Raw genomic sequence first — 129,841 nt, 5'->3', positions numbered from 1 at the left:
ACTCTCAACCACTGCGCCACCAGGGAAGCCCCCCAATTTCGTTACTTTTTATCTCTGAGGAATAGTCCAGTATATATATGTACCACATCATCTCTATCCATTCATCTATCGTTGGACATTTAGGTTGTTTCCATGTCCTGGCTGTTGTAAATAGTGCTGCAGTGAACATTGCGGTACCTGTCTCTTTTTTAATTATGGTTTTCTCAGGGTATATGCCCGGTAGAGGGATTGCTGGGTCATACGGTTGTTCTATTTTTTGTTTTTTAAGGAACCTCCATACTGCTTTCCACAGTGGTTGTATCAATTTACATTCCCACCAACAGTGCAAGAGGGTTCTCTCTTCTCCACACCCTCTCCAGCATTTATTGTTTGTAGATTTTTTGATGATGGCCATTCTGACTGGTATGAGGTGATGCCTCATTGTAGTTTTGATTTGCATTTCTCTAATAATTAGTGATGTTGAGCATCTTTTCATGTGCCTCTTTGCCATCTGTATGTCTTCTTTGGTGAAATGTCTATTTATAGGTCTTCTGCCCATTTTTTGATTGGGTTGCTTGCTTTTTTAATATTGAGCTACATGAGCTGTTTATATATTTTGGAGATTAATCCTTTGTCCGTTGCTTTCATTTGCAAATATATTCTCCCATTCTGAGGGTTGTCTTTTCGTCTTGTTTTTGATTTCCTTTGCTGTGCAAAAGCTTTTAAGTTTAATTAGGTCCCATTTGTTTATTTTTGTTTTTATTTTCATTACTCTAGGAGGTGGGTCGAAAAGGATCTTGCTGTGGTTTATGTCAAAGAGTGTTTTTCCTATGTTTTTCTCTAAGAGTTTTAATTTTATAGTGTCTGGTCTTACATTTAGGTCTTTAATCCTTGTCTTGTTCCTTATCTTAGAGGAAATACTTGCAGTATTTCACCATTGAGAATGATGTTTGTTGTGGGTTCGTTGTATATGGCCTTTATTAGGTCCTGTATTGGATTCTGTTTGCTAGTATTTTTTGAGGATTTTTGCATCTATGTTCATCAGTGATATTGGTCTGTAATTTTCTTTTTTTGTGATATCTTTATCTGGTTTAGGTATCATGGTGATGGTGGCCTTGTAGAATGAGTTTGGGAGTGTTTCTCCCTCTGCAGTTTTTTGGAAGAGTTTGAGAAGGATCAGTGTTAACTCTTCTCTAAATGTTTGATAGAATTCGCCTGTGAAGCAATCTGGTCCTGGAGTGTTGTTTGTTGGGAGTTTTTAAATCACAGATTCAATTTCAATACTTGTAATTGGCTCCAGATTAGGCCCGGGACTTCAACAGGCTCCCCAGGGCCCAAGTGGCCAGGGAAAACTCTAGCTGCACTCCCTTCCGATCCTCCACTTTCCTGAGGCTCTCCCCTGTCCCCATTGATCCCTAATTGTGGGTGGGCCGCTCCAGGCATGGTACCCTTCCCCTCCCCCAGCTGCCCCTCATGGGTGCTGGTCCAATTCCGCCAGCCTTTACTTTTCCTCCCCCCTTTCTCCCTCCCACTCCTGCAGGACCCACGTGGCTGGAGGAGGTCTTGATGGGCAGAGGATCAGGCCCAGGACCTCAGCAGGCTCCCCAGGGCCCAAGTGGGCAGGGTAAATGCTGGCCTCATTCCCTTCTGATTCTCTGCCCTCTCCAGGGTCTCCCCTGTTTCCCCTCTGGGCGTGGGAACCCCTCCCCTCCCCCAACTACTTCTCAGGGCTGCTGGTCCCATCCCGCCTCTACTTCTCCTCCCCCCTCCCTCCCCCCAACATCCTGCCCAGTCGCTTGGGCGTCTTCCCATTCCCTTAGTTGTCCGTGGTTCCCCACCAGTGCCTGGTAGGTGCACTAGTTGTGCAGAGATGTGAATTCCGCATCCTCCTAGTCCATCATCTTGACTCCACCCCAAGATTCTAAATTATTTTTTTAACATCTATGTATTTATTTGGCTGTGTCGGGTCTTAGTTGCGGCACACAGGATCTTTGTTGTCATGTGTGGGATCTTTGTTGCAGTATGCAGGATTTAGTTGTGGCATGTGGGATCTTTAATTATGAGGTAGTATGGTCATTTTAACAATGTTAATTCTTCCAATCCAAGCTCATGAGTTATCTTTCCATTTCTTTGAATCATCTTCAGTTCCCTTTATCAGTGTTTCATTGTTCTCAGCGTCTGTCTTTCACCTCTTTGGTCAGTTTTATTCCTAGGTGTTTTATTTCTTTTTGATGTGATTTTTAAAAGGGTTGGTTTTTTTTACTTTTTCTTTCTGTTGTTTCATTGTTAGTATAAAGAAGTACAACAGCTTTTTGTATGTTAATCTTGTATCATAATACCTTGGTGAATTTATCAGTTCTAATAGGTTTTTGTGTTGAGTCTATAGTTTTCTAGAGAGAGTATCATGTCATTTGCATATATTGACAGTTTTACCTCTTTCCTTCCAATTTTTTTTTTTTTTTTGCGGTATGCGGGCCTCTCACTGTTGTGGCCTCTCCCGTTGAGGAGTACAGGCTCCGGACGCGCAGGCTTAGTGGCCATGGCTCACGGGCCCAGCCGGTCCGTGGCATGTGGGATCTTCCCGGACCGGGGCACGAACCTGTGTCCCCTGCATCGGCAGGCAGACTCTCAACCACTGCGCCACCAGGGAAGCCCTTTCCTTCCAATTTGGATACCTTTTATCTCTTTTTCTTGTCTGATTGCTGTGGCTAGGACTTCAATGCTATGTTGAATAAAAGTGGTGAAAGTGGGTATCCTTGTCTTGTTCCAGATATTAGCAAGAAGGTTTTCAGCTTTTCACTGTTGAGTATTATGTTGACTCTTGGTTTGGCATAGATAGCTTTTATTATGTTGAGGTATGTTCCCTATATAGCCACTTTGGTGACAGTTTTTATTGTGAATAGATGTTGAATTTTATCAGTACTTTTTCTCATCTATTGGGATGATCATGTGGTTTTTGTCATTTCTTTTTTTGATCTGGCGTATCATGTTGATTGATTTGCATAATGTTGAACCATCCTTGTGGCTCTGGAATGAATCCAACCTGATCATAGTATATGATCATTTTTATGTGTTGTTGGATTCGGTTTGCTAATATTTTTTTGAGGATTTTTCTAACTATATTTGTCAGATACTGGCCTGTAGTTTTTTGGTAGTGTCTTTGTCTGGTTTGGGTACCAAGGTGATGGTGGTTACATAGAATGACTTTAGGAATGTTCCCTCTTCTTCATGAGCTCCACCCCTCTGAGCTCTTGGAATGCATAAGCTCTGGAAGGTTGCCCACACGTGAAGACGGGCCTGAAGTCTGAGCCGATTGCCTGCATTCCCCTGTGAACACACTGCTATGGTGGAGCCTGCCCCTCCCTTCGCATGATGGACCTGGGCTGTGTCCTGCACACACCACCAGTTGCAGCCTGGACCACACTCTAGGCCCTTTGGACTGTCTTCGCACAGCCAAACTGAGTCCTCTCCCTGGGTCTGTCCACTGAAGCCTGAGTTTCAGCCCCCAGTTGCCACACACACCAGCAGGCATGCATCATGGGCTGGGAAGTGCAGTGAGGTGGTGTTTTGTGACTGCCTTCTTTCACTTACCATAACATTTTAAGGGTTCATCCATCTTGTAGTATGTATCGGCACTTCATTCTTTTTGTGGGTGAATAATATTCCATTGCATGTGCATATACTACATTTTATTTATTCATTCATCAAGTGATGAATGTTTGGGTTGCTTTCACCTATTAGCTATTATGAATAATGCTGCTATAAACATTCTTGGAAGTGTTTTTGTATGAACATATGTTTTCATTTCTCCCGGGTATATATCTAAGAGGGGAATTGCTGGATCATATGTTAACTCTTATGTTTAATCATTTGAGGAATTGCTACACTGCTTTCCAAAGTGGCTGCAAAATTTTACATTCCCCTAGCAGTACCATGAGGGTTACTGTTTCTCCACATCCTTGTCAACTCTTGTTATCTGACTTTTTAATCTTAGTTATCCAAGTGGGTGTGAAGTAGTATCTCATTCTGGTTTTGATTTGCACTTACCTGATGACTAATGATTTGAGCATATTTTCATGTGCCTATTGATCATTGTACATCTTTATATATCTTTGTATAGCTTTACATTCTAGATACAAGTCTCTTATCACATATATGATTTGCAAATATTTTCTCCCATTTCTTGGGTTATCTTGTCACTTTCTTGATGGTGTCCTTTGAAGCAAAAAAGTTTTTAGTTTTGGTGAAGTCCAGTTTATGAAGTGATTTTTTAAAACTTTCATTTGTTGTGCTTTACTTTCTGGATACAAGTCTCTTATCACATATATGATTTGCAAATATTTTCTCCCATTTCTTGGGTTATCTTGTCACTTTCTTGATGGTGTCCTTTGAAGCACAAAAGTTTTTAGTTTTGGTGAAGTCCAGTTTATGAAGTGATTTTTTAAAATTTTCATTTGTTGTACTTTACAAGTTCCATCTTTTTGTATAATTTTTATCTTTTGATATTTTCTATTTGATGTAACATTGCCATCATACCTTTATTTACTTCTTAATCATGTTTCCTGTAGTTCTGTGAATGTGTATATAATGGCTGATTTGGCATCTTTTTCTTACAAATCTGTTCTCACAGGCAGTTTCTGTTGACTGCTTTGTTGTTGTTGTTGTTTTTTAAAGTTAACCACTCCCGGACTTCCTTTGTGGCTCAATGGTTAAGAATCCGCCTGCCAATGCAGGAGATACAGGTTTGAGCCCCGGTCTGGAAAGATCCCACATGCGGTGGAGCAACTAAGCTCATGTGCCACAACTACTGAGCCTGCACTCTAGAGCCCACGAGCCACAACTGCTGAGCCCGTGTTGCACAACTACTGAAGCCCGTGTGCCTAGAGCCTGTGCTCCACAACAAGAGAAGCCCCCAAATTGAGAAGCCCGCACACCACAGCGAAGAGTAGCCCCTGCTCGCCACAACTAGAGAAAGCCTGCATGAGCAACAAAGACCCGACACAGCTAAATAAATAAAGATAACCACTCCTAATTTTTTTTTAAAATTAATTAATTCATTCATTTATTTTTGGCTTTGGCCATTATTAGGGCAAGATTTCATTTAATTCCCAATTAAGCAAGTACTTGTAAGTATAAATTCTGTATGAACATAATAAAATCTTCCCAGTGTCTTTCAACTGAGGATAACCCAGGTACCTAAGTTCAAGGAAACCTGCTACTCCAGTGAGGAGTTCAATACCACCAAACAAAACTTAGGATCATCAGCCAACAGTGGGAGGTTAGAGACACAGGAGAGACTCACTCAAATTTGTCTGGACCCTCAGAGGAGGCAGATGGGCACAAGAGGCCTCTGCTGGTACCCAGGCTCTGGATCCTCATAGAGTTTAGGCAAAAAGAGAAGTCTGCTCTGGGTCTCTTCATTGGTTGCCAAAATTATTGACAGAAAAAACACGAAACCCACCCTAAAAAGTTTCAAGTTACATGTTTTATTTGGGGACCTTACTGAGGACTGTAGCCTGGGGAAACAGCTGCTCAGATAGCTCTGAGGAACTGTTCCAAAGAGGTGAGAGGAGAGCCAGGATATGTAGGAGTTCTTGCTGAAAAAAAAAAATGTAGCAAACATCACAAGATAACTGCTAATCACAAAAAAAAAGACATCTCAAGTTAATGATTTCAGTGCTCTTTTATGTATGGGAAGATGCAAGAATCTTGGCTCATTGAAATTATTCCTTCAATATACATCTTACCGATCTAGGGCCAGTACCCTTTTTTTATCCACCTTGAATTCCCCTCAGTGTGCACTGCAGTGGCTGAGGGATGGAATCCAGTAACATGTGTTTACTGGAATGACAGGTGACATCATTTGTCCACATCAGCATAGCTTTGCACATCGTCATGTCACAAGTACTCTGTATTCTTAAAACTGCATGAATGTAAAATTGTCTCTAAAGAAAAAAATACTAATCAGAACATAGATATATGGCATGGCCAAGCTACATCTAAAACAAGTGTTACAGGTCACAAGGCAGAAAAAGTAGATGCACAGGAAGTTGTGAATCAATGACCTCTGATGTTCTGAACCCCTAATATCCACAGTGATTACCAGGTAACATGCTAGGAAGGCTCTTGATGTGACTGTATCTGCACTCTGTACAAACATCAAAAAATCATTCAATGAAAGGTTAGAAATGAATTAATACATGAAAAATTATATTAGGGCTTCCCTGGTGGCACAGTGGTTAAGAATCCACCTGCCAATGCAAGGGACACGAGTTTGAGCCCTGGCCCAGGAAGATCCCACATGCCATGCGGAGCCTCTAAGCTTGTGCGCCACAACTACTGAGCCTGAGCTCTAGAGCCCGCAAGCCACAACTACTGAGCCCATGTGCCACAACTACTGAAGCCTGCGCGCCTAGAGCCCACGCTCCGCAACGAGAAGCCATAACAATGAGAAGCCTGCACACTGCAACTAGAGAAAGCCCGTGCACAGCAACGAAGACCCAACACAGCCAAAAATAAATTTATAAAACGTTATTTTAAAAGAAAAGGCAAGACTCTTACAGAAGAATGCCAGCTGAAAAAAGTTGAGAGGTGGCATTATTTCGTTCTTTTTTTATGGCTGAGTAATATTCCATAAAAACAAATAATGCTGTTTGCAGCAACATGGATGGGCCTAGAGGTGACCTTACTTCATACTAAGTGAAGTAAGAAAAGGACAGAAGTCAGAAAGAGAAGGACAAATACATGTGGAATCTAAAAAAATGGTACAAATGAACTTACAAAACAGAAATAGAGTCAGAAAAAGAGTCAAAACAGATACAGAAAACAAACTAATGGTTACTGGGAGGAAAGCAGGGCGGGGGAGATAAGTTAGGAGTTTGGGATTAATATATACACACTACTATATAGAAAATAGCTAACTAATAAGGACCTATGTATAGCACACGGAAGTCTTCTCAATACTCTGTAATGACCTATATGAGAAAAGAATCTAAAAAAAGAGTGGATATATGTATATGTAAAACTGATTCACTTTGCTGTATAGCAGAAACTAACACAACATTGTAAATCAACTATACTCCAATAAAAATTTTAATTAAAATCTTTCTTAATAAAAAAAGTTGAGAGAACAGTAGAGTTGGGATATTATCATTTTTGGACATCATAGTAAAGTTTGGGAAAAGCAAAAATCATCAGAATATGCTATATATAGGCAATACATTTCATGAGGCATAGTGTTTGAATGGTCTAAAAGTATATCCCCCCAGATGGCCTACTATTTATAAGGGAGAAATTACATATTTTGATATGGGATGATACCTTGACCAGGTGATTAAAATTAATATCCTCAATGAGGGTCAAATAGCCATCATGGGTCTCTGGATGTGATCACCTAAAACACTTCAACATCACTTAGATTTATTTTGTCTGGTAATGCATAACATGAATCAAATCATGAGGAAACATCTGACGAACCAAAATTGGGGAGCATTTTATAAAATATTTGGCCTTGGGAATTCAAAAACATCAATATCATGAAAGACAAAGTTGAAAAACTGCTCCAAATTAAAGAAGAATAAAGAGACATAACTCAATGCACTATGTGATCCTGGAGTGGACAATTGATAAAATGTGATAAAGGACTGCAGATTAGGAAAAAAAAAGGATCATTCCCTGTTAAATATCCAAATTTTGATAATAATACTGTCATGGCCTACATGTTTATGTCCCTTCAAAATTCATCCCCATTAGGATGGTATTTGGAGATGGAGTTCGGGGGAGATAATGAGGTCATGAGGGTGGAGCCCTCACAATGGGATTAGTGTCCTTACAAGAAAGACACAAGAGAGCTTGCTTCTCTCTCTGCTTTCCACCCTGTGAAAGTAAAAGAAGACTGTCTGCAAACCAGGAAGAGGGCCCTAACCAAGAACTGATTGTGCTGGCACCTTGATCAGGGACTTCCCAGCCTCCAGGCTGTGAGAAAGAAATTGTTGTTTAAGCCACCCACTCTATGCTAAATTAGTAAAGCAGCCCAAGAGGACTAAAACAAGTACACATGTCAAAGAAAATCCTGATTCTTAGGAAGTACACACTGAACTATTAAGGGATAAGGAGGCGTGGTATATGCAACCTACTCTACAGTGATTCAGAAAAAAAAGTATGTGTATATCTCTATGTAGGTAGAAATACAGAATACGATAAAACATACTATTCTTGCAATTTTTCTGTAAGTGTGAAATCATACAGAGAAGTTTTGCTCGTGCTTAGGATTTTTCACCCTTCAGTTTGTGGGAAGAAAGAATATTATACTTGCCTTAAATTCCTCCATAGTTACTCTTTAGTAACTAGATTTTAACAACTACTCTAACATGTAGATTATCATAAAAGAGGTTAAATAGATCTTAATACTTATGACATCTTAATACCAGCCAGCAAGATAGTTACAAATATACCTATGGTTAAACTGTGCCACAGACCAATTCCTTTATCAGATACAAACCATTTCTAATATTTTGGTTGTCCATGGTGTTTCCAAAACCCTTGTGACCCACTACAAGTTGAACCATCAGAAGTTTTGTTCAGTGGCCTTATGTGGAGGAGTAGTACTGCTATGAAGCAAATACTGAAAGATGATCCTCCAAACATTTCTAGAAAGAGGGTGGGAAGTTTTGCAAATACTACTCACAATATGTAGTAATGTTACCCCAAACTACTGTTCCCAGTTTACTCATAAGGGCAAATACCTGATTGCTTGAAGGGGAGAATTCCTTTCCCAAAGAAGTAATTATCACAGCTTCCTCTGATGAGAAAAGTGGCTTGTACATATGACCCAACCATAGAAGTGAACCACCCCTTTTTTCCTGCGCTTCTTTTCCTTGTGTGCAACACTTGTACAGAATTCCAGACCTGAGAGGAACAAATAAATTGTACTACAGACCTAGTGGATAGTCTTTTGTACTCTTTCAGATCTAAATGCTCTTTGTTCTGCTCTCATAACTCCCAGAAAATGACTGTGACGACTGGTTCCAAAGTATCTTAAGAGCCATTTTTCTTCCCTAAAGAATATTCTATTTTGGAATAAATGCCTATAAATCTATTTCTTTCTTTATCAGAACTTATTAAAGAGACCATTCCAGTTGCCAGGTCTTAGAGCATTTACTCCAAACCAAATATGGTTCTTAATAATACAAATGCATTGGAAATATTTGTTCCTTTTCTAAAGCATAATATTTGGTGCTGTGTATACATTAACTCTTTTTCCCATGACAGGCTCATGGTAGCTATACTTTCCCTTTTTTGAGATTTATGAATATTGGACAGTGATTCTTTTTTGTTTGTTTTGGCCAGGTGGCTTGTGGGATCTTAGTTCTCCGACCAGGGATTGAACCTGGGGCCCCGGCATTGAAAGTGCTGAGTCCTAACCACTGGACCACCAGGGAATTCCCTGAACAATGATTCTTAAAGAGGGTTTGAGACTTACTGATGCATTTAATTTCCTCTTGGTATCATTCCCTTAGTCAAGAACCAGGACTTGGAATCTTAAATCCTGGATGCAGCCAATGTTCAAACAGATGGTTCTATAAATAATCACTCAACAAAACCAGCTAGAAAGTCGATAGAAAACTGATGAAATCAAAACTAAAGTTGAAGCCTGTACTTATTTGTTTCAATGAGTTGAAGGAAGAATATCAACATGTAGATTTGGAAATTATTATAATCTTGTGTCCGACAAAGTCTAAGAGAACTGAATTTGAGGGGTTACCAAACCCATTGATGGGTTCCCTTCAGGATCTTAACTCATAAAGCAAAATAATGGATCCACAGTGAAACATAAAAAACATTTTCCCATGGTTAAAAGTTTCCATTTTGAACCGTGAACCAATCAGCAAAGAACTCTGCTTTTTCCAATTCTAACCAGTTCCCTACCACACCGACTGGCCTTTAAAGCACCCCACCCAATCTCGTCTTAATTTCCTAAGATTAAGGGACTCCCAAGCTTTGCCTATAGTTTGTTCTCCTCTGCTACACCAAGCTAAATAAAACTGGCCTTACAGGAACTACAGGCATGCCGCTTAAATATTAATGGGTTTCAAAAGATTTTCTTATTAACACATAGTCCAGCTCCCCAGAGAAAATTACTATTAGTACTTAAGTCGGGTTCCTATTTCAGGCATGGTTTGCTTGGTGGTTTGATGTGGTTCTGATCATATTATATATACCTTGCATTTTAAAAAACTATGCTTTTAGAAAGTTTTTTTATACTTTCCTCAGAGAACCATGGTACGGGTTCAATCTTAACACCAGTATCTATCTATCTATCTATCTACCTTGGCTGCGTCAGGTCTTCGTTGTGGCATGCGGGACTTCTTAATTGTGGCATGCATGCAGAATCTAATTCCCTGGCTGGGATTGAACCCTGGCCCCCTGTATTGGGAGCGCACAAGGAATGAAGAGTTACGAGCATATTTGGGCTCCTGTTTTCCGAGTTTTACACATTAACTCCTACCTGCAAATGGTTAATGTAAATGTTCCACTGAACTCTCACCAGCACATTAGGAGAATCCTAAATACAAGTTTTGCCTAGACATTTTTTTTTTTTTTTTTTTTTTTTTTTTGCGGTACGCGGGCCTCTCACTGCCGCGGCCTCTCCCGTTGCGGAGCACAGGCTCCGGAGGTGCAGGCTCAGCGGCCATGGCTCACGGGCCCAGCCACTCCGCGGCACGTGGGATCTTCCCAGACCGCGGCACGAACCCATGTCCCCTGCATGGGCAGGCGGACTCGCAACCACCGCGCCACCAGGGAAGCCCTTGCCTAGACATTTAAAAGTTTTAGAAATATTTACTTTACATACAGCTTTTAAGGAACACAACAGGCAGGTCTCTCATTCTCAATTTGCCTCTACAATTCTCAAACTTACGAAGTAGAAAAGCAACTGAAGTCATAAAGCCCTGGAAAGAAATATGGACTGTTAAGCAATAATTACTACCAATATAGGTAATCACATGTTGGGCATGTATGCAGACAGGCAAAAAAGGGATCTAAGATTTACAAGAATTTTCCAACTTAAAGTCTTTTCAAAACCTTTACTAACAATTGTGGATGTGTAAAAAAAAAATGGGGCTTTTTGGTAAGGCAGTTAAGTGAAAAGAGAACACATATTTGAACATGAGTGAACTATTTTACAGGGTTTTTGAGCGTGAACACTGGAAAAGTCAACTATTCTATTTTACTAAGATACTATCTGAGAACGTCTTTTAAAAGTACGTTGTAACATCACTGTCCTACTGGGCCCAGGATTCTCTAGCCTCGCCAGCTTTCTTCAGGTTAACCTGGAGATGGGAGCTCAGGGCCTCAGTTTTCCTTCTCAGGTGTATTAATACAGGCTCTGAGTGGAGACTGAGGATGGAGAACAGGTGAGCAGTGTAAGGCTGCCTCAGATTTCTGCCCTGATCTTAGAATTCAGCTAAGCATCCATATCTCCGACCCTTCGGGGAAAAAAGGAGAACTGATAAATTAGTCTCCATCACCCGCCTGTCATTTCCACAACCACACGAAACCCATGCCTACGCCCTCCTCCCCATCCTCGTCCCCGCCCTTTACTGTAAAACAGAACCCCGACAGCCCACCGCCCGGCGAGCGGCAGTGACGTCAGCCTCGAGGAGCGCATGCGCCATGCCTCGGGGTCCTCTTCCGTTCTTTTCCAGTAACGCTTAGGGTGGTCTCGGTGCTGTTGGAACTATAGTTCCCAGCGGCCGGCGCGGCGGAGGAGGGAGGCCGGGACTGCGCCAGGCAGGCCAGGCACAGCGGGCCTAGCGGGCCACTCCTCCTCCGGAAGCGGTTTTGCAGCCCTTTCCGCCCGCGGTGTCGGCGGCTCGGCGGCGTCCTCGGCTCGGCACGCACGCGGGGGCGGGTCACGGCGGAGCGTGGCTGGCTGGCCGGCGGGGTCGGCGGGGAGGCTGAGGCGGCGGCGGGGACGGCGGCAGCGCGGGTGCCGGCAGGCGGGCTGTCGGGGAGATGGGAGACCCAGGGTCGGAGGTGAGTAGCGGGCTGGGCACGGCGTGGTGCGGGGTCCGGGGGCTGCTGGGCCGGGCCTGGGGGCCTGGGGGACGAGGGTGCCTCAGCAACAATGGCCGCCCGGCCCGGCTCGGGAACCGCTGCTCGGCGCGGGCGCGGCGTGGGTTCCGAGGCCGACTGCCTCTTGGGGGAGCGTGCTCCCTGCTCCTCGGGAGAAGGGATGCGGAGGGGCCCCTGCGGTCCACGGACGCGAGCTCGGGCTCGCGGAGGCTGGGGCTCCGTTAGGTCTCCGCGAGAGCTTTCGTTTTTCGGTTCCCTTTGGAAAAATCTTCTGTAAGTGCGGGGTTGTCTAGATAACCGTGTTTTGGCTTATTTTATAGATAATAGAATGTGTCCCTCCAGCTGGGCCTGAGGCGTCCGAGTCAACACCCGAGGAAAATGAAGATGACATTCAGTTTGTTAGTGTAAGTAGCGACGATATTCGGGTTTTTCCGAGTCAGAGACTATGCGTGATAAGCCGTGATGTGATTACCTCTCACCTGTTTGTTCTTCATGCAGCAAACGTGTGTGAATGTCTGATAGGGACTGTACACTGTGGAGTAGGGAATTTGCCCGAAGAGGTGTCTGAGCAGCCCCAGTAGGCATCACAAAGCCTGTGGCCTGCGGTGCGTGTTGTACCCTGAATCTCGCCTCTCCCCCTGCACTTAGAGCCGTTCATGTACGCAGGGTTGTGGTCTCCTAAGAGTGCTTTGAAATGAGACAAGAGTAACTTCTAAAAGATAGCACACAGGTTAGGGAGAAGGGTGGCTAGTGATGAGGAATGAGGTAGAAAACCAGAAGGGCTGCAGGAACTCAACTTCTGAGCCTGTGTGTCTCCATAACGTGAAGGCGGGTGGCTTGAAGACTTCACTAAGCTCCGAGCTCATCCTGTTACAGCACAGTCCAGCAGGCGAGGTTCACAATGAAGGGCCCGTATCACCAGGAGCATCCTGTATCTTTCTGTTTTTATTCCCTTCGGACAGTAGTTTTCAAGCATTAGTAAGTAGAAGTGTGTGGATTCCCGGACCTCACTCCAGACTTATGGAATCAGAAATGGGAGGTGGGGCCCAGGAATCTTGATGTTGGTGCAAATGCAGGGGTGTATGAAGCTGTGAACACACTTTGTAAAACATTGGTTGCAAAAACTGAAGGGGGTGCTATGATACATTTGAGGATAATTTCCACCCCACACTGTTAAAGTTTTATAAAGGCTCTGCTTAAAGTAGTATCTCACTTAGCTAGAGAATCCTTCTACTGTAAATGATTCTTTTTGAATACTGTAGTTGAGGTTTGCTGTTAAAGGTGTATAATCTTTCTTTAATTCCCTGTCTGATGTGTATTTGTGTTTGTTGGTTCTTGGACAGTTTTGAAAAACTGGTTATTAAACAGTGTCTTCTATGTACCCCAACGTTAGGCCATTGTGGTGATGCATTGTTGTATTGTGTTTCAGTGGGTTTGTTTAGGAGTCTTTCACAAGATCATTTCTTGGGTTTTTTTGTCTTTGCCCATGCATATGGTGCTGTATCCTTTCCATTTTAAACTTTAAAGGTTTGGCGGGGGTGGTAGAAGACATTGTATCCTGCCTGTTCCTTCACTGTGAGTTGAAGTATGTTTGGCTCTTCAGGACAGATATTTCAGGTTCTCCCTGAATATGGGTATATTTGTGAACGGAGAATATTTACCTTGGTATTTTGTGGAAATTAAAGTAAGAGGGACACGCTTCTTTATGAACTATGGGGCTTACTTTGAGAATCACAGATGGAATCTACAAAAATAAGATTAAAAAAAATATATATATAGGTACTGCGTGGAGTGAAGAATGGTGATGTAGCTTGTCAGTACTTAATGTAAGCATGTATTAGACTGAAGTTTAAGAATACTCTTTTAAGTTAAATATTATTTTAAATGTAGAGAATCTGTTATATTTTTGCATCCAGAGTAAAAATATACAGTCAGTGAATATGTGTCCATCTTGATAGATCTTATATTTATCTCTGTTTCCAAATATAAGTTCAAAGGTTTGATAGTTCGAAATGGAGAAGTGAATTATGTGTATTAAATGTAATTACAGTACTAGAAGAAACCTATTAAAAACATTCCTTATGCCTTTATGGTGATAACACTTCAATGAATTAATGATATCTTAATTCTATTTTAAAATACATTAGAGACAGAATCTTCTTTCTCTAACCCAATCTTATACTTGACTCCTCAGGTAGTGCTTGTTCAATAAAAATAATAAATAGTCTGTGTTTAAGATTTCTTCAGATACAAAAAGAACATTGTGATATTACTTCTTGATTTACACTGGTTTGGATTTCTTAGTTCATTCTTAGCCTAACTTTCCCATCTTTAATCTGCATGGTGGCACAGTAGTTTTTGTGTGGTTTAGAAAATACAGAGTTTGAAACTAAGCATATTGAAGGAAAGGAAGGATATAGATGTGGAGGTGCAAAAATGAGCCCTTTCATTTAAATTTTATTGAAATACACATACAGAGAATTGCACAGTTCATAAGTGTACCGTCTGATTTTTGCAAAACCAATACACATGTGTAAACAGTGCTTAATTCAAGAGACAGAATATTACTATACAAACTTTTCATTTAGGTCTTTTGCTCTTATTTTCTGTTTAATTTAGTAATATGATCCCTTATTCAGCCACCATCTTTATTCTCTGCATTCTTTGAAACTGCAGATATGTTAGTTAATTTACTCCCAGAAAACTGTTTTAACTCAGGGCTAATGACGTGATCTTTCACAGTGCTACTCTAGATACAAAGGTATAAAAACTGCTGAGACAGCCTGTCATAATCTTGATAACAGCACATGAGATTTAGGCTTCAACCAAGATGATTGGTATAATGTGGAATCATTGAACATGTGGAATATTTGTATATTTTCATAAATTACTTCAGGGGGGTCATGGACAAATAATGAGGGTGTCTTTTGGCTGCGTGTCTTGGGGTTGTATTAGCTCGATAAATAAAAATAATGTTGGAGCAAAGTCCTGAATTAAGTACCTTAGAGCTACAGAGATTAGTTGGAAGTACATCCTACCCATAAGTGTCAGTATTTCAGTGTGAGAGATGAGATAGGGATGAGGACTTTATAAATAGTTCTAGTAGAAAGTTCTTTTATAAAAAGTACAAGGTGCTGTAAAAAAAAAAAAAAAGACATACGATTTTCAGTTTATTTTTCATAGGTAGCATTTAGTATTTGTGTTTAAAAGAGTATTTTGAGAAGAAACAAGGAAAGTCATCAAAATGGGAGAGCAGAGAGGATTATGCTTAGTTCTGAAGGGTACTTTTTTTTAAGTGGGAGAAGGAAGGATGGGCCGGATAGTATAGATTTTGAATTGTGGACTGAATCTGAACTTACAGCAGGCATTTGGGAATCATTTGAAATGTTTGAATCGGGCGGGACTGCAGAAGTAAACTATGTCCCTAACTTCTCTATGTGGGAAAAAAAACCCTGTGTTTTGCTTCTGCCTGTGCTCCTGCCCCTAAATTGTGTGGCTTTGGAGTACAATCCTTTGATTTTGTTGCTGGTACAGAGGGGATGAGAATGATGGTTCACTAGTTGATGGATGAAGCAAATTTAAATAAAATACCTTGTAATTGGAGGACCACGTGCATTTATACTTCTTAAGAATATAAGCAGCCATTATAAACGTAGTAAGAAATTGCCTTTTCTTGATATTTGTATTATAATTATTACTGTTTGAGGAGAATTAATAACTTATTTTTTGGCTAGTGTTGTGAGTTATTCAGAGTTGGGGGACAGTAGCAGGTAGACTTTTTCCTCAAATTAAAGGAAGAGAAAGTATCTTATCTCCGAAACTTAGGAAATAAGCATTGATTTAAACATAGTGTGTATACTTGGAACTGTCTCAGAATTATGTGATTAGAGACCACACAGCCAGTGATGTGATTAGAGAACCAGATGGGCCTCAGTTAGTTTTCTCCTTTGTTAAATGGTACAATAGTGAAGTAATGTGGGGGTTGAATGAAATAACATATGTGAAAAGTTTAGTACCTTTGCCTGTACAGGGCTCAGTGACACATGTTCCCGATTAGAGTAAAATCAACGGAGTACCAAAGGGTTTTGATTCCTTAGGTTCATTATGGTGGAAGTTTGGCCATATCCATTGTGAAAATTAGCTAAAGTATAGAGTGTTTGTTTATAAGTAATATTTTCCTTTGGAATATCTATCTTCCGTTGTTTTTCCACTCAGCCTCTTTGCCTTTTTAGGTCTCAAACACATGCTGTCTTCTCCTACCATTCTGTCACTTATAACTCTATAATATTTGTTGAGTGAATGAATACTCTCAATGACCTCTGCTTTTTCTCATGTATGGACTTCCTATCCTGATTCTTTTTATTCTGCTCTCTTAATTAGTGTGAATCATAAGTTGTCATTGTTCAGTAGTTCAGAGGTGGCTGGGTTTCAGTTTAGTGGTTGACCCCAGCAGGATATTTATGCTGCTTTTTCTCATCTGTCCTTACTCCTGCCCTTTCTCCTGTTTCTGCAGCTACTTTTTCATCTTGTTTGTGACCATTTTCCTGCCCGTTCTACTTTGTGCTTTGTGCCCAGTTATCCTTTCATCTCCCTTTTTTCTCTACCTGCCAACCCTTCATGGAAGCTCTGCCCCAGCCTCTGTGTGTTTCTGGTACCTCAGGGACTTTCTTGGTGTGCTGCTTCAGTGGGCATGTAATAAAAGTTCCTAACGTACATTTCTTGAGGAGAGCAAACTATTATATATTATATCTCCTCTACTACCTTCTTAGATGGAATGTATGATTTTGACAACCTTATTACAAATGATAGGTTTGGGTCTTAAAGTAGGTGATTCATCTCTGTTGACCACACATTGCAGAATATCTGTCCCTCTAATCCTCTTTTTAAATGTCCATTTTTACAGCTCAGGCAGAAATCCTAATTACTTTATTACATGAGCCCTGCCCAGAAGTTTTGCTCTCTGGTTTTATCTTAGTGGCTAAATCACCACCTGCAGGGAAAGCAGTTTCCTGCTTGGAGAGAAGTTGCAGCCTAGGGGAGAAATACACTGTCTTTGAGACTGGATGCCTCCTCTCAGGAAGAGGATCTTTAACTAGATCTTAGCTTCTGTCTCTTGACCTGAGGTCTTTTTCTCTTAATTTTTCCACTGAATATATCACTTTGGCTTCCCAACAGCCGTCTTTCCCAATCCTGAGAAATCTTTCCCTCAGCCATATTCTCCCCCATGTCCCTTTCTCTTGTTTTAAGCATAGTAGAATTTTTCAAAGAATAATCTTTACTCTTGGCCTTTACTGCCTCATTTTCAGCTTAATTTTTTAGAGCCTGACTTGTATGCTCACTACTATCTTGAAAGTTGCTCTGTTTGTTGCTAAATTCAGTGGCATTGTTTTTTTTTCGGTGCTCAGTGTTTCTGGCCACATTTAGCATTGACACCTTTTCATTGAGGTTTTCTCTGTCTTTAGGTTCTTTGAATTTGTGCATTTCTGATTCTTCTCAGATCTCTGATTACCTACTTAGCTCTTCTTCCTAAATCCTAAAATTCCATCATTTCCTCAAGAGCCTCCTTGAATCCCTTCTTTCTCCTCTTTGCTTTCTTCCTTGGCAATATCATAGTTTCAGTTTAGTTCTAGAGTTACTAGTCTTGTAGGGGAGCATCTTTCCAGTCTCCATTTCCAGTTACGTTCCTATACCCAGATTACAGGCTTGCATTTCCAGCTGTCTGCCAGGTGCCTCTGTGTACCCCTCATACATCATCCCATTATGGCCAAAGGAATGCCAGCTCTCTGTGTTTGTATTCCAAATTTATGTCTGTCCTTTAGTCTCCTAAGCTTGAAACCTTAGCGACCACTTTGACTCCTTGTGGTTGTTGGGGTTTTGTTTTTATAGTCAATCATTTTTTGTTTTTTGTTTTCATCTTACCTGTATATCTTTTTGTATATGCACCACAGCATCACTGTTATTTTTGCCATCACCACTATTTTAGTTTTGCATTATTATGTGTGTGGACTGATTAATTATCCTGCTTTCTATACTTCTCTATGTGATTAATCTTCTTAAGGTAAGCTCTCATGATCTTATTCCCATCTTAGTATTTATTGATTCCCTTTTGCCTATAGAATAAAATCTAGGCTTTTAAGCTTAACATTCAAGGCTTGTTCTGCCGTGGAGTCAGTATGGATGGAAAGAAAAGATGAAGGAGAACCAGGTTTGATGTGTGACTCTGTAGGAGTCGGAAGTACAGCCTAGCTCCTAGTCAGAGATACCCATCCCGTCTGAAAAGCGTTGGCTTACAGTATCTGACCTTGTAGCACTATTCCTGTGTTAATAATCCTCTCCCCAAGGAATCAACACAGTCCTAATACCCTACCTTGGCCGAGTCTCTTTTAGGTCTTGTCATCATTTTTTAGTCTTGTGCTATGAATATTTTCATCTGCATTTGTTCTGATTATTTTCTACCACCCATAAGGCTTCCTCTTCAGAAGAGTTCTTGCCAGTCAATCCCAGCATCGACAAAAAGGATTGTTTTAAATGCTAATTTAGTTTGAATAACTCTCCATGACTTGTTAATTTGTTCATTTTTTCCTAGGAAGGACCATTGAGACCTGTTCTGGAATACATTGATCTGGTCAGCAGTGATGATGAAGAGCCTAGCACCTCTCAGAGTGAGGTAAGTATATTACATTTGACTTGCATTTCTTCACTTCTGGCATTTAAGAAGCATTCTCTAAAGAGAGTCATCAAATCAGCGATGGCTGTGTTTAGGTGCTATTGTGCTTTAGAGAACGGCCTGTTTCTGTTAGAATGGCCCTGAAAGGTAGTCCAGGGAGTCCTCTGCCCAGAAGATCTCCTGCTTCCAGCTTTGTTCCTCTACTTTCAGCGAGGATTTGAAAGGATTATGTGACACAGGAAAGTTCTAAGCCTTGGAGGCCATATCTGATAAAAGGGAAATGGAATAGAACTGCAAGATTTTTGGCTCCCTTCTCCTTTCCTGTCTCTCCTCAGGTGCCCTGTAGAGCTGGATCCTTTTCTTCCAGAACCATGTGGCCACAGAAAATTTGTTGTATCTTGGAAGAAAGGATATGTGAAGATCCTTTAGAAATGGAATATGGGGAAGGGTTGTGGATTATTTAGGCGTCATCCTTTCAACCTCCTCTTTCCCCCTCGTATTTGGGGTTTTCTCTCTGACCTGTGACTTATTGGTTGTGGGTTTGACCTTTAAACTTATGCTTCCCTTACTCTGAGAACCAAAGTAGCTGAGCACTTTGTAGCAATCTTGTCTTTCATTTGTCTTAGCCCGAATTTCTGTTAATGGGCTCTTTTCTTGATGCATTAGAGAACTGGCTGTGTGTTCAAGGCGGCCAGAAAGCTACTTGCTGTATGATATAAAGTATTGGGACTTGAACTTGCAATCAAAATACCTAGGTTTTAGTCTCAGCTTTACTTCTTATTAAGTCTGTGAATTTGGATAAGTAGCTTTTTAACCTTAGTTTCTTACCACATAAGAATAATACCTACCTCACAGGGTTGTTGTGAGGATGAAATGAGGTAACAAAGCTCCTTGAAAACTACAAACCATAGAGTAGAACTGTGCAACTGGAAAATTTTGTTCATGGAGAGTGAATGAGAATTTTTAAGGGGATTTAAAAGTGACTCTACAATGCAGGACTTCTAGAAATGTTTTTTCTTCTCACTGGAACTTTTCCCAAGTTCTCTTTGCCATTATTAACTTCTACTTGTTGCCTTACATATGTTGAATGGGATTTTTTTTTTTAATTGTTTTCACCAATAGTCTTGCTGCCTCTTCTTATTCTAGCATGGGAACAAGCAGCAGGCTAGGATGGCACCCCTTGACCTGGGCTTGTTTTTACTCTTTTTCATAGACACAGTGCCAGGTTAATGCCAGTAGTTGGTTTGGGGCCTTTGGGGTAGTGAAATTTGTGGATTTGACTTCTGTGGTCCCCTTGCTGACCTGAAGTGGATTGTATATTGTTAATTATAATAATTTTAAAAATTGAGTTCTACTTACTGGACATGCATCTCTGCACTTGAAAGTTAACATATTAAAAGCATATTTTTTTTCTTCCTTGGTTTTCTTGTTCATGTGGATAACCCAGAGAATGCCTGAGTCTAAGGTGCCATCCTCTGAGAGTCATCGCCCAGAAATGTGCTCTAGCTGCAGTGTTCCTCTTCCCAGTGGAGACAGCAGCTCCTCCTCTGGGAGCTGTACCAGCAGTCCACACAGGATAGTTTCTCAACCTTCTTCTGTTGAGAACCCATTGGAGAACCAGAAAAGTGATCAAAGTAATTCAGTTATTAAGATCTCTGAGACAGAGACGCTTAAGCCATCACAAAATTGCCAGATTCTGCCTTCATCTCCACTTCTGGTCCCCCAAGAATCTTTGGCCTCTTCAGAGGTCAAGGAGGATTTACCTGTAGAGTCTTCTGCTTCACAGCACGGACAGGATGCCATCCTCTATCTCCAGACACAAGTGGCTGAGATGTCCCGAGTGATACGTGATCTGCAGTCCAGGAGCTGTTTTCGATTTCATCATTCTAGGCCAAGTAAGAATTCCTCGGTTCCTTGGGACATCTCTACCTCCAAGGAAGAACATTTATCCACAGTGGAAGAAGAAGCTGACTGCAAATCCCCCGCAGCTGATGACAAAGGGCAGCCAGGTGACCCTAGTCAGTCTAGTTTCACAGGGCTTTTGAAAAGAATGGAACAAAGAGGTATTATCAAAAGAGTCACGTTACAGTCCGAAGCAGAACCATGTGAAGGGAAACCTGATTGTGTGACTTCTAAGAAACGTTTGGTCCCTCCACTGCATCCTCTTCTGAGAATCGCCACCACTGAGGTTTTTAAAGACCCTGCTGATTGCCATCCTTCCTCCTTCATGGGACACAGGGTATATCCTGTGGCCAAGGATACCTCTCCTTTCCAACCAAATCCACCGGCCGGGGGCCCCATCGTAGAAGCATTAGAGCACAGCAAGAGAGGAAGCACAACATCACCTCTGGATTCTACCTCGAAAGAGATGGAGGTCATGGGTTGTAGATTCTACCATGCTGCTTCCATTGCAGCCCGAGCTGCTAGCTACATGGCCTATATGACTCAGTATCAGCGTAAACTCTGGGAAGACATGGAGGATCTGGTCCATGACCCAGAGTTTGATCGTGGAAAAGCAAGATGTATAATATCTGATGGTATGGATGCGGGCCTTTGGCAGCTTTGTACTACTAGGGATATAATGGACTCTGTGGTCAGAGTTATGGCAATGGCAATAGACTACAGAAGGCAGGCTTGGCTTCGACTCACATCTCTCACTAAGAAAACCCAAGAGAAGATCTCACACTTGCCCTTTGACGGTACTTCCCTCTTTGGACAAGATGTGAATGCTGTAGTTGCAGAAGAAAACAGTATAAAGGAAAACGACTATAAAGACCACAGCAAATACTATAACCAACATCGATACTTCTATAGTCATGACCAGAAAGCACATTATCACAGTAGAGGATACTCCAGAGGGGATTGGTACAAACCCCGAAACCACCCCTATAGATACAGGAAAAAGGGAGAATCTCCAGAACGCCATGGGTACAAGAATTAGTAACCCATTCACGTTCAGCAGTGCACCTGTCCAAGATGCTGACTGTGCTACTTGCTCCTCCCATCCACACAGGATCTACAGGTAGGAGGGCACCTCAGAATCTGAACGCATGGCTGGAATGATCACAGCTGACATTTGAATTCTAGACTTTTAGAATGAAGTAAATAATAAAGAGACTCATGCTTTCTTGGCCAAGTGAGTGGTAGAGACGTTCAGTAGGGTTGAACAAAGGTTTACCTGTTATTTCTAGTCCAAAATAAGTCTAGAGGAGGGTACTCAGGAATCTGAATCCTCTTATGATTAAGGAAAAACATAAATATTTCTTCCCCCTCAGGAAAATCTCACTGGTAAACTGAGGACTAGGAGATTTTGGATCTGGAAATAACATACTACTAGATCTCTTAACACCAGAGGCAGATCCTTCGTTTTTAGGTCATCAGTGCTTCCTTGTTTAGGCTTCCGTTTGTCAGATCTTCACAAAACGACAAATCTGTTACAATCTCTTTATGTCAGGGTGATCAGCTCACCAAGTGTCCATACTACTGTCAAGCTCTGTGAGACTTCAGAATCAGCCTTGAAGCTGTATATCAAGAACTAAAATTCAAATCAAAATTTGCAAAATCCAGTTTGCTTCCAGTGGGGTGGCTAGATGTCCCAGGTCTACTGTGGACACCAGCTGGAAGAAGACTTTCCTACCTGTGACATCTCTGTAGAAACTTTCACAGTAACTGTCTTCACCACCCAAAGCTACACAGAGAGAATTCTCTGCAGTTGTCACTCCTAAGTCTGTCAAGCTCTCATATATCACAAGCTGTGAGACCTGGTCATGGTGTTCTCACAGGATAATCTGGGCCTTTCACCAAGATGACCTTGACTCCCTTCTAAACTCTTGAGCTCCGTAATTCATCACGCTCTAAATACAAAAAAGATAATGCACATTAGTGCCCTGGAAATCAAGGATGTTACACCATCCAGGCATGCAAATCTGAACTCTTGAAAGAGCAAGAATTCCAAACATGCCTGACAATCTGGTCCTCTGATTGTAATAAAGAGGGATGCCATCAGTCTAGATTTTACTGAGAAATCCTTCAGATTCAGAGCATAACTGTGGATGTAGTAGAGAGAACATCTCATGCACTTCTCTTTCTGGATGTCTGTTAATGGTTTCTCAAGACTTCAGTGGTGTGTTCTTGGTTTATTGGTCCCTTATTCTAGTCAGACTCTTACCATGAGAGACGACTTATCTTTTCGTTCTCAGTTCTTCGCATTATGATTTCTCCATCAGACTGGAACTGGCAGCAGATACCTCAGTTACATGTCCTACAGTATCTGTCTCGAGGCAGTGGCTGTGCAGTGCCCAGCCCTTAGACCCTTGTCTTCACATCATGACTTCAGTGTTGGAGAAACTGCCAAATTGGAGGGGTCTGAATACATCATCTAGAATTATTTGCTTGGCCAAATAGAAAAAAATTTTATCAATAGACTCATAATTTTGTAATTTCTTGGTTTGTCGAACATCTGCATTATTATTATTTTTTCATCTGCTTGACCGTAGTATTTTGGGTTTACTGTTAGTGGACCATGACGCTGTTTTCAGGTTTATATGGTTTCTGTTTCTTGCCATGGTTCCTGCAGAGTGGTGACTGATGCTTTCCCTGGTGCCCCACTTTTTGATAGTTTATTGGAAGCCCATTCCCCCTCCTCATCATAACCATATTCAGCACCCTTTTTTCTTCCTCTCCCTGTTTGTGCTGTAGAGGTCGAAGATGCAAATATCCCTACTTGGAAGAAGTTATTTTATTTTGTCAGATAGTTTCAGGGTACTGTATTGATTCTGTTTGTCCTATTTGTAGATGAAGCTTAAGGTGCAGTCTTGATAGAGTCTCCTCTTGGCACATTTGGTCAAGTCATATCTAGAGTTAACATTTACCTTTAATTTTTCTATACTTTTCACAAAGTTTTACTTCTGTTTTAGTTCCATGCCAGTGCTCTAAAAATTCTTTCAAATTGAACCCTAGAAGAGCACTGATAACTGTCTAAAAAGAAACAAGGGCCTAAGAAGTCATACGAAGATTTTTATAGTTCACGACATGTACTCTACCAGTTCAGCAGTCTCATGTGCCCTTGCTGTAGCACCGTAGTTTTCTTCTGTGAAAGGACTAGCCATGGGAAACTTGCTGGAGAGCGAGATCTTGACACTTTTCTGTACGGCTGCACATAGATGTTCCCAGTTGTCTGAGGCTACTTCGCACTGCTCCCACTTTTCCATTTCTCCCCGTCCCTTCCCTGAATTGCATACTCTGTCACCAACTTTATGATTTTTGAGATACTCTTATTTTCCAAAATTCAAACCAAAATTATGTTGCTTGAATTCAGACCTGGTTCTCTGAAACTGCTCTGGCATTTCCACCTAACCTGCTCTTTTTAATTTTTTTATATTTAATTGTGCTTAAAAAAAGACAAAACATAAAATTTACCATCATAACCATTTTTAAGTGTATAGTGGAGTAGTGTTAACTGTACTCACGTTGTTGTATACCTCCTCCTTTCCTAAATGTTTGTAGAGCAGCATTGCTGCTGTCTTCATTTTGTGTTATGTTGCTCCGTAGCAACAAGTAGCATTGCTTTGCCACTCTCTGATTGATATGCCCAAGCATCTCCAGAGATCTTTCCTAAAAATGAAAAGGTATTGAGATATCATGGAACTGGTGGTCAGGTGGCTAGCTTCTGAAGGGGTTCGGCAGTTGCGTGGGGATGGGGCAGAACACCGAAGTGTGGGAGCAGGTTTAGCTGTAGACTGGGTGCTTGACTGCAGAAGAAACAATATTCTTAACCTGTTTTTTAAGATTAGTTTAAAGTCTTTCTCTGGCATACTTGAATGATGATGGTGTTATAAAACTAAAAACAGGGATTTGGTGTAGGGAAACAGCCCTAATAGACAACCATAGTAGTGTATGGAATTCATAATTAGATAACAAGTTTTCACATCATGTCTGCCATTTGCAGAGCCTTCAACAAGATTCTCCATCAGGCCAGCCTCTGATGTTTGAACAGCTCTAGGTCTTCTAGGAGGCCTAGCAATCATCGCAAGTTGAGTGATTTGGTGTTCTTGAAAGGGATGCGTCTAATGATCCTTTTTCTTTAAAATGTTATTGTTTGACTAGACATAAAATGTATGCGGAAATGATATGATTTCTCATGGTTACTATGTGTACACAGAAATGCTGTTTCTATTCATTGTTATATGAAGTGCCTTTTTAAATTTCACACTGTTGTTTAAAACTTAACATTTTAATGTGTTGCATATGTTGCTGGTGATATTTATGTAAATTCTGTACAGTGATTTTTTTTATCTTGTAGTTTATTCGTCTTCTGTACAATTGCACTATCTAAATGTACTCTCCTTCTGAATGTTACTTTGTTTTCATTATAGCACTATTGATCCATTTCAGAAGGTTATAGAGTATGTCCCTCCCCCTTTATTTAAATAACTTCACAGTAGTTATTTTAGTTTTTAGTGATTGGCTCAGTTTTCTGGGCATTGAGGCAGCTTTGTTTTCTATATCTAGGTTCTAGGTTTCTGATTGAACCATTTGTCTCATGTCTAACCTTGTTCTTAGCCATGGTAACACAACTTCAATTTGATAAGTGGGTGTGTTTACTCGGTAATAAGTAACAAGGACATTAGGAAAATGAGTACATTTGTTGACACTTTATCTTTTTTTTTGTTAAGACTGTGTGACAGCTTATCAGTGTAATTGCATTTAAACATTATTGTTATTATTATTATTTACTGTGTGGCAGCTTCTTTATCAGTATAATTCCATTTATTTACCTAGCCCTCAAAATGTCATTTTGAGGGGAGCATAAACTCAGGCTTCTTGGGTACTGTTTAGTATATTACATTACTATTATACTAATAATTTACTGAATGATACCTAAGTGACCTGATTGATAATGTCCTTAAGGGCCTGCTCCATCCAGGATAACCTCTCAGGTACCGTGAACAAGGAGGTTGGAATCGACGCAATCCAGAATCCCTTCTAGCTGTAAACTTGGATACAGAGTTAAATGACATGGATGAACAGAGTTAAATGCCACATTCAGTATTCTTGAGGACATACATTATTGGGATTCTGGTAAAGGTTAGAAATTATGGATTAGATCTTTGTAGAAATAAAGACTGCAAAAACTGAAAACTTAAAAAAATTTTTTTTTAATGTGAGGCATGTTTTGCCCAGACTTGCACAGGTTCCATTGTCTTTTGAAATTTACCATTCTTACTTAGTGGCTAGTCCAGTAATTGACTGTCAGAGCTGTATGCATCTCCTTCTTGTCATTTAGTTGGCTGGACCTATTCTATATAGTTTTTCATTAGTGTTTACCCCAATCAGGTCTTCATTTTTCACTTAAGAAAATAAACAGGTGGAAGTCGTCAGTAAGCTGATGATGATCACTGTATTGAATGCAAATCTTTCAGTTATTTATCCTGATACAACAAGTTTTGTAAGCCATTAAAATATGTTATGGAATGTCTCTTCCTGGATGAATGATGAGAATATTGTTTTATTAAATCTTTTTTTCTTGTATTGATTAGTGGGATGATATCTTTGTACTACTTTGTCTTTTCATTTGCTTGACTTTATAAGAATGAAACCTTTTTATAGTAGTGTTTGGTACCATTGAGATACTACTCAAAATTAGGTTTGCTTCCCGTGGATGTATCTGGAAGTGATCACAGGCCAACCATGTCCTTTTGATGTTAGCATATCAGTTATTTCATTCTTTGTATTGGGTCTTTTCTTCCCCTTTATGTAAAACCCCTTTCTAAAAGGATGTCTGATCTTCCTTAATCTCTTTGATGGAGATTATATTTTTTATTCTACCAGTCTATACTAGCCAGGATTTTGATGTGGCTTTCTATGTTTAAATACAATGCCTTCAGCATTATTGTAAGAGATTTTCTAGTTTTCTCTTAAAATTTTCCTTTTTAAAAAAAAATAGCCAGTCCAGTCTCACACTATTTGGCTATTGAACTTTCATCAGTTTTTAATGCCTTCTTGTTTACTGGTGGTTGTATTTTCTCATTTCTGTATAGTCTTTGTGCAAATGTATTATTACATGTAGTTTGTGGTCAATTGCATTTTTTCTCTCTAATAAAAATTTTAAGTTCATCATCATGAATTTATAGTACAGCCCTGACATACACTGTATCTTTAACATTAATCAGGTTTTTTCCTAGGTCATAAAAACTTTACTGGTTTTGTTGAGGTAACTGTCTATATCAAATGGTCTATTGGATTTTCTGATGCCTTGTCAATTCAGTAAGAGTTCTCAGGTTGTCTGTAGTTTCTTTTAGGACTTTGGAGATCTCTCAAGTTGTATTGCGTTTCCTAATATTCCTGAGTAGTGTATTCCTTGGTAGAAGTGAAAGCAGATCCTTTATATCTGGTAATATTAAAAGAAATTCTTTGACCTTAAATGGTTCAAGTGTTATCTTGTGGTTTCTGTTAGTAGTCCCTTTGTAAGACTAACTTTCATATGCTTTTTTTTTCCCCATGAGCTATCCTGTGCTTTCTGTTTTCTTTCATTACCCATAAAAGTGGCTCTATCACAGCATTCAATTTTAAGGGCTACAGTTAGACCTCTTGTTAACCCCTGGTTTTATGTTATGGCTGTGTTTCACACTGCCTTGACTTACACTGTAGTGATGTGCTAAAATAACTATGTTTGTGGTCCTTCTGTCTACCGCTTTTATTTAGTGAGGCAACAGTGATGTGGATGATAGGGGTAAAAGACATTTTCCAAGTCACTAAACATAGTTTAAAATTTTCAGTTCCATTTTAAAAAACATTTAATTACATTAAGCTTTCTGCTTTTAGGTGTGCAGCCCATTCCTTTCTGCCTTAGGGAGAATAATTGTAATTAGTTTCATTTAGATTCTTAACACAGGTTTGAATGCGTGTTGGTCTTTGCCTAATGGTTTATGACAGCTCCTGTTTTCTTTTGCTTTTGACAGAAATATATTTTGACAGATGTTGGAAGCTCTTTGATAGTATTGAGTCTAATTGGCATCTTCCTACCTGGGAAGGATTAGAGGAGAGAGCCTCTATTGATAGAACATATATGTACCAGGCTGTCTGTTGGTTGCAAGGGACTCTTGAGGCAGAAATGCACTCTTATTTTGCAGATAAGGAAATGGAACTTATATTAAACAATTTGCTCAAGTGGTGAGCTTTGACTATACACTGTTCCTCCAAGTTTCAATTCATTGTGTACTCAGTGGCCTTCTTTTGTCTTTCAAGACGCCACTCAAATCTTAACCTCTCTGAGAAGGTAATTTGTCAAATAACTACCCTTCCCTGGATTTTGTGTTTATGGCCGTACTCTTATCCCTTATTACTTGATGTCTTTATTAACTAATTCCTGGTTATTTCATTTGTCCAATCAGAAACCCTAACCTTCATTCTCACATTGAGTTTTCACTGTGCTGGACTGAGATGATTTCTGGATACGTTGTCGTTGGCTTCTGTTTCATGGATTTCTTATTTGTGTCCCATTCATTTTCAGCACTGATCATTTCAATCATAGTTCTTGATGCTTGTGTTTTTCTTTGTTGTACCTCTTTTGTTTGTTATACGCTCTTTGTTTCAGATATACACTTAAATTTTTTTTTAACTGATGTCTTGAGGATACTGGCTTAATGAAAGGAAGGCGGAATGCTAAGCACATGGTATTTGAATTCCAAAGATCTTAATCTGAGTATTAGCAAGTCACTTATTCTCTGAGACTAAGTTTTCCTACTCTCAAATGAGGTAATAATGCCTGGAACTTCAAAGCCTGATACAAATTCCCTTTCTATAGTGGTTATGCTGTTTCTACCCACATTTGTAGATTTCTCATAACTGTGGGATGGTATTGGATATAAATACAGATATACCTTAGGATGTATTTAATAGTATATAATAGTTCATTTCATGTCATCACGTCATGTTCCCCTTGTTTACAGTTTTTTTTAAGGCTGAACCATTAAGCTACATATAATACAAGCCCAACAATGGATTAAGTCATTGAAAGATGTATTTAAAATAAAATAGTCTCTTAAGTGCAAGCTAAGAAATGCTCATAATAAACAATAAGAAAAAAATTAAAAATGTAGAATGAAGAGCTAGAATGTATAGGTATGTGTATACAATTTTTGATGGATGGTATTTTGTCATTTTGTGTCTCTGATGGAAGCAATCAGTACCTGCTATGTGCAAGCAGGCCCTGAGGAAGGTCTGTGGATACTGGGAGTTAATAAGAGATGGTATATTCTCTTGAGAAAGAAATACCAACACAGTGTAATTGTTCTATTTAGAGGAATGCCTATGATGAGGTTGGAACAAAAGAGAGGGCCATCTGAAATGGTCCAGGAAAACTTTTCTTACCAGATGCTTGAGCTGTGGTTTGGAACGGGGTTGGAACGGGATTGGGCTAGTGGAGAAACAGGAGCCAGACATTCAGGTGAAGGAATCAGTGTGTGCATGAGTGTGGGGAACATTGTGTATCTGTTTTTTCAGAATTGTAAGGAACAGCCGCTATGGGCGCAATTGGAGGAGATCAGGTTGAAGAAAGGATAAATGTACATGAGAATGTATTGGTTCCTACCTATTCCAAGTGTACTAAGATACGTAGCCATTACTTGTAAGGTCATAGAAGTAGTCTGTCTAGAAGTTTCTTTGTCCACTATGGACATCTAGGCAGTTCCTTTTTTTCCTTGAACTGAGCCAAAGGAAAGCTCTCCATCAGTGCACCTCTAGCCCCAGGGACGGCTCCAGCAGTGACAACAAACTGGGGCCCTGTGGGAGAACAGATTTGGTGATGAACAGGATGCTGCTGCTGAAGAGGGAGGGGCATTCCATCATGGTGGGCAGGTGCACACTGCAGGACCACCTGTGGGCCATGTTCCTCACTGCAGCTCAGTGCGGCTTGTTTCCCTGTGCATTGGCTTACCGATAATTTGAGTGTGGACTTGGAGAAAATGAAGGTATTTCTTTAAAAAATGTTGCTTTTTAGGAGATTGGAGATGTGTTGCACAGGGCCTGTGAACCTTGTGCCAGTGGCATCTCCAGCAGCACCTAGAGCACTTTTTGTCAACTTCCTTTTTGTTTTTTCTCTGCTTTGAGTTTCTTTCCTTGCTCTGGTTGCTGCTTTCACCTTTTCTTATCTCTCTCCACAATTCTTTCTTTTCTTACTGTGCCAGAGGTAGAGCAGTGGCACTAAGGGTTGAAACATTGTAACTCTCTTTTGTTTTGTCACAGCTTCATAGTAGGAGATACTTAAAAATTCTCCTAAGTTCCAAGGTTGTTTTTTTGGGGGTTGGGGAGGTCCTGTGTCTAAAGAGAATCAAAATCATTCTGCCTAGGAGGGGAGTTTTACAAATATAGATATTGGTTATTAACCCAAAAGACATTGTAGGAAGAATCTTATTGAAGAGGTTTGGTGGTACAAGCCTTCTTCACTGAGTAGTACTTTACAGAATGGTGTATATCTATATGTATGTTTTAAAATTTGTTCCTATAAGGCATATGTTCCATGTACTTTGCATTTGTAAACACTAACCAGTTTGGGGGTGGGAAGGAGATTGCTTTGTACAAAAGGGTTGTTTCCTGGTTTTAAAGCTTTGCTGCTGGGGATGGTAAATAAATATTGTACAGCTTTGCTGGTTTATCTCTTATGTTCTATCTGTATTTGAATATAAAATTCTTGAGAAAAATTGTTGCTTTTCAAAATGTTATTTGGGGTGTGGTTTCAGTTATAAGTTGGGTACAAGGAGATTCTGGTAAACAGAACTTATTCTGGGAGTGTAAACCTCATATAAGACCAAACTAGAGACCCAAGCTTTGAAGGGATGGGCAATGAGAAGCAGGCTTTGAAACTGGAGTTTGTATGAAGTAAAGCAGTTGTTTCAGGAATTCTGTTCAGCCTGTTGAACTGAAAATGGCTTGCCCTAATTCTTGATTAATACCTGTTTCTGTTATGTTTGGGCAATAATGTAATCCAGTCATTGCACTTCTAGATACAGAAAGAAACCTGGAGGGAAAAAGTTATATACAACATTATGTTCCTTTTAGAGACAAAATTTCCATTTGCGTTTATGAAGGATACATGTTAAATTTATATTTTTAAAAGGCAAAAAGTAGTGGTTTAAGCCAAATTCATTACATTTCCAAACAAAAGATTGAGATCCTCGAGACGTTTTGTCTTTATACGGTCTTGTTCATTAGTAATTAAATTTTTCTTAACAATTTTATAGCATATTCTAATGCAGAAATATTAGAAAATAGAGATTTAAAAAGGAAAAAGAAACCCTCTAGACAGAAATAACTACTGTTAACATTTTGATTTATAGCCTTCTAGATTTGGTTTCTTCTAAATATTTTTACAAAAAATGGGATCATTTTCACTTAAAAACAAATACAAATGATGTGGAAAAAAGACATTGAAATATATACGTTATAGCTTCATTGACAAGTGGAATTTTGTGCTGTGTCATTAATTTGCTTATTTAAAGATTTGGTATGCATTTATTTTATGGTTCACATAGCAGGTCACAGTTCCATAGCAATGTTAGAAATTTTAATAGTTTCCTGGAAATCTTTGTTAGCTCATTAAACTTGATTAGTATATGAAAGTATTAATTGCTTTGGTAAAATTTTTGCCTAAATAGTAGAATTTTCATTGGACGTTATTCCTGATGACCTTTTATGAGCAAGATTGTGAGTCCGTGGCCAGAACCGGTTTCACGTTCACTTGAACTGATTTCAAGTTTGAAGTGGTTATTTGTAGCAAAAAGAGAAAAATGAGGACAGTGCAACTAGTTTTCACAAGGTTAAGTTTATTCAATAATGAGACTACTGAGGGAAATTTTGAAGTATTAGCTCAAGTTTGTGTCTTCATTCTTATGAAATGAAAAGTCACAATGCTGACCATTGATATTAGTATTTTTAAAAATACCCTTACTTGACAAAATAAGGGAATTCTATATCAGGCTTTCCTTCCTCCCCTGTCCCCTCCCCAATTATAGAGACCCACTGAATCCCACTATTACAGATTAGATATCAGAAGAAAGCCGTCTTCCCTTCCCGCCCAAGTTATCTATTTCTGGACTTGGAATTTTTGCTGTGACTGCCAAGCTCCATTAAAAGATAAACATTGTCCTCTAAAACAGAAGAATTCTTGCTTATTTTCTCCTAAATATGCTTAGCTTTCATGGATATGTGCACTCAGATATAACCAGTATCCTTAATCTGCTGTCATTTCTAGGACACAACCCAAATTTGCTTTGTATATAAGAATTTCGTAGTGTCCAGGGGTGAGCATAGACAGGGTTGCAGGGAAAGGCCATATTAACCTGGCTTCTGAGGTTCTGGAACAGCTTTCCTTCCTGTACCCAGTGTGGCCCTCATTTTGTAACCTTCCAACTCCTGATCACCCACGGATTTTGGTATATTGGACTATGTCATTGGAATCATACCTCTGCTTCCCATTTTTTAAAACCATCATTTTAGTTAAAAAAAATTTCATAGGGACTGAACTAGAATCTGCTCTTTAAACTTTTCTGGCTTTACAGCTTTCTCCTTAATTGTTAGGACCCCACAGACTTCCCCAATGGGAGGGGGTGGGTATGGAAGAAAAACTGACTCAGAGAAGTGATCTAAAATATTGGCAAATAGGGACTTCCCTGGTAGTCCAGTGGTTAAGACTCCACGCTACCACTGCAGGGGGTGCGGGTTTGATCCCTGGTCAGGGAACTAAGATCCTGCATGCCATGTGGCATGGCCAAAATAATTTATATATATATTATATATATATGGGGAGGGGGAGAGAGAGAGAGAGAGAGAGAGAGAGAGAGAGAGGCAAATAGAGACTCTCCCCTCCCCAATATATGTCTTAGGACTTTCCTTTCCTATGCTTCTCCCCCCAGATAACTGAGTGGATACACTTTCTTGCTGGTCATTTGCTATCATTGTGGACTCTTTAATATTACTCTTTAGTAGTATTTAATATAGAAGTTAATCCAGGGTAATCACAACAAGTGCTTCAAGAAGGATGACTGAAGATCTGTAGCTGCTAACATTCTAAATGAAACTGAGAGCCCATTATTCTTACCATTGGGAGCCAGTTCCATTTCTAGTTTGAGAAGTTACATGTCTGAAAGCCTGACCTCCCTTAGAAAAACTCCAAGGGCCTAAAAGCTTCTTTAGACTATAGGCTTTGGGGGAGATTGGCAAATATAGCCTAAGAAGAATCCTGGAATTTTGTGATTTCACATTAAATTACAATTCAGCATTGTGGCACTAACGGAATGGTGGAAATTCGCAAACTGAAAGATATATTGGCCCCTTTTCATCTTAGTTCTACAGGAAACATTTAAGACATTTTCATGTAGCCTGAAATCAGTTCACTTTCTGCCCGTATTCTGACAGTTCTGTAGCTTTGGTTCTGCAGTTGGGTCAGTAACAAGGTGGCCTGCAGTAAGTTTTTCCCCCGTGTTCTGATCAGTTAAAACTTATTTCTGAACATATTGATTCTTTGAATTACCAGTTAACTTCTGTGCAAAATAAGGCCTTCTGTGACCTAATGGGTTAAATCGCTAACATGCATTTTAATATCAATGATCCCTCTGTTTTTCCAATGCCGATATGTTCTTCCAGAACCACAGAAGAATGTAATTCAGTGAGATCTGAGGCCAGCCCTCATTTTGGATCACTAACAATGGAAATCCCAGGGACTTGGCTTTCTGGAGAGAGTGAGTGTTCATAGATAACCTATTACTCATGCCTGGCTTTAACCAGCAACCTTGATCCCCAACCCAAGTTTGTGATGGAAAAATATCAAATGAATATCACCCTGCTGCACATGCTTAATTTCTTTCCTCTTTAACACATTCTTGTTTAAAGTACTTCCATTTTGTCATTTTTAAATGGCAAACATTTCAAAGCTGAAGTTCTTCCTTTCTCTAGCTACCATTTCTTTTCATCTACTTGCAATAGATTGTCTCTCAGATCTGCTTTTCTGCTTTCAGTGTAGGTAGCCAGAGTTCTTTTTTTTCTTTTTTTTCCTGGAAACTAACCCACCTTAGAGGGGAAGGAGAAGGACATCAAACACAATTCTGAATGCCTTTTGTTTTCAGAAAGCATCAGGGCCATAAGGTCTTTTGAGCCCTTCAAAGTCATGAAAGTTAATAAACAGATGAGCAGTAATCCTGTTTTGACATAACCATATAGTTAAATAAAAGACAACAGGCTACTGATAGCTAAATATAAGAAAAATAATTTTAACAATAATACCAACAGGTTATACTTACTTGACCTTTAAAAGGTAAAGTTCTAGGGCTAGAGATTAATTTTAGAATGAAGTTGAAGAGATCCAAACAAAAGTTTAAATTGATTAAAGAGCTAAATAATTTATCTTCCTAGCATATGTATATAGCTTGAAGGGGGTAAAGTTTTAGGAGTATACTTATATTTTGACTAGTGGATTACTAAAAATTTTTCCTGTAGGATATATAATTGCTGTATTTCTGGCATTAGTTTTCATTTAGCTTTGCATCCAGAGTTTATAATTTACAGTGTAAATTAGAGGATCATTACTTGTGCTTTAATGTAAAGCTTAAGAAGAATAAATGTTATGTACAGTTTTCCTGAATGAGTATAACTTGGGAAGTAATTCAGAATGGTTATTTTGTCGTGGTTCGGGAAAACGTAAAATGATAGTGGAACCATCAATTCAAGGTATCTCTTCCTGGATTAGGATTACCTTAATTAACCTTAATTAACCCAAAACATGGCCTTCTTCCTGTCTCCAGAATATTCACATTGTTGTGACACAACAACATATTTTGTCAGTAAATCCTAATTTGCACCTTGTCTACCTCATGTGTTAACATGACCTTGGTTTACCTGGCCTTCCAAGCATGACTTTTGCTAGCGTTTAAAACTTAAATAAAATGTCATCTCTGTCAGGAAAACTAACACACTCTAGGTCCATGTTTAAGTACTGTTAACTTCCTTAAATTAAAAATTCTTTTAGGGCTTCCCTGGTGGCGCAGTGGTTGAGAGTCCACCTGCCGATGCAGGGGACGTGGGTTCGTGCCCCGGTCTGGGAAGATCCCACATGCCGTGGAGCGGCTAGGCCCGTGAGCCATGGCCGCTGAGCCTGCGCATCCGGAGCCTGTGCTCCGCTACATTTTCTTCTCAAGGTAGTACCCACATTTTAAAGAGATTAATTTTTTATCTTCCCAAAGAGTAAATTTCATTTGCTTTTAAGACAGAGATAACGTTATCTCAGGATCAGAGCTCAGATAAATACATTTTTATGACTATCATTTTTAGTAAGCTGCATTGTCCTGTGACTTGTAAAAGGACATTTTGAAGTTGGTAAGATGCCACCTACTACCTGGTGCAGTGGTATAGGCTGGCCAAGTGGTCAGAAAGTTAGTTTGGGACTACTACCCAAAGTGATCCTGTGAACATTCTTTACTGCAATGATGTAGCCTTGTACTAAAAATACCACCTCGGCCTTGTTACATATGCTCACTTCAGTGGAACTTCTGTGTACTTGGAAAATCACACCTGCTGTTTGATTTGGTTGATGCAACTATATCCCAATTTAGATAAAATTTGGGTTGTACATATATGATTGATTTGCCTAAAAAGGGATATTTTAGTAACACAATCTTTCTGGTAGAATAACATTTAAAAAAATTTATTTATATTTATTTAATATTTATTTATTTATTTATGTATGCATGCTGTGCCAGGTCTTAGTTGTGACATGCGGGATCTTCGTTATGGCATGCAGACTGTTAGTTGCTGCACGCGGGATCTAGTTCCCTGACCAGGGATCAAACCCTGGCCCCCTGCGTTGAAAGCGTGGAGTCTTTCCCACTAGACCACCAGGGAAGTCCCTAGTTTTTTTTTTTTTTTAATTTTTTTTTTTTTAATAGAAGCCCATATGATTTAAATTTATTTATTTATTTATTTATTTATTTATTTATGGCTATGTTGGGTCTTCGTTTCTGTGCGAGGGCTTTCTCTAGTTGTGGCAAGCGGGGGCTGCTCTTCATCACGCTGCGCGGGCCTCTCACTATCGCGGCCTCTCTTGTTGCGGAGCACAGGCTCCAGACGCGCAGACTCAGTAATTGTGCCTCACGGGCCCAGTTGCTCCGTGGCATGTGGGATCTTCCCAGACCAGGGCTTGAACCTGTGTCCCCTGCATTGGCAGGCAGATTCTCAACCACTGTGCCACCAGGGAAGCCCTAGAAAAACATTTTTAATAGAGTTTATGTTTTAGAAAAGTTTTAGGTTCACAGCAAAAAAAAAAAAGAGGAAGAGATCTCCCATATACCTCCTCACCCCTCAATAAAGCTTCCCCTATTATCAACTTCCCCCAACATAGTAGTACATTTGGAATAATCAGTGAGCCTGTGGTGACACGTTATTACCCAAAGTCTGTAGTTTGCATTCGGGTTCACTCTTGGTGCTGTACATTCTATGGGTTTGGACAAATGTAATAAGGTATCTACCTTTATAGTGTCGTATAGAATAGATTTCCTACCCTAAAAATCCTTTGTACCCTGCCAATTCATCCCTCCCTCTCCCCTAACCCCTGACAACCACTGATCTTTTTTTACTGTCACCATAATTTTGCCTTTTCCAGGATGCCATATAGTTGGAACCATACAGTAAATAACCTTTTCAGATTGTCTACTTTCATCTAGTAATATGTATTTAGGTATTCCTCCATGTCTTTTCATGGCTTGGTAGCTCATTTCTTTTTAGCACTGAATAATATTCCATCATCTGGATGTATACAGTTTATCCATTAACCTACTAAAGGTGCTTTGTTGCTTATGAATAAAGCTGTTACAAATAAAGTTTATGAATAAAGCTGTTATAAATATCTCATAACACAGGTTACTTCACTCCTAACTACTGTGTGGTTTATTTGCATGTTGTTTTTCTTAGGAAGAGCATTTCTTCTGCAAAGAAAGAGGGTTTTATTTCTTCCTTGATTTGTGGTTTGGTGTCTGACATTAATTTGGGGAAATTATTGGTCGTTATTGCGTCAAATAGTTCCTCTGTTCCTTTCTCTCTTTCTTCCCCTGGTATTCCCATTATGCATACATCTTTTGTAACAGTTTTTGGATATTCTGGGGTTTTTTTTTTTTTTTTCAGTCTTTTTTCTCTTTGTCTTCCAGTTTTGGAAGTTCCTGTTGACATATTCTCAGGCACACAGATTCTTTCCTTGGTGGTGTGCAGTCTGCTGGTGAGCCATGAAAGGCACTGTTCATTTCTGTTGTGGTGTTTTTGATCTCTGATTTCTTTCTGGTTCTCTCTTAGGATTTCCGTCTCTCTTACATTACACATCTGTTCTTACAGGTTGTCTATTTTTTCCATCAGAGCCCTCAGCATAGTGGTCATGGTCGTTTTAAATTCCTGGTCTGATAATTCCAACATCTTTGCCAGGTCTACCATTCTTTGCTCGCTCTGACTCTTCAAACTGTGTTTTTTGCCCTTTGGTATCCTTGTAATTTTCTTATTGAAAGTTGGGCATGCTGTCGTGGGTCAAGGGAACTTTGGTAAACAGGCCTTTAGTGATGAGTGGTAAGGCTAGGGGAGTGGTGGTGCTCTGTGTGCCTGGTCTCAGCCTTGGAGAGCCTGTGCGCCTGGACTGGGAACCCAGTGGTGCTTCTCAGGCCTTCCCCTCACCTGGGAGGGTGGCTGCAGTGGCCTGAAATGGCCTATTTCCCGTCTCCCGGGTCGGTCAGGCTCTCTTGAAGTAGTTTCTCTTGAGACCAGGCATCGTTAAGGACAGAACGCTCTGACATATTTTGAAATGCTTACTTTTCTTCTCCCTCCTGCTGGAAACAAGGTGGGATTTTTCTCCAGTCGTCACTGTGAGAACCTGGTAGAGCTTCTGAAGGTAAACTCACAAAAAGAGTAAGGTCCCTCTCCTTGACTGGGTCCCCCTGGAGTTTAAGTCTTGTTAATACTTGACAACACTGAGCTTCCAGCACTTGGTCAGTTACAGTTCAGGTTTTCCTCCCCAGCACTGGTCCTGCTGAGGTTTCCACCCTGGGTTTCTGCTCCATTCAGTTGTGATTCTCTGTATCTGCCCCTGTCTCTCCCATTTTTGCATCAGTCACTTACACTGTGACCTCACTTCTATGGTGGATCTAAGAGAGGCTGTTAATTTTAGTTTGTTTCAAGCTTTTTACTTGTTAGGATGGAGTGGTGACTTCTAAGCTCATTCTCTACATGTTGAGCCAGAAAACAGAAGTTAAGAGCTATTCTTTTTAATCAATAATTTTTCTTACATAAATACTGTCTAGGAATTGCTGAAAAGCCAGAACCAAGGGGGTTGGTGCTATTAGACTTTTAGGTGGTGGACCAATGGCTTGGCATTACCTTATGGGCTCAGAGCAAAGCAATGCCAAACTTTTCAATATCCAGATGATCATAAAGTAAATAAGGATGATTAATAGGTTATGTAACTTTTTGAAAAACAAAGATGCTGGTGGGTGACTGGCTGTCCTACAAAATACCACAATTTTAAAATATAAAACAAACAAGACAGGTTCTTAGAAATTTGATAATGATAAAAGTAATTAGTTCCTTAATCAACAAGGACCCACTGTATAGCACAGGGAACTGTACTCAATATTCTGTAATAACCTGTGGGGGAAAATCTGAAAAAGAATGGATATATGTATCAATATAAATGAACCACTTTGTTGTACACCTGAAACTAACACAACATTGTAAATCAATTATACTCCAATATAAAATAAAAATTAAATTAAAAAAGTAAATAGTTCTTTTTTTTGAATTTTATTTTATTTATTTTTTTATACAGCAGGTTCTTATTAGTTATCCATTTTATACATATTAGTGTATATATGTCAGTCCCAATCTCCCAATTCATCACACCCCCCCAGCCTCTTTCCCCCTTTGGTGTCCATACTTCTTTAGTACAGTAACTCTTTGGTAAGTGGATATATGTCATTCCAAAGCTAATTTTGTTAACTAGAAGGAATGAAACTTGTTTTTTCAATTATAGGATAACGTTAAGCATAAAGACCATATTGACCATCAGAAGGATAAAGTCGCCTTGACTCTGGCTCGTCTAGCCCGCCATGTTGAAGTCGAGAAACAGCAGAAAGAAGAGAAGAATAGAGCATTCAGGGTATGTGGCTGTTTTAAGTGATATTTTACCAGATTATAGAGTTGTTTATAAGAAAGTTAAAGAGGTGCTTGTATAATCAAAAATGTATAATTGGATCCAAGTTCAGCATGAAGTCTACATAGCTCACTGAGTTAGTAGTAATTCATGACGGCCTTTTACATTTGTTTTTGTTGGATTCTGCTCATATATGTATACAGACAAAAAAGAAAAAATAGAATTAAGTGGACTTTATTTTTGGGAATTAAAAATCATGGGATTCCTTAAGCTGGTGAGCAGTTAAGGGTTTCTAGTTACTTTATCACAGTTTATCAGGGCTTCTGTAGATAGAAGCTGTTGAAAGGTTATTTTTTACCAAGTACAGCCAGACCACTTTCACTTCAGCCTCTCCCTTCAGATTATTGAATTAGTGTGGTAGAAGAGCTACTACGTGGAAACTGAAGCCTAATTTAGACTCTTGCATGATATAAACGTTTTAAAACCTTGACTTGCTTTATTTTTTTTAAGATTTTTTTTTGATGTGGACCATTTTTAAAGTCTTTACTGAATTTGTGATAATATTTCTTCTGTTTTATGTTTTGGTTTTTTGGCCGCGAGGCATGTAGGATCTTAGCTCCTCAATCAGGGATTGAACCCGCACCCCCTGCATTGGAAGGCGAAGTCAAACCACTGGACCGCCAGGGAAGTCCCTTGACTTGCTTTAGAAGGCACCAAATGAAATTACCTTAAAGAACTTCCCCAATATTGCCAAATGTCTGTTAGGAGTAGAATGTTGGCAAGTTGGGTAAAAAAAAAATCCTACTGGGAGTTTAAAAATGGAAATAGAAATCATGGCATAATTTTACCTTGTATGTTTTTGATTCCTTGTTCCATTGCTTATTATAAAGGGATTTATATATTTCTGTTGCCTCTATTTTAGTATCTCCTAATCTAATGTAGAATACATTAGTCTTCTTTAAATTTAGAAGTAGCTTTGTTTGGGGACTTTAACTTTATAATGTAATACCAGTTAAATTAGAGCATAGTATTCTAATTGTATGTTTAAAATGCTTAATACATTAGTGATACTGTTTTTTTTCTATAAATTTATTTTATTTTTGGTTGCTTTGGGTCTTCGTTGCTGCACACGGGCTTTCTCTACTTGTGGTGAGTGGGGTCTACTCTTTCGTTGCGGTGCGTGAGCTTCTCATTGCGGTGGCTTCTCTTGTTGCGGAACACAGGTTCTAGGCACACAGGCTTCAGTAGTTGTGGCACACGGGCTCAGTAGTTGTGGCTTGCGGGCTGTAGAGCGCAGGCTCAGTAGTTGTGGAGCACGGGCTTAGTTGCTCCGCGGCATGTGGGATCCTCCTGGACCAGGGCTTGAACCTGTGTCCCCTGCATTGGCAGGTGGATTCTTAACCACTGCACCACCAGGGAAGCCTAAATTAGTGATACTTTTTAAAAAAACGGATTCTTTCTTTCCTGGTAGAGACACTATTCAATTTTTTTTTTTTTTATTTTTACTGGAGTGTAGTTGATTTACAGTGTTAGTTTCGTTATGATCAAATCTTTTTTTTTTTTTTGAGCAGAATTGCTTTACAATGTGTTAATTTCTGCTGTACGATGAAGTGAATCAGCTATGTGTATACCTGTTTCCCCTCCCTCTCGGACCTCCCTCCCACCCACCCATTTAGGTCATCACAGAGCACCAAGAGGAACTCCCTGTGCTATACAGCAGGTTCCCACTAGCTATGTATTTTACACATGGTAGTATATTTATGTCAAACCTAATCTCTCAGTTCGTCCCACCCTCCTGTTCCCCTCACTGTGTCCACAAGTCCATTCTCTACATCTCTATTCCTGCCCTAAAAATAGGTTCCTCTGTACCATTTTTAGATTCCACGTAATATGTGTTAATGTACGGTATTTGTTTTTCTCTTTCTGGCTTACTTCACTCTGTATGACAGACTCTAGGTCCATCCACATCTCTAAAAATGACCCAATTTTGTTCCTTTTTATGGCTGAGTACTATTCCATCGTATATGCATACCACAACTTCTTTATCCATTCATCTGTCATTGGACATTTAGGTTGTTTCCATGTTCTGACGATTGTAAATAGTGCTGCAATGAACATTGGAGTACCTGTGTCTTTTTGAATTATGGTTTTATGCCCAGTAGTGGGATTGCTGGATCATATGGTAATTCTATTTTTAGTTTTTTTACAGAACCTCCATGCTATTCTCCATAGTGGCTGTATAAATTTACATTCCCACCAACAGTGCAAAAGGGTTCACTTTTCTACACACCCTCTCCAACATTTATTGTTTGTAGATTTTTTGATGTCGGCCGTTCTGACCCTTATGAGATGATACCTCATTGTAGTTTTGATTTGCATTTCTCTAATAATTAGTGATGTTGAGCCTCTTTGCCTATCCTAATCCCTCATGTGCCTCTTTGCCATCTGTATGTCTTTGGTGAAATGTGTATTTAGGTATTCTGCCCATTTTTTCATTGGGTTGTTTGCTTTTTTAATATTGAGCTGTATGAGCTGTTTATATATTTTGGAGATTAATCCTTTGTCCGTTGCTTCATTTGCAAATATTTTCTCCCATTCTGAGGGTTGTCTTTTCGTCTTGTTTTTGGTTTCCTTTGCTGTGCAGAAGCTTTTAAGTTTAATTAGGTCACATTTTTATTTTTGGTTTTATTTTCATTACTCTAGGAGGTGAGTCAAAAAAGATCTTGCTGTGGTTTATGTCAAAGAGTGTTTTTCCTATGTTTTTCTCTAAGAGTTTTATAGTGTCTGGTCTTACATTTAGGTATTTAATCCATTTTGAGTTTATTTTTGTATATGGTGTTCGGTATTGTTCTAATTTCATTCTTTTACATGTAGCTGTCCAGTTTTCCCAGCCCCACTTATTGAAGAGGCTGTCTTTTCGCCATTGTATTGTTCTTGCCTCCTTTGTCATAAATTAGGTGACCATATTGTGCATGGGTTTATCTCTGGGCTTTGTATCCTGTTCCATTGATCTGTATTTCTGTTTTTTTGCCAGTACCATAATGTCTTGATTACTGTAGCTTTGTAGTAGAGTCTGAAGTCAGGGAGCCTGATTCCTCTAGCCCTGTTTTTCTTTCTCAAGATTGCTTTGGCTATTTGGGGTCTTTTGTGTTTCCATACGAATTGTAAAATATTTTGTTCTAATTCTGTGAAGAATGCCATTGGTAGTTTGCACTGAATCCAGTTGGGATTGCACTGAATCTGTAGATTGCTAAGGGTAGTATAGTCATTTTCACAATATTGATTCTTCCAATCCAAGAACATGGTATATTTCTCCATCTGTTTATGTCATCTTTGATTTCTTTCATCAGTGTTTTATAGTTTTCTGAGTATAGGTCTTTTGCCTCCGTAGGTAAGTTTATTCTTAGGTATTTTATTCTTTTTGTTGCTATGGTAAATGGGATTGTTTCCTTAATTTCTCTTTCTGATTTTTTGTTAGCGTATAGTAATGCAAGAGATTTCTGTGCATTAATTTTGTATCCTGCAACCTTACCAAATTCATTGATTAGTTCTAGTAATTTTCTGGTGGCATCTTTAGGATTTTCTATGTATAGTATCATGTCATTTGTAAACAGTGACAGTTTTACTTCTTTTTTTCCAATTTGTATTCCTTTTATTTCTTTTCCTTCTCTTATTGCCATGGCTAGGAATTCCAAAACTATGTTGAATAGAGTGGCAGGAGTGGACATCCTTGTCTTGTTCCTGATCTTAGTGGAAATGCTTTCAGTTTTTCACCATTGAGAATGATGTTTGCTGTGGGTTTGTCATATATGACCTTTATTATGTTGGGGTAGGTTCCCTCTATGCCCATTTTCTGGAGAGTTTTTATCATAAATTGGTGTTGAATTTTGTCAAAAGCTTTTTCTGCATCTGTTGAGATGATCATATGGTTTTTATTCCTTAATTTGTTAATATGGTGTATCACATTGATTGATTTGCATATATCGATGAATCCTTGGCATTCCTGGGATAAATCCTACTTGATCATGGTGTATGATCCTTTTAGTGTGCTGTTGGATTCTGTTTATAGTATTTTGTTGGGGATTTTTGCATCTATGTTCATCAGTGATATTGGTCTGTAATTTTCTTTTTTTGTGACATCTTTGTCTGGTTTTGGTATCAGGGTGATGGTGGCCTTGTAGAACGAATTTGGGAGTGTTTGTTCCTCTGCGGTTTTTTTGGAGGAGTTTGAGAAGGATCGGTGTTAGCTCTTCGCTAAATATTTGATAGAATTTGCCTGTGAAGCCATCTGGTCCTGGACCTTTGTTTGTTGGAAGATTTTTTTTTTTGCGGTACGCGGGCCTCTCACTGCTGTGGCCTCTCCTGTTGCGGAGCACAGGCCCCGGACGCACAGGCTCAGCGGCCATGGCTCACGGGCCCAGCGGCTCTGCGGCATGTGGGATCTTCCCAGACCGGGGCACAAACCCGTGTCCCCTGCATCGGCAGGCGGACTCCCAACCACTGCGCCACCAGGGATGCCCTGTTGGAAGATTTTTAATTACAGTTTCAATTTCATTCCTTGTGATAGGTCTGTTTATATTTTCTAATGCTTCCTGGTTCAATCTTGGAAAATTGTACCTTTCCAAGAATTTGTCCATTTTTCATGGTTGTCCATTTTATTGGCATATAGTTGTTTGTACTAGTCTCTTATAATCCTTTGTATTTCTGCGGTGTCAGTTGTGATTTCTCCTCTTTTGTTTCTAATTTTATTGATTTGTGTCCTCCCCCCACTTTTTCTTTTTTTGATGAGTCTGGGTAAAGTTTTATCAATTTTGTTTATCTTCTCAAAGAACTAACTTTTAGTTTTGTTATTCTTTGCTACTGTTTTCTTCATTTCTATTTCATTTATTTCTGCTCTGATCTTCATGATTTCTTTCCTTCTACTGATTTTGGGTTTTCTTCATTCTTCTTTCTTTAGTTGCTTTAGGTGTAGGGTTAGATCGTTTGAGATTTTTCTTCTTTCTTGAGGTGAGCTTGAATTGCTATAATTTCCCTTGTAGAACTGCTTTTGCTGCATCCCATAGGTTTTGGGCCTCTGAATCTGAACTGCTGGGCTAACAGAGGACCTCAGATCCCAGGGAATATTCATCAGAGTGAGGTCTCCCAGAGGTTCTCATCTCAGCACGAAGACCCAGCTCTACCCAACAGCCTGCAAACTCCAGTGCTGGAAGCCTCAGGCCAAACAACTAGTAAGACAGGAACACACTCCCACCATCAAAAAAAAAAAGAAAAAAAAAAAAAAAGAGAGAGATGATAAAAAACATGTGTCACACATTAAAGAGCAAGTAAAAACCTGCAAGACCAAATAACTGAAGAGGAAATAGGCAACCTACCTGAAAAAGAACTCAGTGTAATGATAGTAATAGTAAAGATTATCCGGAATCTTGGAAATAGAATGGAGGCACGGATTGAGAAAATGCAAGAAATGTTTAACAAAGATCTAGAAGAACTAAAGAACAAACAAACAGAGATGAAAAACACAATAACTGAAATGAAAAATACATAGAAGGAATCAATAACAGAATAACTGAGGCAGAAGAATGAATAAGTGAGCTGGAAGGTAGAATGGTGCAAATAACTGCCAAGGAGCAGAAGAAAACAAAAAGAATGAAAAGAATTGAAGGCAATCTCAGAGAGACGTCTGGGACAACACTAAACACATCAACATTCAGATTATAGAGGTCCCACAAGAAGAAGAGAAAAAGAAAGGGTCTGAGAAAATATTCAAAGAGATTATAGTGAAAAAATTCCCTAAACATGGGAAAGGAAATAGTCACCCAAGTCCAGGAAGTGCAGAGTCCCATACAGGGTAAACCCTAGTAGAAACACACCAAGACACATATTAATCAAACTAACAAAAATTAAATTCAAAGAAAAAATATTAAAAGCAGCAAGGGAAAAGCAAAGAATAACATACAAAGGAATCCCCATAAGAATATCAGCTGATTTTTCAGCAGAAACTCTGCAGGCCAGAAGGAAGTGGCAGGATATACTTGAAGTGATGAAAGAAAAAGACCTACAACCAAGATTACTTTACCAGCAAGGATATCATTCAGATCCAATAGAGAAATCAAAAGCTTTACAGACTAGCAAAAGGAAGAGAATTCAGCACCACCAAACCAGCTTTACAACAAGTGCCAAAGGAACTTCTGTAGGCAGGAAGCACAAGAAAAGAAAAAGACCCACAAAACCAAACCCAAAACAATTAAGAAAATAGTAATAGGAACATACATATCGATAATAACCTTGAATGTAAATGGATTAAATGCTCCCACCAAAAGACACAGACTGGCTGAATGTATACAAAAACAAGACCCATATATATGCTGTCTACAAGAGACCCACTTCAGACCTAGGAACATATACAGACTGAAAGTGAAGGAGTGGAAAAAGATATTCCATGCAAATGGAAATCAAAAGAAAGCTGGAGTAGCAATACTCGTATCAGATAAAGTAGACTTTAAAATAAAGACTGTTACAAGAGATAAGGAAGGACACTACATAATGATCAAGGGATCAGTCCAAGAAGAAGATATAACAATTATCAATATTTATGTACCCAACATAGGAGCACCTCAACACATAAGGCAAATGCTAACAGCCATAAAAGGGGAAATCAACAGTAACACAATAATAGTACGGGACTTTAACACCCCACTTACACCAATGGACAGATCATCCAAACAGGAAATAAATAAGGAAACACAAGCTTTAAATGACACAGTAGACAAGATAGATTCAATTGTTATTTATAGGACATTCCACCTGACAGTGGTGGAATACACTTGCTTCTCAAGTGCACACAGAACATTCTCCAGGATAGATTACATCTTAGGTCACAAATCAAGCCTTGGAAAATTTAAGAAAGTTGAAATTGTATCAAGCATCTTTTCTGACCACAACGCTATGAGATTGGAAATTAATTACAGAAAAATAAACTGTAAAAAAACACAAATACATAGAGGCCAAACATTGCACTACTAAATAACCAAGAGATCACTGAAGAAATCAAAGAAGAAATAAAAAAAATACATAGAAACAGATGACAACAAAAACACTATTCAATTTTAAGGAAGATCCTTTCCCCAGACTATGTTAAGTGTGTTATTTATGGGTCATGGGCAAAGTCTCTTTGAGAGAGGAGTGGTTTGCAAGTTGTCCCCCTTTTCTGCCCATTTCCTCAGTATGCTAACTTCTTTTCCCAGGTCAGATGTTACAGATGTGTTAACACCACATAGGTAATAAAGCATTTGAGATGAGTTCAGAATCTGTTATCACTATGACAAGTAGGGTTTTTCTCAAGGGTAGTTTCAGCTTTTACCCATGTAAATGTTTATTCATTGTATTAAAGACTTTAGCATTTGAGAAAGTTTTTTTAAACTTTGAAATTCTTGTTTATCAATTGTAAAGAATAAATTTATCTAGATTTCATTCTTTCCTAAGAAAGAAACTGACTCACACAGATACTTTAGCTCATTTTTTGCTATTCATTCATGACTTTTTTTTCTTGTTTGATTCTCCTTATGTATAACTTGTTTTTTAAAACTAGATGAAAGAAAACAATAAGAAAACAAAACTACCCGAAAGGAAGATAATGAAACCAAAGTAAAACTAATTCTTGCAGAATTTTAGTAGGTGTTAACTGTGACTAAAAATATGGTAGAAAACGTTTTCCAGCTCTTCTAGGCCTTTGTGAATTGTTGGTGTCTCACTGTTAAAGTGGATTGTCCATCTTTTGTGATGGAAAGGTTTTAAAGAAAATCTGTTAAAATCTTCACTGGATAAATCACTTTCAGAGATAATGTGTTGTGCTTGACTAGTTGATCAGTTACCAGCTTTGCTTGTTGATATTCCAGGATTTAAGACGACTTGCATGAAGGGATGTACCCCTAACGTGTGTGGAAATAGCTGGGTGACAGGAAAAGGGTGACTAATTTGGGGGTGATTTTAGCCAGCAAATGTTTTTTGATCATTGACTATGTATGGCCACGGAGTTCAAATTCTATTGTAAGAAATGCCAGAGAACTTTCTTTTTAAAAAGCCTGCTTATTTTTAATTACTGACAGTAGTTTAAAATAAGTAGGCTATTGGCTGGCATATAGTAATATTTAATCTCAATTATATTTATTTAATTTAAGGTGTTTTTTAAAAAAGATTTTTGTAAGGAACTCTTCTGATAGATGGTTTAATTTTGTACGTAAGAAAATGTCTTTATAGTCTACCAGAGGCTTGCCATATTACTTTCTTTGGATAAACTAATTTTGTTTACCATGGCATGTTATCCAGAGCACTGATCCTATAGGATACACTTTGAGAAAAAAGAAAGTAATTTGGTGACTTATCAAGTTGGGATACTGTGTGTTCACTGTAAGGAAAATCACATGTGTGTTAGCACTTCAAAGTTTTAGAAGTCCTACACAGAAGGGACCTTTTGAACTCTGTTTTGAAACCAATGGTTCTATACTTAATTTGATTACAGAGAATTAAAAAAAATGTATATAATGCATATTAACATCTTTGGAAAATTAGTATTCTATGGCCATACTTAGAGCAAAGTTGTGTAGAAGATTTTTTTCAGAGTAAAATCTTGAATCTCCCTGTCCCCCTACTTACCCTTGCTGATAGAAGATCCTGTTATAGTGATAAGTAGGTCATTCAATATTCTGGTCTATTTCTTGCAGCATTTGTGGATTTGTGATTTCTTTTTAACAACCTTTTTGAGACACAGTATGTTGTACAGTAAGTCCCCTACTTATGAACGAGTTCTATTCTGAGAGCGTGTTCATAAGTCCAATTTGTTTGTAAGTCCAACAAAGTTAGCCTACATACCCAACTAACACAGTCGGCTATATAGTACTGTACTGTAATAGGTTTATAATACTTTTCACACAAATAATATGTAAGAAACAAACAAACACAAAATATAAAGAAAACATTTAAAATCTTATAGTACAGCACCTTGAAAAGTACAACAGCTGGCATACAGGGGCTGGCATCGAGTGAACAGGCAAGAAGAGTTACTGACTGGAGGAGATCCTGGGCTTGAAATACAGATACTGTACTACCGTACTCTATACAATACTGTACAGTAAAGTACACAAAATCACAACCAGTTGTAGAGTATGCACGCATGTGACAATGTACGCCAGACACGGGAACTAACTTACTTGACTGGACATGCAAACACACATTCGTATCTTTGAAAGCTCTCATCTTGAAGGTTCGTGTGTAGGGGACTTACTGTACTGGTTAAGTGAATGGATTCTAGAATCAGGTTGGAGAATGAGAGTTTAAATCCTGGCATTGTTATTTATCCTTGTGCAATTTACTTGACCTTCATGTGCCTGTTTTCCCATCATAAAATGGGAACAATAATAGTACCAATCTCATAGAGTTATTGTGAGAATTAGATCTAAGATGCTTTTAGACAATGCCTGGCACGTGGTAAGTGGTTAATAAGTGTTACTCGTTAAATACAGCATGATTAGAGTATGCAAATAGCTTTATCAATAACATAACTAGAAAGATTTAGAGACTGTAACAGTCTAAAGCATCTAGTTTAGTGGTTGGCACTGGCCCACTGCCTGTTTTTATAAATAAAATTTTATTGGAACATAGCCATGCCCATTTGTTTACATATTATCTGGCTGCTTTCATGCTGCAGCAGCAGAGTTGAGTAGTTGCAAAAGAGACTATATGGGCTGCAAAGCCTAAAATATTTACACTGTGGTCTTATATGGAAAACGTTTGCCAGCCTTTGATCTAGATGCAATAGATGCTTTATGCTGGCACATTTTAAGTACTAATGTGTGTCTGCTTTTATACTATTCACTGAACAAATATTTAATAGGCTTCTGTATACTTCAGACTATATATGGAAAATTTGAAGGAAAATGTATAAAAGGTTAAAGATGAAAATAATCATTCATATTTCCATTCCAGAGGTAGCCATTGACGTTTATCATATTTATTTTCTGCCTTTTCCCTCTCTGCAGATAGAGTTACATATAGCTTGACATAATCTTTGTTTATATTTGGCCTTATTTGTTTAATACTATTTGGTGACCCACTTGATATCAAAAGTATATTTCTGCTTCAATGAAAAAGTTTTGTTAGTGTTTCTAATGACTTTCATGAAATGTACACACCATAATTTACTTAAATGGTACCCTATTGTTGGAGATTAATTTGTTGCAAACTTTGTGCAAATGTAGATGACATTGGGATCAACATCTTAGAGCATGAACCTTTGGTTTGACTTACCTCTTTAAGATAGAGTTCTAGGTGTGGAGTTACAGGGATAAAGGATGATCAATATTTTCTGATCGCTGTTGTGACAAAATAATTTTCTTAAGGAAACCAAATTAGTAACCGTAGGTTAATTGAGTTTTTTCTTAATATCTTTAGGAAAAAGTAGATTTTCAACATGCTCATGGGTTGCAAGAATTGGAATTTATTCGAGGGCATTCTGATACAGAAGCAGCGAGACTGTGTGTGGACCAATGGTTAAAAATGCCAGGTAGGTATTCTTTAGAGATCAGAGTGGAACATAAGATTACCAAGCTTCCCTAAAGCCTTAAAACATTGTGTCTGTTTTATTCAGTTGCTAATAAGTACATAGAGTATTGAAATTTAGTTCAGTAATACTTAACAGAAGACCTACTTTACCAATTGTCTTCCTACTTTGGCAAAAGTGTATTTTGAGTATAAGTAATCCTTGAGCTGATCATTTATTCATTCATATGTCTCCTAGTTATTATCCTCTATGGGAGGGCGTGTAACAGGTTACTTGAGGTCAGGCTTCTCTAAGGAAGTGGAATTTAAGCTGAGATGGAAAGGATTAGCATTTACTTTTTTATTTGTCAGTGCAGCCTGTGTAGATATTTTGTTAAGGAAATGTCCATGTGGGAGGCTTATCAAAAGCAGTGGGTAGCTTCTTCATTGCTAACTCTTTGCAGACCTGAAATTCCTGGAAGAGTCACTGTGCAGTGTTTTCCTCCTACCAGATAATTTGGTAGAATTTTTAAGAGCCACCATGGCAACTTTTCTAGCTTCTCTTGTAGAAGACCCACTGAGCCCTTAAAGGCTTGGGATATCCACAGAAACCTTAGCTGTGGATTCAATCCAGCAGAAAGTTTAATTACAAAAAGTCTTAGAAATATCTATGTATGCAGTGCTCAACTTTGAACCTAGGTATCTTATTCTGTAGTTTTCAGAGGGCTTTTCTTTGAATAGAATCAAATTGCAACTTTTAAAATAATTCCAATAATTTGTAGATATTTTAACACCTGGCCACTCCCTGAAACTGTATTTTCTTCTTATCTCCCAATGTGTTTGTGCCTGGCAAACTCCCACCTTGCCCCATCCTCCTTTTTAAATACCCTTTCCTCTTTTTTTCTTCTTAGTTGCCTGTGGGGTTAGCCCTACAGGTAACATTCAATACTAGAGGTTGCTAGGTTTATTTAGTCTGCATAAGTTTGGTTGTTCAGCTGTCTTTGATCCCACAGTGCTTTATTCATTTCTCTCAAATAGTTTCTACCCTCTTATGTTGCATTGATAAGTTTACGTGTCTGTGTCTTTTACCAGATTTATATGCTCCGTGGGGACAGAGACTAAGGCTTATTAATCCGTTTTAGTGTCAGTGCCTAAAAAGAAGGCTCAGCATAGAGATGTCCAATAAGTGTTGGTTGAATATTATACAAGAGTGGGCTGTAGGATTTGCATATGAACACAGAAAAGAAGCCTAGAACTCGGGTACCAAATGTGACTGTCATTCAACTAAAGAAGAGAATTGTTTGGCATTCCAGACCTACTTTAGAAAAAATACTTAGAAATTATGGTCCTTAGCTGCATCAGAATCACCTGGGAGTCTTAAATACACATATCTGGGCCTCACCACTAGAGATAATTCTAGGGCATCAGTAGATTTGGGAAGATTCCTATGTGATTTTGATAGGAAAATGGGCTAGAACTACAAGGCTCAATCTACAAGATCTCTTGTAAAAATCGTTCATCTCATATGAATCAAACACTTTCAAGTCTTGTCTAGAATGATTGCTGGGCCAGTAATATGTCCCTTTAGGCCTAATCCCTGGCCTCCAGATTGTTAGAATATTTTAATTCATTGTAAATTGAATTCATAAGCATCTGTTTATATATTTCTGGGAACAAATGAGTCACTTAGCTGTGTCTTTAGGATTCTTTGCAAGATGTGATATTGTATCAGTATATCACTTCAGGTGACACCTGGTTCATTGGTGGCTGATAAGCTTGTGCCTTGAGTTAAGGTCTTTAGTTATGCTCTTTTTATGTGATTGTTTTATCTTTTTACTTGGTCCCTGCCACTCCATAACACTGAAGTCTGGGGTCTTTTGCTAGCACAGCTGCCTTAGCATTGGGCTATACTTGGTGTGGTGCAGTTCCATACATGGGCTTCAGAGAATGCTGAGATCTTTGAGGAGAGGAGAGCTGGGGAGAATAGAGATGGCATTGTTCTCGTCAATTATAAAAAGTGAGATTCTGCTTCTCAATAGCATTAAGGGACTTGTTCAATCTGTTCCAAAGTATCCAACCATTATAATTCAGTTCTTTGATTAGAAGTAGTTTGAGTACTTTATAATTACTCAAACTGGAAATCCATCTTTTATTTTTTATAGACTTATAGTTAGGCCAGTTTCCACACATTTGATTACTTAGTAATTTAAAAACAACACTGTACTATTTAAGGGAAAGAGCTGTTTAAATCTCTCTGTATTTTGCCTTTCCATAGATAAAGCTTATTTTCTTTCTGGCTTGTTTTCTCCACTTTGATTTTTATCCAGAACCTCTGTTTGGCTAAATAAAGGTTTTAATAGGCAACACCTGGAATGTGGATGGACAGGAAATAAAAATTATTATAATTCTGACTGCATTAAAAAATTAAAGATAAAAAAGTATATTGTTAATGCCTCTTTTAATATGATTAATGCTATGTTAGTCGTTCTTTATTGGTAGAACACATTTATAAGCATTTTGGCAGCATTTAATAGAGGCATTTCCCCCATAAACAGCAGAAAAGCATGGAAACCTTCAACATATATAACCATTTGGGGATCTTAACTAGATGATGTTAAAGGAATAACATTTATTCTAGTTAAATGCTTAGGGGCTTCGTAGAAATTGCCATAAAGATAAATACACAGCTTTTTGTTGTATGAAATATTTAAGGTATTTGAGTGAAACAATTTATAAGAAATAATAATAAAAGATAATAACCAAACTATCTAGAGTATATATTAGAATCCTCCTGGCAGTTTTTACAATTCTTTGTTTATACAGCATAACTCTAAATTTTTCATTGTGTAACATGTATTGGGAGTTTGCCTGGGAAGAAAATTTGGCTAAGTCTAGAAAGTTATGTGACTGTTAAGACCAAGATTATAAAGAAAGAAAAGGGATGAAGAATGGACCAGGATAAAGGGATAATTAAGGCATTCTCCTTGTCTCTCCTCTTCACTCCTTCCCACCCTCCCAGTTACATTGTTTGACATAATATTCATAGAACCCAGATCCTCTATAATATAACTAAACCTTACGATGTGTTTAAGATAGTTAAGAGAGAAAATAAGAATTAGAAGAAAAAATCTTTGCCAACTTGCATAAATGAAAAGAAGGGAGGCAGGAATAGGGGTTCTGTAGAGCAACTGGTTTTCTAATATATTCCATCTTTGATGTTTCCTGGCTATTGAACTTAAGGGAACAGTTTTTTTCCTCAGATAATGTTACTTGGGGATGTTAACGGCTTCCCTTGTCCCAAATAGCTATTTACTTGTAGGTTGTTGTACCTTTTATAAGAAAGTTTGTAAACATCTAATTACAAGTAGGATCACCCAGTTGATGCTGCACATGTTTTTCATTGTTTTTTCATGATTCTGATTACCAGTCCAAAGGACAAGTATCTGAAATAGAAACTTAAGAATTTATATTCCAATGATGCAGGACTCAAAACAGGCACAATTAATTCTGGAACAAAAGGTTCGTTCCGAAGAGGAGGCCAAATACGAGTGTCTGGGAAGCCAATTTCATGTCCCATAATGCACTGTAACAAGCAGTTTGATAATGGGCACCTTCTCTTAGGACATTTGAAAAGGTAAGTGTGATATTCAGAATAGTGGATGCTGAAGATGAAATGAAAGCGTGATGCACCTCTGCCATTGTGATTATAGCTTTATATTCCAAACTCATTGTTCTGTGCTATTATGATATAATTTTTTCTAATGTACATTTCTTAGGCTTCCTAGAATGCTCAAAATCAGATTATTTTAGTGATATTCAATCCTAATATGTCTCATAAAATTCTGACCAGACTTTTTGCATTGATATGCATTTGGATCAGTTTTAGAGAAATGCAGTCCATTAGAAAATCCAGCATTTAGCAAATTTGAAGAGACACAAAGCACTTAACAGATATTTGGGCTAGCCTAAAGAAAGCTAGTATGTCATTACAAAATAAATGCTAAAGGCAAACCAATGTACCAAAGTTAACAATAAATATTCTATTTATGAAATCCATCTTATTAATTTACTGAATTTTTGAATAGTAGAGCTTGAGAAAGTAAATATCAAGGGAAGGCAATATTAAAAGCATTAAATAGTCTTATCTTCAGTCTCCCCTTCTCATAGTTTAAAGATGGGAATTGAGAGTTTGGACCTCTAAGCCTTCTCTTTTCCAGATGTCTCACCCTACTTACACCTTACCCTACTCTTAGAGCCTTCTGGAGGGGCTTCAGCATTCTACAGATAACTGTATTCTAAGTATTTTTAAAAAGTCTCTGAGGCAGTTTTAAATGACACAAATTTGTTAAATTGTTAAAATGACATTTTAAAAGGATTAAAAGCCATTTTTAGGAAATAGGTGTGAGCCAGAAATCTTGACATGAGATTATTATTCCAGTGGTTCATTTACAATTATTTGTGAGTTTTATGGTAAATAAAACAGGAAGGAACAGATGATGGCTGTACAGTTTTCAAACTGGAAGTTTACCAGTTTGGCAAGACATGCTTAAATCCATTTTATTGGATCTTGAGTACTTTTATGAAACGTAAAGCTGTTGGTCACTGTTTGAAGAGATTGCATGGCATATGGGAACCACTTGATATTTCTTGAATATAAAGAACCTTAATATTTCAGTAGAAAAAGTGTAAAGTCCTGAATGTGTGTGTGTGTGTGTGTGTGTGTGTGTGTCTAGCTTAACAAATGAAGCAACATAGTTCTGCCCCTAGAATGTCAGATTTTCTAATGTTACCTCTCTTTTGCTGAGTAGGTTTGATCACTCTCCATGTGATCCAACAATTACACTGCATGGACCTTTCATCAGTTCTTTTGCTTGTGTAGTATGTTATAAAAATTTCGTTACTCAACAACAATATAGGGATCACCTTTTTGCTAAGGTAAGAGCATATCCTAAGCTAAGAGTAGGTATTCTTTTTCTAGAGAACCGTGGAATGGGATATAGGTGTTTTCTTGCTGTTCTTAAGGTTGCATTCGACAGTGATGCACATAAAGATCAAAATTATGATTGTCTATGGGGAATAAAATTACTTGGAACATTAAGTTATCGTGGGCAGGTAACCCTGATAGCTGAAAGCCAGCAGTCTTAAAGAATATCATTTTTATGGAGTTGCTCTATGAAAATAACTTACTTTGTTCAAGATGTTCTGTGAGTTAGTCACATGATAACCAGAACATTATTCTTAAGTGTGCTGCCGTTCACTGCTGGTTGAATTGTTGGAACCACGTAGTAAATAATGATTCCTTTATTAATGCTGGTATTAAGAAGTAGATCTGGTATTTAAAAGGCTGGTATTTAACACTCGCATTAAGTGTTAAATCTCAAGGGATATAAGATTGATTCATGATATTAGCAAATTCAGTGTAATGAGGAACTCTGTGATAAGTGTTTCCCACACTTGATATTAGATATCTCACTAGTTAAAATTACAAAATGTTAATTGTGCAATATGTTCACTGTGGAAAAATTTTAAAATACTAACAAAAGGAAAATAAGAAATCACTTTTTAAAAAAATTTATTGAAGTATAGTTGATTTACAATGTTGTGTTAATATCTGCTGTACAGCAAAGTGATTTAGTTATACATATATATACATTCTTTTTTATATTCTTTTCCATTGTGGTTTATCATAGGATACTGAATATAGTTCCCTGTGCTATACAATAGGACCTTGTTGTTTATCTATCCTACATATAATAGTTTGCCTCTGCTAACCCCAAACTCCCAGTCCTTTCCTCCTCCATTTCCCCTCCCCCTTGGCAACCACAAGTCTACTGTCTGTGTCTGTGATTCTGTTTCTGTTTTGTAGATGTGTTCATTTGTGTTGTATTTTAGATTCCACATATAAGTGATATCATATGGTATTTTTCTTTCTTTTAAGAAATCGCTCTTAATTTCACTTATAGAGATAAGCATTGTTAACATTTTTATGTATATATTTCTGCTGCTTCTCCCTATGTAAATATTTTTACATAGGATAAAGTATGTAAATTTTTTCATAATTAAGAAAAGCAGTGTGTTGTAAACATAAATGTTTAAATATATGTTGAATCAGTATGTACATTTAAAATCAATGAATGGCATTCTATATGAATATATTATAGTTCATTTAATTTCCTATTAGATGTATTAATTGTTTACATTTTTCTGTTATTAAAAACAATAACACATTAAATATCCTTGTAGCTAAAAACCTGTGAGATCCATACATGATGTATTTGCTGAGTAAATATTAGGTTTTGAAGTAGTAAAATGCTAATGTCCAGAGAGAACTAGGGTTTTTCTTTAAACCATGTTTTCAGAATTTGCTAATCTCTAGCCCTATACTTGAAAATTCATGTGGGTAGTAACTTGGATTCTGTAGAGGTTTACACAGAAAATGAAGACTTGCACTCCCAGGTGTCTCTGGTTGAGTTCTGTGGTTGACTGACCCCTGTTCTGGTGCTGGAGAGTGTTCCCAGGATAGATGCGCCTATTGACGCTGAGTTCATTGTATACTTAGTCATTAGTTTTGGGGAGCCTGTGTCTTGTTCAACCCTGATGAGTCACCGTAGTATGAGAGGAATCCATGTGCTCTAGAATGAATAAGCTGCAATGGTACATCATCAGGTGAAATAGGAGTTCAGAGGAAGGGGAGAGGAGTAGCAGAAGAAGCTGACAGAGCACTGCAGAGGAGAAGTGGTCCTCCAGGCTTGGATTTGGATAGATGGAAAGGACAAGTGGTGTAATCACAGGAAGGTTTGAACAAGAGCCTACACAGAGTAGCAAATATGGGAATAGGTAGCGTGCAGAGAGCAGGTGACATAGTAGGCCTGAGACTTCTGTCCTTAGACGGACTTGCTTGCAAGGTTGGCACTGGGCTGTTGTCTAGGAACTTAGATTTGGCGGGTCCCTACGAATCTCTGATGAGTGGCCCTTTGTGCGTGAACTGTTAGTGCAGACAGTGTGGTTTATGCTGAACACCTAATTTCCTTGTGGAAATTAGGTGTGTCTGTGTGTCTCCGCTGGGAGAGGACCCTTGGAATCTTACACCTGGTTTCCTCTGGACCTTGCCCAGTGTGCTTTTCCCCCTTTGTATCCTTTTGCTATAATAAATCATAGTCATGAGTACAACTGTACACCAAGTCCTGTGAGTCCTAGCCAACCACCAAGCCTGGGGATGGACCTGGGGACTCCCAACACAAGTACAATAGTAACTTGACTATAAAGGCACAAAATTTAAACTTGATATTGGAAAGATACTGGCACTATCACAGGACGTGACATGATGAAAGTAATTCTTATATCTTCAGAGCTAGAGGGACTTTAAATTCTAGAACCGAATTCCTTCTCCTTTTTTAGGGACACCAAAGAGATTGAGTGGTATTAGAATGGCACCAGTGTTCAGGGTGGATTCAAAGATGTAGACAAGGAGACCAGTTTAGGTGACTTCAGCAGTAACTTAGCTTTGAGATGAGAAAAGGGTTTACTTAGGTAATGACATTTAAAATAAAGACCTTAAAGTGGATCCAAAAGACACATTAAAGAAAGAAATGATAGGGCTGTCTAGTGCCCTGACACAGGTTTGGGGAGAGAAAGGAAAAGGGTGCAACTACATTCCATAGTTTTTTAGTGTTTGCAGTGGGTCACTAGTATTCCACCTTTTTCAGAACTGGAGTTCTTTCAGGGCATGTTTTTCTATTCCATGCTGTAAGCATATTCATCTTTTTTCTTCAATAAATCTGAATAGATATTTTAACCTTAAAATTAATTAATACTCTCATTTGTGTTTTCCCAAATTTCATTAATTTGTTTCCTTTTTTATCTGGGAATCACTCATCCTATGCTGTTTTGCCCTCCCTTTTGCCGTCTCTCCGGGAAGTAAATTTATGATATTCAGCCTTCTGGGAAGCAATCTGGTAAAACAGAGCAAAGGCTTTGGTGTCAGACAGACCTGGATTCCAGTTACTTTTATTAGCTATGTGTTCTCACCAAGTTACAGCACATCTGTGAGCTTGGTTCTTCATCTCTAAAGTGGAATTGTTATACTTACATACAAGATTGTTGAGAGAAAACATAATACAATATAAAGCACTTACGGCCTGACATATAGTTTTTAATAAAAGCTCCTATTGCTTATTCTTTGGAGTGTCTGTCACAAGGACTCGGAAGGAACCAGTCATTACGTATCTTAAATGAGCCAGAAGAGGTCGCTAGAAGATTGCATGCCTGTGAATTCTGTTTCATAGAGATGATGTTCTTCAATGAAATTGTGAAACTGTCCACAATTTGCATTGTTTGCCTTGCTGCCCTTCTGTTTTCTTTTTATCTCCAGTTTCTTCTGTCTAGACTCATGCCTCTCAAACTTTAAAGTGCACACAAATCACTTGGGAATCTTGTTAAAGTGCAGGTTCTGACTCAGTAGATCTGATGTGGGGCCTTAGATTCAAGATTTCTAACAAGCTTCTAGGTGATGGCAGTGCTGCTGGTCTTTGAGTCATACTTTGAGTAGCAAGTGTCTAGTGTTTTCTGACATTCAAGCTATCCAGGGACTTCCCTTGTGGTCCAGCGGTTAAGACTCCGTGCTTCCACTGCAGGGGGCATGGGTTCAATCCCTAGTCAGATCGCACATGCCTCGCAGGATGGCCAAAAAAAAAAAAAAAGACTATCCAGTGGGTCTGTCACTGCGTAACTTCCTGCTTTTCTCCCTTTTGGTGCTGGTGGGGATGGTGGAGGATGTATCGTAAGCCCCAGGGTGCCTTAGTGTCGCTTGTCGGTCGGTGGGCATTACAACTCTCTCTCATTCTGTTCCTAGGGCCATTCTGTCATCGAAGGTGACTCTTCCCCCTCCCCAGCCCGAGGCAACTAGTACACTACTTTCTGTCTCTGTGGTTTTTGCCTTTTCCAGACATTTCATTAAATGGAATCCTACAATATGTGGCCTTCTGTGACAAGATTCTTTCACTTACCATGATGTTTTCAAGGCTTATCCATGTTGTGACATATATCAGTACTTCATCCTTTTTATTGCCAAGTAATATTCCATTGTATGGACATATGCCACTTTCTTTTTATCAGTTCAGTTGGTGGACACTTGGGTTGTTTTCACTTTTTGACTGTTGTGAATAATGCTGATATAAACAAATGTACAAGTCTTTGTGTGGTCATACTTTTTCACTTCTCTAATGAGTTAATTGTTGGGCCATATGGTTATCATCTTTAAGTTTTTGAAGAACTGCCAAATTGTTACCCATCACAGTGTACCAGCTTACTTTCCCACCAACAATGTTCCAGTTTCTTCACATCCTTGCCAACACTTATTATCTGTCTTTTAAAATAGCCATCCTAGTGGGTACCTATGAAGTGGTATCTTATTATGGTTATACTTTTTTTTATGTATACATATTTGTATGGTGTGTTTTGATTTAATATAACTGGAAATATAATGGTAAAAAGGAATTGAGTACTTCCCAGATATCCTATTTCCCATTCCTTCCCCTGGTTTGTAGAAGTTATTTGCAAATATGCTATACTTTTGCAATAGGTATATTCCAATAAAATTTTATGTAGAATCACAGTTTTTGTTCTATTGAGCAAACAGTTTAAACAAGCTTATTTTGAATCCACTTATAACTCACAGTTGAACTAAAGCTTATTAGAGTTCTTCAGGTAGGGGTCATTTGTACAAATTGGTTGGTAGTAAATGCTTTTAGTGTTCTTATTTGGAACCTTCTAATTGGAATGCAAAGTGTCATACTGGGTGTTATCTTCTGCGTGGCTGTCACCAAAATAAAATAGGGTGAGGAGTAGTGGAAAGAGCATAGGATTTATCACCACAGCTATAAAGCTGGGTGTGAATGGTAGCTTTGTCTCTTCTGAGGGTACAACTTGGAGGGGAGTGATAATTTTGTTCACTTATGTAAACTTCAGTTTTCTCATTTGTAAATAATGAAAATAGTACTTCACGGGGTTATTGTAAGGATTAAGTGGAAAAGCACATTTGAACCGTAAGGTGGTGCTTGACATATACTCAGTATAAATGTAAATTTCCTATCACTCCTCCTGTTGCATTTCATAAGCAACTACACAAACTATTTTGATATCCCTAATGTTAATGATAGTAAATTTAAGAAGACACAATACAACTTTTAAGGCTATTATTCTAAAGACCATTAACAAGAAGTTACATTATATTTATACACAGCACACATACAGTTATACATATACATATAAATATACACTTAATAATATTTCCAATTTGGGGATAGAGGAGACTCTTAGCCAAGTTTGGAAACCTGGACTCTAGAAAAGACATACCTGTTTGTATCAGAATTTTAAGGTGACCATATACTAATACTAAATTAATAGATGTTTGATGAAGAATATTTGAAAAATAGAGGATGAGACAGAGTTAGTTTTGATAACAGAGAATGGATACAAGTTGACCAGAGGGGAAAAAGCAAAAACAATCAAAACATGAGGCTGGAATGGAATAAGCAATGCACAGAATTGTATGAATAAATGCTCACACTCACTAGTAGACAGGAAAGGCAAATTAACATAACACACATCTGTAAGACTGCAAACATGACAATAAGATCTGTAATAGCTATTGTGCCAGGCTCACTCAGTGCTAGGGAATCGGAATTTGTAGAGCCTTTTTGAGAAGCAGTTACACAATATCTTTTAATATTCAAATAATGAACCTTTTAACCCAATGCGGCCAATCTTGATAATGAGAGAAAAAGCACTATTTAATGAGGATATATAGTCAACAATATTTACAAAACCATTGTTTACAGTGGCAAAAAAAAAAAAAAAAAAGCCTGGAAAGGAATAGTTGACTAAATCTCAGTAGATCCACATCACACCATGGAGTAGTTTGTAGCCATTAAGAAGAATAAATTAGAGCGACACCAGTTGATTTTTAGGGATTTCCATTAGTTATTGTGGAATAAGAAAACTAAGAGGCAGAAGAATCTGTAAGATGACAATATTTGATAAAACAATGACAATTCCCCTTGTGTATTTATTTTTGTATGGAGAAATTTATGGAAGAATATGTATTTGTAAACATAGGTTATATTGCAGAGTAGAGTGAACAAAGCAAAACATAAGAAAAAGTATATGTGATATGAAAGCATTTATGCATTTATATAATATTGCATATAGATGTATATATAAAAAGAAAAATGTATAGAAAGCAAATGTACTTGTATGTTTATTGTCACAGAAAGATGGTAATAATCTGTTTTTAAGGAAATAATTTAAAATTTCATATATGGGACCTCATTAATGACAAAAAGTCTACAGTTCACACTCAGGGAAGAAAAGTTTTCATGTTAAAAACTGATACAAAATATTCCAAATAAATAGGAAATTTTGAAAGTTGATTTAAGAAATTGAATATTGATTTTAGTTGTCTATAATAAAGCTTTGCCTTATATTTTAGGAAGCTGCAGATGATGGACATAAAAACAACCTTCTTCCTCAGATTATTCAGTGTTTTGCGTGTCCAAATTGCTTCCTTCTTTTTAGCAGCAAGGATGAGTGTTTGAAGCATATGTCTGGAAAGAATCATTTCCATCAGCGTTTTAAACTGGGTGGTATGTTAATACTCTCTTCCGCTGAAAAGTATTAAACTACTTTAACCTTTGCTGATTTATCATTCTTCTCAGATAATTCTTGAGGTAACTTATCTTCACATTAGTTTTGAGAACCATGAAAGCAAAAGATTTTTATCTCATTTTTTATTTTTCAAAAAAGATTCTCATTATTTATTTGCACCTAAGAGTAAGGTTTACTTTGAGGAATGAAAAGAAACTTGGGAAGAAAACATTTATGCAGGATAATGTTTTTGTATATCCATTGGGAAGTTGGGTATTTCTCTGCACTTAAGATTCAGATTTTAACTTGAGCATGAGTTCAGCATCCACTGCACTTTATTGAGGCTAGAAAATGACTTCTCTTAGATTTTTATCACATAAATAACCATCTTCTTTTACTTACCTCACCTGATGTTGAGAAAGGCAAAGGGGAGGAAGGCCGGGTCACTCTACTCAGATCTTTGCAAGTCATAGTTCATTTTGTCTTTCAGATGACAAGGGAATGGCACAGCCAATATCATTTCCATCTTTTGCAAAGAAACTTTTGATCTCTCTGTGCAAAGATGTTCCATTTCAAGTTAAGTGTGTGGCCTGCCACCAGACACTGCGTTCCCACATGGAGCTCACTGCCCATTTCAGGTTTGTAAGGGGCTAGTCTTGGACTGTAAGATTCCCACCCAATAAGCTCCGCAACAGCCAGAGGACTCAACAAATACTTTTTTATTCCATGTTTCTCTCCTTCTAAAATGAGAGTGTATATTTGCCTGGACATTACCCAAACTTAGCATAATGAAAGAAGTGAGAGGTGTGAGAAAAGTGGATATATTGATGTTGCTGTGAACATAAAACAAGCTAACAGTTCTAAGTTCTGCATGTGCTGTTGAGGGTTGTGCCTGGAGGAGGAGAGGGTTATGATAGAACCTTGGCTTTGAGTCAACCAGCATGGAGAGTATCACAAACAAGTGAAAAATTACATGTCAGTGAAAGGCCAAATTTGTCAAACAATCAAGTATGCTTTTTTTGTCTTTACAATGGAAATTATCAAGCACTATACAAAAGTAAGGAGAATCGTATAATGAACCCCAGTGTACCTTTCACCAGGCTTCAGTAGTTATCAACACATGACAGTCGTGTTTTATTTATACTCTGATCCCCAGAAGTTCTTATTTTGAAGCAAATCTTGTCATTTTATCTGTAAATACTTCAATATATATCTCTGAATGTTAAGCACTTTTTTTTTTTAAAGAAAAACAACTAATACCATTATCACACTTTAAAAAACTCTTTTTTTAAATATCATCAAACACCTAGTCAGTTATCAAATTTCCCTGATTACTTCATGATGTTTTTTACATTTGGTTTGTTGGAATCATAATTCAAAGTCTGTACTTTACATTTAGATGCTATGTCTCTTAGGTCTTTTTTTCCCCATTATTTCTTTAAAATGCATTAAAATTGTATCACACTACTAAATGATACAATTGCATTTGTTTAAGTAGAACAGTTGTTTTCACAAACCTTCAAGTAAAATATGTTCTCAAAAAACAGAGGCAGTGGAGTATAATCACTCTGTATACACTCAGTATAATTATTGATGTTAACAGTCCTGGTTCTGACTTATATTTTATGAGTTCAAATCCTGGTTCTGCCTTTTATTTTTATTCCTAATTTTTTTAATGGAAAATTTCAACTGTATGAAAGTCAGCTGAATAGTATAATGAACCTCCATTTACCTGTCACCCAGTTTTAATAATTATCAACACTGCCATTCTTCTTCTATTTATATATCTGTATGCTCCTTACTGCCCTTAATTATTTTTTACAGTTCTTTGTTTCTGAGATACAATTTCGATTTATTGAAGTATACAGATCTTAACCTTTATGATTTTGACTACTGGATACATCTGTTAACCCACACTTTTACCATCCTGTGTTACCTCTCCATGGAACGTTCCATTGTTCCCTTCCTGGTCACTTCCCACCCTCTTACCCTCAGGCAGTCTATTCTGATACTTTTTCCACCTTACGTTGGTTTTATCTCCTCTAGGACTTTATGTAAATGGAATCATATATAGTATGCACTCTTTTGTGTTTGTCATAATATCTGTAAGATTCATCCATATTGTTTAGTACATTGTTCCTTTTTATTTGTGAGAAGTATTCTCTTGTATGAATACAGCACAATTTGTTTATTCATTCTTATGTTGATGGACAGTTTTTAGCTAGTGTGAATAAAGCTGCTATGTACATTTTATACAAGCCTTTTTATAGACATAGGTTTTATTTCTGTTGGATGAATATCTAGGAGTGGAATTGCGGGATCGAAGAGTATGTGTATTTAATTTTATAAGATACTACTAGACATTTTCCCAAAGTGTTTGCACTGGTACACATTCCTACCAGCCAGGTGTGAGAGTTCCATTTCCTCCACATCCTTGCCAAGGTTTGGTGTTGCCAGTCTGTTTCATTTTAGTTGTTTTGAGAGTCTCACTGTGGTTTTAATCTGGATTTCCCTAATGAACAGTGATGTTGGACACTTTCTTTAGTATAAAAGCAACCATGGGCATGGCATTTTCCTGACATAAAATCAGTTCATTCTTAAAGAATAGGTACAGGGTTGTTGAGAGCCTCACTGTAGTGCTCCTCTATATTGTTTAATTACCACAGAGAAGTTAATTACTTGCTTGTCTCATGACGTTCCTATCAGTGCATTTGATATAGTTTGTACTTGTCTAAAATTTGTCTGAATTTTTAAAAAATTTTTTGATTCTAGTTTTACCCTTTGGTATATGGATTAGAAACAGATAAAGTGTAGGTAATGGTCAGGTAGATAGAATATTATTATATCATCTGCAACTTTATTTTTTTTAATTTATTTTATTTATTTTTGGCTCTGTTGGGTCTTCGTTGCTGCATGCAGGCTTTCTCTAGTTGCCGCGAGCGGGGGCTACTCTTCGTTGAGGTGCACAGGCTTCTCATTGTAGTGGCTTGTCTTGTTGCAGAGCACGGGCTCTAGGCGCGCGGGCTTCAGCAGTTGTGGCACGCGGGCTCTAGAGCGCAGGCTTAATAGTTGTGGTGCAAGGACTTACTTGCTCCGCGGCATGTGGGATCTTCCTGGACCAGGGCTTGAACCCATGTCCCCTGCATTGGCAGGTGGATTCTTAACCACTGTGCCACCAGGGAAGCCTGCAACATTATTGAAAAACAATTTTTAGTGCTTGTGTATACATTGATTACTTTATAATTCCTACAATAAAAAGCAGGGATAATATATTTAGAAAATACTTACGAGTTTATTTTTTTGTCCAATTTAGAGTTCGTTGTCGAAACGCTGGTCCTGTAGCTCTAGCTGAGAAGAGCATTGCTCAGGTGGCAGAGAAATTCCTACTGAGAGGTTATTGTCCACATTGCAACCGTGTCTTTGTGGATGAAACCAGTACCCGGAATCACAAGCAGAACTCAGGACACAAAGTCCGAGTCATTAACTCAATGGAAGAATCAGTCTTACTTTATTGCCACAGCAGTGAAGGGAACAAACCCCCTTCTGACTTGCACCTGTTGCAAGATAAGTCAAAATTTTCATCACTTAAAAGAAATATGTCCGTTCGAGAATCTAGCTCAGAAGATTGCAGCACTGTTCCAAAAAAGAAGATTAATTTAGGAGATAAAAGCCATGGGGGTATGGTTTGTGTTCAGAAGGAAAAGTCACTTGTTAAAACCTGGTTTTGTGAATGCCAGCAACGCTTCCCAAGTGAAGATGCAGTAGAAAAGCACGTTTTCTCAGCAAACACGATGTGTTATAAGTGTGTGGTCTGTGGGAAGGTGTGTGAAGATTCAGGAGTCATCCGTTTACATATGAGCCGCATTCATGGAGGGGCACATTTAAATAACTTTCTTTTCTGGTGTCGGACATGCAAAAAGGAGTTGGCAAGGAAAGAGGCTATAATGACCCATGTGACTGAGTTTCATAATGGACACAGGTATTTTTATGAGACAGATGAGGTAGAAGGTGACACTTTGCCGTCATCCTCTACAACGTTGGTGAGTGATCTGACTGCTGATAATCCTTTTTCGACTATTACTATTCTTGATCATTCCCCAGCAACCAGTCCTCCAAGCGGTAAATGGCAATGCCGAATTTGTGAAGATATGTTTGACTCCCAAGAATGTGTGAAACAACATTGCATGTCTTTAGCAAGTCACCAGTTTCATAGGTATAGCTGCGCCCATTGCAAAAAGACTTTTCACAAGATGGAAACACTGTATCGACATTGCCAAGATGAGCATGACAACGAAATAAAGATGAAGTATTTCTGTGGACTTTGTGATCTGATCTTTAATGTGGAAGAAGCGTTTCTGAGTCATTATAAGGAGCACCACAGCATAGACTATGTATTTGTGTCAGAAAAAACGGAAACTTCCATTAAAACTGAGAGTGATTTTCCAGTTATAGAGACCGGTAACCTACTGACGTGCGGCTGCCGGGAGAGCTACCTCTGCAAAGTCAACAGAAAGGAGGACCACGCTCGCTGTCTGCAGACTCTCCTGGGCCAGGGCCGCCTGTGGTTCCGCTGTGGCATGTGCTCGGCCACGGCGCAGGCCATGGATGACATGCTGGCACACGTGCGCCAGGGGCACGCGGAGCCGGAGGGCACGCCGCGGTGCCTGATCAAGTGCGGCACCTGCACCAGAGCCTTCCAGGACCCCGAGAGCGCGCAGCAGCACTTCCACAGGAAACACTGCTTCCTGCGGGAGCCCAGCGTGGCCTGCTTCGGGCCTGAGCAGACGAGCCCGTACACGTTTGCTGCCAGTTCCTCCCGTGCAGAGAGAAAGCTGAGACAGGCAGCAAGCTGTCCACAGACTTCAGACCTGGAGAGAGGAGCCGAGACTGACGTGAGCTGTCAGAGTACAGGTACGGCTCCACAACCCTGACGTCCGTACACGTTTCCCATTTCCGCTTAGAAACACGCGCATGTGTAGCCACCCTCTTTGCTCCTAGGGAGCCAGTGTTGAAGCCAGGACTTGATGGGCTGATACGTTGGCCAGTGAGTTACCGCGGCGTGTACTTTACCGGGAGGGATCTGTATTCCCGCTGCTTCAGGCAGCCACTCTCTCAACCTAAGGGCACAAGGAATATCTGTTATGCTAAATAATAGGTACTTTAGGTAACCTTTTCTTTTCCAAAAGACATGGGAATTTTGAAAGATGAGGGAAATAGATGGTCCTTCTGAAAGTCAGATTTGAAAGTTATCCTGCACTTTACTGTCATTTAGATTTAAGTTCAATAAAAAGATAAATCAGGTGAATTCTTTTTATTTCTATTTTGACCTTATTCTATAAGTATGAGAAGTTTTAAAGGTCACTTGAGAATTTGTATATTTTTGTTACCGTCTTCGGAAGCAAAGCTTTTACTTAGAGTTAAAATAGCAATTAGAAGTCGAGTTGTTAAGTGGTAGCAAGAAACCAGGCAGAAAACTGAGGTATGGATCCCCTTGTCTGTGCTTACTCTAGGCTTCCCTTCTTCTTTGATAAGATTAAGGAAGTCTAGAAGAGTGCAGTGTTTTCATTTTGTTTAGAAGTAAATTGTTTTCTTTAGAGTATAATTTTAAGTGTATATTCTTTTAAAGATTAACTCTTCATAAGTTATACAATGTCGAGTGGAAAAAATGAAATATGTGAGTATTTTGGTTCATAAAATATGTTTATGAATTACTGAGTTTTTATAGGCTTGCTCTGTAGCACATGTAGATCTCAGCATTGCCTTTAGCCATGGTATGTTTTATGTGAGAAATGATTAAATAACATACTGTTGATCCATTCAACTCGATGTCAAACAGTGAAACCGTGGTCACGCTATTTTATGTTCTGTTGTTTTCCTTTTGCTCTTGTGATTGCTTTTGGGGGATTTGTGTTGGTCTGTGTCTGATAGGAGGTCATTGTTGTATCTATTAGTATTTTAAGAAGACAGATAAGAAGATGGGTGGTTTGGAAATGGGAAGATGGCAGTCTTTTTCTGAGGGAGTCTCTAGTAGGTGGAGTAGAAGCTATCCATTTTAAAAATAGTATAAACATTTAAGGCTTGCATTGCTACCACTCGAAACTGTAAGGCCCTGTCAAAGTGAAAGGTATGAAAGAAGGGAAGAGGAGGAAGGACAAGAGTTGCAGATGGTGGGAGGTGAGAGGCCCTGAGTTGACTGAGGAAGAGGTGTCCTTGGCGCGAGGAGCACCGGGCCCTGTTCTGCACGAGCCACAGGAGCCTCTTGTGGGCTGTCTCATGTCTGCTCTCGGGTATGTGAGCACAGAGCCAGAGGGCTGCTGATGAATCAGTCTACATTAGGAAAAGAACAAACTCCTGGCGGCGAGAAAGTTCTTAGCAAGTAACCCTGAAAGTTTATTTTGATGGATGGTGCAAGATTTTAGTTATTTAGCCTTAAAACTTGGTCTTCCATATCTTCCAGTATACTAATTTTTTAAAAACTTTCTTTTATAAGTGACTTTTAAGGAAAGCCAGGATCAATGGTACATATTTGTCGAAAGGATAATCATTTCTGAAATATTCAAAATATTTCTTATCTGATATAAATATATTGTGTCACATACAGGTTTGGATTTCATGACATGGTTTAGATAGAAGTAAATAACATGAAAGATTAATATTAAGTTGACAAATTAAAAAGGTTTTAGCTAATTCTTATGAAATTCATGTTGATGTTTCTTTCTTCTCAGATGAAGAGGTTGTTGAGCTCCCAGACTTGGATTACCTGCGAACCATGACTCACATAGTCTTTGTAGACTTTGATAACTGGTCCAACTTTTTTGGTCATCTACCAGGGAATCTTAACCAAGGAACATTTATTTGGGGCTTTCAAGGTATGGTTAATAAGGAACACATTTGAGACAACCTCCCTTTTTTTCCCCCTTAGAATGTGATTTGCTTTAAAAGGACTCCTTTTGAACCTTCCTGAATAGAAGATAGGAACATAATTGGAATTTTGTCACTTTGCATTATAGTTACTCTGCTAGAATATTTTTCTCTTTACATTTCTCTGTGGTAAATATTCGCTGTACCTGGTGACCCACAGTTTGTGGATCTTTAGATACAGATTGAAAGAGCCTTTATTCAATACCTACAATGCGCCAGATACTGTACTTGGTACTAATGCATGCTTACTGATTGTTATAATTTTCACCCTTTAAAATATAAGGAAGAAGGCTGAGAAGTTTATTTTTCACAAAGTACAAAAATAATAAATAGTAGAGTTAGCTTTCAAACTTGGGCCTCATGACTACAGGACTAGTGTGTTTTCAACATAACTGCCTCTTCACTTCATCCTTACTGTTCATAAATGTGCATCTTCACATAAATCTCCCTTCCAAGTACTAACCAGGCCCAGCCCTGCTTAGCTTCCGAGATCAGGTGAGATCGGGTGCATTCAGGGTGGTATGGCCGTAGTCTAAATCTCTTTACAAACCATTGACCAAACCTGGGAGAGAGACTCCTCTTTGATTAACTGAGGCTTAGTACAGTGAGCCTCTGATGTACAGGCATCCCTAGGAGATACTGCTGGTTCAGTTCTAGACCACTGCAAGTCACATGAATTTTTTGGTTTCCCAGTGCATATAAAAGTTATGTTTATACTATACTGTGGTCTATTAAGTGAGCAACAACATTATGTCTAAAAGAAGTCTTAATTAAAACATACCTTGGGACTTGCCTGGTGGCACAGTGGTTAAGAATCCGCCTGCCAATGCAGGGAACATGGGTTTGAGCCCTGGTCCAGGAAGATCCCATATGCCGTGGAGCAATTAAGCCCATGTGCCACAACTACTGAGCCTACGCTCTAGAGCCCGCGAGCCACAACTATTGAGCCCGAGTGCCACAGCTACTGAAGTCTGCGCCTAGAGCTCATGCTCTGCAACAAGAGAAGCCACTGCAATGAGAAGCCCGCACACTGCAACAAAGAGTAGCCCCCGCTCACCACAGCCGGAGAAAGCCCGCAGGCAGCAACGAAAACCCAATGCAGCCAAAAAAAAAACCTTATTGCTTAAAAAATGCTAACCACCTGAGCCTTCAGTGAGTCGTAATCTTGCTGCTAGGGGAGGGTCTTGCCTCCATGCTGATGGCTGCTGACTGATCAGGCTGGGGGTTGTTGAAGGCTGGGGTGGCTGCGGCAGTTTCTTAAAATAAGACAACAATGAAGTTTGTAGCATTGGTTGACTCTTCCTTTCATGAACGATTTCTCTGTAGCATGTTTGTTTGATAGCATTTTACCCACAGTAGAACTTCTTTCAGAATTGGAGTCAGTCTTCTCAAACCCTGCTCCTGTGTTATCAGCTAAGCTTATGTAATATTCTAAATCCCTTGTTGTCATTTCAACAATCTTCACAGTATCTTCACCAGGAGTGCGTTCCTTCTCAAGAAACCACTTTCTTTTGGCTCATCCATAAGAAGCAACTCCTCATCCATTCAAGTTTTATCCTGAGATTGCAGCAATTCAGTCACATCTTCAGACTCCAGTTCTAATTCTAGTTCTCTTGCTGTTTCTACCACATTTGCAGTTCCTTTGTCTACTGAATTCTTGAACCCCTCAAAGTCATCCATGAGGGTTGGAATCAACTTCTTCTAGACTCCCGTGGATGTTGATATTTTGCTTTCTTCACATCTTCCCAATCATGAGTGTCCTTCATGGTATCTAGAATGGTGAATCCTTTCTAGAAGGTTTTCAATTTAGTTTGCCCAGATCCATCAGAGGAATCACTACCTATGGCAGCTGTAGCCTTACAAAATTTATTTCTTAAATAATAAGACTTGAAAGTCAGAATTACTCCTTGATCCATGGGCTACAGAATGAATATTACATTAGGAGACATAAAAACAAAATGAATCTCATTGTACATCTGCATCAGAGCTCTTGGGTGACCAGGTGCATTGTCAATGAGCAGTAATATTTTGAAAGGATTCTTCTGAGCAGTAGGTCTCAAAAGTGGGCTTAAAATATTCAAGAAACCATATCGCTGTCATCCAGGCTTTGTTCTTCCATTTATAGAGCATAAGCAGGGTCAATTTAGCTTAATTCTTTTTCTTTCTTTTTTGAAAAATAAATTTATTTATTTGTTTATTTATTTTTGGCTGCATTGGGTCTTTGTTGCTGCGTGCGGGATTTCTCTAGTTGTGGTGAGCAGGGGTACTCTTCGTTGCAGTGCATGGGCTTCTCATTACAGTGGCTTCTCTTGTTGCAGAGCACGGGCTCTAGGCGCACAGGCTTCAGTAGTTGTGGCATGAGGGCTCAGTAGTTGTGGCTCGCGGGCTCTAGAGCACAGGCTCTGTAGTTGTGGCTCACGGGCTTAGTTGCTCCGCAGCATGTGGGATCTTCTGGACCAGGGATTGAACCCGTGTCCCCTGCATTGGTAGGCGGATTCTTAACCACTGCACCACCAGGGAAGTCCTAGCTTAATTCTTAAGGGCCCTAGGATTTTCAGAATGGTAAACGAGCATTGGATTCAAGTTAAAGTCACTAGCTGCATTAGCCCCTAACAGGAGAGTCAGCCTGTCCTTTGAAACATTGAAGCCAGGCATTGGCTTCTCTCTATCTGTGAAACTGCTAGATGGCATCTTCTTGCAATAGAAGGCTGTTTTGCCTACACTGAAAATCTTTTGTTTAGTGCAGCCACCCTCATGAATTATCTTAGGACTTATCTTCTGGATAACTTGTTGCAGCTTCTACATCAGCACTTGCTGGTTCACCTTACACTTTAATGTTATGGGTACGGCTTCTTTCCTTAAACCTCATGAACCAACCTCTGCTAGCTTCAGACTTTGCTTCTGCAGCTTCGTCACCTCTCTCAGTCTTCATAGAACTGAAGGCAGTTAGGGCCGGGCTCTGGATTGGGCTTTGGCTTAAGGGAATATTGTGGTTATTTGATTTTCTATGCAGAGACTCAGACTTTCTCCATATCAGCAATAATGTTGTTTCACTTTCTTATCATTCATTTGTTCACTGCAGTAGCACTTTTAATTTCGTTCAAGAACTTTTCCTTTGCATTCACAGCTTGGGTAACTTTGTGGTGCAAGAGGCCTAGCTTTCAGCCTGTCTTGGCTTTTGACATGCCTTCCTCACTAAGCTTAATCATTGCTAGCTTTTGATTTTAAAAAACGTGAGACTCTTCCTTTCACTTGGACATTTAGAGGCCATTGTAGGGTTATTAATTGGCCTAATTTCAATATTGTGTCTCGGGGGAAAAGGGAGGCGGGAAGGGAGGGGAGAAAGACGGGGGAAGGGCCAGTCGGTGTGGCAGTCAGAACACACACAACGTTTATGAGTTAAGTTTGCCTTCTTGTATGGGCATGGTTCATGGCACCCCCAAACAATTACAATAGTAACATCAAAGACCACCATAACAAATAAAATAATGATGGAAAAGTTTGAAATATTGCGAATATTAACGAAATGTGACGCAAAGTTAACATGCTGTTGGAAAAATGACATCGATGAGCTCCCTCAATGCAAGGTTGCCACCAACCTTCAGTTTGTAAGAAACACAGTATTTGCAAAGCACAGTAAAGCAAAGTGCAGTGAAACAAGGTATGCATGCCATGTTTGACAGCAAGCAGCATATAAAGAAGACGATTAGGATTTAAGATAGAAACATGCTGACCTGGATAAGGTAGTCAGTACAACCTCTTAGTAAGTCCAGCTTTCCTGATTGCACATCATTTTTATTCACTGAGCAGCCTTGACATATTTGTAAAAAACCACTAATGCATACATTCATATAGAACAACAGCAGTCAAAGAATTTTCATGCACTTTACTTTTGATTCTGCTTAACATCCCTGTGAGTTTTCAGATTAATAGGCAGATTTGGGGAAGTTGGTCTACTTCCCCAAGATTTAAGCAACAACCTGGTGTTACCTGCACGAGAACTGCCTTGTTCTGCCTTCTAATCTGGTACTTTTCCTCTAGAAACATTTTTTTCTAGTATTTGTTTTTCCTTATAGAGTTTTCAGTTGTATCTAGTGTTCTGTTCTTTTTCTCTTGTTTGACTCATCATTTATGCCTTTTCTAAACATAATAGGAGGAAACACCAACTGGAAGCCTCCCGTCAACTGTAAGATCTATAATTACCTAAACAAGATTGGGTGCTTCTTCCTTCATCCTCGCTGTAGTAAAAGAAAAGATGCTGCTGATTTTGCCATATGTATGCATGTGAGTCATTGTTTTATTCAAAATCAAACGTGAAGCTAGGACCCATTTGGATTTTTTCCCCTCTTGAATCATAATGACACTGTAGGTTCCTTTTCAGTGTTGTGCTTTTTGTATAAAACCTTTTGCATCAGGTTCTACTTATGACTATTGAGGGCAGGAGCCCATAGCATGTGTTTACTGCTTCATCCCCAGTTCCAGCAGACTCTCAGCTACTCATAGTGGACCCTCAGCTATTTCTAGAATAAATTATCAGGAGATGACACTCCTTGATGCGTGAGGCACTTTCACATTTTAACATCTCTGAAATGGGGGGGCACCATAGCAGTCACTGTTGACCCAGATGGAATTTGCATTTGCTTCTGTCTCTGCTAGTCACCTGGAGAAACAACCCACCTGAGACCCAGTTTAAATTAAATTCTCTGCTTAAGGGTTTCTGTGTCACACTGACACTCTGCAAACTTGTTGAATGCTGCTTATGTTTTAAACCACAGATAGTTTCTTTTTCCATCTAGCCAGTTCTAAGATTGAGTTATGCAAATTACTTTGCTTACCTTTTCTCTATGGCAGATTCATTTTTTATTTACCCTCAGGTTGAGCGCGTAGCCCTGTTAGTGTTCCACCTTTATGTGGGGGCCTCCTGTTACATTCTTTTTGGCTTTTCTTTTCTTTCTTTCTTAGTGGCATATAAAAGAGCTTATCTTATAATTGACAGCATTTTATATTTGATTAAATATGGTATATTTCATTTATGAACGAGATCTTTATATCATACTTTGGTGGGAGCAAGGGAACAAGCTAAATACACGTTTCTAGGTATGTGTTCATTCTGAAATAGCTGTAACTTGACTGGAAGCTCAGATGCAGATCTTTATCAACTTGTGCCATTTTTTCCAACTTAGGCTGGCCGTCTGGATGAACAACTGCCCAAGCAGATTCCTTTCACCATCCTCTCAGGAGATCAAGGTTTTCTGGAGCTAGAGAATCAATTTAAGAAGACTCAGAGGCCAGCACATATACTCAACCCTCACCACTTAGAGGGAGATATGATGTGTGCCTTGTTAAATAGCATATCTGATACGACCAAAGGTATGCAGCTGTAGCCACAGTGCCAACTGCCCAAGAGGAAGAGACTTCACTTCACTTCACTTATTGATGAGAAACCAAATAAACTGCTCTCCACTAGTGCCCTGCTGCCTGCTCACTAAACCGCCACGCGCTCATGCTTCTATCGTATTTTTTCTCTTATCTCACTTTCACTTTGAGTGTATTAGAAGGAGAATGAATTCATAATATTTTAGAGACCATTTTTAATCTAATGAATAAAATTTATATTCATATATTTAAAATATATACTTATGGTTTGAAATATGCTAGTATAGTTTTGCAAAGCTCAGAATCCAGATCTTCATTTCATTTCTAAAATTCTAAATTTATCTTCAGTTTTTCAGAAAGCAAAGTGCTTATAGGAGAAATCAGAAAGCAATAAATGCTAATATGGCAATACCAAAAAATAAAAAAATAAAAATTTAAGAGGTTGACAGTGACAGAATGATGCCCTGAAAGATCTTTATTGCATTGAAGGGCTAGGCATCCCTTGTCCTACACTCTTCTCTGCCTTTCTGAGATTGTTCAATGAAAGGGCATGCTGATGTCCAATTTCACTAACGAGTATTTAAGAAAGGATGTAATTCTAGGGATCCAGATAGGTTTTGGTTTTGGTTTTGGTTTTTGTAATTTCTGAAATGTGGGTAGGAGAGAATAAAAGAGTAATTTTTAAATATCCTAATAATTTGCAGCCATGAATATGGTTTGAAGGTATTGATGAATGACCTCAATGAAAAACTGACTGCTTTTTGGAATTTTTATTATATGCCTTTAAATTGTCCAAGTGTGCTCTCCTCCTAGCTATTTTCTTCTTTCTACATGTATAGAGCCACATTTTGATTGAAGATCTATTCTGAAGAACTTTGCTCTAACCACTCACTGCGTTGGTTCAATTCACTTTGCAAAGTTAGGAACCATTAAGCTACTGGCACAATTGTGCTCTTTAGAGAAAAATCAGCTCTGTTTTGCATATTTATGTCATGATTTAGTACTGAGTTTTGTCTTCCTATTCTATAGTTTCTGTTTTCATTCACTTGCTTTTTCTGTCTGTGGCGGGTTTTTTTCTTTTCTTTTCTTCCTTTTCTTAAAATTTTTAATTAATTTTTTTTATTGGAGTATAGTTGATTTACAATGTTGTGTTAGTTTCTGCTGTACAACAAAGTAAGTCAGTTATACATATACATATATCCACTCTTATTTATTTATTTATTATTTTTAAAATATTTATTTGGCTTGTGGGGTCTTAGTTGCGACATGTGGGATCTTCATTGCAGCATACAGGCTTCTCTCTAGTTCTCTAATTGCGGTGTGTGGGCTTCTCTCTAGTTGTGGCATGCGGGTTTTCTCTCTCTAGTTGTGGCCCATGGGCTCCAGGGCGCGTGGGCTCTGTAGTTTGTGGCATGTGGGCTCTCTCGTTGAGGTGCACAAGCTCAGTAGTTGTGGTGCGTGGGCTTAGTTGCCCCACGACGTGTAGAATCTTAGTTCCCTGACCAGGGATTGAACCTGCGTCCCCCACATTGGAAGGCAGATTCTTTACCATTGGACCACCGGGGAAGTCCCTATTCACTCTTTTTAGAATTCTGTTCCCATATAGGTCATTACAGAGTATTGAATGGAGTGTCTGTGGCTTTTTTTAACCTCTTTTTCTCCCATTCTTTTACCATCCCTTTCCCGATCCTTAACAACATCTACTTAATATCTTGAAAAATATTTAAATTTTTACCTTTGCTATCTAAGCCCACCCCCTTTTCTTCCTCCTATGCTGCTGCCCTGAGGAGCATTTCTTTTGTAATTTAGAACATGAGACCTGTAATGGATTTGCCTTTCTTTCAACTTTATTTGGAATGAGAGCTACATATGAGTAGGTTTGCATGGGTATATTAGGGTTGGAGGTAAAGTATAGGTTATTGTTATATACCGATGTTCTTTTCTGAATGTCTCTTATGCTCTAGACTTTTTTTTTTTTGACATATACTTTAATTTCCTTTTTCACTCATCAGTGTCATAAACCACTCTCTATGTCAGAATATAGAATTCTCTAGGTATTTTTTTTTTAATCATTCATTTGTAATCAGTGCCCGTTTGAACTTACTGCCTTTGGGGACACATGTATACTTTATTCTGAATTTTTGTGAAATACAGAGACCATGCAGTGCATAAAGAAGGGCATGGTCTTTGATTCGAATACTGACTTCTGCTTCTTAGCTGTGCGATTTCAGGCAAGTTACTCAACTTTTTCTGAGTCTCACTTTTCATATCTATAAGGTTGTAAGAATTAGTGATACGTATAGTGTCTAGCATAGCATAGGAAAGAGCATAGGTGCTCAGTAAATAGCAGCTATTATTAATTATTACTACTGTAAAAAGGAAATATGGTTACTAGCCACTATATATTTTTTTAGTTTTTCTTTCCATTTTTTTCATTGTAGTAAAATATACATAAAATTTACCATCTTAACCATTTTGAAGTCTCCAGTTGAGTGGTATTAACTGCATTTACATTGTTGTGCAGCCATCACTGCCATCCATCCCCAGAACTCTTTTCATCTTGCAAAACTGAAACTCCATACCCATTAAACAACAACTCCATGCTCCCCTTTCTCCAGCTCCTGGCAGCCACCATTCTGTTTCCTGTCTATGAATTTGACTACTCTAAGTATGTCGTGTAAGTGAAATCATGCAGCCTTTGTGACTAGCTTATTTCACTGAGCAAAATATCCTCAGGTTTCATCCATGTTGTAGCCTATGTCAAAATGTCCTTCCTTTTTAAGGCTGAATAATACTCCATTGTATGTATATACCCCCTTTTGCTTATCCGTTTATCCATTGATGGACACTTGGGTTGCGTCCATGCTTCAGCTATTATGAATCATGCTGTTGTGAACATGGGGATACAGACATCTCTTCGAGATCCTCCTTTCAGTTCTTATGAGTATATACCCAGAAGTGGAATTGCTGGATCATATGGTAATTCTATTTCTAATTCATTCATTCATTCATTCATTTATGGCTGTGTCGGTCTTCGTTGCTGCTCAAGGGCTTTTTCTAATTGCGGTGAGTTGGGGCTACTCTTTGTTGTGGTGCATGGGCTTCTCATTGTGGTGGCTTTTCTTGCTGCGGCGCATGGGCTCTAGGCGCGCAGGCTTCAGTGGTTGTGGCACGCAGGCTCAGTAGTTGTGGCTTGTGGGCTCTAGAGCGCAGGCTCAGTAGTTGTGGCGCATGGGCTTAGTTGCTCCATGGCATGTGGTATCTTCCCAGACCAGGGCTCGAACCCATGTTCCCTGCATTGGCAGGTGTATTCTTAACCACTGCGCCACCAGGGAAGTCCTTTTTCTAATTTTTTGAGAAATCTCCATACTAATTTTCCACATGGACTGTACCATTTTACATTCTCACCAGTAGTGCATAAGGGTTCCATTTTCTCTGCATCCTTGCCAACAATTGTTATTTTCTGATTTTTGTTTGTTTTTATAGTAGCCATCCTAATGGGTGTGAAGTGGTATCTCATTTTGTTTTTGATTTCCATTTCCCTAATGGTTAGTGACGTAGAGCATCTTTTCATGTGCTATAGCCACTACATTTTAAAAGTAATGAAAATTATTAAAGTTAAGTGGCCAAAGAAGTATAGTCTTTAAGTCACATATTTTATTTAGGTCTGGATTTAAAGATGCTTTTATAACTTTAAAATTTTAAAAAGTATTATGCTGAATCACAGTATGTTCAGATTCAGTTTCAGACAAATTTTTTTCTTCATGGAATATTGAAAGGCATCAAACTGCCTGCTAATAAACTTTATAATAAGAAAAATCAAAGAACAGTGACTTTCTTGGGTAACTTTATTCCTTCACCTTTCCTAATAAATGGCTTTCTGAATAATAGAGTAACAGTCTTTGTTAAGAAATGATATTTAATATGTATTGTGACTGAGAAACATCTCTCAGTGTCCACAAATACTGCAGTTCGTGTTGGGCCTGTAGTGTAGTTTTGGTTACCACAAGAATGCCAGGGTAACTCCTTTCATCTAGCTTAACCCAGTGTGCTATCTTCAGATCTGACAACCAGTTATTTTAAGGCAGTGTGGTTTGCGGGTAGGCGTCGATGGACCTTTTTGGGAATCTGAAAAAATCTTTCCAAACCTCTTTCCCCCAAATGGACATGTACAGTAAGTCCCCTACATATGAACCTTCAAGTTGCAAACTTTACAAACGTGCGTTCGCATGTCCAATCACGTAAGTTACTTCACGTGTCTGGCGTACCTTGTCACATGCGTGCGTCCTCTACAAGTGGTTGTGTTTTTGTGTACTTTACTGTACATTACTATATAGAGTACAGTAGTACAGTATCTTTATTTCAAGCCCAGGATGTCCAGAAGCAAGCGTAAAAGCAGCGGTGATGTAGCTGGTACTACTGTACTTTTTAAGGTACTGTATTGTAAGATTAAAAATGCTTTCTTTATTTTTTGTGTTTGTTTATGTATTATTTGTGTGAAAAGTATTATAAACCTATTACAGTACAGTATTATATAGCTGATTGTGTTAGTTGGGTACCTAAGTAATTTTGTTAGACTTATGAACGTGCTCTCGGAACGGAACTTGTTTGTATGTAGGGGACTTACTGTACATACAATATCACGTACAGCTTCAGGGATCTGTCGTTTCAAGGCTCCTAGTTACCAACCAGCCACCCCACAAACTCTCTTACAAGTAACACAGTGAGAAGTTCTCTCATGTTTTATAAGCATTGTGATGATTTTTCACGTTTTTAAAATCTCTGCCATAGCATAGACAAATGATACAAGCTTGAACCTCTTATTTCTTTATAACTTTTCAGAAATTTTCCATTATTAGGACCATAAAGTGGTTTTATTACTCCTGTGTAAACAGGAAGAATCTATTGAATAGTGTTGTCAGAATCAATGATCATATGGTATCTTATACTTTTTTTTTTTGCCAGATTTTCAGTTAATTGAAAGTTTTTTCAGGAGATACTTATTTCAGTAGAAATAGAGGTATTGGGAAGTTGCTGGCTCCATGTATGAATGTCAGTCATTTGGTCATAAGGTCTTATTATACCTTTGCTTGGTAGGGAGAGGACAGGTAAGTAGCGCTACTGCTGCTACTTTGTTAGATCTCTGACTTGGGTTAAATCAGTTACCCTCTCTAGCAAGGTGAGCCTTTATACTAAGTTTGAGATTTGAATGTGTCATGGTTTTTGCCCTTTAAACTCACTCTCCTTCTATGCATCAGGGTTCCAGCACCAACGTTTTGATTACAGCTATGATATATGTGTAAATCCCTGTAGAGATGTGTAAAAATACTAATCTGTCCTGAATTGACACCTTTGGGCCCCTTATCCGTCATCAGTTCTATTTTATATTGTACTCATTTTCACTTTTTAAAAATTTACCAAGATACATGGATCCGTTCTAGTGATCCTAGTCAGAGGAGCCAGGTAGACTTTTTCTTCTTTTATGCTTTTCACACTTTATTCACAAATATGTGTTCATTCTAACTCAAGCCTCATGTTTCAAGATGCAGATATCACTTGTCATTTCAATTGTTGTTTTAAAGAAGTAAGAGGAACTAACCTTTATTAAGGACCTACTGTGTGCCAGCCACCATGCTAGCTGCCTTTTGTATTAGTAGTGTTTGAAGATGTTTAAACATGTTCAAAGAACTTCTGCGTGTTGTTTAATCCTCTTTTCAACGCTGTGAGTTAGGATATATTAGATCGCCCCCTTTCATAGATGAGGGAGCAGAGGCCCAGGAAGGTTAAAATAGCTGCCTGAGGCCACACAGCCATCACCTGTGAAGGCTGAGGCTTTCACTGACACAAAGCCCTGATTTTATTATGTAGAGAATCCATTGGTGCATTGTTCGCTCTTACCATGTCCTTGAGGAATGAAGATGAGATGCTCTGTTGCAGTCTAACGACAGTGCAGAGTGTGTGTAGATGAAAATAACATTTAGGAAGATGCTTTTTTTTTGTTTGTTTGTTTCCTAGAAGGTAAAAAGATTTGATTGTGGGTTTTGGGGGTTCTGGTACTTTAAAAAGTAAGCTGATTATGTGTCAAGCATAGCCAACTTATCATTGTAAGTTCCCTGGGATCTTTTGTCTTGTAAGTAAACCAAGAAGCCCCATTTTCTTTTCTTCAGACTGTAGAAATGCAGTCTCAGTGTGAGGGCAGGCTGAGTTAAAGGGACCACGCTAGCACCATTTTTATTTACCCCGTGACGCTGCTCCTGGCTTGTAGTATGCTCTTTGTAAAATAAAATAACTATGCTACTTGTTTTTACTGTCTTGACCATACATTTTAAGGTTTTGTTTGTTTATTTGCTTTTACTTTCCAGAGTGTTGTGTTATTGGACCTACTTCAACCACATTCTTGATGACTGAATTTCTGATTTGCCGTTTTCTACTATTTCATTAGTCACCGCCATTGCTTATATAAAAAAATTCTCTGGGCTCTTAAAGATCTGTTTATGTAATAGAACTTGCCTGTATCTTGTAGGTTAGTTCAAGAACATTGTTTGCTTTATGTAAACAGTTTTTAAAAACACAGTTTTGTGTATTCAGTTGTTTATAGTTCTTCAGTAATTAAACATCTTCCTTCCAGTTTTATGTAAAGTTTGAACTTTCCTAGAATATTTTTTCTTAGGTAATGCAAGGAGGGACTTGAGCATAGGCTGTTATGAATTAGTGAATTTAAATTGAAAACAGACTTTACTGTGCTTTGACATGATTTTTGTTGAATCTGAACACTGTCCTTGGGCTGTCTGGTTTATGGCCCTGGGACTTTGTTATGTCTGTTTGGTTTGTGTCTTCATTTTGAAATGAATGGGATGAAGGCATTAAGTATGGTTGGTACCAATTGTACAGGTTTTTAAAGCCATCTTAAAAATTGAACATACTAATTCACCCATGCTGTGAAAGTGTAGATGATTGAAGCAGTGGCATGCCCTATATGAAATAGTTGTTGAACCTAATTCTAAGCATCTATCTGCCTGCTTGCTCAGCCTGTTGATGAGACTATATAGGTTGTTGCTTTGGGCACCATCCTAAAAATCTATATGATACAGTTAATTCTGTGCAAGGTACTGAAAAATAGGGAAGAAAATTCATGATTTTCTCTGTTCTACAGATGGGGCTGATTGAGGCAAACGAAACCTTAAAAAGTTTTTACAACTTAGTGTCAAGCTAAACCTTATGATTCAAACCTGCAGTTTTGCCTTAGGTCTTGGTTGCCATGATGAATTGTTTAGGCCAGTTACCACATGCTGTTTTTGACTGGCCTTGACTTTGAATTGTAATAAAAGAAACCTTGGGTATTTTCTCTTTATTCCTAATGTTTTAAGACTAAATTTTTTGTTCTTCAAAATGTTTTATTTCACTAAAACACAGCTTGAAATATTTGAAGTAGTAAGTGTATATAACATATTGTAGAAAAAGCAATAGTTTTTTTTTGCTGGAATAGCAAAAGGTGACTCGTAATAAATTTTTGCAGCAAAGGAATATAAGAGAAATATAGTGGTTTTTATTTATAAACAATGATATATTGCTAAATTTTTAAATGTATATTTTTAGTTTTTATATATTTTCACAGAAGTAGATATGTCCATGTGATTTGTATTGAATACACAATCAGGGTTATTTAAACCCTGATTCAGTCACTCTGATAGAAATTGATTTAAATGTAGTTAAGGTGGAAAGCCAAATACTGGGTCCCTGATGGTACCACGTTCATATTTTAAGTGACTTTTGTGATACCCGGTCAGTCATGTCATTATTTTAAAGCCTTAGGTCTCTCAGTAAGAATATAAGGCATCAAGTGAGTTTGTGCCATGCAGAGACACTGTTAATATAAATCTATGGTCTCTATAGAGATGAATGCATATGATTTTCAAAATACAGGAGAATTTTATCTGTCATCATTAAAAATCTTTTAAAGATGATTTCATGCAAATGAAACTTCGGAGTTTATTTGCTAGATCCAAATAAACATACTAGCTTTTTAAAATTTACAGTTTTTAAAAATATACTAGGATTTTATATTTCCTCAACATGCAAAAAGAACTTTTTCAAATAATTTTTTGAATATGGAGCCAAAATCAAATTGCCTATTTTATTCATTTTTATCTTTTTCTCAATTTAAGTAATATTATTTGGTAAGCGTTAAAAAACACACAAATCTCTAAGGAAAGTTGTGTAATACTAATGGATTGTAATTAGTAAGCTTGGGTATGGGAGAAGTCATTGAAAGTCACATTGTCTTAGAATACATAAATTATGGCACAAAACTTTTTCAGAAGTACATTTGAATTTATTGATTCTTCTTTACAGAATGTGACAGTGATGATAACCTGGGTATGAAGAGTACTTCAATGGGAGAAGAATTCAGATCCACAGAAGGTAACCTAATCCCTTCCTGATTGTATCTGTATGTTTTTTTAAAATTTCTCCCTCTTTCACTTCATCCCTCCTACCACTGAGTATAAAAAAAAAAAATTCTCTCATTTAAAGGATAGTTTGCATTTCCTCGTGTAAGATGATTTAGGGGCTAAAACAGAAATCAGCCAGTCGACTGCCTGGTTTTGTAAATAAGGTTTTATTGGAGCTCAGCCACACTCTGTTGTGTAAGTATTGTCTGCGCTGTTGCTTTGATGTTGCAAGAGCAAGGGTGAGTAGTTGTGATACAAATGGTATAGATCCTCCCCCACCCCGCAACCAAGCCTAAAATAAATATTTTCTGACCCTTTGCAGAAAAAGTTGCTGTCCCAGGGATAGGAGAAGATTTTGGTGTCCTAATTTTTATTTATTTTGAGTAGTATTAAATTAAGAATATTAAAGTTTTGCAGTAGAACTATGAAAGTAAGCACTTACATCTGAATATTAGTGGACTTTTTAAATAAATTAATTATGTTTCCCTCCTCTTAAAGGAAAAGGTATTTCCTTCCATAGGTTAAAGAGAACTTTTTATATTACTTCACATCAAATCATTTACTTGCTGTACCACTATTTGGTTGTGACATAAGTCCAGTTTTTACTATGGTTTTTCCATAACAGACTGTGCTTTTTAATAACCCTGGGGGGAAGTGAAACAATAGATTTTGGAAAATACTTGAACCTTCACTAAAGTAGTTGAAACTTTTATATTGGCATCTTGGACATTCAAGGACGACAGTAGGAGTCATAGTATAGTTCCAATGTAGTATTTGTTGGTGGAGATTTGAGAGTGGAAATGTGTAATTAGAGAGGGAAACATAGCAAAACAAGCACACACAGAATGGCCACCTGGTTTGTTTCTGTGCGTCTCCTTGCGCTCTCCTAGAGTACAATTAGTCTGACTAGGAGCACACTGGATCTTTGTGTTATCTGGGGTTGGAAATTTGAGTGTGGCAGTGGAACTGATTCATCCATTCAGTGAAGTAGAAGACTGATCTTTCCCTCTTATAGTCAAAATTCACTGGTTAAACAAAGTTGGCAGTAAATCTACAGCCTAATTGGAAGCAAGTTTTCTGACCAACTTGTTTTCCCAACATGGTCTTGCAAGGTCTGGCTCAGTGCTTAGCAGCCACATAATGATGAGTTAAACAGGTGAAAGAACATTTTGTGAGTTTTAAACAAAAACTGCCAGCTAAGTTGTTTATCAAGGCCATGAAAAGATAAACACCGTTGAGCATCTAAGTAGCTCAGACTTTGCAACCTTCGTGTACTACCCATGACTAATCCCATGGAAAATGCCAAACAAAATTATAACTTTTAAATAACCACACTCGAGAAACCTCCACAGTTCTGTGGGCTCCTAGCTAACCCAGGAAATCTGAGATGTGTATAAATGAATATGTACCAAAATGTCTAGTGTTTTATCTATGTAATACATTTTATGGTTGGGAGATTTTGAGAGTTTTTACATCTTTATCATGTCTTAGTTTGGAAAAAGGATTACCATTAATGGATTCAAGAAAAGATACTTCAAACTTTTAACTAGTTGTTCTATGAAGAAAGGATATAATGCTCTAATTTCAAGAAAAATCAAAGTGGTGTTACGTGTGTGTTTTCTTTCATTTCCTGATGCTTTATGTAAAATGAGCGTGAGAAGCACATAGTGTTACACTTGTAAGTTAGGGAGCGTGGCCTCCTCTGTACTTGCCTGTAATACCTTCCTTTGCCCCTTCTTTTCCCCCAACAAGAAATAGCTCAAATATCATCTCTTAGGTTGAACCATATAGAATTACCAATATTGTAGACAATTTTGTTTGATCAGTGCCTCTTAGATCTTCCATTTTTAGAGAGAGCTACCCACTACCACTCCTAGAATCCCTCCAATTTAAACATTTTTTTTGTTTGCATCTCTCATCCCCACCAGACTATGAGCTCCTCAAGGAGTAGGATCATGTTTCATTTATCTTTATTTCAACAACACCTAGCACAGTGTTTAGCACTAAATGATTGTTGAATGAATAAACTTATAACATATTAGAGCTACGAGGACCCATCTCCCTATAACTGAATAAAGGAAATTAAGACAGAGGCCATTTGGCTGGGAGAATATTGGGTGATTTTGTTGACCCTGCACCATGGGAGCAAAGTGATGTTCTAGTCTAGACCTAATAGCAAAACTCAAAAAAGTATAAGTAACTTCTCAAATCTCTTCTCATTCCTTCCCTTCCCAACACAACACTTTAAAAGCCTGACAAATGAGTGGCAAAAAGCAGGATCAATTTGCTTATGATATTTTTGCCTTGAGGAAAGGCAGTTTCTCTTGTCGCCCCGTCTCCGCCCACCATGATTTATCTCCAGTCTTCTGTCTCATTCTTTGTTGTTCTCTGTAGACCAGTATCAGATTGTAACTACCCAAGTCAATCATAAAGGTCCTATTTTATCTCAGCTCTGCTGCTTATAAGTTATATAATATTGTGCAAGTCCCTTAATTTCACTGTGTGTCAGTTTCCTCAGGAATACTAGTATACCTACCTTACTAGAGTAGCCTGGCACATGGTAAACAGTGTGTGTATTCGTTGCTACTGTTGTTATTGTGATTTATTTATTTATTTATTTTTGGCCACACAGCTTGTAGGATCTTAGTTCCCCGACCAGGGATTGAACCTGTGCCTTTGGCAGTGAAAGAGCAGAGTCCTAACCACTAACAAGAGAATTCCCTATGATTTTGATCATTATCATTAGTCACTGTTACCTGCATGTAAGGTATGCTCTGGAAGCATGCACACTTAACAGAGGTATTCTGACTCAAATCCTTGGAAAAGAAAGAAGACAGCATTATGTGGATGATTGCCAATGCAAAACAGTCTTTCTGTAAATGTCAGCAATTTGCCTTAGAGTTCCTTCAATTAGTAGCAGTCATCAATATAATTATTAATATTATAATGTAACATAAACAGTAAAACTCTATACTGTGGCCAGTTTAAAGAACAAAGAAAGGATAAGAGACTAGTGTGTTCAGTTTTTACTTCAATTGCTTATGAAAAATCTAATACTTTGAAAACTGCTCTTAATCTTAACAACTTACGACAGTCAGAATATTCTCCTTATTTTACATAAAAACTTAGTCTTCCAAACATTAAGTAATTTGTCTTCAGATTCACAGTCTCAAAATGATTGGAGCATGGTTCAATATAGGTCTTCTAACTCCTATTACTGGGTTCTTTCTTATTTTGTCATATTACCTCTCTTTCAAAGAGAGTGAAATTAAGGCAGAGAGAAAAGAGAATAAGAGAAACATAGACTTAGACATATAAAAGAAAAACAAGGACATATTTGCCATAAATGTTCTTTATTTCTTCATATAGGTTTGAGTCACTGTCTAATGTCCTTTCAGTTCAACCTGAAGGATTCCCTTAGCATTTCTTGCATGGCAGATCTGCTAGTAACAAACTCCTTTAGCTTTGTCTTGATTTCTTCTCCATTCTTTCTGGATATAGAATTCTTGCTTGACAGTTTTGTTTTTTGTTTTCCCTTTCAGCACTTTAAATATATCACTGCCTTCTGGTCTCCATGATTTCTGATGAGAAATAAGCTATTAGTGTTATTAAAAATTTTACATGTGATGAGCTGCTTCTCTCTTGCTGTTTCTGTTGATTTTGGCTTTTGACAATTTGACTGTAATTTGTCTCAGTGTGGATCTCTTTGAGTTTCTCCTGTTTGGAGTTTGTTGGGCTTCTTGGATGTGTAGATTCATATCTTTCATCAAATCTGGGACATTTAATTTGCTGATTCTTTTTTCTGTCTGCTTAATTTTGTTAAACTCCTGTAATGAATTTTTCATTGTAGTTATACTTTTCAGCTCCAGAATTTCTATTTGGTGGCCTTTCATAATTCCAATCTCTTTATGATATTCTCATTTTATTCATACATTGTTTTACTGGTTTCCTTTACTTCCTTGTCCATAGTTTACTCTAGCTCCTAGAACGTATGTAAGACAGTTGGTTTAAAGTCTTTGTTTAGTAAATTCAATTTCTTGATGTCCTCAGGGATAATTTAACTCAATTTTTTTCACTTTGAATGGGCCATACTTTCCTGTTTCTTTGTATTATCTGTGTTTTTGTTGTTGTTGAAAATTGGATGTGCAAATATTATAATGTAGTACCTCTGGAAATCAGATTCTACCTCTTCCCCAGAGTTTGCTGTTCGTGATTGTCAAAGGCTGCAGTTGTCCGTTTGTTTAGTTACTTTTCCAAACCATTTTTGCAATAACTGTATTCCTTGTCACATCTGGTCATTGAAGTCTCTGTTCTTTTAAGCTTTTGTTCAATTAGTGTTTTAACAGAGATTTCCTTGAATACCAGGAGCTAAAACAAAACAAAACAAAACAAAAAACAACCTCTCTCTGGTTTTGCAGATTGGCTGTGTGCTAGGGCCCTTCAGCATTTAGCCAGGCTTGCACTGAGCCTACAGATCAGCCAGTGGTGAAGGCTTGGTGTCTTCTGAGGTATTTTCTGAGCATGCATCATGTCCTGGGTCCTAAATTCCCCAGTACACATAGGTGCTTTTGAATGCCCTGATTTCCCAAGGAAATTCTCTTCATGGCTTTTCCTCTCAGATATTAAGTGTTCTATTGTATGTCTCAACCATAATCTTTTACCCCAGGCTGTGGGCTTTATGTTTGTCTTACAGTGTTTCTGAGCAATGCAGCCTGCTTTTCTGCCCTGAGTGGGTTCTGAGTTTTGTAAAATAGAGATGAATGCCTTGTTTCAGTCCTTCAGGTAGCCCCCAGACAGATTAGAACAAACACAATAATTTGTGAGTTCTGCTCTGCTCTGTCTGGAACCAGGGACCAGGGTCCCACACTAGGAGTATGGGCTGCCATCTTCGAGACTGCTGCGGAGGCACGGCGAGGTGGTGAGGAAAGGGCAAGTGAAAATACCATGAGGCTTTCCTACTGCTTTTATTTGCCTTTTTCTTGATTCAGTGTTTGCTTGGTTGCTGTGAATATTTTCCAGACTTCTGACAAAGTCGTTTCTGACAGTTTCTGCTTGTGTTTCAGTATTTCTGTGGAAGGATGGGTGTTTAGAGCTGCCTACTCTGCCATTTTGTTGTATATTCACTCTAAGACCAATTTTATTTCTTCTTTAAATGTTTCAGAGAATTCACTGGTAAAACTATTTGGGCCTGGAGTTTTCTTTCTGGGGAGTCTTTTAATAATAAATTTACTGTGCTCACTTCGGCAGCACATATACTAAAATTGGAACAATACAGGGAAGATTAGCATGGCCCCTGTGCAAGGTAACATGGAAATTCGTGAAGCATTCCATATTTTTAAAACTCTTAGAGGAAGACATAGGCAGAACACTCTATGACATAAATCACAGCAAGATCTTTTTTGACCCAACTCCTAGAGTAATGGAAGTAAAATAAAAAATAAACAAATGAGACCTAATGAAACTTAACAGCTTTTGCACAGCAAAGGAAACCATAAACAAGATGAAAAGACAACCCTCAGAATGGGAGAAAATATTTGCAAATGAAGCAACCAACAAAGGATTAATCTCCAAAATATACACGCAACTCATGAAGCTCAATATCAAAAAATCAAACATCCCAATCCAAAAATGGGCGGAAGACCTAAATAGACATTTCTTCAAAGAAGACATACAGATTGCCCACAAACATGTGAAAATATGCTCAGCACCACTAATCATTAGAGAAATGCTAATTAAAACCACAATGAGGGACTTCCCTGGTGGTGCAATGGTTAAGAATCTGCCTCCCAATGCAGGGGACATGGGTTTGAGCCCTGGTCTGGGAAGATCCCATATGCTGCAGAGCAACTAAGCCTGTGCGCCACAACTACTGAGCCTGCGCTCTAGAGCCCGCAAGCCACAACTACTGAAGCCTGTGCGCCTAGAGTCCGTGCTCCACAAAAGAGAAGCCACCGCGATGAGAAGCCTGTGCACCGCAACGAAGAGTAGCCCCCGCTCGCTGCAACTAGAGAAAGCCTGCATGCAGCAACAAAGACCCAATGCAGCCAAAATAAAATAAATAAATTTATTTTTAAAAAATGCAATGAGGTGTCACCTCACCCCGGTCAGAATGGCCATCTTCAAAAAATCTACAAACAAGAAATGCTGGAGAAGGTGTGGAGAAAAGGGAACCCTCCTGCACTGTTGGTGGGAATGTGAATGGATACAGCCACTATGGAGAACAGTATGGAGCTTCCTTAAAAAACTAAAAGTAGAACTACCATATGACCCAGCAATCCCACTACTGGCATATACCCTGAGAAAACCATAATTCAAAAAGATACATGTACCACAGTGTTCATTGCAGTACTATTTACAGTAGCCAGGACATGGAAGCAACCTAAGTGTCCATTGACAGATGAATGGATAAAGAAGATGTGGCACATATACACAATGGACTATTACTCGGCGCTTAAAAGGAACAAAGTTGAGTTATTTGTAATGAGGTAGATGGACCTAGAGTCTGTCATACAGAGTGAAGTAAGTCAGAAAGAGAAAAACAAATACCATATGCTAAGACACATATATGGAATCTAAAAAAACAGTACTGATGAACCTAGTGGCAGGGCAGAAATAAAGACACAGACATAAAGAACAGACTTGAGGACACAGGGTGGGAAGGGGAAGCTGGGACGAAGTGAGAGAGTAGCGTTGACATATATACACTACCAAATGTAAAATGGATGGCTAGTGGGAAGCTGCTGCATAGCACAGGGAGATCAGCTCAATGCTTTGTGATGACCTAGAGAGGTGGGATAGGGAGGGTGGGAGGGAGGCTCAAGAGGGAGGGGATATGGGGATATATGTATATGTATAGCTGATTCACTTTGTTGTACAGTAGAAACTAACACAACATTGTAAAGCAATTATACTCCAAATAAATATATTAAATAAATAAATATTTTTAAAAATAATTACTTTCTTTAATATATTTATAGGTAGATTTTGTTTAATCTTGTGTTAGTGTTCGAGAATAGTGTTTTTCAAGAAATTTGTCCATTTTACCTAGATTGTCAAATGTACCAATGTAAAGTTCATAATAATATTCCTTTATTACATATTTTTTTATTTCTGTAGGATCTCTGGTGATATCTTCTCATTTTGTCCTGATATTGGTAATTTTTGTTTTCTCTCTTTCTTGATCACTAACTAGAAGTTTATCAGTTTATTTAGTCTTTTCAAGGAATGAACTGTTTTTAGTTGGTAATTTCTCTCTTTTTGGTGTGCTTTCCATTTCACTGATTTCTGCTCTTTATTATTTCCTTTCTTCTACTTTGGGTTTAATTTTCTCATCTTTTATAGCTTTTTAATGTGACACTTAGATTGTTGACCTAAATTTTTTCTTGTTTTCTAATGTAAACATTTAAAGGTGTTTATTTCCCTCTAAGCCAGGGTGAACAAGCTTTTCCTGTAAAATACCAGATAGTAAACATTTTAGGCTTTGTGGTGTCTGTTACAATTACTCAGCTCTGCTATTATAGCATCAAAACAGCCCTAAACAATACATAAATGAGTGTGGATGTATCCAATAAAACTTTATTTACAAAAATTGCTGGTGGACTGGATTTGGCCCACAGACTGTAGTTTGTCAGTTCTCTATTATTGCTGTGTTCCACACCTTTTCATATTGTATTTTTGCTATCAGTTTAAAATATTTTCTGATTTTCCTTATATTTTCTCCCTTGATCTCTTGGCTCTTTAGAAGTATATTGTTTAATTTCCAAATATTTGAATGTCTTATTATTCATTCCTAATTTAATTTTGTTGTGGTAAGAGAGTATACCCTGTGAAATTTAAATCTTTTGAAATTTACTGAGACTTTTATGGCCCAACATGTGGGTTGTCTTGATGAACATTCCATACGCACTTGAAAAGAATGTATTTTCTGTGTTTACTAAGTAAAGTATTTTATACATGTCAATTAGGTCAAGGTGGTTGATAATATCAGATCTACTGTGATTTTTTTTTAATCTAGTTGATCTCTCAGTTACTACAGTAGGAACAGTGAACTTCATCAATGATTGTAGATTTATTTTTTCTCTTCTGTCATTTTATATTTTTGTATTTTCAAGTTCTGTTTTTAGTTGCATATACATTTCTGATGTGTCTTCCTAATGAAATGACCTGTTTTTCATTATGAAATGTTCTTTATCTCTGGTAATACCTTTTATCATGAAATCTTCTTTTCTGATATTAATATAGCTACTCAAGCTTTCTTATGCTTAATTTTTCACGGTATATATATTTTCCATCCTTTTACTTTCAATCTATTTATATCTTTATTTTGAAACTACATCTCTTATAGACACCGTAAAGTTCAATCTTACTTTTTGATTTACTCTAACAGCCTCTACTTTTTAATAGTTGTTTAGTCCCTTAACATCTAATGTAATTTCTCACATGGTTGGATTCCTCTCTGCCATTTTATTTTCTTTTTGTTCCCTCTTTTACCTCTTAGTTCCCCCTTTCTTGCCTTCTTTTGGATTATTATAATATCTATATTTTACTCCATTATATTTATTTAATGTTTACTATTTTAATATACCTATTGATGTTTTAGCTCTTTTCTTTAATTTTTATGGTTGCTCTAAAATATATATATATATTTTTGCTTTTGTTATAAATTCTACAAGAAAATGTTATTTTTTGCTTTAAACAGTGCTGTGAGTTTTAAAGAAAGAGAAGAAGAAATATATATTCTTTTATATTTACCCACATAGTCACCATTTCAAATGACCTTCATTCTTTCCAGTAGTTACAGTTTCCATCCGATGTCATTTTTCTTCAGCCTAAATAACTTCCTTTCTATTTTATACAGTGCAGTTTTGCTAGTGTTGAATATTCTGTTTTCATCTATATAAAAATATCTTTATTTTCCCTTTAATTTTGAAGGATATTTTCTCTGGCTTTAGAATTCTGGTTGACTAGTATTTTTTCCCTTCAGCACTTTAAAGATGTTACTCCATTGTCTTATCCTGTGGCCTCCATTGTTTGTCATGACAAGTGACTATAATTTGTATTATTGTTCCCTAATATGTAAAGTATCATTTTTTTTTCTCTTGTTGCTCTTAATATTTCCTCTTTGTCCTTGATTTTAGCAGTTTTTGATAATGCCCCTAGATGTGGTTGTCTTTGTAGCCTACTTGGAGTTTTCTTAGCTTCTTGTATCTGTAAGTTTATAGGTTCTCGCAATTATTTCTTCATAATTTTTTGCCCCACTCTCTGTCTCTCTTCTTTTCTTTTGGAACTCCAGTTATACATATGTTAGCTTAAATTTATCCACAGGTTTGTGCATTTTCTTCTAGTTTTTTTTCTCTCTGTTCTTCATATTTGATCATTTCTATTGTTCAGACTTAAAGTTTATTGTTCAACCTTCTAACATCTCCAGTATTAAGCTGACCTAGTAAATTTTCCATTTCAAATATTGTATTTCTCAGTTCTAGAATTTCCACTTAGGTTTTTTTTTTTGTAATAGTTTTCATTTCTCTGTTGAGATTTCCTATCCACTCAACCTTAAATCCTTGAAAGTATTTATAACTTTTCTAAAATCCCTTTTCTGCTAATTCCAATGGCTTGATTATCTTGGGGGTTAGTTTCTTTTGACTGCTCTTCCTCATGAACTGTGGGTCACATTTCTTGTTTCTTTGCAAGTCAAGTGATTTTTTTTTTTTGAATAAGCTAATACATGGGAAAGCTCTCTCTCTCTCTTTTTTTAAAATATTTATTTATTTAATTGGTTGTGTCAGGTCTTAGTTGCACAGGCAGGTTCCTTAGTTGCGGCATGCATGTGGGATCTAGTTCCCGGACCAGGGCTCGAACCTGGGTGCCCTGCATTGGGAACACGGAGTCTTAACCACTGCACCACCAGGGAAGTCCCACAAGTCAAGTGATTTTTGATGTATACTGGATGTTTGTGGATGTAAGTTATAGATTTTCTGAATTCTGTTAACTTTACCTGAGGAACATTAGTTGTTTTTTTCCCCTTGTGGGTAGTTAACGTTCTAGACTCAAACTCCAAACTCTGCCTCCTCCACAGCAGGCGATGCTACAATTGCCTGCTTCTTATAGCTTTCCAACTGTTGCTTTTCACGGAGAATCTTGGCTCCTCTCCTGGGTAAGCACACAGAAGTCAACCAAGGATTTGTAGGATCCTCTTCTGTTACTTTCTCACTTCTGCTGGGAGCTCTTCTTTCTTTCGTCCTACCCACCCTTCCCCCGTTCCCCCCCCCACCTCCTGCCGCCAACTCCACTTTCCAGCTTCTCTGTCAGACTCAGACTCTGTCTTTGACTCCTCAAGGCCACAAAGAGGTTGGCTTTCTGGGTGAAGTTCTGCCATTTTGTTTCACAAGGATTGAGGCATGCTCTAAGGCAAAATATAAACCAAAACAAAACCATAAAGCTGCAAATTTAACTCCATGCAATTCACTTCTTTTAGTGATCAACTTTTGTCCTGTTTGTACCTGATTTTTGTTGCTCTTCAGTGCCTTAAAATACTTTATAATTGTTATCTATGGAAGAGTTAATCCAATATAAGCTACTTCACTATTATTAGAAGTGGAACCATTTACAAATTGGTTTTGTTTTTATCCAGTCTTTTAACTGGCAAGTTTAATCCATATAAGTTCATTGTAGATATTAATATTTTTGTATTTACTCTTGCTATTTCATTCTTAGCTTCCTCTTTTTGCTTCTTCAAATTGTTTTATAAGCTGTGTATGGGTTGGCCCCAAAATTCGTGTTTCTATTCTTTTTGTGGTCACCTTGCATTTTACCACATTTTTTATATATAACTTAAAGACTAAAGTACAGGTACTTGTTGTCTACCTCTATGCAATATAAAAGGACTCTGGAACACTTCAACTCTGATCCTTTCCCCCAAATTATATGCTGGTATTCTCCAGAATTTTGGTTCTCTGTGTGTGTATATGTGTATGTAATGCACACAAAAATTGTACAAACATCTCACAAAGCAGGTGACCATCTTTCAGGTTAAGAAAAACAATATTGCCAGTGTATTGATTTCCTAGGGCTCCTCAACTAAGTACTACGAACTAGGTGGCTTAAAACAACAAATTGTCTGACAGTTCTAAAGTTTAGACATCTAAGGTCAAGCTGTTGGTAGGGTCGTTGTCCCACACACAGCTTCTGGTTGTTAATGGCAATTGTAGGCATTCCTTGGCTTTTAGATGCATCCATCCCTCTAATCTCTGCCTCCATCATCATGGAGCCATCTTCTACCTATGAGTCTATCTTCACATAGCATTTTCTTCCAATAAGGACACCAGTCGTATTGAATTAGGGCTCACCCTAGCGACCTCATCTTAACTTGTTTACACCCACAAAGACCCTATTTCCAAATTAGATCACATTCATAGGTACCAGGGGTAAGGACATACCTTTTTTTGGGGGGGGGCACAATTCAACTCAAAACAACTAGTACCCTAGAAGCATCCCCCTCATTTAATTTTAATTAATTAAAATACAAATAGCCACATATAGTTAGTGGCCATCATACTGGACAGCACAGGCATAGTCTATATTCTTTTGGGTCTGGATGCCTTCAGTCAACATTGTTTTACAGATTCACCTGATTGTTAGCATATAGCTTTGGTTTGTTCATTTTCAATACCTCTATAATAATTTTACACATATATCACAACTCATGTATTATTTATAGACATTTGGTTGGCTGTTACAAGTAATTCCCACACTTCTGGGAATGTATACTGCGGCGGGGACTTGCTGACATTCAGCTTTAGTAGGTTATGCTAAGTTTTTGTCCAAAGTGGTTGTTCCAATTTCCTTCCAGTACTGAATGTGAGTTCCCGCTGATATACTGATACATCTTCACTAATCATTGAATTATTGGTCTCTTTAATTTTAGCTAGTGATGGTCATTTCTTTGTGGTTTGAGTTTACATTTTTCTGATGAGTAATGTTTATTGACCATCCTCACATCTTTTGCCAGTGCCTTTCCAGATTTCTTGACAGTTTTCTTTTGGATGATCTTTTTTTTTTTAATTAATTTATTTTTTGGCTGTGTTGTGTCTTCGTGCGGGCTTTCTCTAGTTGTGGCGAGCGGGGGCTAGTCTTTGTTGCAGTGCACAGGCTTCTCATTGCGGTGGCTTCTCTTGTTGATGAGCACAGGCTCTAGAGCACAGGCTCAGGAGTTGTGGCGCATGGGCTTAGTTGCTCTGCGGCATGTGGGATCTTTCCGGATCAAGGCTCGAATTCGTGTCCCCTGCATTGGCAGGCGGATTCTTAACCACTACGCCACCAGGGAAGCCCTGGATGATCTTTTTATTGATTTTTCTGGGTTGAAAATCTTCTAGTTCTCTCTGGATACAAGCAAGATCCATGTATTGCAAATATTTTCTCTCACTCAATGTCTTGTCTTTTTACTCACTTATTGGTGCTTTTGGTGGAGAAAAGTAATTTTAATACATTCCAAAGTACGATTCTTTTTCATAATGTTTTTTGAATCCTATTTAATAAATCTTTCCCTTCACTAAGGTCATGAAGTTATTCCCATGTATTGTCTTCTAGAAGCTTTGTTGTTTTGCCTTTCACAATTATATAGTTAAATATACAGTAAATCTGAAATGTGTTTTTGTATATTCCATAAGGTAGAGGTAAATTTTAAGTTTTTTTCCATATGGCCTACTAGTTGACCATTTGTTAAGAATATCATCTTTCCCCACCTTTCTGCATCACCACCTTTGTTATCAATCTACTTTCCATATATGCATGAGTCTGTTTCTGAGTTGTCTATGCTGTTCCTTTGGTGTGTTCATCTGTTCTTACACTGGTACCACACTTTTTTTTTTTTGCGGTACGCGGGCCTCTCACTGTTGTGGCCTCTTCCGTTGCGGAGCAACAGGCTCTGGACGCGCAGGCTCAGCAACCATGGCTCACGGGCCTAGCCGCTCCGCGGCATGTGGGATCTTCCCAGACCGGGGCATGAACCCGTGACCCCTGCATCAGCAGGCGGACTCTCAACCACTGTGCCACCAGGGAAGCCCCCCACACTCTTAATTACTGTAACTTTGTAATAAGTTTTCATAAGAATAAATCTTGTCACCCTTTTCTTCTTTGCTAAGAGCATCTTGGCTTTTCTGTGCATTTCTTCATCCCTTTGAATTCATCTTAGGGCAACTCACTGACCCAGAATCTAGCTTTAACTTAATGCAGTGTAGAGTAGCTTGTAATGTTTTAAATTGCCAACTACATAACACTAGTGCCCCAGCTCAGAGGAAGGTGCGGCTGTATCTTAGAAGAATTACCGGTGTCTGTGAACCAAGTAGGCTCTGGGAGACCGTGGACTGGACAGGATGAGATAAATCTGGTGTGAGAAGCTACTGAAGGCCAAGAAACGGACACCTAGTTCCACCCTCTTGGACCTTAGTAGCATCATTCTTGGGAAATGGAGAAAAAGACCTGTGAACACAAGAATGTCAGTCTTGTTCACTGTTGTATTCTGTGCCTAGTATACAGTGGGCATTCAATAAATATTTGTTCAGTGAGTGCATATGTGTATATGCTTCTCAGAGGACATTATATAGCCATGAGTTTGACTCTTTGCTTAGATACTAGAAAGCTTAAAACTAAAATTTTAATAGCCTTTGAGATTTTGCCATTTCATGGTTTTGGCTTTCTATTTCTGCTTTAAGTCTTATATGCATTACCTCAAATCTTTTTGGAAATACATACTCATTTTCCACGTTGAGTCTGGTGATTACCTGTTAGTGATTCTAGAAGTTTGTTGAGTTTCTACATCCCTAAATGGAAATTACTTACAAGTTTCTTAGCATAATTAAGCTCAGATATATTATAATTCAGTTTGAGATTATATCCAGATTCTCATATTTCAAAATAGTCATATTTTATGATGAAGAAACTGCCAAGTTACCCCCAGTTTCTCTAGTTTGTATTTCCTTTCCTTACTGAAAATACAGATGTAGTTGATGAGACTTACATAAAGCACATCTTTATTAGTTTTCTGCTCTAAATATCAAAATTCTATGTTTTTTAATGCAGATGTGGAATTAGAAGAAGCGATTAGAAGAAGTCTTGAGGAAATGTAATTAAAGATATTACCACACAGCATCAAGTGGCCTTGAAGAGACTCAGGATAATAAATTCTTGAGTTTGTTTTCTAAAGGAGATCAGAAATCTGCTAGTACAAATGTACTTGAAAACTTTTTTTTGCTTTCATATGTTCAAAATCTGATATTGCTTTGTATTTTTGTGCTATTTTGCAAAAATGTGTAGAGGAATAGAATACATGGTAATGTAAATACAAATCATGAATTCTAATATAGGTATCATGTTTCCCAGTTAGCTTTGAATTCATGTATTTAGGTTACAAGAATTAAAAATTAGAAAAGCCCTTGACTATTGTTTATATGTTTCCCAAATAGAATTGGTTCTTTAATTTTATTTGTACAGTACAGATGATTCTAGTTTATTTTTTTAGGAGTGAAAATGAATATAAATAAAGCTGTCATAGCTCACTTTTTCTGTAAATTCTGCTTCTCATGTGGCACTAATATATAATACCTTTGAGATCTTTGATTATTGGGAGAGAGTAATGGAAACTGATCATGGAAAGAGATGAAAAATTTTATCAGCAATGTTCTTTGTGGGTTTCACTCATATGTATATCCCTGCTTTAATTAGAGCTGCATATTGCTGGAATAAAAAAAATTTTCTTTGAAAATAGTGAAAAGAAACTTTTGCCATTCCTTTTACCTGCTTAGACTTTTTTTTTTTTGCGGTACACGGGCCCCTCACTGTTGTGGCCTCTCCCATTGCGAAGCACAGGCTCCGGATGCGCAGGCTCAGCGGCCATGGCTCATGGGCCCAGCCGCTCTGCGGCATGTGGGATCTTCCCGAACCGGGGCACAAACCCGTGTCCCCTGCATCGGCAGGCGGACTCTCAACCACTGCGCCACCAGCGAAGCCCCTGCTTAGACTTTTATGTGACTTGTATTATCTACTGTTTAAAGGGAATGATGTAAAAAATATTTGCATAGAATTAGGCATATTTTTAATAATATTCTTTTATATATATTTGTGTAAACATAGTATTCTTCAGAAAATAACGTTGAAAGTTCTACTCAGGAGTAATCTTCCTTAACCCTTTAAAATTTTTATTTCATATTTTCATTTTAGTTATTCATTAAAATGTTAGTTTCCTACTGTTGGTATTAAATATTTAACTTTTAAATGTTGAGGCCACATTGTGAATAATAAAAAACGTTACCTAATTAGGAGACTAAGAAAGGGTTTGTCGTACAATCTTTGTGTATATGCTTCAAGTTATTTGACCCAGAAATGTCATCCCTAAAAATTTCGAGTAGTAATTACTTACCAAACTTAAAATTTTCTGTAAATATAAATTTTTCTTTAAGACAGAAAAAAAATATATCATGGCTAGAACTTTGATCTTTCTCTGCAACTAGATAGTTTAGTGTGAAATAGTATTACTGGGTTTTTTTATTATTATTATAAAGTCTTTTCAATCCACATTGGAAACCAATTTGTGTTTTTATTTCTTAAGCTGTCGGTTCTGTCCTACCTGCTTGCATTTTTTTTTTTAAGTACACATCATAGCTTGAGAATGTACTAGTCATTTTTCCGAAGTGACCACATTGTATTTTTAATTTGCTTGTTAGAGTAGTTAAGGCTTTGGGTGGCAGTCATGGAGCCGGACCTTAAAGACATCTGCAGGAGCTTGCTCAGTAGTGAGGAGCAGAAAGAGTGTTCCAGAAAGAAGAGTGGTCCAGCAGATGTAGGGGAGGTGCCACACACAGGTGGGATGCAGCCTGTGTTCTATTAGGACGCTTGTGTGGTGTCTGTGGTCAAGAGTAACTGAGGCTTTTCATATGACAGGAAAGGGATAATTCATCATGATCCTTTAAATAAGGTAACTGGGTTGTTTAATGTTTTAATTAATAATTGTCACTGATTCTATTTCTACTTAATAAGCAATTAAAAATCACTTTTAAATTACTTCATAAGTTGAAGTTAAGTTAGACACAAGGAGGAGAGGTAGTCTGGATGTTACAGAAAGTTTTGGGGAATATTATCAAGAGTAAATGTTTCTAACATGGACAATGATGCTTACCTGTTTGTTTTTATTCATTTTTTATTTTATTGTGATTTTTTTCTTGTAAAAAGTTTTTATTGTGATTCCTTATTTTTATACCTGAATAACAACTTTTGTCAAAGCAATGATGGATAACATATGTTTATTTTAAAAAGGATATGTAGATAATGTACTGGTAGTATGTGGTTGGTGGTATCATTGATTGTCTTAAATAAAAATATCTCGGTTAAGAAGCTTTTTTTTTTTTCTTTCTGGATGCTTGGTATCCTACCAGACCAACCCTTTCTCCTACTCCTTGTCCCCCTGACGATCTGGCCCTCCACTCTGGCATCTCCCAAGAACAAGGTACAGGGACTGTTCTGGACACCCTTGGGCAAGTGCAGCTGGGAGACTCAATCGGCTGGGCCTCAATTTAAAGACTTTTTTTTCCATCATTTTTTACTTTTAAATTTCTTTGAAACAATTCATTTATTCATTCACTCACAAAGTATTTATTGAGTACTTACCGTATGTCAGCGCGGCTGTTCTAAGCACTTGAGATACACCAGTGAGCGAAACAAAGCCTACACTCCTCTCTGGAGCACAGCTGGGGGAGAGGTGACCAGAGAGGAAGGAAAACGGGGAAGGGGAAGATAGTATGGGGGTGGGGCAGGGCAGGAGTGCTTGCTATTTGTAATAGGGAGGTCAAGGTCCTTCTGGTGAACTTGAGCAAAGACCTGAAGGCCAGGGAGTGAGCCAAGCAAATGTGTATGGGGAGGAGCTGTAGGTGGAGGTGAAAAGTCTGGAAGTGAGCTTGATACATCCATGGAAAAGCAAGAAGGCTAGCATAGGCGAGTGAGCGGGATGAGCTCAGAGAGCAACAGGAGATGGAGTCCTCTGAGGCCTCTTCTGAAGACCTTGGCTTTTACCCATTTCACAAACGAGGGGCCGCTGAAGGTTTCTGAGAAGTGGTGTGATGCGCCTTATTTAGAAGGATGACTGTAGCTGCTGTGCTAAGCATAGACATGAGAGCAGAAGCAGGAAGACCAGGTAGGAGGGTATCACGGTGATGCAGGAGAGAAGTGATGCTGGCCGAGACCTGAGTAGGGGAGTGGGGACAGGCAAGTGGGAGTAGGCCTGGGTGTTCTCTGAAGGTGGAGCCCACTGGGTCTAGGGCGTGAGAGAAAGTCCAGCACGTTTCCAAAGCTACGTGATAGACTTTCAGACCATTCACAAAATGTCTAAAGATTCCAGGTGTCATGATAGGACAAAACATTTAATGAGGTCAGATAATCTACAGCAACAGTTTATTAGTATTTAGAGTTCAGAGGAGTTGGGATCCAGCCTTAAAGGCCTCATCTCTGTTCAGTTATTTCAATGGCTTTGATCTCAGATTAAAGGTTGTGATGCAGCTTTAAACTGTTATTATCTCCATTTCAGGTGTCCTGTACATTCTCATCCTTAGAGGCAGAGAGCTATAATGAGATGGGAGCAAAGCGCAAGTATTTAAGTCGATACATCTTTGTACTCCCAGCCCCATTCCACTCACTGACCTTTATAATGTCTGACCAAGTGGTCTACTGCGTCTTTTCATAACTGGAGACTTAAATAAGTGGGGTGTGAAATGGCCTTAAATAATAATTATTTCACTCAAATTCCAACCAATAACTTTTTTAAAACGTGTGGGTGCTTTACCAAAATTCCTTTCTTAATCATCTTTTCTTTTGGTACTTAATTTTATTTATTTTGGCCGCCCCCGGTCTTAGTTGCGGCAGGTGGGAATCTTTCTTGCAGCACGCGGACTCTTAGTTGCGGCATGCATGGGGATCTAGTTACCCCACCAGGCGTCAAACCCGGGCCCCCTGCACTGGGATCACGGTCTTACCCACTGGACCACCAGGGAAGGCCCAACCAGTAACTTTTTAATACAAAAGAAAGTCATTAAAAGTGACTTCATGAGAGCGGGTGTAAAAAGGTTCATTTTGCTTCGTACATCTATCAGCTTCAGTTGTGGCCTCCAGGCTCCTTGTTCTCATCTCGGGAAAGTGCCCAGGAGCCGCGGCCGCGGTTGCATGAAGGGCCCTTTCCACCCCAGCACAGCCCAAGCCCGCTCCCCTTGGAGCCCCTGCGGGGCGGGGCCGGGGGCGCGGGCTCCGCCTCGGGCGGTGTTCGGGGCGGAGACGCGTCCCCGCGCTCAGAAAGGCCTCCCCGCCGCGCCGCCCTCGAGGCCGCCCGCGCCGGACAGAGCAGCGGCCGGCTCTCGTGCACCCGCGCCCGTTTCCCGGTTCCCCGGTTCGCGGGCGGCGTGTCAGAGGAGGCGGGTGGAGCGCGGGGAAGGCAGTGATCTCGGGCCGCCCGCCGGACGCCGATGGCTCAGGCGAGGATCAGCGCTAAGGCCAACGAGGGCCGCTTCTGCCGCTCCTCGTCCATGGCCGACCGCTCCAGCCGCCTGCTGGAGAGCCTGGACCAGCTGGAGCTCAGGTGCGCGGGCCGGCCCTCCGAGCCTGCGGAGGGCGCGCGGGGACCGAGAGCAGGGAGCGCGCGGGCAGCGGGGAGCGGCTGGCAGGGGAGCTGGGCTGACCCGGGCCCCGCGGAGGGCCGCGCTGGGTCGGCGGGTCCCCTCACAGGAGCGGCCGTGTTCTGGGTCAGCGGCCCGCACGCTCCGGCGGCCACGCTCCTTCGCGGCTCCAGACCCGAGCGCCGGAAGCGTGAGAACCGAGAAGGGAAAGTTATGGGTACGTTACTCGACATGGGGGCTGTGACACTGCCCGTCCGCAGAGCTTCTGGAACGTTCCGTGTGGGGGCCAGGTGTTTCCGGCCCAGTCTTTTCCAATAGTGTATTTCTAGGACAGGCGGCAGTTTAGTGGTCACCGTTGTGAATGATCGATCTCTTTGCAAAATATAAAAATCCATCTGATCCCCTGCTACTTTCAGCCCGGGTGTGTGTGTGGGGGTGGGGGGGGGCTCCTTCTCCAGGTCGCCGGTCACACCTTCCAAATGCTGGTCACTGGCCTGAGAACACGAGTCAGTTTTCCCTTCTTAACTAATGACGGTGTTACTAAGTAATCAGTGTGCCATTGCGATAAACACTTGCAAGATGAGAGCCTGAGTTGTTCTATTGGGGGAAGTTTGGTGGGGGGGGGGGGGGGCGGTTCCGGCGCTGAGGTCCCAGGAATGTGACTTTAGAGAAGGGCCCGCGCACTCAGGCGCACATTTGGGTGACAGGTTACTGCTGACCAGGAGCAGATGTCTCCCTTAATGGTTTGAGTGTTTTTCTGAGTTTGGGAAGATGCAAGAATGTGTTCCTAAGATTTTTCCTGAAAATCTCTGAGTGCCTGTTCTGCTGGTTTTCCCAGGGCTCTGAGTGCCTCATTCCTGCTCTTCTCCTGAATTCTTTCCAGGCTGTGCTGTCAATTCCTGTAGAACCGGGCACCACGGGCACTCCTTAGTGGCAAATGTAGTGGCTGGCTTGTATGGAATTCCTAAATAATTTCTAAGAAATTTGGGAAATACTTTTTTTCCTTTAACAGTGAATGAAAACTTGTATGTACTTCCTGTAACTGTACTTCCTGTCACTAAAGTTACTGTGTAAGTTGTGTGCAAGTGTAGTTACAGGAAAATCATATTGAGGCGCCCACAACTCCCTGAAACCACAAGGAATTTTTTTCGCATAATTTTCACCAGGTTCTGGGTGAGCAAGGGAGTACGTAAGACAAAAATTTTAAGAAGCATTGCATATATGTCTTTATCTCCCTGGATTAATATACCAAAACAAGGGGTCTGTTTGCCAATAAAGTACATTAATAACCAAGTGAATAATTTATTATCATTTATTAATATATATGTTTAAATTGTCACTTATTATATACATCTTTATTATTATTATCATCATGGGAAGAAATGATGTCTTCTCAGAAAATAAGTTCTCCACCACCATGATTTCATGGAGAGTAATAGAGGGGTCCTGCTTGGAATGAGGCAGATGGAAATAGCTGAACCAGATGGAGCAAAACTAGAGCCCCTGAGTGTCCCTGGGAAGATTATGATTTCTTTTTATGTAGCAGCGAAACAAGTGCCTCAGCATCTCCTCCGGTCTTTAGAACTTTGAGGGCATGTTCTCAACCATTTCAGGGGTCTCTCTCCCCTAGTTAGAAGGAAAGGATGTTTTCTTAAAGGAACAGGTGGGATGCTGCCCCCTCCTTTCTTCAAGGTGATTCACTTTCCTCAAACTTGGTGCCTCACATAGGGTAGGTACAGAAGCAGTCAGGTACTCATCTTTGAAAGGAAGCCTCTGGTTTTGAATATTATTCCAGTGCTTCATTAATGTAAAGTGAATTCTGATTACCATGTGCAAGTGATTAAATAATAACTTGCTGAATTAACCCTTGAGCTAAGAAAGATTAATATGTGTCTAATTATTCATTTTAGGGCCTTTTCTAGTAATTTTAGACTTTTGTGAGCTTTGTTTCTTCCTTTTAAAAAAAAGTGGTGCCGGGCTTCCCTGGTGGCGCAGTGGTTAAGAATCTGCCTGCCAATGCAGGGGACATGGGTTCGAGCCCTGGTCCAGGAAGATCCCACATGCTGCGGAGCAGCTAAGCCTGTATGCCACAACTACTGAAGCCTGTGCACCTAGAGCCCATGCTCTGCAACAGGAGAAGCCACCGCAATGAGAAGCCCGTGCACCGCAAAGAAGAGTAGCCCCCACTTGCCACAACTAGAGAAAGCCTGTGCACAGCAACAAAGACCCAACACAACCAAAAAAATAAATAAATAAATAAAATTAAAAAAAAAGAAACTGTTGATAGAATCATGCCTATAAGATCAAGTTTAAAAAGAAAATGTAACATTCATGTGTCATCTTATCTAATAGTTTAATTTCATATTGAGGATGGCAGGGTACTAAGTAGGGTGAAAATTACAGGCTGTACCTAGAAGCTGGTGTTTACTGTTCCCCCACTGTACTAGTTTTGTCAATTGTGGCAGAACTTTTTTCATATGAAACTGAAAATAGAATTATGCTCACTGCTTTATGACCTGCCTTGTGAACTGATGTCCATGGTGTTTAAAGTGCTTTCAGGTGTTTGGCAGCATCTGACAAATCATTAAAGAAACTCCATTTGTTTCTAATATGTTAGCATGACATTAGCCTTTCTTTTTTGACGCCGGCTCACCTCCTTTTTTGCTTCCTCCTAAAAAGGTGATGCCTTTCTCTCCCGGTTTTCATGACCAAATGGTGTCTGATTTTTCCATTCGTCAGTGGCTCTAAACACTTTGCTTATGATTGTTACTAATTTAACAGTGATCATAATTCATAAATGATACCCACTAACAGTTATTAAGTTAATGGCGCTGACTCTGCAGGCCCCGTGCCTTTGTGGAAATTACCGTCACCTCTGTTCTTCAGGCAGGAAATTGAGGCTTGAGAAGTTAAATGACCCGTCCAAGGTCACACAGCTGGAACCCAGGAAGACTGGCTGTAGAGCTTAATACTTTATGCCTGAATTTTCTTAGAGTTAAGTATGTCATATTTCAAAAATGTAGGAATAGTATATGATTTTACTGAAAGAGGTGAAAATTCCACTTAGATTGGTGTCCCTGAGTCCCTGATCTCAGGGACTATTGAACACCTGCTGTGTGCAGGGTGTTGAGCGGCCTCTGAAGGCTCTGGATGGTGGTGAAGATGCTTGGGACGTGGGGTGTGGAGAACAGCCAAGGGGAACGACAGGACTGGGAAACTAGCTGTTCACAGATGTCCCCAAACTCGTCCTATTGTGGCTCCCTCCCCCACTATCAGCCAGTCACCATGGCTTCCATGGCAGCCAAGGAATGAAGGATGGGGCAAGGGCAGATGTGGTCATTTAGCTGACAGTTTCACTGCACCAACGTCCCAGGAGCCACAAGACAAGATGGCACCATAGTTAATATTGTATAAGAGCCTGTAATTTAAAAGATCACTTCTTGTAGACATTGTCATGTGAACCTTCCAAAACCCTCTGAGGCAGGAGGAGGACGTATGTTCCCTCCTTTAGAAGTGAGCGAATCCAGTCCAGAGGGACTGAGTGGCCGGTCTGAGGCCATCCTGCTCATGAGTAGCTCCTGACACTAAAGCATAGACCCTTTTTTACACCAGAGTGTCTCAGTAGTGAATGTAATTTATCATTTTGGTGATGATTAGGGAGCCCTTCAAAATCTTAACCTTGCCTAAAATATAAGTGATCTTTGTAGTATTCTTTCTTCTTCCCCTCCCCTCCCCTCTCCTCCTGTCCCCTCCCCTCCCCTCCCCTCTCCTCTCCATGTTGGGTCTTGGTGCTATGCGCGGGCTTCTTGTTGCGGTGGCTTCTCTAGTTGCGGAGCACAGGCTCTAGGCGCGCGGGCTCAACAGTTGTGGCTCGCGGGCTTAATTGTTCCGTGGCATGTGGGATCTACCCGAACCAGGGCTCGAACCCGTGTCTCCTGCATTGGAGACCACTGCGCCACCAGGGAAGTCCCTGTAGTATTCTTTTGATACAAGAATTTTGAATAAGAAACAGGACTATGATTTTAAGAACCTGTTTTAGAAGTAATTTCTTTGAAATAAGTCCATTTGCCATTTCCCCTTTTGATGAAAGCACAATTCTTGTTATTTACAAGCCTGAGTTCATAATGGAAGCATGTAATAACGACCAGGAAGCTAGCGTTCAAGGCACCAGTTCTGGGCATGGACTGCATGCAGTGGTCCCTCAGTGTCTGCAGGGATTGGTTCCAGGGCCCATGGGTACCAGAAGCCACAGATGCTCAAATCTTTTCTATAAAATGGTGTCGGAGTTGGCCATCTGTATCCACGGGTACTGCATCTCTATTAACTCATAGCTTGTTTAGTCAGTGCCGTCAGTCACTGTCTTAAACTCTTTACCTGCTTTACTTCATTCAGTCACACCATCTCATGATCCCCGTTTTGTAATTGAGGAAATTGAGGCAAAGAGAATGTAAGTAACTACTCGAGGTCACTCAGCTGGTAAGTGGCAGCAGCTCTCTGGCTTGAGTGGCAGGACTGAGGCCCTTGCAGTCCCCGCACGTGGCACAGAGCACATGCCGGGGTGGCTGGCCTGGGAGACCACCTCCCAGCACCTTGTCCCTTGGTCCCCAGGCTTCGATCTCTGGGCCCCGGGGACCAGCCGAGGATGCGTGCGCTCCACATTTGTCCTTGTGGGAACATTCTGAGCACAGGTTCTCTCTGTTAAAGCTTAGTTGTGATTTCATGCAGAGAGTTTTCCAGGAGCGCAGCCCAGGCCAGCCTTGCCATGAGGATCAGTTCTTTCCCAATTTGGACATGTAGCTCTTACAGGATCTGCTGGTAAAACCAGAGCTGCCCCCTCTGCCAAGGAGTGTTGTCAAGTGATGTGTTAACGTGAAGGATAAAGTGAGTTGGTTCAACACGCCTCTGAACAGAGTTCCAGGAGAAATCATAGAAGGGCAGGTGGGAAATATTTGAAGGTTTAATGGCTAACAGTTTTCTAGAACTAATGTAGACAAAAAGATGTGTATATGAATTGAATTTAAGGAGACCAATAGCTGATAAATATGACTTAAGCAAACTAAGTAGAGATGTAGGTTCAGCTTTTTAAAAGAAAAAACTAAGCATGTGATGTCCGTACACTAGACAGATATAGTACTGACCGCCTCAAGGGAGGGGAAGGAGGAAGCTGCTAAGGAAACAGTTCCTGCCAGAAGGACTGGGTTTTGAAAAAGGATCACTCAGTAGACGTGGGCCAGGGATAAAGAATGTTCAGGAAGCGGGGGACGGAAGATGAAAGGGCCAAGATGCCAAAAAACCCCTGGGAATCTTTACATCCTGAAGAATGAAATTTTACCTTTGCTATGAAATGAAAAAGGTTTACATAAAATCATATATAAGAAGTTCTATAAAAGATGAAATCTGTTTTTCACAGGGAAAATGCCCTGGCAATTTCTAGCCTTGTGGGAAAAAAAATAAAAGTTCCATCTAATTGCCTCTATATTTGTTCTCATTTAATGACAAAATATCTTCTTTATATGACAGATTTATTATATTTTTTCTAGAGTGTCTCCTTTCAAACGATTTTCTTGTTAACAACTTCATGAACTTACTAGTATAACTTATTATCATAAATGGAGCATTCTTCTTTAGAGTAACAATTCTCTTTATCATCTTACATTTGAATATAAACTCAGGAGTGCTGGAAAATTAATCTCTTCTTTCAGCATCATCTCATTTACCAATCAAATGACTCATCTGTGCCATTTAAATACTAGAGTCACGTTTGTGTTTTTGCACAAATGTTTCATGTTAGTGACAACCTGACCCCTTTTCATGTGTCCCGGGCCCTGAGAGTCTGCTCGTGTGAAATGTGTAAGCACATAATGAATGGGGCTGGAAGGCAGCCTGATGCTGTGTGTTTACTGTTTTATAGAATATTGGTTTTGATTGTGTTTTCCAGTCAAATTTGTCACATAAGATTCTTACGAGCTCTTTGCTTCTACTGGCTCTTATAAACACAGAATCCAACAATGTATTTAGTATCTTGAGAATCGAGACCCTGTGACTGTACAGTGTGTCGGTGCTATTTTGGGGGATAACAGGTGGGTGCCTGTAGGGGAAAAGGCGTGTGTGTGGTTGGGGTGAGGGCCTCTTCATGTGGCAGGAACACATGCTAGAACATGTGCCCAGGAAGACAGAAGGGATTAGATCTCCTTGTGATCCGTGTTTCCAAGAGCATCTGAGTACTGGAGGTAGGTCTGTCACTATTTATTTTGCAACACTTGGCAACTTATTTAGTTGTGGTGTAATAAAAAAACGAGAAAGTGCCCTGGAAACAGCACTTTAAACACACAGGACTTTGTTTTGTTTTCTTTCGCTCTCGTAATTTCACAGCCTCGTTCTTTAGTCACTGGTTGTGTTCGTGTGTCTGTGTAGTAAGTGCATGTGTGTGTAGTTGCAGGGTTATCAGGGCTTTACACCAAAAACCTACAGAAGCATTCTCTTTAAATTCGGGAAAAGACAAAGATGCCGTCTCTTAGCGCCACTGTTTAATATCGCACAGGAGGAGTTTAGTCAGTGCTATTTAAGAAAGAAAAATTGGAGCTGATAGGATTGAAAAGGAAGAGATGAGGATTTTCGTTTTTTGTAGATGAAATGATCATCAATCCAGAAGAACTAACAGAAATTAAAAAATCATTAAAAATGAATAAGTGTAAATGAAAGTTGCCAGTTATGACGTGAACCTACCAAAAACAGCATTTCTCTAATCAACAATAGCCAACTATAAAATGTAGTATATATGTAAATATATTATTCACAATAGTAACAATATCCAAAATATTCAAAACACTTAAAAGAGTCTGTAAGACTACCATCAAGAATACTTCAAAACTCTAATAAAGAACGTAGAGGAGGGTCTGGATGAAGGAGACACCCTTAGAGGAACTGACAATGTTCTAAAGGTGTCTAATTTATTCCAGTTTTTTGAGAAACACAATAAACTTACTTTAGAGTCTATGGAGGAATAAAAGTCGAAAGAGCTATGTTATTTTTAAAGATTAGAGGACTGGGGACTTCCCTAGTGGTGCAGTGGTTAAGAATCTGCCTGCCAATGCAGGGGACACGGGTTCGAGCCCTAGCACGGGAAGATCCCATGTGCCGCGGAGCAACTAAGCCCGTGCACCACAAGTACTGAGCCTGCGCTCTAGAACCCATGAGCCACAACTACTGAGCCCATGTGCCACAACTACTGAAGCCCGCGTGCCTGCAGCCTGTGCTCCGCAACGAGGAGCCACCGCAATGAGAAGTCTGCGCACCACAAGGAAGAGTAGCCCCCGCTCACCACAACTAGAGAAAGCCCACACTCGGCAATGAAGACCCAACGCAGCCAAAAATTAAAAAAAAAAAAAAGATTAGAGGACTGGTCTACCAGATACTAAGGCATATCACAAACAAAGCTGGTGCTATTTTTAAGAAATGGGTGTTGGTGTAAGAACAGTCAAAATACTACTGGATGGAATAGAGATTTCAGAGGCAGACAATCTACAAATCATTGAGGGAAAGACGGATTTGGGGTGCATAATGTTGGGGAAAATGGTTAAATCCTTACCTAACCATATACAGAGGTGGATTCTAGATGAATTAAGACATAAGTATGAGAAAAGTGAAACAAGTTAATAGAAGGAGATGTAGGAAAGTATGTCCTGACCTAGGGATGGGAGGACCCTGAAACAAAACTTCACAGCATGAGCTAAGGCAAAACAAAACCAAGAAAAGATGGATCTCTTTACTTTTCACTTCAAAATAAGGCTCTCTGTTCAGTGAAGGACCTCCCAGACACAGATCATATAGGGTGGGATGGGAGAAGATGGTCACAGTGTCTGTCACCAAATCACCAAGAGGAGAGTAACCCCACTTTAAAAAAGAAAAAGTAGGCAAAGGTTGTGAACAAGCTCACAAGGATACAAAGAGATGTCCAAAATTATTAGCAATGAAAGAAATGCAGATTAAGTACTGACGTATCACTTGTTAGCCTGGCAACAGATGGTTAGAAAGTTGGGAGATGCTGAGTGCTGGTAGGGCTGTCGGGACACAGGGACTCGAGGTCCGGCCATTCTGGAGAACAATCAGGGTGGAGTCAGATGACAGTCCACACACCCTGTGTCTCAGCAGTTCCACGCTGGAAGGGTACTTGTGGACGGGTTGTGAGCAGAAGCTGGGGGACAGGGCATGTCTCCGCTGGGCCAGGGAGGGCAGATCAGGTGAGGGACACGGGAACCTGGTGATTCTTAATAAAGTATGCTGCTGAGTGAAGAAAGAAACAGTGAGATATAAATAAATCGAAAATAGACAAGTACATGAGTGCAGATTTTTTTTGTAAAAACGAATACAAATCGATAAATACTAAATAGAATGAGTGCCCTGTGAGCGGGGAGGAAACTGGGAGCCACAGGGCAAGTGGAATAAAAGGAAAACAATTACAGAATAAAAAATAGAAAGGAGTAAGGAGTTTTTGGGAAGTGTTCCTAATCGTCGTTACACCTGAGGTGGACTGAGCAGTGGAGAGATGAGGAAGACGCGGCTTCCCTCCAGTAACTGTCCTGTCCCCCGCACTCCGCAGGGTGGAGGCTCTTCGGGAAGCGGCCACGGCTGTGGAGCAGGAGAAGGAGGTCCTCCTGGAGATGATTCACAGCATCCAGAACAGCCAGGACATGCGGCAGATCAGCGATGGTGAGGGCCCCTCCCGGGGCCGGGGGGGGCGGCGGGGGTGCTGCAGAGCCGCTCCTCCAGCCCAGCAGAGACGGCCGGGCAGGATGTGACAGCAGAGGAAACGGGCACAAGGTCGGCAGCAGAGAAGACAAAAGGAGATGAATGGAGGTGTAACGTATAGAGGGGAAGGGGAGAAAGGCAGAGAAAACAGATTATGGACCCACTGAACCCCGTTCCACAGGAGGGCCGGGTGGCCTGTGATGCTCTGCACCCGTGGGCGGTGCTCCTCCTAACCGGGCTCCCCTGGGGCTGCACAGGACCGGCCTGTGGGCCAAGCAGCTGGTGTGGTTAAGTGTGCATCCCGGCCCAGACCCACAGGGTCACACATCCTCAGAGGGGTCGAGATCTAGTATGTCTCTTCACTGTCCTGGCCATAGAGCAGTGAATTGGGAAGGAGGTTACAGAGCAGGACAGGTTGCTGATTTCCATATAAATAGTGAAGTGATAACCCAGCACCCTCTTCATACTGGTCAAGACTCAGACTACTGGCCTAAATTAGTCTGGAGGGGATGAAGTCAGTGCCTCATTTTCAGGCCAGCTTTTCCTCCTGTGTCATGGCTGTTTTCAGCCAGAATTGGGGCATTGTATTGATACACACACAGAATGTGAGGCCCCGAAATATGCCTCTCTGGCCTAAGGATTATTCCAAACTGGCTATTTTTGAGAAACTGCAGACACAGGAGGAGGAGCTCTGGAAACAGAAGAAGTCACTGTTTTGTAAGGGAAATTTACATTTACATTTTGTAAAGGAAATCATTTGTAAGGGTGTCTCCCTTTCTACCAGGAAGAGGAGGATGACAAAACTACAAGAAACCTTCACCAGTGGAGAAGGCACCTACTGAATCTACATAAGAACCTTACCTTTGTCTATCGTGCCTTTTCTGGGAACCTCCAGAACTTGCCTCCCTCCGTCCTCACCTTCTCTAGCTGAGAGTATTTTGGGTGGAGGCTGGGCCATCTCAGGGAGTTACTCAGTTTCCCTGGGGATCTCCCATGTATATACATGGGGTATACATGGCAGTAAGCTTCTGGGTTTTTTTCTTGTTAATCTGTCTTATTACATGAGGGTCTCAGCCAAAAGCTCAGAAAGGTAAAGGGAAAGTTATCTCCCTCCTCTAATGCACATCCTCACATAGATCCAGGGCATCCAGTCTCCTGCTCTAACCAGCACAAAGCCCCAGTTACAGACGCACACCTGCCCCAGCTTCTGCAGACGTGACAACCGCAGAATCATCTGGCATCCAATCTGATACTCTTTATAAATTAATCTTATTGCTGTAGTTTTAACGTGTATCTTTAAGAAATTCATAGGTGCTCACAGGATAGATTCAGCCACACAAAAATACCTTAGTGTTCTTGACATAGACGCGTGTATGTCTCATATTGATTGATATTTCAAACTTTTCATGATTAGGAGAAAGAGAAGAATTAAATCTGACTGCAAACCGTCTGATGGGACGAACCCTGACTGTGGAAGTTTCAGTAGAAACAATTAGGAACCCCCAGCAGCAGGAGTCCCTCAAGCACGCCACCAGGGTCATTGACGAGGTGGTCAGTAAGTTTCTGGATGATCTGGGAAACGCCAAGAGTCACCTGATGTCGCTGTACAGCGCGTGTTCCTCTGAGGTGCCTGCGGGGCCGGTGGATCAGAAGTTCCAGTCCATCGTGATCGGCTGTGCTCTCGAGGATCAGAAGAAAATTAAGAGAAGACTAGAGACTCTGCTTAGGAACATTGAAAACTCTGACAAGGCCATCAAGCTGCTGGAGCATTCTAAAGGGGCTGCTTCCAAAACCCTGCTACAAAACACTGAAAGCAGATTCAACTAGTGTTCCAACCTAAGAGCCCTTATAAATAATCACATAAAAATGATAACGTACTATCTTAAGTGATAACTAGTTCTGTTTGTTAGACAGATAACTAGTTCAGTGTTGTTAGTTTGTGAATAACAATTAAAACTAGAAATATTTTGATTACCTTTCTAAAAGTTTTTAGATTGAATTTTTGTCTTGTACTAGGATCTAGCACCTCCTATATATATATATATATATATATATATATATATATATATATATATATATTTTACTATTCTGTGGATGAACACTTAGTATGTGGGGGAAATAAGTGCTCAGCTAGGGGTAAAAGCATCATGGTTCTCTCCTGGGCTTTGTCTGCAAAGACAGACACACGGGCACACACTGACCACGCATCTGCTGTGAGCCAAGCAGTGAGCTTGGAATTATGGAAGGGAACCTTCCCTGTGTCTTCTCTTTCATTCAGCAGGTTTTTTAGACATCTATATCAAATTATTTTGAACTTAAACATTTATGCATCTCATAATATGAATGTACTTCTTGATAATACGTGAAAACATGACATAAAATGTGAGAAACTTCACCTCTAATTTTACCACTCTGAACTGTATATGGTATATCCACTTCATCTTTTTCCAAATGCATCATTTCTTTAAATTTTTAATCATTACAGAAATACAATGTTGTACCTTGCCTTTAAAAATTAAATACTGTTTTAAAGTCTGCTTTTAATTCTCAACTTAAGAACCTCTATTCCATGTAGTTGTACAATTTACCCATTCCCCTTACTGGACATTTAGGTTGTTTCCAGTTTGTTGCTTATTACTGCAACATGTTTGTGTACGTAGAGCTTTTTCCTTCTTTCGTTTGTTTTTGATTTTCTTTGTATAAATCCCCAGCAATCGGTTTTACTGGGTCAAAGGGTATATACATTTTCATGGCCTGATATGTTTCCAAAGTTTTTTTGTATAAGAGTTATATCAATTTATACTGTCTTCAATAATTAAAAAGTTGCTGTTTCACTGAGAGCTTTTCAGCAGAGTATTTTTTTCTAATATTAAATATGAAATACCTTAATTTAGGTTGCATTTTGTTCACTAACAAGGTTGACGAGTGTATTGATTATTCTTTTATCTGTGATGAATGCAGCAACTATAGAACACTTTTATTTGTTCAAAATAACTAGTGCTATTGATACACAAAAACTTTAGCTTCCCCAAATACTACTTCAGAATGAATATATCAGATTCAATTTTCATTAAAAGATAGGTATTCTTTCACACTGCAAGAAAAAAAAACAGTCAAGCTGCAGATTGGTTTTATATATTTATATGTCTCTTCATAAAAAGCAATTACAATCTGAGGACATTCATGATAGTTTTGATGCCAGCCCAAGTTCACCTTATTTAAATCTATTCTTTCGTGGGAAACATTAATTCTCACTGATGATAACTGGTAAAAGCCTCTTGATTTATCAGACTAATTTGCTATCATTAGGTTCACTGTGAGATAGAAGATTTTCTTTTTGTGCCATCTTTTTCTTTATCAGCTTTTCGAAAATTCAGCAGACAGCCAAGTTTTTCTCACGTTCCCAAAGACCGTCAGCATCTGGAAATCCTCCCCTTCCTGTTCACATCAGCCCAGACTTTCTCTGTTCATTAGATGACTGCAGTGTGGCACAGATTTTCACCTGTCAGTTCATTTTGTTTTCAGAGAAACAGATACCGTAACAGTAACGAGAGCACTTTAGCAAGTTACCAGTAACTATTTCAAAGGTTTTTAAAAGGAGGGGAAAAATTAATAATATTTTACATTAAAGTAGTTCCCTTTAAGTTGGGATGTCAGGTCCTGAGGCCACTTCCCCATCCCAGGATCTCCAGAGGAGACCCAAGCCCTGGAGCCCTGGGCACAGTGGAGCCCATCAGTGTGTTCTTCCCAAGCACTGCGCTGCCAGCGTCTGAGGCACCCAGACAGCACAGGACTGCGGCCACGATGGGGAGGGGCTCTTCTGATAGTGTTAGTTTTACTATATTTTGAAGAAGTACATGAGTGCTGTCAACTTTGGGCAGATAAAAAGGAAACCATTTAGCCTGGTTTTATTTAATTATATCGCCTTATGTGGCCTATTCTGTACACTATTAATTCGAGAGGCAGACTGAAAGAGGAAAAGGAATCCTGAGGACTCGGAGACACGGCAGCCATGCCACAGCCAAAAATGAGCCACGACATACGAAAGCTATTACTGCACAAATGCACAACGTCCCGGGATCTTAGTATTTCTTCAGCATCCATGGTTCGTTAGAAATTAGTAGTTAAGTTATTTAAAAGAATTAAAGGCCTCAAGGTGAAAGAATATAATGTCAATTTTGAAGGTTTTTAGAATTGAGAAAGTAACATATCACTTGTGGCTGATTTTCAGGCCTACTTAATTATTTAAAATGACTAATTATGGTTAGGTAAAATACAGAATTGCAAATTAAAAATTCAAATGTGTAACAAAGATCTCTCTTCAGTTCTTATTTTAAAAAAAAGGACAAAACTAAATACATAAAATTATATTACAAATATCAGGGGAACTGCAACCATCATCAGATTTTTTTAATGTAGAAAAATAACAAACTTTTACCCACACACATTTAATTAATGTGAAATAGAACTACAACATTTTATATAACGTGGTTTTTCTGCTACTAAAGACTATTTGACGCAAAATATATTTTGTGCAAAAATTAAAGGGACTGTATTTCCAGAGGGTAGAAAAGGGAATCACTAGCGGGTACCCATTGTTAGGAAGAGAGTTTTTCCCCAACACCTATCCCACTGCCAGCAATGGGAGTGGTGACAACTGGTGACATAAAAATAAACATATTACTTTGAAATAGATAATGCCAGATTATTTCAATATTATGAAAAGCAAACCTTCACTCCTGACCACTTAAAGACATGCCCTACAAAATTCTATTATGTTTTCAATATTAATCTGGACAGGGGATGAGGGTGGTGCAGACGGAAGACTTAAAAAAAAAAGAATGAGAGAGAGAAAACATACAAAAGGAATATATAAAACATTATGCATTTAGTAGAAATAATGAAAAATGACTTTGTGACACATTTTCCAAGAAAAGTTATTTTTACATATATTTAAATCCTGTAAAAACCAGGTATATTGCAAGGGGTTAAAAACAAGTCATTGATGAATGATGATCAGTTTTACCAGAGTTCATGCAATTAATTATCTGAGTTGGAAAGCTACTGTCCCAAGTCACAAAATGTATGCTCTGCCACATGATTACATGTTAAAATCACTTATTAAAAGAAATTATTTTGCATTTGGTGCTGACAGAGCTCTTGAGTAAGTGCTATACAAACTGAAGTTTATAGAAATTTTTAAATGATAATCTCAAAATACCATACAAAAAATATGTAAATAAAAAGATGCTTTAGAGTTGCAGGGCATTATAAAATCCGTAATGTGGTTTAAGACAAAAGATCACCTCTTGTGTATTTAAAAAAACTGTTAGCATAATCCTAAAAGTTCAGAATTGCGTTGTCAACAGCAAAAGGCACTGGGTACAGGGCAGCCACGCTGCACAGGGCGGGGGTCCTGCAGCCGCCAGCTCAAGCCCGCCATGCATGTGCAGGGACATGAAAAGATTCCGCACGCAACCAGTGCCACCTGGGAGGGGCCCTAGCACTAAGACACTCTTTCATCTACTCTGTCAGAGAGGAAAACTGCTTTTAAAAGAGATTATCAACAGTATAAATTCTGGTAAAGCACTGAAAATTAGGTATGGTATTTTTGGCACAAAAGCACTTTTAAAATCTGAGCTCATTTTGCAAAATATCTGTCTAGAATTTCTCATTTGAAAATAGAAACTTATAACATACACATAAATGTGTAAATGGTTTCATGAATGAATGAGTTAGAGTCTATGTTTCCTTAAACACTGCACACACCTTCTGTTTACTCCAGAACCAGGGATCTGCGTGTGCACGTACCTCCACATTCCACATCTACAGATATTGTACAAGTAACATTGCCGAAGTACACACTAATGCAGTCTGGCAAGATCAGGGTTCGCCTTTCAATATTATTCTTTTCAGTATTCAGATTCAATACTACTTCCTAGAAAAGCTAGATGACCAATTTCAGAGAAAGAATGGTTGCTATCTTTCCTTGATCCATAATATTAAAATCTGTACCAGTATATTTAGGCATTTCATTTATGTTTTCCAGCATTTCAAATTCAGCAAAACCTGTTTTTGATGTTTCTTATAGCATTCCTTCAAAAACAGGAGAAGCTTCGTCTAATGTAAAAAAATTAAAATAAGTCCAGAGGGCAGTTATTTTTCCACCAGAGATCTTGCTCCATTCTGAAAAGCACTGCAGAGCAGTGCTATCTGTTTAAGTCTGTCAGCTTTCAGAGAGCCATTAGGTGCAAAGTCTGCGAAAAAATTGTGTTAACATACCGTGACAGCTGGATGTATCTTACTGCACAATACAATTCATTTCTTCCTCCCTGAAGCATTTTAGGGTATGCTACAGCTGCTAAAAGGATTTCGGTTTTTCTTGGTCCTCTGTCTGTTGGGCCTGAGGTTGATGACATCTCCACCATTAAGGGTACTTGAATTCTGACCCAAGTGACTCCCAGCAGACGTGCTAAAGACACCTGGACAAGTTGAGGGAAAACACAAAGGTTAACACTAACGGATCTCAGGGTCACCTGAGCAGACAAAAGGGATGGACTAAAGAAACACTTTCAACTGTTAAGAGTTTTCATTTTGAACAATGTTGGTTCTAAAATGTAATCTCCAGTTTATGGGCTATTTATCGTCCACGATACACAAGACTCTGGGCCAGAGACACTATGAGCGACACAAAGACTACTAAGACTGATTCCTGCCCCCAAGAAGCTTACAATCTGATGAGTGAGGTGAGGCACTACAAACAGGCAGTGATGCTACAGGACACTCTATGTTAAGTGTCTTAAAAGAGACAAGATCCCACAGATGGTTCAAAGGAAGGGTCAACCACATCTAATTCATAAGAAAGGACAAACTACATGGAGGGACTGGACCCCTGGCAATGCCCTGCACTCAAGTCTCTGTTCATTTAAGAGAAGTGAAGGCTGTGCTTCAGCCAGACAGATAGCTGAGAGCTTTCTCCATAGACCTTGAGGGATGCACAGTTCTCAACAGAAGGTGGGAATGGGAGGCCATTCTTAATGGAAGAGCCAAAATGAGCAAAGGGATAAGTAAGACAGCCCTAGGCAGGCTCAAGAAACAGCTGGCCCTGTGGTGGAACCGTAAACAGGGTACATTACAAAAGTGGGGCATGAGGCTGCACAGGAAGGATGGACCAAACTGTCTTTAAATGCTGGGATGAAGAAAGCCTGAATTGAATGTGTTCCACAACCAGAATCTATCAAAGGGCTTTAATCAGCAGACTGGAAGGAGACAGGGTGGGCCCAGGAGACCAGACCAGACAGCGGCTTATCACAACTGCCCTGTCGTTTCTCAGAGCATGTGAGGTGCCTGACAGTAGGAACATATACAATAAAAAGGGCAAAGTAAGAAAAGTTAAAACAGGCCAAGAAAATGCTGTGTGTGTGTGTGTGTGTGTGTGTGTGTGTGTATGTGTAGTGAGGAGTGGGGTGCAGGCAGGAGGTCCTTAGGACAGAGGACTGGCGCCCATCCTCCCAGAAGCCATGGCCCAAAGTAAGATGCAGACAGGTGCTTCCTGTTCTCCAGGAAATACTAAACTCTGCTGGCATCTCATGTTAAAAATCAGGATGGGTGCTCAGCAAGGTGGCAGGAAAGGGAAGAGGTGTGGAGATGGTGCAAGTGTCAAGTCAGAGAAACAAGTGTTCAAAAAGGACAGACCTTTAGAAAATTCATCAGTTAAAAAATCTTTTAACTCAATATACTTTTTTTTTTTTTTTTTTCTGTGGTACGCAGGCCTCTCACTGCTGTGGCCTCTCCCGTTGCGGAGCACAGGCTCCGGACACGCGGGCTCAGTGGCCATGGCCCATGGGCCCAGCCACTCTGCGGCATGTGGGATCCTCCCGGACTGGGGCACGAACCCGTGTCCCCTGCATCAGCAGGCGGACTCCCAACCACTGCGCCACCAGGGAGGCCCCCTCAATATACCTTTTAATGAGAGCTGATACCACTAAATTTAATAATCACTCATCTCATGCTTTCCAGTCACATTTCCTAAAGAAAGGAGCATACTGTATTAAAAAAAAAAACCCAGTAAATATGATAATAATGAATGGAAAATAAATTTACCAGGTAAACATGGGGCTAAAACTTCCTGGGTACTTACCAATTTTGTTACTACTTGAATGCATTGATTCAGGATCCTCAGCTATTTGTTGTTTAAGCTTTTGAAGATATTTTTCAGCCAAATATTTAAAAACTGGAATGAAAACAAAACCAAAAACCTTGCCAGGTCAGTATAATTATGCATGTAAAACCTGTTCTTTCACATCACTTACTATAATATTTATACTTACAAAACAAATTTAAAATTATAGTTAGAAGTATACAATCTAGTTGAAAAAATTCAACTTCTAAAAATTATCTGAGTAATACCTAATTACAATGGTAATACTAATAAATATATAGTAGCATTTTATTAGTAAAGAAATAAAATATTACTTGTAGTCATTGGCTCTTTAGTTTTAAGTACCTGAATAGTGACTAATATTCAGCAACACTAAACTGACTCAGTCTTAAAAAGACTCTTTCTTTAACTGAAAACCACTATTCAGGGGACACTGAAGCAACAGCTGAGCTGCAATCTAATAAAATGAGCAGCAATTCCGGAATGAGAAAAATAACCACCATCTTTCTCTAATCTCACTTTCTTAAACTAGGAAACACTATTAAACAAGTTAAGGTCACTGTAACTACCTAGTGGGGTGTCCACCGCTGTGGGGTTCTAATGCAGCAATTTTAGAAGGTACGCTTGAAAAACACACGTGCATATACGCACACACATAGCCAGTTGTATTTTTAAATACAATAAAGCCCACTGGAGTTTTGCTGTAGAGTAACAACTATTCAAAGACATTAGTAAATAATCAAGGACTCAAACTCAGAGCAGCATCAGCCTTTAAACTTTACTTAATGATACATGACAAAGAGAAAATTCTATTCTCGTTACAAATACGATTTCTAAACAACAAAAAGAAAAGGCATAAGAAGAATAAACAAACTTCCTGCTGTTAACTGTTAAGAAGGCACTTTACCTTCCGTCACGTTCAGATCCTCCTTCACTGAAGTCCTGTAGAATCTCAGCTTCAACTTTTTTGCCAGTGCCTCAGCTTCCTCACTACACATCAATTTGAAAAAAACGCATGTAAAGGTACTTTCTGAGAGCTTGTTTTATTACATTTACTGCATACAGCCTGAGGACAGCAGTCAGCCCTTCCAGAACAGGTGAGAGCTACACTCAGTGCTTGAGCAGGATTTTCAGTTGTCACTGCTCTTGGGGGGGTAAACACCAGCCATCTCACTGTAACTGCAAGACACTTTTCTGTAAAGTCACTTACTCTAGCCTTAAAATGACTAAATGTCACTTTTCTTTATATACTACTTTAATTTTCTCTCTTCAGTTATTAAAAACACTTGAATTTAATTACACTCTGAAAGTCTTATACTGCATTACCTATTTTATTCTTATTGGCTACAAAACTACTTTGCTGCCAAAGCCTAAGTCAGTATATTGATGTGTCTAGAACAGTGGACTCCTAATTTTAGTTTCATTATGACTCCCAATTCTCTAAAATATTTCCCAATGATTCTACCACACGCCTCCCCTCCCCCACTGTAATCAAGCTGGTCTGTGTCATCAATGACATACATAAGTGATGGCGTGTGACTTTGAGACTCCTCATAAGAGGCACTGCGGTTTCCGCCTTGCCCCCTCTGGGATCACGTGCCTGGGGAAGCAGCTGCCACACACTGAGGACACTTGCAGCCTGAAGGAGAGGCCACCTGCCCATGGCCAAGCGAGGGTGCCATCCTGGAAGCAGACCCCCCCAGCCCCAGTCAAAAGCCCTCCTGTGACCACAGGCCCCGGCAACATATTGACAGCAACCTCATGAAAACCCAGAACCAAGCCACCCAACTAAGCCACTCCCAAATTCCTGACCCACAAAAACTGTGACATAATAAATGTTTGTTGTTTTAAACTACTAAGTTTTGGGCTAATCTGTTATACAGCATCAGACAACTAATACAAGAACTTATAAAAAAATAAGGTAAAAACCAAGTAAGTATTTTCAAAGCCAGAAAAAAGTTAATAATGCAGTAAACAAATACTTATACAGAGAAATTATCTGGATGCCAAACTGTTCACAAATGTGAGCATAATGGTTCTGGGTATACAAAACAATACGAATCTGAACTGCTTACCTATTTAAACTCATCAACATACTTATGCTAGATATTAAAACATCTAGGGATGTTTTCCTTTTTAGATTTATTTATTTTTGGCTGCGTTGGGTCTTTGTTGCTGCACGCAGGCTTTCTCTAGTTGTGGTGAGCGGGGGCTACGCTTTGTTGCAGTGCACGGGCTTCTCATTGTGGTGGCTTCTCTTCGTTGCAGAGCATGGGCTCTAGACATGCAGGCTTCAGTAGTTGTGGCTCGCGGGCCCTAGAGTGCAGGCTCAGTAGTTGTGGCGCATGGGCTTAGTTGCTCTGCGGCATGTGGGATCTTCCCGGACCAGGGATTGAACCCATGTCCCCTGCACTGGCAGGAAGATTCTTAACCACTGCACCACCAGGGAAGTTCTGGAATGTTTCTCTTAACATTCTTACTCTGTCTAGATTTGACTTCACATGAGGAGTTGGATTTGAGCTGCAAGGACCTGGAATTCTAAAAGGGCTTTCAAAACGTACTCTTTTAATTTTCTTTACTACTGATTCAGTGTGAACTTTTTAAACCCAAACCAATCACACAATAGCTCACAGAAATTTTTAAGTATAAGGCAGTCTTTTTAAAAACTTTCCTAAATTTTGTAAGTGTATGCAAAAACTAAAATAGGTTTTAGCTTTACAGAATTACAGCCACCCCCTCAACAGGAGCCACCTTACTTCTTTATACAAGAGTCATCAAGGAGATCGATCTTGTTTTGTACAAGTACAGTTGGTATATCTCCAACTTCAGCCACCACCTTCTCTCTCCAACTGGAAATCGCTTCAAAAGATTCCCTGTCTGTGGTGGAAAATACAAGCACACAAGCCTGGGCTCCTGTAAGTTCACAAAATAAAAATGTTATTTACATTAATGAAACAATCCTATGCAGGGTGAGGGAAAATTTTACGTATTCAAAACAATTTTTATGTAAATAAATGAACTCATCTTTGTAGCACTGCTTTTTTTTTTTAATTTAATTTATTTTATTTTTGGATGTTTTGGGTCTTCGTTGCTGCGTGGGCTTTTCTCTAGTTGCAGTGTGCAGGGGCTACTCTTCATTGTGGTGCGCAGGCTTCTCACTGCAGTGGCTTCTCTTGTTGCGGAGCACAGGCTCTAGGCGCGCGGGCTTCAGTAGTTGTGGCTCACGGGCTCTAGAGCACAGGCTCAGTAGTTGTGGCACATGGGCTTAGTTGCTCCGTGGCATGTGGGATCTTCCCTGACCAGGACTCGAACCCGTGTCTCCTGCATTGGCAGGTGGATTCTTAACCACTGTGCCACCAGGGAAGCCCTATTTTTTAACATATAAACTCTATTTTCTAATTCAAAGAACCAATTTTTACCAAGAACAGTGGTTCTCATATTTGTGCAAGTGCCAAAGTACCCTCAAAATTATACACATTCCTTGTGGAACACCACAAAATACTGATATATTTAATAACACTGTAAAAGCCACAGAGAACAGTAAACTAGGCATGAATGACAGAGTTGCTGAGTTCTTCTCGTTAATATCTGTCACCTGCTTCTTAATTTCTTTTGGCACAGATTTAAGAAAAGTCTATGAGAGAAAAATATCACAATTTTCTCATTCTATTTACTTTTTAAAAAAAATCTATATTATTTTATTTTAGTAGCAGAATACCATCAATGCTAAAGAATGTAATTTAGGAACCAGTGCCAAGAGTAAAATATTTATATATAGTAGAGAGGAAAAGAGTTTAATTTAGTTTTTCATCCTCTTTAACTGCATAATTCCCATACCATACTCACAATATTTTAACTATCAACTATCACATTAGGTTGACAATATTTTAACTATCAACTATCACATTAGTTGATAATATCTCATTTTAAAAATAAGCATCAACCTTCTGGAAGAGGGTTTTTACCAATGATTTGCTGTTGAATCAGACAGCATAATGACAAAAACAGGTGAGCAGAGAAAATCGTCCTGGAGTCAAGAGGGTTCCTCACTGCTACTCCTTCCTTCCAGATATCCCAGGTGTAAGAGTTTCCTACTAAGACTCAAGACACACATACCTGGGCTACCTAAGACACTCTAGGGACAAAAAAAGGTTTGTTTATCACCTGAGGGAATATGGTAGAAACCCAAAGAACAATTAATGAAGGAAAAAACCAGCAGTTCACTATGACTGTAAAAGCAGAGGCCTCTCTCCTCTAGAACAGGCTTTGAACCAAAGAATAAATTAATTATGCAAAACTGAGGGGTGGGGGACAGGCAGATTGACAGACACAGCGTGAGACTTGCTCAGAATTGAAGAAGTAAAACTGAAGAGATCACACTAGCATATTGGACAACAAATTTATATTTACTTGAACTCTAACATTTACTTAAACTACAAATAAAACATTATTTAATCATACTTTAAGAAACTTTTTTGGGGACCTCCCTGGCGGTCCAGTGGTTAAGACTCCGCCTTCCAATGCAGGGGGTGTGGGTTCGATCCCTGGTTGGGGAGCTAAGATCCCACATACCTCGGGGCCAAAAAACAGAAAACAGAAGCACTATTGTAACAAATTCAATAAAGGCTTTAAAAAATGGCCCACATCAAAACAAAACAAAAAAAAATCTTAAAAAAAAAAAGTTACAAAACTCTGTTAGCTTTAAACCTAGAATTTTATATCAGTCAAGTGTCGTTTAAATTTGAGGGTCCAATAAGGTATTTCCAAGTATACAAGGTCCCAGACACACAAAAAAACACTTATTAGAGAAGATGCTAAAAAAAACAAAACAGGGCTTCCCTGGTGGCGCAGTGGCTGAGAGTCCGCCTGCCGATGCAGGGGACATGGGTTCGTGCCCCAGTCCGGGAAGATCCCACATGCCGCGGAGCGGCTGGGCCTGTGAGCCATGGCCGCTGAGCCTGCGCGTCCGGAGCCTGTGCTCCGCAACGGGAGAGGCCACAACAGTGAGAGGCCCGCGTACCGCAAAAAAACAAAACGAAACAAAAACAACTAACAAACAACAACAAAAAAACTAAGCAGATGGTGCCAGAGATATGGGCAGTAAGAATAATTAAGAAAAGCACAATTTTGTTTGAAAAATCAAGGATCAAAGGATAAAAGAAAAAGTCTGTCAATAAAACCCAAAATTATTTAGTGGGGGACTCGGTAGAGAGACCACACTGGGCGGGATAGGCTGCAGTGCCCTCTGAGGAGGAGGAGGGACCTGGATTCAGAAGCCACCAGGGACGTGAGCACGGTGCCCCCTCCCCCCACAGGTGCCCTGTGTGTTCCCCGCCCCGACCCTCCAGCACGGGCTGCAGGGGGCGCTCTGCTCTTCTGTCAGGGGTGGTCTAGCACACCCCCTAAGGGGACTGGATGCCTGGGGCGGGGGGGAACCTCAGCTTCCCTGGGGTGGGGTCACCCCGAGGCGCGTCTCCCCGCCTGCTCTCCCCACCGGCAGTAGTAACTGGCTCATTACTGCACCCTTTATGCACGGTTCTCCCTTCTTTCCCTGGCCTCTCACTTCTACATCCCACACCCACCCCGCTGTGTGTGTGTGCGTGTGTGGGGAGGTGTAAAATGACCCTAAAAAAATAATAAAGTAAATTAAAGTGACCCCACGCTGCTCTCCCTTCTTTTTCTTTTTTGGACCCCTAGCTCTGTGTTTGTACCAGCCATCTTTGGGAAAGTTGTTTTAATTTCTCTGTTGTTAATATTGAAAGGCAGCTAGTGTTTTCTACCCATATATTTTACAAAGACCTTTATTTTCCTACTATTCAATCTTCCTTCAATACTACCTACCCTAAAAATTGCACCATTGGAAAAGTTTCTTCATTATCATAGATAACAGTAAGTCACCCATAAGTGGATCACTTCTAACAGTTAATAAACTACCTCACTTGTCCATGCATCAGAAATACAGAGCTCTGAATAAATTTTTGGTGTCAATGATAAGATCACCAATAGCAAGTATTTATTCCTCCTTAATAAGATCATTCCAAAAAAGCCACTATATTTTAATGCAATTCAGAAAATACTCTCCAAGACACATAATGTGCAGAGAGTAATTCTATCCTCAAATCACTGACAGATCCTACAAGATGGTCTGTAGGCAGGTCCTGAGTGTGGCTGACAGCGGCATCAGTGTCACCTGGAAGGCTGTAGAAATGCAGACTCTCAGAGCTACCCACAGATCTATAAAATTCAGTTTGCATTTTAATGAGATCCCCAGGGGATTCCTGTGCACAGTCAAGTTTAAGAAACACTGCTCTAGCGAACACTAGCAAAGGCTTTAAAAATACTATTATAGATACTACTCAGGATTTAAAATGCTGTCCCTTATTCTTTTTGACATTCTATACAATCTAAAGCACATAAATTATTCACTGAACCAATCTGTCACAGATTCCATGCTCACATAATTTCAAAACAAACCTCAGACTTGCATAGTCTAATTCTGTTGTTCTTTAATTCTTGCATTTATAATTATAACTTATAACTAGCTTCTTGTTCAGAGCTATTTCATTTCCAATAATTTATATTCATTTATATTTGTGAAAAAAATTATTTTTTAAGAAAATAAGGGTTTCCTTCTACTTATGTGCATGATCTCAAATAACAGGTCTCAAGTCTATAACCTAATTTACATATACTTAGAAGCATTTTTTTTCTGAGAACCAAGTCACAGTAAAAAACTGTAATAAAAATCTACTTCATGTTGTATGTAACTTTCTGTACTAAGTACGGTTTCTACTGCCTAGGGTGGACTTTCTTAAGGGTTTAACAGGAGTCATCTGGGCTCCCAAAGGCTTCCTAATATGATCTGTGCTCTGTTCTAACCTACTGATAAGGAGATCATGTTTCCACTTGTCTCACTGTACAATTAAGCCAGCATTCTAAGAACATAATGATGCCTTGGAGCAATAGTCTTGCTATAATAGGTCTTTTAAATGAATTACAATAAATTTTTTCTTTTTTAAATATAATTTTTATGCATCTTGAATAACACATTTTTAGGACATAAGTCAGTAGGTCATAATTTTATAAGGCATAGTGTTTCTATCACTAAATCTCTATCTTAACTCATTCTGCCCATCTTACCTTTTCTTCCTACTCTTTATTTAATTATATCGTCATCTGAATCTATACTAGTAGCAGATATTACCTGGTGCCTAGCCACCATCCAGTGCCCTGTCCCCAAGAACACCTCTCCCCCTCTGTACAGTAGTCTATGGTTTAGGCAGCTAAACTTCCCTCTGCCTTGGGGGAGCCCCAAGTGCACCAAGCCCATTGGGGCAATCACCTTCCTCTGACTACTCACTGTAATCTGGTCAAAGGTGGTCTAATCAGATAAAAGCTCTGGACTTTTGGTCCACTGTTGTAGGAAGTAACCCTCGGTCCCCAAGAATGTGAACAAAAAGCACTGTCGATGGTAGCAAACTTGCAGACAAGAGGAAAATCAGCATGGAGAGGAACCCCACACAAGGAGGCGGCCAGCCAGAAGAATCAGCAAGGTTATAGTCCCAACAAACCACAAATGAAAGCTACTCCCAGTAACAAGTCAACAGACGCTAAATAAGTCGGTTTGAAATTGCTTTTCTGCTGTCAGCAACCAAAAGCACTTTGATAGAACCTCAAAAAGAAAAAAGCATATAAGTCCAATATGCCATTTCTCAAATTCATGTAACATTGCCACTGTTTGTTCCTTAATTCAAATAGGGATGTGAGGGAAAAAGCTGAAGCTTAAGACCTGTCTCAGTATCTACCCTCTTTGCCATTTTAACATAGTTGGCTAAAAAACGTTACATTTAAAAAAAACCTTTTAACAGATCTATTTATACACTTAAGATTGCTTTAAGTTAAAATGTTAAACACAGGGAAATCAATGCTGTTTAAAGCCTTTTAGTCCAAATGAAACAAAGTGAAAAGAAATTTGAACATCACCCATATAAATTAAGATGTAAATAATAATTATGGGCTCTCTTTTTAGTTTCTGGCAAAGAATGTTTTTTGTAAACATATGAAAGAGAAACGGTATGATTCATGGACATCTAACAAGTTAAAACAAGAAGTCTGCAACAAACTGGATGAGTCAAGTTAAAAAAATTAGAAGATAATGTTGAACAAAGTCTTATGGCAGTGGATAGTAAAATATGTTTAGCTACCTGGTCTTTTTCTTTAAATTAGGGACCCAAATGAGCTACTTAACTGTACAGTTCCAACGTTTTCTCCTTTTTATTCATATACGAATCAAATCATTTTGACATTTGACCAGTTTTGTCTTTTTTTAAGTTAAACTTTATTTTGAGATAATTGTGGACTCACAGTTTTGCCCTTTTAAATTAGAGAGACATAATGATAATACTTTCTCCAAAAATAACCATACTAGTTAAAAAGTAATACTGCCACATCACATTGTTAAAAGTTTAAAAAGAAATAGCCCAACCTATTTTTTTCCACACAAAAAGAACATATATTTTAGGCTGAGAATTAAGAGAAGAAAGCTAGGTAGGTAAAAAGAGGAATTTCCCCCACAGTTTATTTAGTCTTAGATCCTATCATTGTAGCTCTTCCTTTTCACATGTATCTTATACTTCCCTGAACTCGTATAGCCTAGAGAAGGCTTTACCCACATTAAATATCATAACAAAATGCCATCTTGTCTGCCAGGGCTTTACTTTTTCTTATGTTAGTTTCCACTCTATGTAGTCATTTCCCTGGAGTCAGAGAAGACATTTCACAACTTCTGAATTATTAGGTCTGGGAATGACTATATGAGTCATGTAATTCTAAGGCAGAGATAAACAGTCTATAGCACAGAGTATTATTTACCACCCAACAAGATCTTTAGAAGAATAATAGCCTGGGGTTTTAAAAAATACTTTGGAATTAATTTAAATATTCTTAAAGAGAAATCCTTCTATGGGAAACAAGAAAAGCAAAGTTCTTTGTTCAGCTAAAAGAACATGTCAAAACAAACTAAAGACACCCATGATTTACCTCGATAGTAGGCCTTTGTTATTGCATCAAACTCCTCTTGACCTGCGGTATCCCACAACATGAGCCTGACGTCTTCATCATTAACTCTGAAACAAGAGATGAATGAATTTCATATGCAAAGGAAATGTATTTTTCAAACCTGGTGGTATTAAAACTACATTGTTGGGCTTCCCTGGTGGTGCAGTGATTAAGAATCCACCTGCTGATGCAGGGGACACGGGTTCGAGTCCTGATCCAGGAAGATCCCACATGTCACAGAGTAACTAAGCCCGTGTGCCACAACTACTGAAGCCCATGCACCTAGAGTCCGTGCTCCGCAACAAGAGAAGCGACCGCAATGAGAAGCCCGTGCATCGCAACAAAGAGTAGCCCCTGCTCGCCACAACGAGAGAAAACCCGCATACAGCAACGAAGACCCAACGCAGCCAAAAATAAATAAACAAATTTATTTATTTATTTACTTATTTTAAAAAAACTACATTGCTGGTTTCACTCTGAAAAAGTCTGAGCACTTTTAAATGCTGATACCATTACCAACAGTGCAAGTAAAGGGTGAAAGACACTCCCCTAAAGCTGTAATTTTACACGATTTGGATTTATCTGTCATGTTTTTTCCTTCAACCATAGTCACAGATAGTGGTGGCTCTAAGACTAGCATCCGAGGGGTCCATGCCTGAGGATTCAACCACCTGCAGATAGAAAATATTTGGGAAAAAAATTCTAGAAAGTTCCAAGAAGCAAAACTTGAATTTACTGTGTGCCTGGCAACTATTTACACAGCATTTACATTATATTAGATATTATAAGTAATCTGGAGATGACTGAAAGTCTATGGGAGCACGTGTGTAGGTTAAATGCAAATACTATGCCATTTTATACAAGGAACTGAGTGCCCATGGATGCTGGTGTCCGTAGGATTCTGGACACCCAGGGTCAGCTGTCCTGGGAAAGGGTTCCCTTAGGTCAGTGCTTGCCCTCCTCCTGCTACCCTATTCTAATGGGGGAGAATAGTAAGAAAGGAAAGAAGCAGCTTACTGCTTGGTTGCCCTTTAACCCCCAAATTAACTCTGTTCTGTCACACCTGTTGTCTTATTCGCAGGCAGTAGTTCTGTTCTACAGAGTCACTGCCAACACTGAATTAGCAAATCCTGAACCATTCCTCTGAGGGAAAATACCAGGCGGGTGAGGTGCCTGTGAGCCCCTGGTTACAATTTCATCAACTGATCAATATATAACCTTGTTTTTTGCATTGTTCTGTTTAAACACACCTTATTTAATATACACTGTTGATTCATTAACATTGAACCCACGGCCAACACTACTATAACTGGTGCCTGAACGAAGCTTATCTAATACATGTGTTTTCTCCATAAGGCACGTCACAGCTCACCAGACGGCACTTCAGCTCTAGGCTTGGGGCCATTTTAAACAGCGAAACTACCAACAAAAAGCACAAAAATGTGGCACAAAAACAGAACATGAAAAGGCCACTCATGTACAGTATGAGAGATGAAACAAAAACACAGTGGGTCACCTTGTTCAACCTCAGCCGAACGTGTGTGTTTAAGTGACTCAAATTTTTTGCTGCTCTGTGCATGTCCACAAATGACCATCAGAGTACTGGGAGTACTGAGTCTGGGGTTACAAATAAATTTTAGCAAGCAGTGAATTTGCAAATATGAAATCCACAAATAATGAGAAGTAACTGCATACTTAAAATATAAATATGGAGTCTGAATAATAAGGGTCAACTGTATACTTAAAATATTAATTTGGTCCAGATAGCAAGTGCAAAAAATAAACATCATCAAGATTTAAAATGAATCCCCTTAAAATATCTAAGAAAGGAAGCAAATAGAGAAGTATTTTGAAAAAGAGGGTAACAGAGTACAGATTATAAATTCAACATCTTTAAAACAGTGAACACAATTATCTTTGATGCTAGTGTCTGGGATAGTTAAATCAGATTTGTTTAATGTTTCTCCTACGATTTAAAATATCCTTAAAAGTTCTCAGGACTAATGACAAAAAGTGTTACTTTGATGTGTTTTAGAATCCAATTGGATTTCCTTTTCACAGGAGTATTTAATCCTCTCAAATCTTTCTCTTACTTCTTTAAAGTAAAAACAAATTATTAATTCTCTAACTTCTATAAGCCCAGTTTTAAAAAGAGAAGAGACATTTTACACAAACAGATCCCATAATATAAGAGATGAAAATTATTCTGCGAGACAGGTAACTTTCTTTCCAAATAAAATAGTCGACAGAAATCTCGGTAGAATCAAGCGTCAGTTTGTGTTTAAGAAGTGCTCAGGGTGCCACCAATAAATATAAACAGATGTAAGATTGAAAAAGAGAGAAGGGAGAAGTGTAGGTAAAAAAGAAGAAAAAATGAGAGAGAAAGGGAAGAGATGGGGGAGGGGGAAAAAAGAAGGCGAAGACACACAAAGGAGTGAATAACTGAAAACCCGCTGCCACTAGACACCTAGCCTTGGATTGTATTGTACTCAGTTACTATTATTCTGAGCAAACTCTTGGACACAGCTCACATATCAAAACCGAGAGGATAAAACAGCCAAGTACATACTGTATCTGTCGCTCCAAAAAATCAACTCCAATGGTTTTCTTGTAGTCTTTTGTAAAAATGCCTTTGCAATACCGCTGAATCATACTTGATTTTCCAACTGCGCCATTCCCTACAACCACCATCTTTATGGCGACTTCCATATCTTCCTCCAACATTTTTGGAGTTGAAAAGGTTTCTGTGCCAAATTTAATTCCAGGTGATCCGATCTTCTCTCTCAAATCTTTGGTTTAAAATGAAGTTATTTTTTCATGACAAAACCTATATAAAATAAAATAAGCTATAATTGTTTTATCAAGAAATAATCATAATGAATTGCAAGAATTTTTTCCGTGTTGAAGGCCCTCTCCCCACCCTGTTCAGATAATGTAAATTCTTTGAAAAAAGAGACAATAATACCATTCACTTTTGCACCCTTAACAACAGCAGAATGTATGACTTCCAGGTACCAATAAATGCCTAGATTACATAGTTCTGCCTTTCACTGAGACTAGAGTATGAGTGTTAAGAGTCGAGGCCTGACTTACTAGTTGCTACTTACTGGTTCTGTGCTCTTAGTGAAGTTATTGCTTAACCTCTTGAAGCTTCAGTTTCCTGAGGATATTTACCTCACAGGATTGTTGATCAATGATAGATACAAAGCACTTAGCACAGTGAAAGTTAGGCATTCAAAAAAATGGTACTTTCATATACCATAATAAATCCTCCTTTTATCCCATTTGGTGGATAGTTACCACCAAATGGGCAACAAATACAAAATCTAAGGAAACTGCTCTTCATCCTCACAGGTAATAATTAATGTCCCTAGAACAGCACCCTAAGGAAGGGTTTTGTATAATGCTATGCAA

The 129,841-nt window shown here is 39.0% G+C and overlaps 3 protein-coding genes and 1 non-coding gene across 5 annotated transcripts; 3 read left to right on the top strand and 1 right to left on the bottom strand.

Moving 5' to 3' along the window:
• Positions 1 to 11,993: 11,993 nt before the first annotated feature.
• On the top strand, positions 11,994 to 96,524 carry ZNF451 (zinc finger protein 451). Of its 2 annotated transcripts, XM_065885495.1 has the most exons (15): positions 11,994 to 12,015; positions 12,375 to 12,458; positions 18,641 to 18,721; positions 38,772 to 38,897; positions 49,338 to 49,449; positions 52,908 to 53,058; positions 54,233 to 54,359; positions 60,913 to 61,066; positions 61,558 to 61,705; positions 64,381 to 65,978; positions 67,793 to 67,936; positions 72,142 to 72,272; positions 73,172 to 73,358; positions 81,717 to 81,785; positions 95,891 to 96,524. In XM_065885495.1, the coding sequence occupies exons 1-15, from the start codon at positions 11,995 to 11,997 to the stop codon at positions 95,935 to 95,937; spliced, it is 3,180 nt and encodes a 1,059-aa protein (XP_065741567.1). In that variant the 5' UTR covers position 11,994; the 3' UTR covers positions 95,938 to 96,524. The 2 variants fall into 2 exon arrangements, with proteins under 2 accessions (XP_065741567.1, XP_065741568.1); XM_065885496.1 differs by lacking the exons at positions 38,772 to 38,897; positions 49,338 to 49,449; positions 52,908 to 53,058; ... (7 more) ...; positions 81,717 to 81,785; positions 95,891 to 96,524 and adding an exon at positions 20,169 to 21,662 and having other exon boundaries at positions 11,995 to 12,015.
• On the top strand, positions 87,046 to 87,151 carry LOC136130141 (U6 spliceosomal RNA). Its single transcript, XR_010656331.1, has one exon. It is a non-coding gene; the product is annotated as a U6 spliceosomal RNA (small nuclear RNA).
• Positions 96,525 to 100,311: 3,787 nt separating the features above from the next.
• On the top strand, positions 100,312 to 111,036 carry BAG2 (BAG cochaperone 2). The gene is made up of 3 exons (XM_065886173.1): positions 100,312 to 100,424; positions 109,061 to 109,170; positions 110,624 to 111,036. Exons 1-3 carry the CDS (start codon positions 100,312 to 100,314, stop codon positions 111,034 to 111,036), a joined length of 636 nt encoding a protein of 211 aa, XP_065742245.1.
• A 4,515-nt stretch (positions 111,037 to 115,551) lies between these two features.
• RAB23 (RAB23, member RAS oncogene family) lies at positions 115,552 to 129,151 on the bottom strand. Its single transcript, XM_065885713.1, has 6 exons — positions 128,997 to 129,151; positions 126,410 to 126,495; positions 120,127 to 120,283; positions 118,278 to 118,360; positions 117,350 to 117,442; positions 115,552 to 115,691 (listed from the first exon to the last, which is right to left on the bottom strand). The coding sequence occupies exons 1-6, from the start codon at positions 129,149 to 129,151 to the stop codon at positions 115,552 to 115,554; spliced, it is 714 nt and encodes a 237-aa protein (XP_065741785.1).
• Between the last annotated feature and the right edge of the window lie 690 nt (positions 129,152 to 129,841).

The sequence above is a fragment of the Phocoena phocoena genome, chromosome 10 (assembly GCF_963924675.1).
Source record: "Phocoena phocoena chromosome 10, mPhoPho1.1, whole genome shotgun sequence".
In the NCBI taxonomy this organism is placed as follows: Eukaryota; Metazoa; Chordata; class Mammalia; order Artiodactyla; family Phocoenidae; genus Phocoena; species Phocoena phocoena.
The sequence above is the reverse complement of the archived record's forward strand: the minus strand, read 5'-3'. Positions and strand labels throughout refer to the sequence as shown.

Bases quoted from the DNA above. Each gene is read 5' to 3' on its own strand.
- ZNF451 (XM_065885495.1), top strand. From the start codon at position 11,995: ATGGGAGACCCAGGGTCGGAG. The intron at 12,459-18,640 runs GTAAGTAGCGAC...ATTTTTTCCTAG, and splicing joins ATGACATTCAGTTTGTTAGT to GAAGGACCATTGAGACCTGT. The intron at 72,273-73,171 runs GTGAGTCATTGT...TTTCCAACTTAG, and splicing joins ATTTTGCCATATGTATGCAT to GCTGGCCGTCTGGATGAACA.
- BAG2 (XM_065886173.1), top strand. From the start codon at position 100,312: ATGGCTCAGGCGAGGATCAGCGCTAAGGCCAACGAGGGCCGCTTCTGC. The intron at 100,425-109,060 runs GTGCGCGGGCCG...CGCACTCCGCAG, and splicing joins CTGGACCAGCTGGAGCTCAG to GGTGGAGGCTCTTCGGGAAG. The intron at 109,171-110,623 runs GTGAGGGCCCCT...TTTCATGATTAG, and splicing joins CATGCGGCAGATCAGCGATG to GAGAAAGAGAAGAATTAAAT.
- RAB23 (XM_065885713.1), bottom strand. From the start codon at position 129,151: ATGTTGGAGGAAGATATGGAAGTCGCCATAAAGATGGTGGTTGTAGGG. The intron at 126,496-128,996 runs GTATGTACTTGG...CTCTTGTTTCAG, and splicing joins TTTTTGGAGCGACAGATACA to AGTTAATGATGAAGACGTCA. The intron at 118,361-120,126 runs GTAAGGTGGCTC...ATTGATGTGTAG, and splicing joins GATGACTCTTGTATAAAGAA to TGAGGAAGCTGAGGCACTGG.